A 141218-nucleotide genomic window follows, 5' to 3' on the forward strand; every position below is an offset into this window, starting at 1 on the left:
ATAGTCGATAATAATATTTTAGAATTAAAAATAATTCTCATTTTTATTATTATGATGATGTACATTCGAAAAAAAAATGTTTTTAAGGAATAATAAAGAATATTTATCTATGAGTCGCGTTCAAGTGATAGGACTGTAAAATATGTAGGAGATGAAAAATTATGAAGAAGTGAATTAAGTATATTTGAAAATAAAATTAAATTTAAAAAAAAACCATGAAATGAGTTTTTTATGAAAAATAAAAATTGGAAATTTAATTCTAATGGTCTGTGGTTCTTTTTTTTTTGACAAATTTTGAAAAAAATTACGACTCCTTGATTATTTTCAAGATTTTTTAATTGTAACAAAAATATTAATTAATTTTTGAAAATCTAAGAATTTGTAACATAAAATTTTAAAAATTTATGAAAATCTGAAATAATTCAAATAAATTGAAAAGTTTTTAAAGCAAGTCGTAAAAAATTAAAAATTAATTTAAATTATTGCAAAACTTTTGAAATTTTTTTTCGAAAATTTTAAATTAAAAATTTCAAAAGTTTTGTAATTATTTAAATTGAATTTTAATTTTTTTTCAGACTTTCAGATAAAAATTCAATATTTTTCAGAAAAAAAATACCCCAAATTATTTTTAAGGAATTTTGAAATTTTTAGAATTTTCAATATTATTTTTTTTTTATTTGAAAAATAAAATTCAGAATAATTTTGGAAAATTTTTAATTAATTTTCGTAAAACTGCGAATTTGAATAAAACATTTTTTATTAATTTTAGTATAATAATATCTCACTTTTTATTCAAAAAAAAACCAATAACTTGCTTACACATTACAATTTTTGTTTTCTTAAAATCTATCATATGTTGATGCAGTTATGAAAATATTTAAAATATATTTTCCTTTCTTCTTTTAATTTATATTTTTTTTTTTCAAATACTCATAGAAAGAGTAAAGTAAGTAGGTAAGTAACTTTTTATGAATAAATTCATAAAAGTCCAAAAGTTTTTAAGCACTTTACAAATTTTCCTGCATGCAAATCACTAAAATTTTATAAGCATAGACACCACTTAGAGATAAAAAATTAACATATGTGACGTATTTTTGGATTTTTAAAATTAATTTTTCAGGATTAAATTTAAATATTTTTCTTTTTTTTATCAAGAGATAAAATACTTTAACAGAAAATTTTGAAATTCTTCAAAAAACTTTTAAAAATTTTGCATTAACCAGCCATTTCACTGCTGTCGTCGTCACCATAACACCGACGTTTGTAGTCGCTCAAGTAGAGTTTGGAAAAGTTTGATTGGTCCACTCGGATGGATTGCATTGTTTTGCTAAAAAATTACATTTTTATTAGCTTTTGGCACTTTTTAATAATTTTAGAAATCTTACCTGGTCTTATCGAGCACAATGCAACCATTTTCTCGTGTAATGGTTAACGAATAAAGTTTTGCCAGGTCCTCAAGTTTTTCGATTTCTTGTACGTCGAAAAGGCGTAATCGGATTTGGTTGTCGTCTTGGAGGAATCTGCAATACAAAATTATTAAATTTAGAGTAAATTTAATTACTTCACGTTTAATAAGGAAAATAAAATAAATTAAATAAAATTATTAAAAAGTCAATTAAAAATTAATTAAAATAATTTTCTTTGTGTTATTTAAGAATTTTCAGAATTTCATAAAAATCAAGTTAAAATTTTGCAAAATAACTTTTTTTGTTTAATATTTTTATTGCATTTAAATTTTATTTATTAATAATTTTTTTGTTTATTTTTTTTTAGAAACTAGAATTTTTAATTAACAAAATTTTGAGTTTTAAATTTAAAAATTTTTAATTTTTTGCTCTCAACCTCTTAATGTATTTAAAAAAATTTAAAAACTGAAGATAATTTAATAAGTTTGTCTAAATTTACAAAAAATATTTCAAAACTCTAATTTTTTTCAAAAAATTAAAAAATCGAAAGACTTTTAAAAATATTTCAGGCAAAATTGACAAAAATTAAAGAATTTTTTATTGAAATTTTTTTTCTTGATTTTTTGCATTTTCGAATTCGTTTTGCAAGTGGCTCATTTTTTTTAAATTTTTATATTTAAAGTTATATGATTGAAAAATATAAAGATTTTTTTTTATTTTTCCACAAAAATTAATTTTTTAAAAATATTTTTTTTTTATTTTTTTTTTCTATTTTTTTTATAATTTTACCTTGCAAGTTGTTCATTAACAGACGTAATAATTGAAAATCCTGGCGTTCCTCCGATCCGCCGACATCCTGCCCGTATCTCCCGCACTTCCGTAAACGTATTCGGCGACGACAAAATATTATTTGAGGTATCTCCGGACATTTCGCTCTCGATCTGCGTCGTGTACTGATACGGCTCCGCGATATTTATCGGCATCGAGACACTTCGCAAGACACTTGAGGAACTCGGCGTAGAGACAGCAGTCGAGGAACTGCATGGCATCGGTTGAAACCCATTTCCGAAGGTTGCGGGCACATATCCCGGCAACTTGTTCAAAACGCACGTGTCGACATTGACATCTTCCGTCGACATCAGCGTATCGTCGTCCTGAATGAGATCGTCTTGCATCTGCGGAATTTGCGGCAATTTCGGACGCGTTTTGAGGGCTTTTTTGAAATCGTGCTTCGAGGCGAAATTTATCATCGCTTCGTTACCCGGCCAATCCGTTAACTCGTCGTCGCCTTCGTGATCACTTTCATTGGCGAAAACGGGCTCCGAATCGCTGCTGCTCAACGACGACGAGCTCATTAAATTTCCGCAATCCATAAAACTGTTTTCGTCGAATTGCAGTTGCATTTTCATCTGGCGTCGTCGACGGTGTTTCGCTTTGCGCGAAGTTTTGGTCGGAGTGACTTTCTTGACGGCTCCTTGTGACGCGGAAACACTTGTGAGCATGCCAGCTTCGACGCTGCTCGATTTTTGGGCGGGAGCTTTTGTACTGGCCGACGTGTCGTCATTCTCACTCGTCGAGGGATGCGTGATGAGGGGCGGGCGTGACACATTTTCCTGATTATTTGACGCGAAACCGAACTGGAAGGTCATTTTATGGCGCGTTTCGGCGGAAATTTTCTCAATTTTGGAGACGATGCTTTTGTTTAGCGGAAGAATTCGTTCGCAGGGCTTCGTGAGACCCCGATTGCGGTTTCGGTATTCCAGGTAAGAGGCTTTTGGCGTGAAAAGACTGCTTTGACGCGGAACACTGCTCGAATGTTGCTTGTGACTTTCGTATTCCATGTAACGTTCGCGGTAAGAACGCTTTCGTTTGCCGCAGAAAAATATGTTGGCACTGAAAAGAAATATTTTTTTAATAGAAAATTTGATTTTTTATGAAATTTAATTAAAAAACTCACCGAAAATTCTCTTGACAAGTATGTTTCAAAACACGTTTCTTAACGGCACTCATTGGAAGTAACGGGCTCATGTTGGAGTGAGCGGGAGTTGATGGCGTCGTGGTTTCGTACTCGATGGCCATTCGTTTGAATTTGCGTTTGCGACGAGTGTTTGGTCTGAAAATAAAAAAAAAATTGAAAATAAATAAAATTTCCGCCAAAAATGATTTTTTTGTAAATAACGGCTTTATTTTGAATGAAAAAATATTTTGTAGGTCTCCGGTCATATTTCACAAAATCATACTCCTCACTCGATCTCGACGTTAAATGTTAAATGTGTTAACCAGCATATCGTAATTTTTATAAAATTAATTTTCTTAACTAATTTTTTTTTAATTAATTAAAATAAGTTCAATTTTTCTAATTTAATTAATTATTTTTTTTTTAATTAAAATTTAATATTTTTGTGTTAAAAAAAATAAATAAAAAATAAATTATTATTTAAATAAAAAAAAAATAAAAAACGGAAGAATTTTGATTAGCCTATCCTACTGCTTTTAAATAAAAATAAATAGGCTTATTCCTTAAATTTGGTTTAAAAAACTAGAATAATAAATTAAATAAAAATCATTTCATAATAAAAAAGTAAATAAAATTATTTTAAAAAATTATATTTAACTATTTATCAAAAAAAGAGTACAAAAAAGTAAAAAAAAAATTTCTTTATAATTTTAATCAAATTAAAAAAAATAAACTTTTTAAAAAATATAAAAATTATTTTGGGTTTTTTTTTTTATATTTTTAAAATTTTATTAAAAAAAAATTAATTAAAAAAAAAAAATTAAAATTTTTTTGAATTATTATTTTGAATGAAATATTTTAAATAATAAAAAAAAATAATAATAATAATTTTTTTTATATTAATTAATTTTAATAATTTTTTTTTTAATTTAAATGTTATTAACTTTTTTTTTAATTAATTTGAATAAAAATATTTTTTTGTCTAAATAAAATTCATAAACCAGAAAAAAATAAACAAAAGAAGTAATAAATAAAATTAAAATTAACTGCCCATATGCGCTTCACCACATCACCCCTCGCATCGAGATCGAGTACATGCGCTCTCGACATCTCAACATTAAACAAAAAAAAAGTTTACATGGTGTCGCGATATTCTCGTCTAAATATTCTCTAAATATCGTCAAATTGTGTAAATCCAAGCATCATTCTTAGTTCAATCGACAATTTTGTACCTGTTTCAACTCCCAACACTACAAAAACGCGAAATTGACCGTGGAATTGCGTCAAATTCACGTGTTAAAGTTGGAGCTCATGTAAAAGCAACAAAAAAAAGAGAAAGAAAACAAACAATAGAACGCATTTAGTATTAATTTAGCAGTGTGCAACCAAGAACCTGAAGCGAGTTCAAGAACATTCGCAACAAACGAAAGTTTTTTTTTATTAAAATAACAAACAATTTTTGGCTTGAAGGTGAGTTTCTCTCGATTTTCTGAAAATGGAAGTGCGGAAGTGGAAGTGAGAAAGCAAACTCCCAGCATGAGAAATAATGAGCCCATTTAAACAAACAAAGGCAGCACATAAAAAAATATTTAAAAAAAAATAGAAAGGAAATTTTATTAAAAAAAAAAAATAATAATTTAATTTTTAAAATAATTAATTTTTAATTATTTTAATATATTTTTAATTTAATTTATTTTTTAAAAAAAAAATAAAATTAAAAAAATTAAATTAAATTTAATTTTAATTTAAATTAAATTTTTTAATTAAAAATGCAGCGAAAAATTTCCTTTTTAATACCAAAGTGTGGCTCAGAAGGTCGTTCGACGCAAACAAAACCCACACAAAATTCATAAATTTTTATCTACGTCGATCGGAGCGATTGCAAGAAGTAAAAAAATTGTTTATTTTTCTCGTCTTTCGTTACTACCCCAACTCAAGTTGCTGCGTTCGTCGTGAATGAATGAATGTAACCGATACGAAACCGGCTCTATTACGCGACGACGACGACTTGTAGACAATAAGAATGTGTTACTGACCTATTTTCTCTCCGTAGAAAACTCGAAGGGATCCACGCGCGATATATAGAATTACCTTGTCGCCCCAGAAAAATGTTAAATTATTCAATTGTATCATTAAATCCGAACGAGACCCACTCGTTGCTCGTAAATCAAGGTACAGCGATTTAATTTGAATAATTAATAAAATATTTGCTCGGTAATCTCTCGGCTTGACTTGATTGGCTTGTCTTTGGCATGTTATCGAGTTGTTGACTTACTTACTCAAATATCGATGTAATTTGTAGAAAAAAATAATGAAAAATATTCCGTAAAAGTTGTCAGTCATCGTGAAGTAATTTCAATTGTTTTTTTTTTTTTTTGCTATTGACAGTTATGTTTGTCTAACTGCGCGCGATTTCTATGCGTAAGCAGCTTTTTTTTTAGCTAGAAATTGTTATTTAGTCAAGTGATCGATGTTGAATTGTCGGTGTAGACTTGGTTGGAGTTGCTTGCTTTAAATAATATGGTGAACGGTATTTTTTGTTGTTTTGTGAATGTGTGCTCTATTGGATTTTTTCTTCTTTGGTTGTTTGCGATTTTGCGATTTTTATGAGAAATTGGAAATTTTTTAGTGATTTTGATAAAAAATTGTTCTAACGACAACAAATCAAGTAAAATAGAAATTTTTTAATTTTGAATTTATAAAAAAAAAATTTTCTCTGGAAATTTAAAAAAAAAATAATAATAATAGAAAGATTTCAATTTTTTTTTATAGGTCAAGATTTAATAAGAAAATTATAAAAATTTAAAAATTAAAAAAAAATTTCTGAATATTTTATTTTTTTTTCTATTTTAATTATTTTTTTTTAAATCTAGTTTATTTTAATTTTTTTTTTAATTTAATTAATTTTGATTTTTAATATATTTATTTTTGAAATTCTGATGACTTTTAAATAATTTTAATAATTTAAGATTTAATTTTTTTTAAAGATTTCAATAGCAAAATATTAAAAATTTAATCTTGTTAAAAATTATTTAAAAATTTCTCATTTATTGAACGAAATTTGATTAAAAATAAAAAAAAATATTTCTGGCTCTTTGGAAATTCTCAAAAAAAAGCAATAAAAAAAAGAAGACAATTTTTCAGCACCGACTTTTAAAGTGAAAATTTCCACTTAAAATTCCTTCTAAAGAACTTCTAATTGGAATTTTTTCTTATCAGAAACCACTTTCGTCTTCTATCTCGTCAACATTTCAACATTTTTTTTTTCAATTAGTTAATGAATATTCAGAACCTTTGCTCTTAAGCCGTCTCTTAACGATAAAAAACACATTTATATCAATGAACAAACAAACAAAACGTCAAAAAGGGACGCAATTAAAACCAAACCGCATGTTCAATATTCATATAAGGGAAAAAATGACATTTCTCCAACTAAACTAATGAATCTACTGCACGTTTTGTTCGAATATTGACCTTAATTATCCACACTGCCATGAAAAAAAAACATATTTGATGAATGAAAATTGAACGCTTGTCATTTCTCACACACGAAGAATCAAAAAGGAGACGCGCTTCATTATTACTAGACAAAAATTGATGATTCTGACGTAAATTATGATGAAAAATTACAGTTACGACGTTGACAAGACACATCTTTAATCAAAAAAATTCTTGTTCATTGATGTAAGAAAAAACTCGAAGAAACTGATAACTTTTTAACATAATTTGTATGAATGAGTTGATATGCAAATTTTTATGAGTCAAGTAGAGACTGATCAAGTTGAGAGGAGAAAAAAACAAAACAGACCTTGAAATTTATGTGATAACGTTTTGTTTCTGGTTATTTTTTGCTGTTTTTTTGTTTGTTCATTGATATGAATGTGTTTTTTGACGTTGAGAAATAATTAAGAGAAAATTTCTAAAGAATATTCATTAACAAATAAAATAAAACAAAGGCGAATCTAATGAAAAACGCTAAAAATCACAAATAAATCACGCTGTGTGTAATTAAACAGTACACGGAAAGAAGCGGTGCTGGTTCATTGTCTTCTGTTTTCGTTTTATTGAATTTTATAGAGAATTTGAAAGAGCTTTTTAGAAAAAATTTTAAAATTTTGAGTCTCAAGAATATTAAAAAATTTTTAAATAATTTTTAACAAAAATGTGCAAAAATGTTAAATTTTTAGTTAAAAAAAAATTTATAAAAAAATAAAAAAAAATCGAAAAATTTTTGAAGGAGTTTTATTGTCATCAGAAATTGAAAAATAAACTTATTAAAAATTAAAATTAATCAAATTAAAAAATTACTTAAAAAAACTAGAAATAAAAAAAAGTTAAAAAAGAAAATAAATAAAATATTTGGAAAAATTATTTTTTTTTAGTTTATAGATTTTTATAATTTTCTCATTAAATCGGTGTCTTTTAAATAAATTAAAATTTGATTTATTTATTTTTTTTTTTAATTAATGAAAAGAAATTTTTTTAAATTAATCTCTTAATATTTTTAAAATTTTTAATTAAAAAAAAATAATTTTTAAAAAATAAAAATTATAGAAAAATATTTTTGATTTTCTAGTTTAGAACCAAAAATCTCAAAAAAATACTTAAAATTGAATGAAATTCCATAAATTCCTCGTAAGTCAATAAATTTTATCACAAACTGACAGAAAAACCTTTTAAAAACAAAAATTTCATCAGACTGGCACTAAACTAGATAAATTGTTGTGACTCCGGCCTCTGCTAAGTCAATTAATTAATAAATCATGCGGGGAACTAAAAAAATCGCTCCAAATTCATTAAAATTGCTTTTTTCGTGTCAACTACTTAAATACTTAGACTAAAGACCTATTTTATCGACAGACAGATAATTGCGGGTTATTTTCTTTTCTTACATTTTTTTTTTTTGTTTATCGCGTCATTAGCGTCACTTGGTGCTATCAAGCCCCTGATAAAAGTCATTTCAAGGTCAAAAATTCAGATTTCTTCAAAAAATTTGATTGAAAGAACTCGTTTGTTAATTTTTCGTGTCTTCGCTTCTTCTTCCTTCATTTTTCTCTGAAATTGTGACTAATTCTTCGTGCATTGGCCTTCGTCTCGCATTTCGTGTGCGGTGCATTTTGAAAGAAGAAGAGAAAAAAAAACTGAAATTAGATACTTCTAACGTGTTATCTCTTCCGTTTATCGCAATTAAAATCGTGAAAGGACATTAAAACCTCAGCTTCGGTGACATCACACAAAACTTTTAAAACAAGTGACTCTTTGTTTTTTCGAAACCAACTTTAACGCAACCAAGCAATCAAAATTGAGGTTGAGTAATACCAGTGTTTACTAGCTGCTAAAATGTATGCAAATTCATTTAAAATTTTAATATTTATTATTAATAATAATATTTCGCGCGTGTGTTTGTGTCTCTTTGTACGTCAGCTGAGTAAATTTTTCGATACAAAGTAGAGAAACGCTACGACGACATTAAATCAGAGCGAATAAATAACTGAATGGTGCAACTGAATGAATTTTTTTTATTAAAGATGATTTTTCAAGGTGAATGTTGAGAAATTTCATTGATCCAATATTGAGGAACGTCATCGTTAAAAGCTAGCAATTAATTTTTTTTTTCATAAGAAATCAATAAATATATCACCGATTGCAGCCCACACGAAGAAAAAAAAATGTTTTTTATGGTCAAAGGTGCATAATTTTGCTTTGCCTCGCCTCAGGTGAACGCACGTCAAGATCATCGAAAGGCACTGCAGTAATTAAAAAGCGAATTATTTCAAGCAGAAACTAAATAACGATGATAAAGAGCGCACCAACACCGAGAAAGGAATGAACGATGCTCATAAAATTGCAATAAATTTCGCAAAAAGTGAACTTTTCGTATCGAGTTTCGCAAATATTTTCGTGCAGCGGCGCTCAGGTACCGAAACTCAGACACACACTCACGATTTTAATTGCGATAAACGGAAGAGATAACACGTTAGAAGTATCTAATTTCAGTTTTTTTTGTTCCTCTTCTTCTTTCAAAATGCACCGCACACGAAATGCGAGACGAAGGCCAATGCACGACGAATTAGTCACAATTTCAGAGAAAAATGAAGGAAGAAGAAGCGAAGACACGAAAAATTAACAAACGAGTTCTTTCAATCAAATTTTTTGAAGATATCTGAATTTTGACCTTGAAATGACTTTTATCACGGGCTTGATAGCACCAAGTGACGCTAATGACGCGATAAACGAAAAAAAAAGAAAATAGCCCGCAATTATCTGTCTGTCGATAAAATAGGTCTTTAGTCTAAGTATTTAAGTAGTTGACACGAAAAAAGCAATTTTAATGAATTTGGAGCGATTTTATTTAGTTCCCCGCATGATTTATTAATTAATTGACTTAGCAGAGGCCGGAGTCACAATAATTTATCTAGTTTAGTGCCAGTCTGATGAAATTTTTGTTTTTAAAAGGTTTTTCTGTCAGTTTGTGATAGAATTTATTGATTTATGGAATTTCGATCAGTTTTGAAGTAAAATTTTTTTAAAATTATTTAAAAAAAAAATGAGAAAAATTTTTTTTTTAAATTTTTTTAGAGTGAAATTGAATTTAATTTTTTTTATGAATTTTTTTTAACAATATAACACAAAAAAATTCCAATTCCAATTTTAATTTTATTTAAAAAAAACTGCTTAAATTTTATTAAATTTAAATATTTGATCATTAAATACTTGAAAATTTAAGCCAAGGAAATATTTTTTTAAATTATTAAATTAAAAAAAAATTTTTCTTGAAATTTTATTAAGATAATAAATTTAAAAAAAAAATAATTTTCAATATTTTTTTAAATTTTCAAAAAAAATATTTTTCTGAATATCTTTTAGTATCTTTAATTTTTTTTAAAATCTAATTCCAATAAATAAAATTGATAAAAATGCAATAAAACTCATTTCTACTTCAAATTTCGCACCACAACTCAACATTGTTACAAAATTTCCATAACAAAAAAATAAATTCTAACTCACGAATACGAATTTCTCTTTCCATTCATTTTTTTTTTTTGTAATTTACAGTTCCAATAAATACCACACACTTCTGTCTGAATAATTCCATTCAAAACACAAAACAAAAAAAAAATCCGTCAGTATTTACTCATAATAATTTTTTTCTCTATTCGTGTTTTTATTACAGAAACGTCTACAGCTGACTGCGAACAGCGGAGAACGAAGAGAGAGCATTTTTTGTGAGAGATCTCTTGCGGTTGGAACACAGTTCAGTTCAGTTCAGTTGTGAATCAATTATTGTCGTGATCGTACGTAAAACTCGACAACACCGGCATCCCGGCATCAAAAATTTTATTCGTAATTTTTATTCGTTTGATATTCTTCGATCTACAGAAAGAGAGAGAGAAAAAAAGTTAAAAAGGGGATTTATATGCAGTAAATTGTGGATTAATTCGAAAGAGAGCTCAAAAAATGATATCATCAACAACAAACGGCATCGAACGCCTCAAAATCAGCGAAAACGCAACAAATGGCACAGACACCGTCGACAAAAGCACCGTCAGCAACGGTAATTGCAGCAACCGAGACGGAAACTACTACATCCAACAGTTAACGAACACGCGGGAACGTCTCGTGCGCACAGCCGACGTGCTCGACAAAGAGCTCGAGACACTTTTGGCGCAAAGTGACACGCCCGAAGACGTTATTGGGCACTTGCGATCCGCCTCGGGCAAAGCTCGACTCCTTGCCTCGCAGAAAATCAAACAATTCGAGGATTTGTGTCACAAAAATTTGAATCCGCCGCCAGATGACGCCTTCCCCACGAAACTCGAGGACTTGGAGGGCTTCTGGGACATGGTGATGTTGCAAGTAGATGATTGCGATGCGACTTTTGCACGCATCGAAACGTACCGCAAGAACGGATGGCGCGTCCCCGAGGAGGAAAGTCACGTTGATTCTAGTCCGGCGAGACCCGCAGTTCGCGCAACGCCCAGCAACAAGCGACCAAGTGTACCGCGAATCGCCGCAAAAGACGTCGAACGGACCCCCACATCGATACTGGCGGCAAAGAAGCGCGAAGAGCAACGTCAGAAGATGGCAGAGATGAAACGACAGTACAAACTGCAACAGGAACAACTCAAGAACAAAGCAGCCGAAAATGGTACAAATAACGAATCAAGTGAAAATCTCATCATTAATCATTAAAAAAAGAAAAAAAAAACAAAAATTCAGTGATAAGATAAGAGAAAAAAAAATATTTAACAAAAAAATTTAAAAATATGTTAAAGTTGGACATTTTAAGAGAAAATTTAACTTTAAAAAAAATAGCTCATATTATTAGACAAGACAAGAGTGTGCTGTGTTCATATTTATAAATATTTACAAAAAAAAAATCTGTCAGTTTTACCACTAAAAAAAAATTCAAAATGTGCAAAAAAAAGTTTGACGCGGAAAACTCCAAAAATCGCCGTCATCGTACTACTAAAAATGTGTAAGAAAAATACTTAAAAAAAAATTACTCAAAAAAATTCAAGAAACACAAGAAAAAAGATGCAATCGTACTCTCGTATTTAAATTTAATTTAATCACTAAGTATTCTTTTATTTATTTGATACGAATTTGATTCAAAATTGATTTAATTTAATAATTCCCCTAAGTGTCATTCAATTCATTCAAAGAATAAAAAAAAAGTTAATTTCCATGAAAATTCAAATCAAAATAATTTTTTCATAAAAAATGGATCAAGTTTAATGTTTATTTATTTATCAACTTTTTTGTATTTTTTTTATTAAATTAACGAAATAGAATTTAATCAAGTTTCATGTAAAAGTAGTTAAAGGCCCATCATAGTGTGTAAGAAGAGTGTTTGATTTCAAAAAAAAAACAATAAATTTATAATAGTCTCTCGAATTTTAAGTTCAATAAGTGTATCCAACCCATTTTCCGAAAAAAAAGTAAGATTTAAAAAAAAATGTGTAAAAAATAATATTAAATAAAGAGATAAATTTCAATTTCAAACATTTAAAAGAAGAAAATTGTAAACAATATGTTTTTTTTTTGTAGACAACCAGACAAGACGCCGTTCCTTTTCCGTGTTTTTATTTTTTTTTTTAATTTTTCTTGAAGGAGGAAAGAAATGAAAATTATTTGAGAAACATAAAAATGATCGTAAAAATTAACGAGCTTATAATTATTTTTTAATTCTTGTTGGATGGAAACATGATGAAGAGGGAATTTTTCTTCTGGAGATGATTTTGTTAAAACAGACACATGATTTCTTGAATAATGGGGAATAGAGTAATAAAAAAGAAAAAAGTTAATAGGGAAATGTGTTGCAGTTGTTTTGGTTGTGAAGAATTTCCGTTTCGCAGCAAAAAAAAAAATTTTTTAATTTTTTTTTTTTCTAAATTTTAATTTTTGAAGGTTTGTTTGATTCCTTAAAAAAAATTATTTTTTAAAAAAATTTAATTATAAAAAATTTTTAAAAAATAAAAAACTTTTTATATTTTTTTTTAAAAAAAAAAAAAAAAACCTTAAAAAAATTTTTAAATAATTTTTTAAATAATGTTTCAAAAATTTAAAAAAAAAATTAAAATACCAAAATTTTTAATTAATTAATAAAATTAATTTTTTAAAAAATTAATTAAAAAAAATTTCAAAAATCTTTAATTCTAGAAATTTTTTTTTATTTTTTAATTTTATTTATTTCCTTTAATTAAGAAAAATATATTTAAAAAAAAAGCTTTTATTTTTTTTTTATTTATATTCATTTTTATTTTTTTTTTTTTTTCTTTTAATTTGAGAAATTAATTTTAAAATTTTTTTTTAATTTTTATTAAATTTAATTAAAATTTAAAAATTTTTTTAAAAAAATTTTTGAATTGTTTTTCAATTTTTTTAAAGCATTTTTCAAAATAAATAATTTTTTAAAATTAGCAAGTTAAAAAAATTAAATTTTATCAAAATTTATGATTAAAAATAATTTTTCAGCTGCGAAACGTTAAATTCTCCCCCAACTCAAAACGGAAGCAGATCAACATTTTCTTCTATTTTTCTCTAATCCACACAACTTTCGGTCCACAAACGCATAAATAACAGTGTCCGCCTCTGGAAAATCATTCAAATGTTGTTTGTTGATGGTTTCCAGAATGCAGTTGTTGCGCGGTGCAGACAAGTGAGAAAGATATTTTTGGATAAAATTTAAAAAAAAAAGAAAATCAAATGCGAGTTAAGTCGTCATGTCACGCCGCAGAAGCAGAGTGTGTCAGTGAACGATTTATGTCTTACAAGGAGTGTAATTTTCGTTGTAAATGCGACAAATCAAGCAGAACTGCCGCCGACTTACAACGAAAAAAAAAATTACAATACACGCGAGTTTCGTGCGATTGCGAGAAAAACCTTGAAGAACGTTTGTTTTGTTTGCTTTTTTTAAACCGAATATTATGGAAATTGTCTCCGTACTTGTGACTGACATCCACCGCGCGCGTCAAGTCGTGAGTTGTCTATTTTTAGTCAAAGACGATATTGATCTAAAAAAGATTTATTTTTACTAGACAAGACAGAAAATCCTCAAGAAAGTACCTTTTTAGACACAATGTTACAAAATTGCTTCGCTTTGTGTAAATGTCGCTTGGAAAAATGCTTTTAATTAAAAAATAAATTAAAAATTGTTCAAAAAATAAATTTAAAAAATTATTAAAAAAATTTCGATGTATTTTTAGAGAATTTTTTCAAAAAAAAAAAAAAAAAATATTTACAAAAAAAAATATTTATAAAAAGAAAGTTTTTTCCTATAAATAAATTTTTACTGTTGTTGACCTGCTGTCACAAACTTATCGTCTCACACATGATTTCGCACGAAAAGTGCAATCAATGTCGAGAGAGAGTGAAATAAAAAAATCTTTTGGCAAAGAAATTGTCTGCGTACCACTACAATCTCATATTCGTGACAAGATTTTGCAAAAAAAAAATAAAAACATTAGAAAAGAGTGTTTGTTGGTCATCATTATAAATAAAAAAAAAATCACTTGCTCTTTTATAGATTTAAAGAAGATGAAATATAGCAGACAAGCGTGAAAAATTTCTCGTATGAATTTGTTGCCTCAGGAGCACAAAAAAAAAATTAATACAAGAAACGAAACAAAAGTGAATGTCTTGGACACGATTTTTTTTTATTTTTCGATTGTAATCGATGATGAAAAGTGTGTTTCTGTGGCAAGGTCAAAAAAATTTGTTTGGCCGAAAAAGACGATAATTCTTAAGAGAGGTAGGAGTGAAGGATTTTAATGAGGTTATGGAAATAGAAATTTAATGACTCAGAAAAAATTTATTAAAATTGAAATTTATCGGAAATAATTGTTTTTGAAAATTTTTTAATTTTAATACAATTTTCGCTAGAAAAAATCCAAAAAAAATTTAAAGTTAAATTTAAAATTTTTAAAATATAATTTTTGAAGAAACAAACTTCTCGAATGCTTCTTTAACCGGACCCTGTAGCAAAAAATCTCAGTATAAAAATTAAAAATTTGAGGTATTTTGATTGATTTTGATTTAAATTTTTCATTTTTAATAAAATTTTTAAAATATTTTATTTTTAAACTTTTCGAAGTACTTAAATTGCTCAAAAAATTAAAAAATAAAAATTTAGGTTAGGGCATGAAAGACAACAGCGACCCCTATAGGATTTCATATTTCAGATAAAACCCTTATAATATAAAAAATTTAAATAATTTGAGAACGAAAAGGTCTAAAAGGCTAAAATATGACTAAATTTAAGCTTTTTAGCCCCTTTTGTTCTCAAGATATTTCAAATTCCTTGAAAATTTGCTCTACAGAGGGCGCTGTTGTATTTCCCAAATCCAACCTTAAATATTTATTTTTCATTTCTTAGCTATTTTAATTCGAAAAGTCGAGAAAATTTTACAAATTTAATACAAAATTTAAAAAAAAAATGAAAAATTTGAACAAAATCAACCAAAGTTCATCAAATTTTCGTAAATTTAAACTGAGATTTATTGCTACAGGGTCCCATTTGAAATACAAAATTCACAAAAAGCTCAAGAAATTTTCTTCCAAATCCATTAAAAAAAGTTCAACGACTCTCAAGGTCACTTAAAATACTTTAAAATTCACTTTCAACCAAAGTTCATTACAAAAATCGAACAAAAAATAAAAGAAAAGTTTTTTTTCACGCCTTCGCTCATCAACAAAACTCAATGAACGTCAATGTACGACGCTTAGATAAAATAACGTAATTACTCTCACTCACACTTGATTAAAGTCAAAAACAACAACATTTCTCACAAAATTACATTAAAATAGTAATTACACGTGGGGAAGGTACTGATAAGAGAAAAAACAAAAACAAACAAAAGAAGTGAAAATTTATTGTTTTTCCATGTTCGTGTGCGATTTTTTGTAAAATTCATAAGAATGCATGTTTATTGATAGATAAATTACATGTTAAGTAATAAGTAATAATTTTAAGCGAAAAATGTACTTTAGATGATAAAATATTCATTTTCAATGCAATCGCATCAATCAAACATTTGTTTGCGTTCTCACATGTAAATTTTTCATGAAGAAAGTTCATTTCTCCAGTTTTCAACATAAAATACGTAAAAAAAATAACATAATGGAAAAATAAATTAAACCGAAAGTAAAATGATGTAATTTTCTGCTATTTTGTTATTTTCTCCACTTGTTACGTTTATTTTGTCTATGAATATTTTTTTTCCAATTTTTTTTCGGGGGAGACCTGTCACGTAAGTATTTGTCGCCTCGTGCAGCACGACAACAGCGATTAACATGACTCATCGTCGATTCCATCGAAAATATTTGAACGAACAAAAAAAATCAATTTGTCCTCGAGTTTTGTGTTAAAACTCTAATAAAAAAGCATTTACTCTACTATTTAAATGAATGAACGCATTCCTACACACAAAAACGAGGAATTGTATGACGGCATGGCTGGCATGCGTAATACGGAGTAAATGACTCATAAATTTCACTACGGTACAGAGTTGAAGCGACGAAAAAAAATTCTGAATCACATTCCGTGTCATCATCACTCTGATGTAATTGTGCTGAGATAGACAACAAAAAAAAATGAAGAAAAAGGTGGGTCAATGCATTTTTTTTTTGTTGTGAAAGTTTGTAAGAAAAGATGACCAAAAATGGGCAAGTTTTGGTTTTTTAATGACATGACGCCCAATTTTTTGTAAATAATATTTATTTTTTTGTAAGTTAAAAAGTAACAATGACATTGGATTTATTTTACAAAAAAAAAAAATTACAATAAAATTGGGATTAAGGAGGATTTTTTGGAGTGACAGGTAAAATTATTACTACCGGGTTGTTAATAAATTTTATTTTTTTTTTCTTAAAAAAATATTGAAGGATTTTTTTTTTTAAGAATATTTTTTATTTTTTTTTTAAATAAATAAAAAATTAAAAAAATATTTAAAGAAAAAAAAATCAAAAAAGTTAATTGTTTCTACCCAGTCTCGATCTGGGGATCTTCTGTGTGTTAGACAGACGAGTTAACCACTCCTCCATAGAAACAGATATTTATGGTAGTGTCAAATTACGTACTTATGTTTTCCATACAAATACTGCTTACATTCTGCTTTCAAAACTGCTTTCTTAATATTTCTTTTTTTTTAATAATATTTTTTAATTTATTTAATTTTTTTTAATTATTAATCTTAATTATTTTAATATATTTTAGTAATTTTGTATTTTTTTTATATTTTTTAAATATTTTATTTTTATCGAAATATTTTGTTTATTTAAAAAAAAATATTAAAATAATTTTTTTCTTAGTCTTTTTTTTTTTTAATTAATTATTTTAATATGTTTTGTAATTTTTTTTTGTAATTTTTTAATCAAAAAAATTTTTTTTATTAAATTTATTCTTTTTTTAATTAGGTAAATATTCAAATTTGCAAAAATTAAATAATATTTTAATAAAAAAAAAAATATATTTAAATTTTTAAAGACATGTTCTTACTATGAAGGTTTTTTAAAAAATTGTTGATTCGAAATATTTTTGTTTATTTTTAAATATTTCGATATGTTTTTTTATAAAATAAAAAAAAATCATGAAAAACTGTGGAATTTGTCACACAAAAAAATCAATAATTTTTTATAATAAAATCATGATCGCCTCCTTCCTTCACGAAATCTTGACGAGCATTTTTTCCTCTTTAATTTTTAATCACGTGACTTTAAACTTGCCACAGAATAGTAATGAACAAACAGAAAAAAGGACTATTATTAACTCTTCGGTTAGCGTGCAATGATAAAAATTCGGAAATATTCATATGTAAGGACGACATTTGACGACAGAATTGTCTTTATTTTCTTATCGGACGTGTCGGAGCAAACATGTCGATTTACGACGAGGATTTGCGAATTTGGCGAGGACCTCCGGGCAAACAATTTTACAATGTCACGTCAAATTTGGGAGAATTATTGATGAATTCGCTGGAGAAGAATCCGGAAAAAATCATGCAAATTAACGCGGATAGCGGAAAAACTGTCACGGCGGAGGAAATTCGGATGAAAAGTATTCGAGTGGCAAATTCCTTGAGGCAGATGGGATTCAAGACGGGTGATATGATGATGATTTCAGCGAGAAATCATTCGGATGTGTGTCCAGCATTGTTTGGATGTTTTATTATTGGAGCGCCCGTTAATGCGGTGGATGTTAATTTTAGTAAAGGTAGGTCAAGAATTTAGTTGATTTGAAAAAAAAAAGTGAATTTCTGTTTGAAAAATTAAGAAAAATAATAAATAAGTTGAATTTTAAATTTAATTTTAATTTTGAAACGAAAAAAATTTTAAAAGAAAAAAAAAATAAAAAATCAAAATAATTTTTTAAAAATGTTTTCATCTGAAATCATTAACAAAATTTATGAAAAAAATTAATTATTTTTTTTTTTTGTTTTAAAATTTAAATTTTTTTTTAATTTATTTTCTTAAAAAAATATTATTTATTTTTTTTTAATATTTATAATTTGATGAAAAAAATTAAAATAATTTTTAAAGCAAAATTTAAAAATAATTAAATTTTTATGTTAAGATTTTTTTTTTTTTTTTTTTGAAAAATAAAAAAAAATTAAGTTAAATATTAAATTAAATAATTTTTTAAGGCAAATTAATTTTACAAAAAAAAAATTAAAATTAAAAAATTAAATTTTAAAAATTAAAATTAAAAAAATTAAAATAGTTTTTATTTTTTTATAATTTTTTTTTTCTTATAATTTTTGGAATTTTTCAATATTTTTTTCGAAAATTCTGTTTAATTATTTTTAATTAAAATTATTTTTTTTTATTTTAGACGACATGGCTCACATGATCCGCCTTTTGCATCCAAAACTAATATTTTGCGATTGTGATATTTTGGAAAAAATGATCGATGCCTTGGACATTGCCGACCACAAATCTCATTTTATCACTTTTAACGAGTATTCGGACAAAGCTTTGTTCATCGATCAACTCTACCGTGTTTACTGCGACGAAGACAAGCTTCAAATTTCCCAATATCGGCGACACATCAAAGCTCCCTGCGGTCATTATGTGCAGCTCCGGCACCACAGGCTTGCCCAAAGGAGTTTGCATTTCTCACAAACAAATGATTTCCCAACTTCAAGTTTACCCGAAACAAAGGGTTTCGGATGTGGTTTTATACTTTAGCTCCCTTTACTGGATTTCTGGCATGGCGACAACTATTTTGGGGACTTTAATTGGATTCCAGCGAGTCGTCACAACAGACCCGTACACGCCAAAGACCTTTTTTGATATAATTGAAAATTATTCGGTGACACATGTGTTTGGATCTCCGGTACTTATGATGATGGCATTGCGACATCCGGACATTTTTCTCACGGATTTTAGTAGTTTGAAGAAAGTTTATCTCGGCGGAGGACTTGTGACACCTCAATTGATCGAAAAATTCGAACGCATCGCGAAACTTCGCATCACAGCGGTTTACGGGATGACAGAAACGGCGGGAATGACGTCATATTGTCGCGATCCCGAAGATCCCCTTGGAACGGTGGGCGTCTTGGCAAGTGACATGTGCGGCAGAATCGTCGATAAGGAGGGAAATTTACTCGAACCCAACGAAACGGGCGAAGTTCATCTTTGGTGCAAGGAACAATTCATGGGTTACTTCAATAACGAAGCAGCCACGGAAGAAGCTTTACTCCCAGATGGCTGGTTACGCACCGGAGACCTCGGATTTTTCGACGATCGCGGATTTCTTCACTTAATTGGACGCGACAAAGACACCATCAAGTACATGGGTCACCAAATTTCGCCGAGCGAAATCGAAATGGTGATTCAGGAAATACCGGGCGTCGTGATGTGTTGCGTTGTCGGGATCCCCAATGACATTTATGGCGATTTGCCGGCTGCTGCAGTCATAAAAGTGCCCGAAAGTGAGTTGACGGAAGAGGAAATCAAGCAAATTGTCGCCGACAAAATGTCTGATTTTAAGCAATTGCGTGGCGGAGTGTATTTTGTTGAGACGTTGCCAAGAACGGTTAGTGGCAAGATGAAGGCAAATGTCGTGAGAGACATGTTAACGCATTTGTATAATCAGCGTGCGGAAGGAAAGGCAGAATAAAAAAGTTTTTTGTTATAGAGAGACGTAGATGCACGTAGAATATTGATTTTGCACGAGGCACGTAGAAAATATAAGACGGACATTTGACACTACCATTGATATCTGTTTCTATGGAGGAGTGGTTAACTCGTCTGTCTAACACACAGAAGATCCCCAGATCGAGACTGGGTAGAAACAATTAACTTTTTTGATTTTTTTTTTAATTTTCTTTTAAATTTTAATTTTTTGGTTTTCTAGATTAATTTAAACAAAAATTTTTAATTTATTTTTAATTATTTAATAAATTTTTAAATTATTTTAGCAATTTTAAATTTGAAAAAAATTAATAAAAAATAAAGTGAAAGAAATAATACTGTATGTTTTTATTTATAAAGCTTCTTAAATAAAAAAAAACAATTTTTAAAATTATTAGGTATTAATAAAAAAAAAATAATTAAATAAAAAAAAACTTAGCAAAATCATTTTAAAAAAATTATTATTTATTTTTTAAATTTAAATGTTTAAATTAATTATAAAATTAATTGAAATTTTAACCCTAAGTTTAAATAAGTTAATTAATTTTTATTTTATTTTCAAATCATTAATTTTTTTTAAATACTTTAATTTATTTATTTTAATTTAATTCACTGAGAATTTATTTTTTATAAGTATTTTTTTATTTTATTTAATTTAATTTTATTTTTTTTAATAATATTTTGTATTAGTTTAATTTTTTTCTTGTTTATAAGCTTTTTAAATAATTATTTTTTCAAATTAATTATAATTTTAAATTTTCAATGATTTTTTTTTAAATTAATAAAGACTTGTCTGAATTCAATAAAAAATTGACATTAAAAAAATATTCCTGTCAAAACAAAATTGAATTAATTTCACGATAAAAATCAATATTTAATGACAAAGTTGACCTTTTTAAGTTTTTCAAAGAAAAAAATGACTTCATCGCGAAAGAACAAATAAAAAATTAAGACATAAACTACAAAATGTTCATTCATTCGTGACCAATGTATGATTATTACGGACTTAGTTGCCTCTTGAATGCACAAATTATTTCTATTTCGAATAATTTCATTGTTTGCTTTTAAAATAATTTACTATTGAAAAAATTAAAAATTATTTAAAAATTTATTTTTAGATCACTTCAAAAATATTTTTTTTCCAGTATGCCCGCAAATATTCGCAAGACAATTAATCATATTTAGTTCATTAAATAGACGAACAATTTTTCTAGCGCGACTTGCATGATAAAATCTATTAAAACTCGTCTGTAACTTAAATTTTGCACAAAGTTACATTTTTTTCACCCACGTAACGGAGCATAACCCTCGTCGCTTAAGCACTTCAATTGTCTTCAATTATGGCATCGACATACTTTCTACGCAACAATTTCAAATTTATTTTATTCGCTACTTTTTCATGATGGGGGAAATGCGTGGAGACCTTGAATTATCTGCGGAATTTATTGCCGCCGAATGACATGCACGAAAAAAATGGCGAACTCACGTGAGTACCGACACTTATTTTTGATGCGTCAAAGTTAATTAAGAGAAGACAAGTCGCTCGTGTATTATTAAATAATCAACAAAAGCAGAAAAAAACGCAAAGATAAGAGTCTTTTTTGTGGTTGTCATGAAGAGCAATAATTTTGACGTTAATTTGGGTGAGTGCGGTGAACTAATTTTTGAATGTGGCAAAGTAAAGAAGTGGTTTAGGTCGAGAATTTGGAAATTTTAAACAAAAATTAAAGTAAAAAAATAGAAGTTTTATAAAAAAAAATATTTTTTTAGCAAAATTTAGACCAAAGTTCATTAATTTCTAAAGAAATTAAATTATTTTGTTAAAAAATTCAAATTTCATTAACACACAACTTGAGAAAATTTATCTTGAAGCAAAAAATCAATCTTTTGAATAAAAATAAGAGTCAATTCTGTATTTTGAATATTAAAAACTTCATAAAATTTAAAGTTTTTTTTAAGATTTTGACAAATTTAAATTTTAAATAATTTTTTATGAGTTTCAATTTAAAAAAATATTTTGGACATTAAGTCGAAACGATATTTTGAGAAAATATTGCCAAAAATCAATTATTTTATAACAAAAATTTAAATAAAAATTATTTTGAGCAGAAATGGAAAAATTTTAAATTTTAAGTCAATTTGACAAATTTTTAATTTTTTTAAAATTATTTTATGTCCAAAAAATCAGGCAAAAAATTGATAGATTTCAATTAAAACATGAATCCTAAAAAATTTTCATTTTTAAAAATTTCTGTAAAATTAAATATTAATATTTCAATAATATTTTATTTTTTTAAACAATTTTCCCGCAGCGACTTTATTCTATTTTTTTATTAATTTTTATGCTTCAACTAAATTTTTATTTTTTTTTTCTTTAAAAATTTTCACAATTTTTTTTAGTAATTTTTAGAAAATTTTTCAATTAAATTTTTTCACAAAACTCAAAAAATATTTTTAAAAAAATCGTTGAGACACAACCGGAGACCACAAAATTCTTTAAAATTAAAAAAAAATCAAAGAAAACTTTTAAAAAACTTACCTTGCTGGACTGAAATTCTCATTTAACGAATCTGACTCGAAATTCCCCGACATCGGCGTATTTCTCAATTTTGCTGCAAACGTAAATGCTTGACGATCATCTGAATCACTTTGAATCGAATTACTTCCTCCGCACATGGCACCTTGCATATTATTGTTATCAGCAGCTACATTGTTGTTATTATGGGGAATATGGTCCGCTTGACTGCTGGAACTGTCTTCCGTGGGCAAAGGAGCACAAGCTAAAAAATTGAATTTTTTTTTTAAATTGCAAGAAAAAAAAATAAATAAAAACTCACGTAAATTCCCTGTGGACCGAGTTCGACGTCGCATTCCCCATCGACGACCACATTTGGAGGTTTCTTCCAAAGCGAGCGTCAAATCATGTGAAAATTGTTCCATCGCTCCTCACTTAACTCTTCTGAACTATTTTGGATTCTGCAAAAAAAAAAACAAAGACAAAAAATTAACGAAATTTAATGGAGCGATAATAAAAAATTTGCATCTAAAAAAAATATTTTTATAACAAAGCGAGTTTATTTTGCAAGTTCAAGGCCATGCACGCGACTTGGCAGCAATATTAGATAATAGCGAGAGCGTCATCGATTGATAACAAAAACCGGGATGCAAATTTTCGCAAATTTTGAAGCATTTTTCAGACGAGACGCCGTAATCTCCTTGAACGAAGAACTTAATGAAGCAATTAACATTCAGCAAAGTCGCGTAAACAGCATCAGTGATGCAGTTGATAAAACAAAAGTGAAAGGACCACGAATCTAAACAACACTCGAATTGGGTCAATGTCTTCGCAGCACTTCCAATTTCACGAATTTTCGATAATTTATCACAAAACGTACTTTTTTACCCGGATTTTGGTGTGAAATTTCTTAAAAATATCCCCAAAATATTATTTTCTTTGTGAATTGCACTTGAATTAATTTGCTACGCATTTATTTTTTGGTTGCCGAATTTTCGGGTAAATTATCCCAAAACTCGTATCGTGTTAATTGACGACGTTCTGTGTGATGTTCTGCAGCATTTGTCATTAATTAAGTCGGAGTACCTTCAAAATTTATCGCTAATTAGCGGCTTAAATTCAATTACAATTTGGACAGTTTTTTTTTTTTGTTTTGGAGTACCTGGGTTTAATGTTTACTATTGACTATGACAATGAGTGCCAGATGACTGAGGAATTCACCATGAAATCCACATGAAAATGCAATATTAAGGAAATTGTACTCGCTAATTCATGCCATTAGTTCAAAACGACTCCATAAGAGGGTGCTGTTTCGGAATTGGACTGAATACGAGACGTTAAAATTGAAAATTTAAGCCTTTTTATCAGAAAATTGAAAAAAAATTAAAATGTTAAATTTCACACTTTTTCACACATTTCTCATTATTTTTCATGAAAAATACCCTCAAAAATAGATAATAAGTCAGATGATTAAAGTTCTTTTTTAATGATTTTTCATTTGAATTTTAAATTTTAAAAGCAAAGAGGAAAATGCCATCTAAGTTTGTCACATTTTGTGCGAAATACAAAAAAAAATCCAAACAGGACAAAAATTCTCCGAAATTCCTATAAAAAAAACTTCTAATTCAATTCTTTTCTTTTGCACGAGATTTCACGAGATCCTGTTCATAATAATTTATGACGAGAAAAATACTTTTTAAACTTCGATCAAGGACAACTTCCTTTAAACGGACAATATTTTCGTTGTTACTTTTTAAACTTGAATTTCTCGCAAACCACTAAACCATCTTCGAACATTTCTAAATTTTTTTTTTAAATCAAATATTTTTTTATTACTCCCATAACATCGTGTGTGGAGCACAATTTTTCATTTAAGGTACATCGTTCGTTCTAAAATAAACATTCATTTACTTAATACAATGAACATAACATTTTCTTCAAAAATAAGTTACATACTATTATTTAATACATCACATACTATTTACTTAATTCAAAAACTTAAAAGGAGATAATTCATGGAAGATATCGTTCTCTTCGAGGATAATTCGTTTTAATTCATTCTTAAAAATATCTAGAGAACCAGTGTTTTTAGTACGTCATCAAGTGCGTTGAATTCGACAGACGCTTTTGTGATTGGCGCCATGCCTCCGTTTTCCGCGAATAGACGTGAATTGACGTGCAGATCATTCGAGTTTCGCGTTACTCTTCCATGAAAGTTGTACGCAGTTTCGAAGTGATGATGGTGCTTCGTTTAATTTCATGTAAAAACTTGAAGATTTATTTTTAGCCAATATCCTGCATGTTTTGATAGTTTTAAGAAGTAAATTGGTAAAATTTCTTTCCTTTTGCCTCAATATTTTGTACAATTGGACAACAAATGCTTTGCAGTTTCTACGAGTCTCATTCGTGTTAGATGGTAACGAAACTTTTCATGTCCCGTGAGAAATTCATCTTATTTGCTCCTTCGTCATAGTTAATAACTCGTTTGTACGTTTCTGGCTCCTAGCTCTTGGCTCAAATAAGTCATTTTGATTGTCTTAGGTCTTTTCGTAGAATATTGCCGGCTGCTATGGTTTTTGAACTGCCTGTTTTTTGACGAGAAAAAATATTTTTAATTGAATTCTATTTAAAAATTAAAAGTTTTTACCTTTTTCAGTCCTTTTCGACATCGTTGCCTATTTGTAATTCGCTTTTTCCCACTAAAAATTACCAAAAATCGGAGCAACAATTGATGTCAACAAATAATTTCATCGAGCAGGTCACCGTATCATCATTTTCATTCGTCTCACAGACCAAAGGTGACCTGCTGATTCTGACTTTGCACTATCCCGTGTCGAATTTGAGAAATCTGGTCTGCCTATCAATCAAAACATTTCGTCAAATTCGTCAATATTTCAGTAAATTCGTCGTAAATTAAGGTACAATTGCGAACAAGTCTGCGCAAAACGACTCTCGAACCCATCAAGTTCCTGGCGATCAAGTGAGTGCAACGGATAAGCGGGCATTATCATCGCAAAATGCGACTTTTGTGATAAACACACAGCGAGAAAATCAATTTTAGTTGCGTCATATGTTATTAGACCTTGAATAATTTCACTTGGATCTTAGTCAATTCAGTATTTTGCAGTGTTTGTTTGTGGTTTGCAGTCGTTCGTTTGTTGTGGCAAATACACAATGCAATTTTGGATACGCTGAAATTCTTATTGGAATTGCCATTTTTTTTCATTATTGCTCAAGAAAATAATTTATTTTCTCGCTTTGTGTTTTTTACAAAAAAAAAAAATATAACAAAAAAAATTAAACTAGAAAAGAAAAAAGAACAATCAACTTCCGTGCCCGGAATAATTTTGGAAAAAAAGGTTCCGTGCGAGAAAAGAGCAAATTTTTCGAGTGATCGCCCATTTCTCATCATTTTTCTTTGTTCTTTCACAGACGTTTATTTTCTGTTGTTATTAACTTTGCAATCGAATACTTATGATGAGAAGTGTCAGGAGTAGTTTAACCATCGGGAGACTTGCAGTTCAACCCAAAACGACCAATATTCGAGCTGGTAAGTCTTTTGCCCCGCGATCTAATGGAAAAATTTCGTCAAAATTATTTATTTTTGTTTTTGTTGTGTGTGCATCTCGTTCTACGTAGGTAAATATTATGAAAAAAAATATATACAAGTGCGATGCCAGAATGATTTATTTTTAGCGATTAAGATCTGCGTCGTGATTTTTTTTTTGTGAAATTTTGGTCAACAAAAGCACTTTGACCCCGCCGTGAATCCAGTTCTTATCGCCAAACTTGATTATCATGCAGTTCTTGTGCATTCCCTTTTTGTACATGTCAATACGAAATGTAGGAAAGTGACAAAAAAAAGTAACGTAATATACGTGAAATGAAGTGTAACAAGCCCGAGAGACGCATTGCTGACCTGAATTCGAAAAAAAATGTTTTTTTTTTAATTTTATGTCATAACATTGTTGCGGCAAACAATAGCGCTAGAAAAGGAACACTTGCTACACAAACATGAATAAATTAAAGTGTTTTCATGGTTTGATTGGTCTTTAAGTAATGGCTTGCCCGCGGGTCATTGAAGTGTGTGAGTGTGTTTGGACAAATGAAATTGCGAGTAATTCAGTTTTAGACAAAAAAAATGCATTAGGCTGAAAAAATTAATGAAAAAGTTTTGGGTTTTGTAGATTTTTTGAAATTTGTTCATTTTTTAAAAGTTAATTTTAAGAACTGAAATTTTACTTCAAGAGCTAAAAATTCATTTCAAGAGCTAAAAATTCATTTTAAGAGCTAAAAATTTATTTCAAGAGCTAAAAATTTATTTCAAAAGCTAAAAATTTATTTCAAGAGCTAAAAATTTATTTCAAGAGCTAAAAATTCATTTCAAGAGCTAAAAATTTATTTCAAGAGCTAAAAATTTATTTCAAGAGCTAAAAATTTTATTTCAAAAGCTGAAAATTCATTTCAAGAGCTAAAAATTAATTTCAAGAGCTAAAAATTCATTTCAAGAGCTAAAAATTCATTTTAAGAGCTAAAAATTTATTTCAAGAGCTAAAAATTCATTTCGAGAGCTAAAAATTCATTTCAAGAGCTAAAAATTCATTTCAAAAGCTAAAAATTCATTTCAAAAGCTAAAAATTCATTTTAAGAGCTAAAAATTCATTTTAAGAGCTAAAAATTCATTTCAAGAGCTAAAAATTTTAAAAGCTAAAAATTAATTTCGAGAGCTGAAAAATCATTTCAAGAGCTAAAAATTTATTTCAAGTGCTAAAAATTAATTTCAAGAGCTGAAAATTCATTTTAAAAGCTAAAAATTAATTTCAAGAGCTGAAAATTCATTTTAAAAGCTAAAAATTCATTTTAATTTTTTCATTTCAAAAGCTAAAAATTCATTTCAAGAGCTAAAAATTCATTTTAAAAGCTAAAAATTTATTTCGAGAGCTGAAAAATCATTTCAAGAGCTAAAAATTTATTTTAAGAGCTGAAAATTCATTTCAAGAGCTAAAAATTCATTTCAAGAGCTAAAAATTTATTTCAAGAGCTAAAAATTTATTTCAAGAGCTAAAAATTCATTTCAAGAGCTAAAAATTATTTTCAAAAGCTGAAAATTCATTTCAAGAGCTGAAAATTCATTTCAAGAGCTGAAAGTTAATTTGAAGAGCTAAAAAATTCATTTCAAGAGCTAAAAATTCATTTCAAGAACTAAAAATTTATTTCAAGAGCTAAGAATTTATTTTAAAATTTAAAAGGTTCATTTTTTTCAAAAATTTAAAAGTTTTTTTTAGGAATTGAAAACAATTTAAAAAAAATTCCAAAAATAAAAAAAAAAAATTTTACAGCTTAAAACTCATTTCTGAAACTAAAAAGTTCATTTCAAATTTTTAATTTATTTATTTTTTTTCCACAATATAAAAAAAAGAAATTCCAAAAAACATTTTCAAGCATTGTAACCGCCTTACTACGTGTCTGTCGACTACTATTATTAGGTAAATTTACAGAAATTGAGACATTTGATCGTCGTAATTTATTTTTTGGCAGACACCGTCGCAAATTAGGACAACGACTTTTTCTCGTATCACAGATCTTGATCGAAATTTACAACGAGTCGTGTAATGTATTGCAAAACAATTGACAAAAAGAGAGCTGCGACGCAAAAAAAAACAACAAAAGAAATTTTGTAAGCCAGACTTCCTTGACCATAGCCTCCAAAAGCACGAGATTGAAATTGCACACGATCGTGTTAATGCAATTATTTAATGAAAAGATTGCTTTATCTCTCCATACACGTGCATCGTGTATAGCGCGAAACTCCCAAAGTGCATCGAGTGCAATCGAGTATGTCGTGCAGGTATCTCGTTCGCATTGATCTTGAAAAAATTTCGCATTGCTATTCGTACTTGAGATGTAATTCGCACGACGACGATTTTGTAATAATGGAAATCGCTTTGCATTGTTTGTTAATGTTGATTTTTTTTTTATTTTTTCGCAGGACTTGTGTATATTTTGGCTACACAACCTTGCAATTCAGCCGTTGGCAATGGCAGTCATCGTCACTTCCACTTGTCTCATGTCTGTGATAAATCCTCTAAAGATACAACTACAGGGAACGAAGGCGGCAGCGGCAGCAAATCCGGTGGCGATGGCGGAAAAAAGGGCAAAAATACGTTATCGTGCCCAAAATGCGGCGATCCATGCACGAATGTCGAAACGTTCGTGAGTTCAACGCGTTTTGTCAAGTGCGAAAAGTGTCATCACTTCTTCGTGGTGCTCAGCGAAGTCGATTCGAAGAAGACAGTGAAGGAAGATGCGCGACAGGGACAACGAAAACCCCCGCCGCCCCCCAAAAAAATCATGGAATACCTCGATCGACACGTTGTCGGCCAGGATCTCGCCAAGAAAGTTCTCTCGGTTGCCGTGTACAATCATTACAAACGTATTTATCACAATCTCCCAGCGACACCCACTGCCCCAAATGCCGCGAATGGCGGACAACCGATGGAATCTGTCGTGGGGCGCAACGATTTGCTGCACATTTCGGGCATCGGGCACACGATGATGAGCAGTACGCCGACAGAAGTGCCAAGACCGCCGCCAACGCCGCCACAAAATGCGCATCCGGGAAGCGAATTGCTCGATAAGAAGACGCACGATCTGAAGTTGGAGAAGAGTAACATCTTGATGCTCGGGCCAACGGGAAGCGGCAAGACGTTACTCGCACAAACGATTGCCAAGTGCTTGGATGTTCCTTTTGCGATATGTGATTGTACGACGCTCACGCAAGCGGGATATGTCGGCGAAGACATCGAGAGTGTGATAGCAAAATTGTTGCAGGATGCCAATTACAGGTAAAAAATTTATTTTTTTTAACAAAAAATTTTAAAAATTTTTTAAAAGTTGAATTTTTTTTGTATTAAAAAAAATTTTATTTGATATTTTCTTACAAAAACTTATATTTTTTTTTATTTTTTTTTCCATATCGATTTTTTAATAAATTTTTTAAAATATTTTTTTCCTCAAAATTAAATTATTTATTTCAAAATATTTAAAGTTTTTGATTTAATTTTTTTCTAAATTTTTATTTAACTTGATAAAAAATTTTTCCAAAATGGTTAAGGAAAATTCTAAATAAATATTTTTTTTTCTTATGATAAAAATTAAAAATTGATTTAAATAAATATATTTTTTTTCTTATGATAAAAATTAAAAATTGACATAATTTTCTATTTATTTTTTTTTCTAAAAAAATAAATTTAATAAAATTTTGATTTATAAAAAATTAATAATAAAAAATAATTAAAAATTTATCGATACAATTTTTTTAAATTTATCTTAACAAAAATAAATTTTATTTATTTTTTTTTAAATTTAATTTCAGTGTGGAACGCGCACAAACAGGTATTGTTTTCCTCGATGAAGTCGACAAAATCGGTGCCGTACCTGGAATTCATCAACTTCGAGATGTTGGCGGCGAAGGAGTACAACAAGGCATGTTAAAAATGCTTGAAGGTACGAATTTCCTTAAAAATTTTATCAATTTCAAACAAAACTTCATAAAAAAATATTTTTAGGAACGATCGTGAATGTCCCCGAAAAGAACAGTCCTCGAAAATTGCGCGGAGAAACAGTACAAGTTGACACAACGAACATCCTCTTTGTGGCGTCAGGAGCTTACACAGGTCTTGATCGACTTGTTGCACGACGTCTCAATGAAAAAGTAAGTTTTTCATTTTTAAATAATTTTTTTTGATGAAAAACATGGATTTTTTTTGTAGTATCTCGGTTTTGGCATGCCCGCCAATTCGTCAGAAGGTCGGAGAGCGGCTCAAGCTTCCGCAGCGCCAATGGATGACGATCAAGCGGAACGAGATGCTAACTTGAGAAAAGTGCAGGCGCGCGATTTGGTTGAATTTGGAATGATTCCTGTAAGTTTTAATTTTTTTTTCATGATTTTTTCTTAAATATTGAATTTAATTTTTTTTATTGACTTGAAATTGAAATATATAGCAGATTAATCTAAAAAAAAATTAAATTTAAAAAAAAATTAAAATTACTAAAATTAATAAAAATTAATTAATTAAAATTAATATTTAAAAAAAATTAATTAATTTTAATTCATTTTTTCAATTAATTTAATTATTTAATAATTTATTTTAAAAACATATTTAAAATAATTAATTATAAAATTTATTTTTAATTAATTTAATAATTATTTTTTTTAATATATGAATTAGGTTCATTCGAATTAAATTTTTTTATGATTTTTTATGTTTTAAAATTTTTTAAATATTTTTTTAAAATAAATTTTTATTTTCTTTTACAGGAATTTGTTGGTCGATTCCCCGTTTTGGTACCTTTCCACAGCTTGGATGTCGAAATGCTTGTCCGGATATTGACTGAGCCGAAAAATGCATTGGTACCTCAATACCGTGCCCTTCTCGGCATGGATCAAGTCGACTTGACATTCGACCAAGAAGCATTGAAAGCGATCGCAACCCTTGCGCAGGAACGACAAACGGGTGCACGTGGCTTGCGAGCGATTATGGTAAGAAAAATTTCCAATTTTTCACGAATTTCTTTTAAATTTCCATTTTTTTTTTTAAGGAATCCCTACTGCTCGATGTGATGTTCGAAGTGCCTGGCTCCGACGTGAAAACCGTGCATATTACCGAGGACTCGGTCGGCGGTAAGAGTCCTCCGATTTACATGAAACGTGAAGCCTCGTCAGACAAATCTCCGTCATCAGATCCAGACTCGACGTCACCGAATTCGACGTCGACTTCGGAGGAAGAGGAGACAAAAGTTCGTGTCAAACAATGAATCATGGTTTAAAATGATTATCTCTCATTTTTTTTACAACTATTATTATTTTGATGCGATTTTTAGTTGTAACATTGCATTGCATTACATTTAAAACGAGAAACATTAGTTTGTAGATATTTTTTTTTACAATCAATCAGCTTCCAAATCATTCTTCCATTCATAAAAAAATAGAAATTAGACAAAATTAACCCATAAAAACAGGAATAACAGACAAAAATTAATTAATCTTTTATAATATATCTTTATCCAAAGTACATTGTCTTATGAAGGACCTCATTTGTGTCAAAAACGGGCTCGATTTTCGACGTAAGGAAGACTTACGAGGTCCCCCAATGAAAAACTATTGGTTAGTGTCTCGCGTGTGAATCTTGTTACTAAATTAAAAAGCTTCATTTCGGAATTTTTAGCACAAAAGCACCACTCAATCGGCTGAAAAAATGAGAATTACCTTAAATTGCTTTCACTGTGCTACAAATTTCTCTCTCAAAAACACTTTTTTGTTGCATTTTTCGTTACATTCATTAATTTTTCTTTTTTTTCTTCTAATTTTTTGAACTGCCTTTCACACCTTTCTTATTGTGTCAATTTTGTATTTCACAGCATTCACAAAAAATGGAGTTACGAATCGTCCAATAAAATAAAAAAAAATTCCAAAATCCAAACTAGACAAAAAAAAAACAAAATTAAGAGTGGTGCAATAAAAAAAAAATAAATAAGAAAGTGACGGCAGATGTAAATAATTGCAATTTCGTGGAAAAAAAACAACTTTTACAAAATTCTTAGAGACTTGATAACTTATTTTTATTTTTTAACTAGAGAGTGTACGTGTACCTTGTTATGAATTGACTTGTATTTGATAAAAGCTTATCAAATAATTTATGAAATAATAAAATTCTACAGATGACAGCAGAAAACAAACATCAGTTTATTGCGTATTTTTTATAAAAATAATTGAAAACGGCCGGCAAAAAGTATCTTTTTTTGTAAATACTAATTTGGATCTTAAGATTAAGTAGATAGTGATAGGAAACAAAAAAAAAGTGTATCTTTAAAATATATAAAGGGTTGAATAAAAATTATCAATAATGTTCAATTTTGTTGCTTTTTACTTAAACTACGTCATTTTTATTTTTAAACTGGTCAAACATGTAAGTTTTTTTTTCATGAACTTAAGGATTTTAAGTCAAGTAAGTTAGTGTTAAGTCCTTTAATATTTTCTGCTGAAATTATTAATTTAATTTTTTTGAGATTTTTTCTTTGTGTTATTCAAGAAGAGTCCTAAGTCAAAAACAAAAATAATAAAAAAAAATATTTTTATTTAATTTATTTAAAAATTAAATTATTTTTTTAAAGTTCAAAAATATGTCAAAAATTAATTCGCGTCAGACAATTTTGAAAAAAAAAAATTTAACGTTTTTTAAAATATTTTTAAATTTTTCTTAATATCAAATAAAAAGTTAAATCAGTTTAAAATTTTTGAAATTTTTTTTAAAAATTAAATTAAAAATTAAATTTATTAATTAAAAAATTAAAATATTTTTAATTAGGTATTTTAATTAGTTAAAAATTAATTTTTTTTTACAAAATATTTTTTTCTACAAAATATTTTTTTTTAAATAAAAAAAATGTATAAACACAAAAAATCAGGCCTAAAAACTTTTGACATTTGCTAAAAAAAATCTTTAAAAATATGATTAAAAAATGAAAAAAAAAATATATTTTGTGATCTTAGGTTAAAATCTTAAGTCAATGAGTAAAAAATTTGAACTGATTTTCATAAAGTTTTTGGGAATTTTTTTTTTTTTTTTGAATAAAATCATTAAGATTTGCTTAATGATTTAATTAATTAAATTTTGAGTTTTTTGGCTTCACAAACAATTTAAAAAAATGATTTTTTTAACTAAATTTTTCTAAAACGCAAAATTTGGTAATGTAATTTTTGAACAAAATAATAAGAATTTTCTTAAAATAATTTTTAAAATAAAATTAAATTTTTTAAAATAAAATCAATTTTTTAAAAATAAAATTAAATTTTTTAAAATTCAAAATAAAATGGAAAAAAAGGAAAGTTTTTAATATAAAATATTTTATGACTTAACAAAAACTAAGTTGACTTAAAATCCTTACGTTCATAAAAAAATATTAAAATTTAACTTCACTCTCAAAGTCATTCGTCATTTTTTTTTTTTGATTTCACTCGGATTTACAACTGTCAAAATAAATAATGCATTCTTTCGCTGAAGGACGTTCATCTGGCTCTTGATTCGTGCAAATAAAGAATAATCCGAGGATATTATTGTATTCCGGTCCAAAGAGATAATCCGGAAGCGGAGGTCTTGTACCCAAAAGTGGCGTGATACTTTTTTCCAACTCGCTTTCACCCTCATCGTCGCTGTCTTTCACCGAAATAACTGAATCGTCAACTGGCTCCGGTTCATCCATCAATCCACCAATATGAGGCGCCGTCAATGCCAACATCTCGTAAATTACCAACCCGTAAGAGAACATTTCGGATTTTGTGCCGACTATTTCCATGTCTTCGGAAAAAACTTCGGGCGCTGACCAGAGATCTGTTCCGACGTAACGTGCATCGGGATAATTTTTAATATCGATGAAGCCATCCTTGTCGAGCGGTTGACTTACGCCAAAATCACAAAGTTTACAGACATCAAAGTCACCTTTCACCAAGACGTTATAGGATTTCAGGTCGCCATGCATGTAAGAGACGGTAAAATGCAAATAATGCAATGCATGGGCGACATCAACGCAAACTCGAGTAATTTTTTCCGCTTCCAAGGGACCTAAATCTCCCTCAAATCGTGTTTCGAGCAAGTCTCCCAGCGATTTGTGGCCGTCTTCCATCGCGAGAATTGTGTTTCCGCACTTGTCGTTCAAGATATTACGAAATCCGACGATATTTGGATGCTCTAATTTCCTTAAAATGCTTGCTTCATCAATTAATCGCTTGTTATAGAGCTTCGCATACGTCTTATCGCACTTTTTATTCAAACGTTTGATCGCCCAGGGACTTCGTACGGCGCCCATTTTGGATCTTTCGACTCGCAAGACTTCAACGCCCGTTCCGTAGCCGAGTTTTTTGAGTTGGGGCGTCGCCGGAATCTTCAAAGGTGTCGTAAATGACCCAACTTTGGGTCTTAGATGCTTCGGGATTGCACGGGGAGGTGTTTTGCAGACGTCCATTGCTGTAAAAGAGGTGAAATAAAATAATTTCTTACAAAAAATTTTGATTTTTTCAAATTTTTAATAATTTTTAGACAAAAAAAAATCATTTTTTTACCTAATTTTGGATTAAAAACACACAAAAAATCACAAATTAAAAAAATAATCAAGCAGAATAACGTCAAAAGTCGATGGCGGTTAACGACAGTATTACCGGACAACAAAAAACCCGCTCTGATTGACATTAAAGGGAACACTGTAGCAACTTGAAGTTGTGAAACAAAAACAATCCTGTAAATTTATTGAATTTTCTCTGATTTTAAGATCGGATTTTCGTTATTTATTAATTTAAAGCCTAAAATTCAGTGTCATTCATTAAATAATCAACTAATTTCATGAAGTCTTAACTTGTGTGGATCAAAAAAATCAAAAATTTCGTCAAAAAAAATTTCCCTCTATTGTTGAAACGTAAAACATGGGCAACAACGACAGTAAACAACCGGAAAAACCTGTTGAAAAGAGCCCTTTACGAGTTCCAGCGACAAATCAACCGAAGTTTTTGGAGTTTTTTGAAGCAAAACAACAAGCCATTCGTAGGAATTTTAAATTTTCCATAAAAAAAAATATTTTTTTTAACAATTTTTTTGTAGAATACATTCGTCAAAGGATATCCAACAAAGGAATGAAAGATTTTTTTGCTTTGGAAATCTTGGAAAATGTGATACCAGATGCCAAATACACTCTTGACCCGTTGGAAAGGAATCCAAAATACGTTTTTTCGTGGAAAAGTTGTGTTGTTACCGCGCAAAGTATTCATTCAAAGGACGAGGACATCAATTGTGGACTATTTGCCAAGAGAAAAGTCGCTTCAGCTGCAATGATGCACATGTTCAATATAGCATTGCCGGTCTATGAGCCTCCAACTAGTGATGATTTGTACAAAAAGTACGAAAAATACTTTCAATACGAGATTTTTTCCCAAAAATGGAAGGTTACATTCTCCGTAAGTCCTGAAATTACAATTTTTTGTCTTAAAATAGCCCAAAATAACAATTTTTTGTATTTTTTAGTTGGAAAATAAGACAATGAGTGCTTTTGGTTCATCAAAAAAGGAAGCTCATGACGCCATTTGGACAGAAGACTTGAAAAATTTCCTTTATGAGAGAGATTCAAGACCAATTAAAGACACCTGTCGAAAAACGTTCATCAGTTTGGCCATTTCTGAGACCAGTTCCCTGGAGAAACGCATTGAATTTGTCTTAAAAAACTTGACAACAGAAGAAAATCATTTGAAACTCACGGATGGTGTCTTATCTGTTATCGAAAGAAACAAAATGCAAAAATTGCTTGACAGCATGAGGACTTTTAATGTACTTCTTGCCAAAACAGATGTCGAAGAATATGTTGCCTGTCTGAATTTGGATGGCAGAGACATGTTCAGAGTCAAAAATTCGTTGTTAGATGCTAAAATGAGTCTGATTTTGGCAGCAATGGAAATTTCCTTGCGTGAAATGACTGATAATGTAGTCTCTAAAATAGCGGATAACGTCGTTTTATCTTTCATGCGGATGCAATATGCGGATAAAAGTGACAAGAAAAGTGTCGAAGTGCTCAAAAAGGAAGCATTTGAACATGCAAAAAGGCTTTTGGAAGAAAATGACCTCAAGAATAACGATGCCATGACAATTTTGCATAAAACACTGAACTACGTTTGTTTTAGTGAAACAATTTTTGATTCTTCCGTTAGAGCTACAATTCTGTGGAGAGGTTGGAAATTCGAGGGAATTGGTAATTATTATTTTATTTTGTTTTTAATTATTTTTTTGATTTTTAGACTTTAATTTTTTTTAATTGGGCTAAAAATATCAAAATTTCAGAATAATTTAAATATAAATTTAAAAAAAAATATTTTTTTTATTTTTTTCAAAATTTTTTAGAAATTAAAAAAAAATTAGATAAAGTAAGGACATACTTTGAGTTAATAAAATACTAAAATTGTTTAAAAAATATATTTTATTCATATTTTTAAAAAATTCTTGAAAATTTATGTTAAAAAAAATTACTTTAAAAAATTTTTTAAGAATTTTTATAACTTAAAATCCGAATTTTATTTTAAAAATTGAATAATTTTACTAAGCAAGGTATTTAATTAAATTATATTTAAAATTTTTTTTTTAATATTTAAAAAAAATAATTTAATTTTTTTTAAAAACTGATCTTTTTGTATTAGAAATCGAAATAAATTTAAAGGGGCATAAATTTCACAAAAATTTTAATTAAAAAATTATTTTTCAGGTGTTGATGAACTTTCTGCAGCGACAAAAGCAGCAATAATAGCTCTTGAAAAGTTGTTTGGTCTGTCACTAAAATTCTACGAGTTAGATAAAGAAGCAAAACGTAAAGAACTTGAAAGTAAAATTAAACACACCACAAAAGGAGTTGCGCCAACTGTTAATTACATATCAAGAATCGATGTAAAAAAACATTGAATTACTAAAAAATTTTAATTTTATTGATTTTTTACAATTTTTTGCTTTTTAGATTGATGGAGAAACGTTATCAACTATTTCCCGTAACCTCAATGACGGAAAAAAAGAATTGCTGGAAAAGGCTCTCAAACATATTTTCAGGAAAAACGTACAAAATACGATTGAAGAAAACAGAAAAAGTCTCGTTCGTGCCTTAGTGAAGAAAGAAGATCCTCTAATCGATCGCATTCGTTTCGTCTTTGAATGTATGAGAACTAAAAATGATCCTTCAACGCCATTTTACGCAACTGATGACGTATTAGATGAATCGGAAAAGACGCAACTTTTGTTTTTCGAAAAAGCAATCAACACCCATAAAAGACATGATCATCTTTTTGAGGCAAGCATTAACCTAAATGACGAATTTATAAGGTCAAAACCCTCAATGAAGGAATTTCATGCTAAAAATGAAGTCATATTAGCTGCTTATGAGGTTTTCGACAAAATTTTAGCTAAAAATGCATTAAAAAAAGACAATTCAACTGTTTGTGCGGAAAAAAATTCAAAATCTGAAACGAAATCTGACCAATTGGAATTGTACAAGGATCGATTTCTGAAAGAATATTCCGAAAATGACCCTCGTCTTCAATATCCATCAATTATTTGGTTCAAAATAACGCTCAGCCAAATTCCAATTGATACAATTGTCGATGAAAAACGTAATTTTGTATCAACAATCAAGTATTACGGAAAAATTTTCACCGAAAGTAGCTCCGATCGAGACAAATCACGTCAAAAAGTTGCTTGTCGTGCCATGAAAGAACTTTTTAACGTAAATTACAGGATTTGGGATGAGATTTTAGGGGACTCAAGTAAAATTATTCATTGTACCTCGAATCAAATAACTTCCAATGGAACTGATAAAACCAAAGAAAAACAAGTTGAAATGAATTTGTGTAAAAATCGGGCTCAAAGTAAGAATTTTATAATTTTTTTTTTGTTTTTGTTTTTTAAAATAAAAAAAAAATATTTTAGACCATCTTAAAAGCATCAAATATAAAATAGAAAATGTTCAACCAACTGAAGTTTGGAGCATGGCAACAGCCCCAAAATATTTAATTCAAACAACCAACACTTCCAAAGGATTCATTTCCGAAATTCAATTTTTTGACGAAAAATTTTCAGTTAAAAATGAAAACAAGAAGGAGAGCCGTCAAAAAGTTGCAGCCTTGGCATGTAAAGAGATTTTAGGAATTCATCTTCCACATTGGAATAAAGTCACCAAAAAACAAGAAGACTTGAAAAATGTTGAAAAATTACGACTTGAAGCTACTAAAATTTATTACAACAGAGCTAAAGGTAATTCTTTGTTTTAAAAAATTTCGAAAAAATTTTAAATTTTTTTTAATTAATTTTTAATTTTAATTTTAATTTTAATTTTAATTTTAATTTTAATTTTAATTTTAATTTTAATTTTAATTTTAATTTTAATTTTAATTTTAATTTAATTTTAATTTTAATTTTAATTTTAATTTTAATTTTAAAATTTTAAATTTTTTTTAATTTTAATTTTTAATTTTAATTTTTTTAATTTTAATTTTAATTAATTAATTTTAATTTTAATTTTAATTTTAATTTTAATTTTAATTTTAATTTTAATTTTAATTTTAATTTTAATTTTAATTTTAATTTTAATTTTAATTTTAATTTTAATTTTAATTTTAATTTTAATTTTAATTTTAATTTTAATTTTAATTTTAATTTTAATTTTAATTTTAATTTTAATTTTAATTTTAATTTTAATTTTAATTTTAATTTTAATTTTAATTTTAATTTTAATTTTAATTTTAATTTTAATTTTAATTTTAATTTTAATTTTAATTTTAATTTTAATTTTAATTTTAATTTTAATTTTAATTTTAATTTTAATTTTAATTTTAATTTTAATTTTAATTTTAATTTTAATTTTAATTTTAATTTTAATTTTAATTTAATTTTAATTTTAATTTTAATTTTAATTTTAATTTTAATTTTAATTAATTTCAATATTTTTTTTTGTTTTAGAAATGCTGAATTCGACCACTAAAAATCTCGCAGCTGACAAATTTTGGCAAAAATTAGTTGGAGACAAGCATCCAATTGAAGTTGAACAAACTCCTCAAGGTGCATTTTTGGCAACCATCGAATTTTACGGTAAAAAGATAAAGGAAGAAAATATGGACGAAGCAAAATCTCGTACAAAAGTGTCAGAAACAGCTTTGGACAAATTATTGGGAATCATTTTGCCACAACAAAATTATGAAAAGAAAAAAGTTGTCGAAGAAAAAACATCTGAGGAGGAAATTGCTGCCATAAAAGTGTATGAAGAACGTCTAAAAAAATCTTTGCTTTATAAAAACTTGAAACCTTCGCAATTGTGGAATAATTCAACAATGGGACATTATCCCTTTGAAACAATCGAAAGTGGAAAAGGATTCAAATCGACGATTGTTTTCTTTGGCAAGACTTTTTCCGCTGAACACTCAAATCAACATGAATCGAGACACGAAGTTGCCAAAATTGCAATTAAAAATATTTTTGGAATCAGTCCATCAGAATATTTGACTAAACAAGAGAACTCCGAACAACGAATTGCAGCTATAAAAAAATTAGAACCACGTTTGAAGGAATTTTTATCGCCAAATATGTACAACCAAAAATATTGGACTCCATTGAATTTGTGGCATGGCTTAACCCAACCAAGTTTCCCAATTTTGACAAAACCCGTCAACGGAGGCTTTTCTTCGAGATTACATTTTCATGACAAAACATTCACTGCCGAGCACAGCGATGAAAAGGAATCAAGACATGAAGTTGCTAAAATGGCTTTAATCAATTTGTTTGGAGTTTGTCTTCCAACGAATAATTCCGATAAAGACAAAAATCAGAAAATTGAGAAAATTCAAATTTCTGATGAAAAAAATCAAATTTCTGCTGAAAATAAGTCTGAACAACGAATTTCTGCCGTTAAAAAATTAGAACCTCGCTTAAAAGATTTTCTTTCTCCGAATTATGACCAAAAATCTTGGAATCCGGGAAAATTATGGCATGCCTTAACTCAACCAGATTATCAAATTATCACTAAAAAATCGAATGCGGGATACACTTCTACGATAATTTTTCATGACAAGACATTTTCAGTGGAAAATCAGGATGAAAGTTACTCGAGACAAGGAGTTGCCTTGACTGCCTTGAGAGAACTCTTCGGAATTTCTGTGTCAAAATGGAGTTATTTTGAGCCAAAAGTCGTGCAATCGTCTTCCAGCAGTAGATCGAGCAGTGTTTCTTCCGTAGCTCGGAGTGAAAGAAGAAATAGTGACGCTACGGAAAAGGCTGAAAAATTGAGATACCTTTCAAAACGGGCAACAGGTGAGAAAAAAAAATTAAATTTTTATTAAAAAATAATTTTTGTTTTATTAAAAATTTTAATTTATTTAATAAAATTTTAATTTTTTAAATTAATTAAATTAAAATTTTTAATAAAAAAAAAATAAATTAAATTAATTTTTTTAATAAAAAAAAATTAAATTAAATTAAATTAATTTTTTTGCGCATTTTTTAAAATAAATTTTGAAAAAAAAAATTAAATTAATTAAATTTATGATAAAAAAATTAATTAATTAAAATTTTTTGAAAAACAATTTTTTATTTTAATTCAATTTTAATTTAAGAAATATTTTAATTAAATTTTCGTTTTAGATATCTTATCAAATCGTAACAAAAACATCCAAGTAAATCCAGTTGACTTATGGAACTCGATCACAGAGTCAAAATACCCAATTAAAACTGAAAAATCCGGAGATCGCATCGTTTCTCAAATCCTTTTCTATGACCGAACCTACTCCGATGTCGATGCAAACGAGAAAAAATCCAAAAATAAAGTCGCTGTACGAGCTTTAAGTGCCCTTTTTGGAATTTATTTCCAATATTGGGCGGAATATTCGTCGTCGAAAAAAACTCAAGTCGTTACATCAGCTTTGCCATCAGCAATTCCAACAAAAAATGAACTTAAAGAACCTTCTACTGACAAAAACGATGAAAAATCTGAAGAAAAAGCACCTGAAGAGGAAGTCCCACAAATAATTCCTTCAAATAAAAACAAAATATCTCCCGAAAAGAAGATGGAAATACTCGATGAACTGAAATCCATTGCCCGAGAGATCATTGATAACAACGAGGAAGTATCTGATCCCACGCAATTGTGGAATGAAACAGTCAAAAGTCATCTGGAATACAAAATTATGACGGAATTTCATTCAAAGAAGAAGAAATATGTGTCAACGATTGAATTTCACGACCAAATTTTCGTTAACGAAGACTGGGACGAGATGAAAGCAGAGACAGGAGTGGCTTGTAAAGCTCTTGATGAGTTGCTTGAACTTGATTTCAATGAAGAAGATGAAAATACAAAATCCAGAATTGAAGAAAATGAAGAAAAATTGGAAGAAACTGAGGTTCAAGAGACTTTTGAAGCATCTTCTGAATTTAAAATAAAAGAATTAACCGAAAAATTAGAAGAAATTCAGGTTCAAGAAACATTTAAAGCATCTTCAGAGGCTAAAATTGAAAAAATAAGCGAAAAATTGGAAGAAACCAAAATTGAAGAAACTTTTGAAGCACCTTCCGAAGCATCAGAGTCCAAAAACTTCGAAGATATTATTTTCTATGAGCCTTTAATCAAGCGAATTCAAGCAGTATTGACTAATTTATCCCCTCACTACATACGAAGTTCATATTTAATGTAAGATTTTTCCATTATTTAATATTTTTTCTAATTTTAATTCATTTTTAGATTCAAACACTCCTCATCGCCTGTTCTAACAAACGATGAATGGCAACTTTTAAAAGAAATCGACTCAAAAATCTTCCCCGTCACCATTGATCCGTCCCTTTCAGATGTCGTAACTGGCTTCCAGATGTCCGTAATCGTTAACGAGCACAATGTTTTCGGCGAAGGCTCCACAGAAAAAGAAGCAAGAGATGCTACGATCGTCGCTGCATTCGAACACATCGAAAAAATTGGGCTAATTATTGGAACAGATGACATTGAAATCGAGAAAAATTCAGTTCAAGAAGATGAAACTGGAAAAAAATCTTGCTTACAAAAGTTAAAAGGTGATTTTTTTAGTTTTAAAATAATTTTTTGTTAATTTTTAATTTTTTTTAGATTACCACAAACAACTTCTTGAGCAAAAATTGTCATTAGATGACGTTCCTTGCGCGGAAATTTTCCAAAAAATTGGAATTAAATTCAAATTTGAATATGAAACTGATGACCCGGATTTAGATCATGTTAAGGAAATTACTTCCAGATTTGCTGTGAAAAAGTTAATGGACAAGGCATACGCTTTGGACTATTAAACGTACAAAAATTTAACTCGTGATATTTACCAAATAATTTTTTTTTTGTATGAGAATAAATTACAAATTACCAAATTTTATGTTTTTTATAAAAATGTTTTTTTATTCAAAATCTAAGATTTTCCGTTTTGAATGAAACTCAAAAAAGGTCCAAAAATAAAAAAAAAATATCCAACTAAAGAAGAAGGAAGTTAATTTTAACTTATTTTTTTTACAAGTCATTTTTTGACCAGTTTAAGCCTAAAATTGAATAAATATTCATTCTAAAGATGATTTCTGTTCATATTGGGTCGATATTTGACGAAACAAAAAAATCAGAGTTTGGAGGTAAAAACTCTGATTTTTTTGCAAGTCAATTTTTGATCACTTTTAAGCCTAAAATTGAATAAATATTTTGACGAAACAAAAAAATCAGAGTTTGGAGGTTCAAACTCTGATTTTTTTACAAAGTTTTAAGCCTAAAATTGAATAAATATTCATTCTTAAGTTCATTTCTGTGCATATTGGGTCGATATTTGACGTAACAAAAAAATCAAGCGTTTTTGAAGCTCTAAAATTGAAGTCAAACGAAGTAAATTTTTAACAAGTCACTTTTTTGACCAGTTTTCTGTTCAAGCCTAAAAATGAATAAATATTCATTCTAAAGTTCATTTCTGTTCATATTGGGTCGATATTTGACGTAACAAAAAAATCAGAGTTTGGAGGTTCAAACTCTGATTTTTTTTGCAAGTCATTTTTTGATCACTTTTAGCCTAAAATTGAATAAATATTCATTCTAAAGTTCATTTCTGTTCATATTGGGTCGATATTTGACGAAACAAAAAAATCAGCGTTTGGAAGTACAAACGCTGATAAATTTAACAAGTCACTTTTTGACCAGTTTTAAGCCTAAAATTGAATAAATATTCATTCTAAAGAGGATTTCTGTTCAATTGGGTCGATATTTGACGAAACAAAAAAATCAGAGTTTGGAGTTCAAACGCTGAACTCAGACCAGTTTTGAAAATTCAAAAGACGCTGATAAATTTTGAACAAGTCACACCAGTTTTAAGCCTAAAATTGAATAAATATTCATTCTAAAGCTCATTTCTGTTCATATTGGGTCGATATTTGATAAAACAAAAAAATCAGCATTTGAAGAAGTTTTTAAAGTCACGCTGATAAATTTAACAAGTCATTTTTTGACCAGTTTTAAGCCTAAAATTGAATAAATATTCATTCTAAAGATGATTTCTGTTCATATTGGGTCGATATTTGACGAAACAAAAAAATCAGCGTTTTGAAGTTCAAACGCTGATAAATTTAACAAGTCACTTTTTGACCAGTTTTAAGCCTAAAATTGAATAAATGTTCATTCTAAAGATGATTTCTGATCATATTGGGTCGATATTTGACGTAACAAAAAAATCAGCGTTTTGAAGTTCAAAAAATTTTGACCAGTTTAAGCCTAAAATTGAATAAATATTCATTCTAAAGATGATTTCTGTTCATATTGGGTCGATATTTGACGTAACAAAAAAATCAGCGTTTGGAAGTAAAAACGCTGATAAATTTAACAAGTCACTTTTTGACCAGTTTTAAGCCTAAAATTGAATAAATATTCATTCTAAAGTTCATTTCTGTTCATATTGGGTCGATATTTGACGTAACAAAAAAATCAGCGTTTTGAAGTAAAAACGCTGATAAATTTAACAAGTCACTTTTTGACCTGTTTTAAGCCTAAAATTGAATAAATATTCATTCTAAAGATGATTTCTTTTTCAAATTGGACTTTTTGAAACAAAAAAATCAGCGTTTTTCCGCTGATAAATTTAACAAGTCACTTTTTGACCAATTTTAAGCCTAAAACGTAATAAATATTCATTCTAAAGTTGATTTCTGTTATTTGACGTAAACAAAAAAAATCACTTTTTGACCAGCCTAAAATTGAATAAATATTCATTCTAAAGATTTTTTTTATTGGGTCATATTTGACGTTTTTTTGACCATAAATTTAACAAGCCACTTTTTGACCAATTTTAAGCCTAAAATTGAACAAATATTCATTCTAAAGTTGATTTCTGTTCATATTGGGTCGATATTTGACGTAACAAAAAAATCAGCGTTTGGAAGTAAAAACGCTGATAAATTTAACAAGTCACTTTTTGACCAGTTTAAGCCTAAAATTGAATAAATATTCATTCTAAAGTTCATTTCTGTTCATATTGGGTCGATATTTGACGAAACAAAAAAATCAGCGTTTGGAGGTTTCATATATTTTACACAAAAATCCGCTTTTGTCGACTTTACAGGTGACTTTTAAAAACAAATTCGCGCTTCAATTGTAAATAAAAACAAATCTTCCTTTATTCGCAGCTGAAAAATGGAAGTTTCTGCCAAAAATCCTCTAAACGAAGATCAAATTAAAGCCAACCGTGACGAAACAATCAGTAAGTCGAGCTAAATTATCGAAATTAAACAATAAATTTATTATTTTCTTCAGATTTTATCAGAAATTTCTTGCAAAATGACTTTTTGAAGAATTTAAATGCACAGAAAATTGTCACGGAAATATTCCCGGATGCCGAATTCATCCACAAATTATCACCAACAACGTACCAAACAACTTTACAATGCGAGGGTTTTATGTTCAAAGCCGAAAGTAACAAAGGAATCGAAAAATATCCCGATAATCAGGCAAGCGCGATGGCCTTGAAAGCCCTTTGTGATATTTCGTTGCCGGTTTATGAGGAATTGTCGTACGCCAAGGTTTGTCAAAAACTTGTGGATTTATTGGAATTTTATGAGTTAAGAGATCAGTGGAAAGCTGCGATTTGTGTAAGTTTTTTTTTTCGTTAAAAAAATAATAAAATTAATTTTTTTTGTTGTTAAAATAGATAAATAACGAGACAATCACAGCTATCAATGCATCAAAAAGCGCCGCAAAAAATGAAGTGATCAAATTGAGTGTCAGACCATTTTACAGAATGCACGGAGAAACAGCTCGTGTGGCGACCTACAAAGCATTAATTAGTTTTGTTCTGACAAAAAATCATCCCTTTGAACAACGCGTCGAATTTATTTGCCGACAACTTTTGCCGGAACTCAAGAAAAACCACGACGACCCATTGGAGTTCTTAAAACCAGCGGAAGAAATTTTCTCCGAAGACGAAATAAACTTTCTCGCGTTCCTTTATCGCAAAATTGCGGTAGAGACAAAGAAAAAAGGAATAAAAATCGCTTCTTTGACCGTCAACGATGAAATAATTTCAGTTGAAGGTAAATTCGACTTCAAAATTAAACTGGAATTGTTGAAGAAGGCAGCAACGACGGTCCCATTGATGAAAGTTGCAGTCGAAAAAGAGACTTTGGGAAATCATTTTAAGAAATTGTCACCAAAATCGTGCTTGAAAAAGGCCAGAAGTAAGTTTCGGACAGATTTTTTGCTTGATTCATGATTAAATTTTTGTTTTTTTTTAGATCTCATCAAAAATGATGCGTTCAATAAACATATGACACCATCAAAATTTTGGTCGATGATCCATTTTTGCTCTTCGTTATGCAACTGCATCACTTTTCCCTCGGGAGACAAAGCTGTAATCACTTTTGATGGCGTGACATTTGAAGGAAACGGCAGAACTAGAGATGAATCAAAGGAAATAGCTTTGTACAAAATGTTTTATAATTATTTCCATATCACGCTGACACTTTGGGATCGATATTGGGTAACGAATTTGGAGTTTTGTGATCCTGTCGATAACTTTGATGAAGTTCAGAGACAAATTCAAGGTAAAAATTAAAAAAATATTAAATTTCATAGAATTTTTGAATGTTTTCGGTTTTTAGCAGCAGGAAAAATTATTATTTTATAAACATTTTTCTAAAATTTTCCATAAAATTTTGAAAATCCAGAATAATGGATATTTTTCTTAACAAATTTGATATTTTTTTATTTTTTAAATTAATTTTTAATTTTTTTAAATTAATTTTTTATTTTTTAAAGTTAATTTTTTTTATTTTTAAATTAATTTTTATTTTTTTAAATTAATTTTTGATTTTTTTAAAATAATTTTTTATTTTTAAATTAATTTTTTATTTTTTTAAATTAATTTTTTATTTTTAAATTAAATTAAATTAAATTTAAATTAATTTTAAATTACTTAAATTTTTTATTTTTTTTAAATTAATTTTTTATTTTTTTAAATTAATTTTTTATTTTTAAAAAAATTTTTTATTTTTTAAATTAATTTTTAATTTTTTTTGAATTAAGTGATTTTAATTTTTTTTAATTTATTTTTTTTTATTTTATTTTTTTTATTAATTTTTTTGACATTTAAACACTATTTTAATTTAAATTACAGTGATTTTCGTATTTTAAATCAAAATTGTAAAAAAAGAAAAAAAATGATAATAAAGCAAGTGAAGTTAACTTTTTCTATTATTTTAATATTAAATAGCTATTTTTATGGTTTTTCAATCAAAAAGTACAAAAAATTTTAAAGAATTTTTTTTATATTTAAAATTTGTTAAAGATTTTTTTTTAAATCCTATATTTAAAATATAGAAAAATGGAAAGTCAAAAATAAAATTTATTAAAAAAAATTAATAAAAAATAAATATTTTTCAGAAAAATTCAAGACAAATCTCAAACCTCATGCTGATAAAATGTGGAATAAATTCGGTCCAAAATATCCAATCGAGGAAGTAACAACTGAAAACCATTTAACGGAAACCCGAATTCGTTGTCACGATCAAATATTTATCGCAACCAGAGGCAGACGTCACCGAACAAGACGTGCTGTGGCCGAGTTGGCCTTACTTCACATGTTCAATCTGCAGCATCCCCATTGGAATGTATGGAATTTCACAAAAACCCGAGTTTTTCAGAGATGCGATCAAAGTGACTACCCATCTAGTGCATTTTTCGACAGTCCGTCAACACCTAACATGAGTTCAGCTTCTTTAAATACCGAAAACTCATGTGAAGAGGACTCTGAAAAAGTAACTGTTGAATATTTGTGCCTTGAATCGGAGACCGTTGAAGTTGTTGAACCAAAAATTAATTTAATGAAGGACGATTTTTCGATTTCTGCGATCAAAAAAAGAGGATTTGGTAATTTTTTGACATTTTTAGCTTAAAAAAATAAATTTTAAATATTTTTTTTATATTTTAAGATATTCTGAAGACCCAAGAAGGTCAGAAATTATCGCCTCAAAATTTTTGGTATCAACTAGTGGGCGTTTTATGGCCAATTAAAACAGTTGCTTTAACTTCCAACAACTTTTTGTCCTCGATCGTGTTGAGAAATGGCCGAACTTTTCGTGAAATTGGTACAAATCGTGATGATTCGCGAAATAAAGTTGCTGCTGTGGTTTTATTTGATGTTTATGACATAACGAGTGACGAATGGAATGAATTTTTGGTTGAACGAACAACTTTAAAGGACATCATCAAGAGCAAAGTTGATAAAGAGAAGACATTCGAGACCGAGCTGGAAGCGTTAAAGGCAAATGCGAAAGGTTTTGACTTTTTTTATTCAAAATTTTCTTCAAAATTATTTAAAAAAAAATTTTTTTGTAGAATTTCTCAACAAAAATGATACAGAAACGTTGACACCGCATGAATTTTGGGAAGCAACACATCGAGGAACTGCACGAATGACTGTCAATACGTGCGATGTGAAAGGAAATCAAATGTACGAAGCAATAATCGAATGGCTTGACTCCAAATTTTACAGAATTTCAAAGACTAAAGAGGAAGCAATGAATTCTGTGGCGTTTTCAGCTCTTATTGATCTCTTGTCGATCAGTTTTAATAAATGGAAAAAATATTCAATAGAGAACGAAGACAATTCTGAACAAAAATCGCTTCCAAAAGACGATTCAAAACCATTATTTACCAAACTTAAAGGTAAATTTTAAAATTTTAACGCAAAAAAATACAAATTTTTATTTTTTTAATTTTAGAATATCAATCAACTTTACATAAAAGTGGTAAAAGCCTCGATGAAGTACCTTGTTCGGACATTTTCAACCAAATCGGGATCAATTTTCAATTAGATTTTCCAAAAAATGATCCTCAAAATGACGAATTGGACAAAATTAAGGAAATAACTTCGAGATTCTTCATTAAAAAGCTCTTGGACAAAATTTACAACCTCGATGACTAATAAAAACCGTAAATTTTTCAAATAATTCTGCTTTCTGTTTCATTTTCACGCCTTTGTGTCGTACGTTCCCACAGATTTCATGCTCATTTTTTGACAGCCGTACGGAGAACTTTAAAAAGCAGAAGTGTGACTTGAAAATTATTCCCTGAAAATACAAAAATGTTCGGAAGACAAGCCCCAATTCTGGTTTTAAGTGAGTGAAAATCGAAATTTAATGGAAGATTTTCCTATTTTCATTAAAAACTTTTCGTTTCAGGCCAAAATACCAAGCGAGAATCCGGTCGAAAGGTTCAGCTGGAAAACATCAATGCCGGAAAGGTATGACTAACCAAAAAAAAGTCTCATGTTTTAATTTTTTCCTTCGAATTTTCGAGATTTTCTTTGATTTTTCGCGAAAACTAATGAAAAAATTCATTTTTAGACAATTGCTGACTTGATTCGCACATGTTTGGGTCCCCAAGCGATGTTAAAAATGTTGATGGATCCCATGGGTGGCATCGTGATGACCAATGACGGTAATGCAATCTTGCGAGAAATCACCGTGCAACATCCAGCTGCCAAAAGTATGATTGAAATCGCTCGCACGCAAGACGAGGAAGTCGGCGATGGCACCACCTCCGTCATTGTCTTGGCAGGCGAGATGCTTGCTGTAGCGGAGCCTTTTTTGCATCAACAGCTGCATCCGACTCTCATTATTCGTGCATACCGTGAAGCCTTGGAAGACATTATCAAAGCGATGGAAACGTGCAGCATCGCCTTGGACCGCAACAACAAGAAACAGCTGCAAGAGGTCGTGAAATCGTGCGTCGGCACAAAATTCATTGGGCGCTGGTCCGATTTGGCGGTGCAAATTGCCCTGGATGCCGTCGAGACGGTAATGTTGACGGAAAATGGGCGCACGGAAATCGATTTGAAGAAATATGCGAAAGTCGAGAAGATTCCCGGTGGCTCGATCGACGATTCGTGCGTTTTGAAGGGTGTCATGATCAACAAAGATGTCACGCATCCCAAAATGCGACGTATGATCAAAAATCCGCGAATTGTGTTGTTGGATTGCTCGTTGGAGTACAAAAAAGGCGAAAGTCAAACGAATGTCGAAATTGTGGGCGAACAAGATTTCACGAAGCTCCTGCAGTTGGAAGAGGAATACGTTGCTCGAGTTTGCGCCGACATCATTGCCGTCAAACCGGACTTGGTGTTCACCGAAAAGGGCGTTTCTGACTTGGCGCAACATTATTTAGTCAAAGCGGGCATCACAGCAATTCGTCGTTTACGTAAAACGGACAATCTCCGTGTTGCTCGTGCCTGTGGCGCTACAATTGTCAATCGCACGGAAGAACTTACCGAGAAAGATGTCGGCACGGGATGCGGTTTGTTCGAAATTAAGAAGATGGGTGACGAATATTTCACTTTTATCACGGAATGCAAGGACCCGAAGGCATGCACGATCCTTTTGCGTGGCGCCTCGAAAGACGTTCTCAACGAAACGGAGCGAAATTTGCAAGATGCACTTCATGTAGCTCGCAATCTCGTACTTGAGCCGCGTCTTGTGCCCGGCGGTGGCGCCATCGAGATGGCATTGTCACAAATTTTGAACAAGAAACAAATTCAGGGTCCGTACAAGGCAGTTGCGCAAGCTCTGGAAATTATTCCCCGTACTTTGGCGCAAAATTGCGGCGCAAATACAATTCGTACTTTGACGGCATTGCGTGCCAAACATGCATCGCATGGCGATACGGGACCATGCACGTGGGGCATTGACGGCGAATCCGGCGAAATTGTCGACATGAAGGTCAAGGGCATCTGGGAGCCGCTCTCCGTGAAGTTGCAAGTCTACAAGACAGCTGTTGAAACGGCAATTTTGCTGCTTCGTATTGATGACATTGTCTCGGGATCGAAGAAACGAGGAGACGGGGATGTGCCAGCTCCTTCCCAAATGGCTGCAGGCGCCGAATAAATTAGATCCATACTTTTTTTTCTCACGTCATGTATTATTAACATTATTTGTACGATCAATTAATTTGCACTCACATTAAAAAATTTGTTTTGTTCATCATTAACCTTTTAAAAGCTTCGCAAAGTCACGCATTGTACGTCACTTAATATTTTTTTTTTAAATCATGAAAAATAAAAAAAATATCACATTGCTACGAATATTTTTTTTTTAAATCGAAATATCAAAATTTTTTGAAAAAAATTATTTCCTTCGAAATTTGTTCAAGAAAAATTTACTCGGAGGCTGTATCTAAACTTTCGCATAAAATTTTTCCAAGATGGTTCAACTGAAAAAATTCGAAAAAATTAAAATCAACTTTTTTCAATGTTAAATCTTGCTCCAAATGGATAAAAATTTGTCAGAGGGCTCTAATTTATCATTTTTAATCATTTTACAACTCAAAACTGCCAAAAAATTGAAACTGAAAAAAAATTTTCCTTTGACATAGTTTTGTTTTGAAAACTAAATCAAGAGCAAAAACTGTGTCAAAAACTATGTCAAAAACTGTGTCAAAGCCATTTTTGTCAAATCTTGCTCCAAATGGATAAAAATTTGTCAGAGGGCTCTAATTTATCATTTTTAATCATTTTACAACTCAAAACTGCCAAAAAACTGAAACTGAAAAAAAAAATTTTTTCTTTGCCATAGTTTTGTTTTGAAAACTAAATCAAGAGCAAAAACTGTGTCAAAAACTGTGTCAAAGCCATTTTTGTCAAATCTTGCTCTAAATGGATAAAAATTTGTCATGGGGCTCTAATTTATCATTTTTAATCATTTTACTTTGACATAGTTTTGTTTTGAAAACTAAATCAAGAGCAAAACTGTGTCAAAAACTATGTCAAAAACTGTGTCAAAGCCATTTTTGTCAAATCTTGCTCCAAATGGATAAAAATTTGTCAGAGGGCTCTAATTTATCATTTTTAATCATTTTATAACTCAAAACTGCCAAAAAATTGAAACTGAAAAAAAAATTTTTTCTTTGACATAGTTTTGTTTTAAAAACTAAATCAAAAACTATGTCAAAAACTGTGTCAAAGCCATTTTTGTCAAATCTTGCTCCAAATGGATGTTTGAGGGCTCTAATTTATCATTTTTACGCATTTTATAACTCAAAACTGCCAAAAAATTGAAACTGAAAAAAAAATTTCCTTTGACATAGTTTTGTTTTGAAAACTAAATCAAGAGCAAAAACTGTGTCAAAAACTATGTCAAAAACTGTGTCAAAGCCATTTTTGTCAAATCTTGCTCTAAATGGATAAAAATTTGTCAGAGAGGCTCTAATTTATCATTTTTAATCATTTTATAACTCAAAACTGCCAAAAAATTAAAACTGAAAAAAAAATTTTCTTTGACATAGTTTTGTTTTGAAAACTAAATCAAGAGCAAAAACTGTGTCAAAAACTATGTCAAAAACTGTGTCAAAGCCATTTTTGTCAAATCTTGCTCCAAATGGATAAAAATTTGTCAGAGGGCTCTAATTTATCATTTTTAATCATTTTATAACTCAAAACTGCCAAAAAATTGAAACTGAAAAAAAAATTTTTCCTTTGACATAGTTTTGTTTTGAAAACTAAATCAAGAGCAAAAACTGTGTCAAAAACTATGTCAAAAACTGTGTCAAAGCCATTTTTGTCAAATCTTGCTCCAAATGGATAAAAATTTGTCAGAGGGCTCTAATTTATCATTTTTAATCATTTTATAACTCAAAACTGCCAAAAAATTGAAACTGAAAAAAAAATTTTCCTTTGACATAGTTTTGTTTTGAAAACTAAATCAAGAGCAAAAACTGTGTCAAAAACTATGTCAAAAACTGTGTCAAAGCCATTTTTGTCAAATCTTGCTCCAAATGGATAAAAATTTGTCAGAGGGCTCTAATTTATCATTTTTAATCATTTTACAACTCAAAACTGCCAAAAAATTGAAACTGAAAAAAAAAATTTCCTTTGACATAGTTTTGTTTTGAAAACTAAATCAAGAGCAAAAACTGTGTCAAAAACTGTGTCAAAAACTGTGTCAAAGCCATTTTTGTCAAATCTTGCTCTAAATGGATAAAAATTTGTCAGAGGGCTCTAATTTATCATTTTTAATCATTTTATAACTCAAAACTGCCAAAAAATTGAAACTGAAAAAAAAAATTTCTTTGACATAGTTTTGTTTTGAAAACTAAATCAAGAGCAAAAACTGTGTCAAAAACTATGTCAAAAACTGTGTCAAAGCCATTTTTGTCAAATCTTGCTCCAAATGGATAAAAATTTGTCAGAGGGCTCTAATTTATCATTTTTAATCATTTTACAACTCAAAACTGCCAAAAAATTGAAACTGAAAAAAAAAATTTCTTTGACATAGTTTTGTTTTGAAAACTAAATCAAGAGCAAAAACTGTGTCAAAAACTGTGTCAAAGCCATTTTTGTCAAATCTTGCTCCAAATGGATTAAAATTTGTCAGAGGGCTCTAATTTATCATTTTTAATCATTTTACAACTCAAAACTGCCAAAAAATTGAAACTGAAAAAAAAAATTTTCTTTGACATAGTTTTGTTTTGAAAACTAAATCAAGAGCAAAAACTGTGTCAAAAACTATGTCAAAAACTGTGTCAAAGCCATTTTTGTCAAATCTTGCTCCAAATGGATAAAAATTTGTCAGAGGGCTCTAATTTATCATTTTTAATCATTTTATAACTCAAAACTGCCAAAAAATTGAAACTGAAAAAAAAATTTTCTTTGACATAGTTTTGTTTTGAAAACTAAATCAAGAGCAAAAACTGTGTCAAAAACTATGTCAAAAACTGTGTCAAAGCCATTTTTGTCAAATCTTGCTCCAAATGGATAAAAATTTGTCAGAGGGCTCTAATTTATCATTTTTAATCATTTTATAACTCAAAACTGCCAAAAAATTGAAACTGAAAAAAAATTTTTCTTTGACATAGTTTTGTTTTGAAAACTAAATCAAGAGCAAAAACTGTGTCAAAAACTATGTCAAAAACTGTGTCAAAGCCATTTTTGTCAAATCTTGCTCCAAATGGATAAAAATTTGTCAGAGGGCTCTAATTTATCATTTTTAATCATTTTATAACTCAAAACTGCCAAAAAATTGAAACTGAAAAAAAAATTTTTTCTTTGACATAGTTTTGTTTTGAAAACTAAATCAAGAGCAAAAACTGTGTCAAAAACTATGTCAAAAACTGTGTCAAAGCCATTTTTGTCAAATCTTGCTCCAAATGGATTAAAATTTGTCAGAGGGCTCTAATTTATCATTTTTAATCATTTTATAACTCAAAACTGCCAAAAAATTGAAACTGAAAAAAAAAATTTTCCTTTGACATAGTTTTGTTTTGAAAACTAAATCAAGAGCAAAAACTGTGTCAAAAACTATGTCAAAAACTGTGTCAAAGCCATTTTTGTCAAATCTTGCTCCAAATGGATTAAAATTTGTCAGAGGGCTCTAATTTATCATTTTTAATCATTTTATAACTCAAAACTGCCAAAAAATTGAAACTGAAAAAAAAATTTTTCTTTGACATAGTTTTGTTTTGAAAACTAAATCAAGAGCAAAAACTGTGTCAAAAACTATGTCAAAAACTGTGTCAAAGCCATTTTTGTCAAATCTTGCTCCAAATGGATTAAAATTTGTCAGAGGGCTCTAATTTATCATTTTTAATCATTTTATAACTCAAAACTGCCAAAAAATTGAAACTGAAAAAAAAATTTTTCTTTGACATAGTTTTGTTTTGAAAACTAAATCAAGAGCAAAAACTGTGTCAAAAACTGTGTCAAAGCCATTTTTGTCAAATCTTGCTCCAAATGGATTAAAATTTGTCAGAGGGCTCTAATTTATCATTTTTAATCATTTTATAACTCAAAACTGCCAAAAAATTGAAACTGAAAAAAAAATTTTTCTTTGACATAGTTTTGTTTTGAAAACTAAATCAAGAGCAAAAACTGTGTCAAAAACTATGTCAAAAACTGTGTCAAAGCCATTTTTGTCAAATCTTGCTCCAAATGGATTAAAATTTGTCAGAGGGCTCTAATTTATCATTTTTAATCATTTTATGAACTCAAAACTGCCAAAAAATTGAAACTGAAAAAAAAACATAGTTTTGTTTTGAAAACTAAATCAAGAGCAAAAACTGTGTCAAAAACTTTGACAAAAACTAGTTTTGTTTTGAAAACTAAATCAAGAGCAAAAACTGTGTCAAAAACTGTGTCAAAAACTGTGTCAAAGCAATTTTTGTCAAATCTTGCTCCAAATGGATTAAAATTTGTCAGAGGGCTCTAATTTATCATTTTTAATCATTTTATAACTCAAAACTGCCAAAAAATTGAAACTGAAAAAAAAATTTTCCTTTGACATAGTTTTGTTTTGAAAACTAAATCAAGAGCAAAAACTGTGTCAAAAACTATGTCAAAAACTGTGTCAAAGCAATTTTTGTCAAATCTTGCTCCAAATGGATTAAAATTTGTCAGAGGGCTCTAATTTATCATTTTTAATCATTTTACAACTCAAAACTGCCAAAAAATTGAAACTGAAAAAAAAATTTTCCTTTGACATAGTTTTGTTTTGAAAACTAAATCAAGAGCAAAAACTGTGTCAAAAACTATGTCAAAAACTGTGTCAAAGCCATTTTTGTCAAATCTTGCTCCAAATGGATTAAAATTTGTCAGAGGGCTCTAATTTATCATTTTTAATCATTTTATAACTCAAAACTGACAAAAAAAGATGTTTTTCTTTATTTTTTATTTGAAATTTTCAGTTCTCTTTCTGCTTAAGCTTGAAATTGATCAAAAATTATAGAAAATTTATTAAAAAATCATTTGAAGAGAATTTTTTATTAAATAAAAGACTTTTAATTTTTTTTTTTACAATTTTATTGTTTACAAATTTTCATAAAAATTTTAAGGTACACGCATAAATGTATTTTATTTATTTGATCGCTTACAAACTAATATTTTGATAGTTTTCCATTTTTCCTCTAACAATGTTCAACTTCTTTCTCGCGTTTTTATTGGTATCAAAAGAAAATTATAGTAATTTCAAATTCAAAGGTAGAGCAACTTAAATAAAGACGAAAGTTAATTAATTTATGAATTTTTTTTTAAATGTTTTTTCTTCTAATTTTGAAAAAAAGTTCAAATTTCGTCGTTAAGGAGTCCAGAACGGATCTCTGGTGCAGACACTTAATCTTTACTTAATATTTGTAGATAATATTCAAATTATATCTAAAATTTTCACACTAATAGTTCATTCTTTCTTGTTTTTTTGTTTGTTAACATTTTTGCATGTTTTTTTTTGAATCTTTCAAAATTCCACTTCCACGTAATTGTTATAGCAAAACTTTTTTCCTAAAAAATAATTAAAAAAAGAAATATAGAAAAAAAGTTCATCATCAAAAATAAAAATTCCACAGAGAATTTTCTGCTGACGAATTTGAATTTCGTGATGAACTGCGAACTAAATGCAAAAAGTCTCTCAAGGGCTTCCTGAATTTAATTCGATATCCGCAAACCACTTAGGTATCTAAATCTGATATTACAAAAAAAAAATTAATTTTAATTTTAAAGAACTTTTGTGCGATTAACTCCTAACTTATGAATAATTAATTATTTAATTTAAAAAAAAAATTGAAAATATATTAGAGCTGTAAAATTATAGAGTTGGTTGACTGTGTGCAAAAATTCAAAAAAAAAAGTAGAAATCTTACAAACTAAAAAAAATCTTCTAAATATATGATTCCAATATATGATAGATGTAAAAAAAAATTGAAGTAAAATATAATTACTTATAGAAATTTAGAGAACGAGGTTGAAGTGTCGTCTTTTTCAGACACATGTGTGCCTGTTGCGTTAAATAAAGTTGATCCTTTGTCTTACCGCAGGCGTATTTCTCCCATTTTGGGTCGAGAATTTGGATCTTGGGCTTGGGACTGTGCGGCGCATGCAATCCGGCTGCGTCAAGCAACAAATCGGAATCACTGAGTACATCCTTGATGAAGCTGGGCGGCGAAAAAATCACACCCGAATCGGAAACGAGCGATTTGCTCGGCGTTTCTGCCAAATATCCGCTCATATCTGCCGTATCCCATGACGCCGGTTGTTGATTCTCCTTCGCATCCTTTTCCGTAGTCGTCGACAATTCTTGTTCCTTCACCATTATCTCGGAAATATCTTCGGCAATGCGTCCCGGGCTCGGCGGCACATACGATTCGGCACGTCGTTTATCCAACTCTGCCAAGGCAATTTTGAAGGGAGTCGGCGTCTTCGGTGCATTACTCTTATTCTTTGTACGTACGGGCGTGCTGTCAGCTTGTTCCGTCGGAATGGGCGTGTTCAAGGTCGCACTCAACTTCGGTTGACGCATCGGCGTGCTCGACATGTGAACATTCTCGTCAAATTGATTCGCGGGCGAATTCAGGAATTGGCTCGGCGAGAACGGAAGTGGCTTGATGGGAGTCACCTTAGTGGGCGACGCTGCCAAATCCTGACGATTTTGATGGGCCTTCGGTGCATCTTCGTAGGGGGCACGCATCATGTAATCCGGCTCGTAGATGTAATCGTGATCGTCGCGACGACGTTTGCGCAAAATATTTGGCGTGGTCACCTGTTTTGGGGGCCGTTTTTGTTCGGGCGACGCCAAATATTGATTTGGTATGTTGGCGGGCGGGAAATTCTGGCCCAACATGAAGTCATTTGCGATGGTAGTCGATTGTACGGGTTTTATCAAGAAGTCACCGCGTGTCGTGGAAATTGCAATTTCATTGGAATCGTTGGAATTTTCCATCGCAGCCCAATCCGTGAATTGGCGCTCTTGACGAACCGCAACGGAAGTCGTGGAGGGCGTTACAGAGGATGAATTTGCCGCCGCAGATGAATTTGCACTCTTGTTACCTTTGGAAATCTTGCGGGACAGATCTTTGTTCTCGTATTTGCGACGCATCGTCGAGTTCCAGTGATTCTTGATTGCATTATCGGTACGGCCAGGTAATAATTTGGCGATTTTCGCCCATTGATTGCCCCACGAACGGTGCGCCTGATAGATTACATCATCCTCTTCCGCGGTCCATGCGGTCTTTTTGATGTTTGGATTTAAGTGGTTATGCCATCGTTCGCGGCACTGTTTCCCAATGCGACCTTTCAAGTGTCTCGCGATCAAAGTCCATTTTTTGGGCCCGTATTTGCCAACCAATTCAACCACCATATCGTCTTCTTCTTTGGTCCAGGGACCCTTTACCAAGTTCGGATTGACAACTTTGGTCCATCTTTGTTGACATTGTACTTCGGTGCGGTCTTTCATGAGTTTTGCGATTGTTTCCCAGTTTTCGCCGTGCGCTTCGACCAAAAACTTGAGCGACGTATCTTCCTCTTTTGTCCATTTTCCTTTGCCATCTTTGCTGCGATTCGACAAACTTGGGTGACTTTCGTCGGATTCATTGTCGTCCGAGTAGTCAGATGCGGGATTTGGCTCGAGTTTTATGCTGGATGATGCCATCTGAGTTTTCGATACTTTTTTCCGCTCCCACTCCTGTAACTTGTACTTATTTCGGCAGATTTGGGCTCCGTTCACACTTTACAACAAGTTTTTTGCGGTTTCTCGCACTTTTTTCACAGTTTTTGACGAAAATTAATTTCTCCTATTTTCAGTCGTTTTAATATTTCAAATTGAGTTTTTTGTGAGACGAATGAAATTGATAAGTAACGATGGATTTTTACCAAAATCCAGTCACTTTCCTCAAAAGCCCAACGTGAAATTGAAAAAAGTTCAAATTACGCGTGGGATTTTATCATTTTCATTCGTCTCACGACAAAATTCAAGCATTTCATTGTCCAGGAATTCAAGAAACGTGATTAAAAATCCAGAAAAATGGCTTTGCGTGCCCAATTTGAGAATCAGGACGACATCGGGGTCTTTGCATCCCTCTCGAATTCGTATTGTTTAGTAGCAATCGGTGGATCTGCCGCCTTTTACAGGTAAATATCACCCGCACGTGTTGATGTTTTCATCCTGTAATTTCATAATTTCTCGTTTTTCAGTGTTTTCGAGGCAGAATTAGCTGAAACGATTCCCGTCATTCACGCCAGCATTGCCGGATGTCGCATTATCGGTCGCTTATCAGTGGGAAACAAGAACGGATTGATCGTGCCAAGTTCGACGACAGACGTTGAATTGCAGCACTTGCGAAATAGCTTGCCGGATAGCGTTAAAATTCAACGAGTCGAGGAACGATTGTCAGCTTTGGGGAATGTAATTGCGTGCAATGACTATGTGGCGCTCGTGCATCCCGATTTGGACAAGGAAACAGAGGAAATTGTGTCAGATGTGTTGGGCGTCGAGGTTTTCAGACACACATTAGCGAACAATCCGTTGGTAGGAGCGTACTCGGTGCTTAGTAATCAAGGCGGTTTGGTACATCCCAAGACAACGACACAAGAAATGGACGAAATTTCGTCATTATTGCAGATTCCATTAGTGGTAAGTTGCGATTTTTGATTGAAAATATTCAGAAAAAATTCATAATGTTGTGAAATTCATGCAAATTTCAGGCAGGAACAGTCAATCGCGGAAGTGAAGTGTTGGGAGCAGGTGTCGTGGTAAATGATTGGTGTGCCTTTGCTGGAATGAGCACGACTTCAACAGAATTGTCGGTGCTTGAAAGTGTATTTAAATTGAATGAAGCGCAACCCACAGCAATTACCACTGGTTTACGAGCTTCTCTTATCGAAGCGTAAGTTTTTTTTTAATTATTTTATGTGAAAATTTTAATTAATTTTTTTTTTATTTTTTAGGATGTCTTAAATTAACAAAGGATATTTTCTATTTTTACTTTAAATTTATCTGCTATCGGAAAAAACGCATGAATAAATAATAATTATTCGTGAAAATATTTTTTTTTTATTTTTCTGTCCTAAGTTATTTAAGGATTCGTGGAACATTTCTCTTGAAAAGGGTAAAAAAAAATTTTATTATTTTTTAAATTTATTTTTGAAAAAATTTAATCATTTTTAAGGCCAACAAAGTAAAATTTGTTTCATGAAAAATATTTCGGTTTAAAATTTTCACTTAAAAAATTTATGAATGTCGATATTGACATATTATAAATTTTTCAAGTGAAAACTTTGAACCTTTATTTCGAAAATTTTGAAATTTTAAATGACCAAAAATTTAAAAATTTTCAAAAAAATTTTTTTTTTAAATATCCTTAGACAGCACTCAATTGAATGCATTGAAGACAATCGTGGAAGATTTTTTAATCAAATTTTTAATTTTTAAATGGACTTTAGAAGGGAATAAAAGGCTTCATCGTGTACAAAAAGTCAAAAAACAGTCGATGAGATCATTTCTGAAAGTTAAAAATTATTTTAAAAAAATAACTTGTGAAACAGATTTCGCCTCATCGTTAAAAAAATTGAAAAAAACGATGAAAATATTTCTGAAAAAAGTCGAAAATAAAAAAAACTATATAAGGCAAGTACAATTTTAAAAAATGTTTCACATTATTTTGAACGCAATTTTTGAAACAAAAAAAAATTTTTTAAATTGTCTAACCCTTTGAAAAATTGCAGAATATAACAAACTTTATAGATTTCAACCAATTTTTGATGATTTTTTGTCATTTTTCGTATGTTTTGAAGGTAAAAATGTTTCAAAACCATTATCATTATTCCATTATTCCCTCCTTGGATTTTCGGAAAAAGTTAGGTAGGTGGACATGTGAAACATTTTTTGGAATTGTACTTGCCTAAAAAAGTTTAAATTTTCATCAAAATTACCGTTTTAAATTTTTTTTATTTTTTTTTCAAGAATTTTTTTTAACTTTTTTAAAAAATACTTTCAATTTTCTAAAACTTTTGTGTTAAAAATTGTAATTTAATAAGAATTTTCTTCCCTAAAAATATTAAAAAAAAAAAAAAAATTTTTTTCCAAATTTTTGTCAGTCATTCTTTGAAATTTATTCGTTTGAATTAAATTTTTTATAAAACATCAAAAAAAAAAAATCTTATGACCAAAAATGGCTTAAATTTTGATAACAAAAAACCTTTGAAAAAAAACCTTTTAGGACCAAAAAATCGAAAAAAAATTGAAATAAAAAAATTAAGAGAAAAAAATTTAATTAAACAGACTACGAACAAAAAAAAATTAAAAAAAATTAAAGGCAGTGTAAGAATCTTTTTATTAATTTTAAATCGTTTATATAAAAAATCAAAATTGCTGTAGATAAATGCTATTACATGGCTTTTTTTCAAAAAACTATTTCGACTAATACTAAATGCTTCACTGTAAAGACTTATGATAACAAAAAATATTATTGAATTACAAAAACACATTTATATTTGAGCTTTTCCATTCGAAACACCCATAAAACTATTTTTTTTTTATGAGAAAAGGCACTTGGACTTGTTGGCACGAACTTAACATTAAATATAAACTTACGGACTAATTTTTCTATTTTTTGACAAATTTTTTTATTAATTAATTTTAAATCTTATAAGTTAAACGTTACTTTCGAAATATTTTCTGGGATAAAGTTTTTTTTTTTTAAGAAAGTCATCTTTTTGTTAATCTTCAATTTCTATTTGGTATAAAGTAGGTGTGGATTTCTGTTTAATTTTTTTTTTGTTCTGTATTTGTACTTATCATCTAATAGTAATCTTCTTAATTTTTTAATATATTGTAATTTTTTGTTAGAGCGGAACTCGATTTTTTTATGATGTACACTGCCTGTAGTAAGATGCTCGTTCCGTGATTGTGTTGAGATGGTAGGCAACATCGACATTCAAGCGATTAAGTGTGCCCTCGAGGTCATTCAATTCTTTTTCGTTTGTTTTGTACAAGTCGTTCATGCCTAAAAATTTAATAAAAAATTAAAAATTTACGAAAATTTTTTAAAAATTTAAATTTTTACTTTGTAGCTCCTTTAATTTGTTGGCGGTATCGACGGTGATTTTGGATGCTCGAGACAAAAGTAGCTGGGCACGTTCGCGAGCACCTTCGGATTTTCTTGCACGTTCCGTTAACGAAGCATTTGCCGACAAGTATTCGTTTTTCAACTAAAAAAAATTTTTTTTATATAAATTTTTGATTTTTTTTATGAATTTTGAGGAAAATTCTTACTTGAGTGACTAATTCATGAGCATTTCCTGCCAAATCTTTGACATTGTCAGCACGACTCTTGATGTCCTTGGCATCCAAATCGTTCTTTAACGAATTTTTGACGAGATTTTGTAGGCGTTCGTTCAATTTTTGTACTTGATCGTCCGTGGAACTTGCTCGGGTTTGAGCGTCTCCTGTTTCGTTGTCGATCTAAAATTAAATTTCATTAAAAAATCGATTTTTTAAATTAAAAATTAAGATTTTTACTTGTTCCAAATCAATCTTTGCCAAGTCAATGTCTTCATTCGCTTGTTTAATTGCAACACGGGCCTTTGTTTGAGCTTCTTCGGCATCATTTAGGTCTTTGACGACTTCTTCAGCGCGTTTCAAGGCAGCTTCAGCACGTTTCCTGAAGAAAAATTCAATGAAAATTTCGAAAATCAGTTAAAAATTGTTACATACTTTGTAAATTCCGCATCTGCTTTCAATTCTTCAACGCGTTCCATGTCATTGCGTGTCGCTGCGATGATGGAATCAACATTTTCCAAGTGAGCAACCGTCTCGTCGATCTTCTTCGCCAAATATTTGATCTCATCGGGGTCCAAAGTGAGCTCTTGGTTGATGGTTTGGTCAGCTAAATGCTTAATTTCATCCGGAGATGCCGTGTTGTTGTCAATTAAGTCCGTTAAAGTCGTTATCAAGTCTCGTGCTTCGCTAATCAGCTTCTCGGTTTCGTTGTAATAACCTTCCGTTGCCTTAAAAGCGTTGTTTGCCTTACGATAACCATCGACAGCGCTTGATTTTGCTTGCGAAATCGAACGAATGAGATCATCAGCTGCTTCTTCCTTCAATTTTACGATCTTTTCCGTGTCTTTTGCGAACTTGTAGGCTTGTTCGGCCTTCGTTAAGGCACCCTTTTCGCATGAAATACCTCCGCAATGATTGCAACCAGCTCCGCCGCAGACACTGTCGCATGGATCGCCACGTTTATCGCACATTTTCTCATTCAAATCGGGGATTTTCTCACTTAGACCTTCGAGTTCGGCTTGATATTGCGTGATAAGTTCGTCATTGTTGCGATTGAAAGTGTCATAATCGACGGAATTGCGGTTGATTAGTTGTTCAATGCGTTTGCAGTGCTTTTCAGCTTTGTTATTAAGCTCGCGGATGTCACGATTGGTATCTTCGAGCAAGTTCACGCGATGTAAGGCATCACGCGTGAGATTTAGAGCACCCTCGACATTAGCTTCTTGTAATTTTGTCGCATTTTCTTTCAATTCATGGGCAAAAGATTTGATTTCTTCGCTCTTTGCTTGCATGCGATCCAATTCAGCACTGCTTAAACCAATAGCATAGGAAATTTTCTTGATGTCATCTTCAACGCCTTCCAATCCGCCACGAGAATCGTTCAAGTGTAGCATAACGACGCTGATTTCATGTTGAATTTCGGCAATGGTTTGATCGTCAATTGTGGTATTTTCCAAAAGTTCTTGAACTTGTTGGATTTTCAAGGCCATACTTTCGAATTCTTTCGTGTAAGCGCCTGTTGCTCCCAAAGTCTTAATTTGCTTGGCTTCATCCAATACGGTGTCAGTTTGAGCTGAAAATTAATAAAAAAAAAAGCAATTTTTATTAATTTTTTGACATTTTTAGATTATTTTGAAATTTGCTGAATAAATTTTTCATTTTTTTTAATTTGCTGAATTAACAAATTTCAATTTTTGCTGAATTCACAATTTTGATTAAATTCCAAAATTATAAATTTATTGAAAAAAAAATTGCTGTACTTATAAAGTTAACCAGATTTAAAAAATTTGCTGAATAATAAATTTACAAATCTGCTGAATAAACAAATTTGTAAATTTGCTGAATTAATTAATATCTTGCTGAATTCAAAATTTATATCTTTGTTAAAATCCCAAATTTATTTATTTATTGAATAAAAAAACTTTCAAAATTAGCTGAATAATTAATTATCAACTTTGCTGAATAAATAAATTTGTAAATTTGCTGAATTGTAAAATTTTTTAATCTGCTGAATTGAAAATTTTTCACTAAAAATCATTTTAAAGACTTTTTTAAGTAATTTTTTACACCTACCTCTCAATTTCATGAGAATCAAGTCCCAATTATCGAAGCATTCTCCGCAAGGACGACAATGAGGAGCATCTCCAATATATCCGCGAGCACATTGGTTACATTTGTATCCTCCGATGCCTTGATGACACACACATTGTCCCGTTGTGCGATCACATTGGGATGTTGCCGATCCATAAACGTCACAATCGCAAGCTAAACAAGAAATTTTATTAACATTTTTTATGAAAAACTTGAAATTTTTGATACTTACGAGAACATTTCTCATTCGGATCTCCCCAGAAGTTCGTTTCGCATTCGTTACATTGACGCCCGCCAAATCCTTGTTTGCACTCACATTGTCCAGTGTACTAAAAAAAAAAGATTTTTCTTAAAAAACTTATAAAAAAAATGAATTTTTAATGAAAATTACTTCATTGCATTGATCTTCCATTGAACCGATTGGATCACAAGCGCAAGGTTCGCATCCCTCTCCGCTAGCAATCTTCCAATGATTTGCCGCGCATTTATCGCAACTCTTTCCTTCGACATTTTTCAAACATGGGCACTGACCAGTAAAGCGATCGCAATGCTGAATCGTTGAATTTGTTCCGAGAACGTTGCAGTCACATCCTGAAAAAGGCAAAATTTTACAAAAAAATTCTATCCAAAAAAAAATTTTTTTTTTCTTACTTCTACAATCTTGTCTTGTAGCGTCTCCATAATATCCATCTTTGCAGTACTCGCAGCTGTCTCCTCCCGTGTTGAACAAACATTGCAAGCATTTTCCAGTTCGAGCATCACAATTTCCAAGTCGATTATAGTCAACATTTCCGTTACAATCGCATTCCTTGCAAATGCCGCCCGGTTTATCGGGATTTCCGTAATAATTGTCGGCACACATGTCACAACGAGCTCCCGCAAATCCAGGTTCACAATGGCAAATGACGTCTTGAGTGCTTGGGACGAGAGCGCAACTGCTGGCATACGAATGACCCGAAGCAATTGTGTCGGGACAACGACAAGGACGACATCCGATGTCACTTCCGAGGTATGGATCGCCGTAATAACCATCAATACATCTAAAAAAAATTATTTTGGATTAAAATTTTGAAAAAAAAAAAAAATCAACTAATTAAAATATTAAATGTAATTTAGAAAAAAAAAAAAAATAAATTAATAAAAAAAATAATTTTAAAAAAATCTAAATATTAAAAAAAAATTAAAATATTTAGCAAAAATAATCAGAATTAAATTAATTAATTAAAATTTATTAAATTAAATTTTTAATTTTAAATTAAAAATAAAATGTTAAATTAAATTTTTTTTAAATTTTAATATTTTAATTTAAAAATATTTTTTAAAAAATAAAATATTTAAAAAAAATAAAAATAAATAAATTAGAAAATTTTAAATTTTAAAATAATTTTTAATTTAATTAAAAATTTAAAAAATTAATTTAAATTAAAATTAAAAAATTTTTAAATTAAATTTAATATAAAATTTTAAAATACAATAAAAAAAAACCAAATTTTAAAAAAAATTTTTTTTAATTAAAATAAAAATAAATAATTTTAAATTGAAAAAATATTGTTGAAAAAATATCTCACCTATCGCAATTGTATCCCGTTGTATAATCTTGACATGAAAGACATTCTCCAGTTTTAGAATCGCACGTTCCCGAATGTCCGTTACATTGACAAGGCTCGCAATTAGGGAAATTCCAGTATCCAGGTTGACATTGGTTACCTTAAAAAATTAAAATTTATCAAATTTCTGCCTAATTTCATGTTTAATTCAACTCACATTCACGCCCATAGGTATTCGGATGACAATCACATTGACCAGTTACCAAATCGCATTCTGCTGTTTTTGATCCAATGCTGTTACAATCGCATGCTAAAAGTGAAAAAATTAAATTTTATTATTTTTTATCGATTTTAAGAGATTTATGGACTTACGTTTGCATCCTTCAGGACTGAATCCGTACGTTGAAGGTGCACAACGATCACATTGACGTCCCACAATGTTTGGTTTGCAAGTACATTCGCCTCCGTGTTCGCTACATTTCTTACTGACAGATCCAGTTGGGTTACAATTACATTCTAAAATTGAATTTTTGAGTCAAAATTAAATTTTTTGATGAATTTTTAAGTTTTTTTCTTACCTGTAGCTCCGTTATTGACGATAACTTCAATATCATGAATCAAATTCTGACAATGACGATCGACTTTTTTGTCGTAATTAACTTCATAGTACGTCGCATTGCAGTTGTATCGCTTAATTTCATCGATAATGTGTTCAGTTTCGGGTCGTTGACTGAACAACGTCGTAACTTCAATGCGCGGAATCAACGCAATCGAATCAATTAAGATTTGCGCCGATGGATTTGACTCGGGACGCCGTTGACTGCGGAAAGTAATGACAAATTTGTATTTTTTATCTTTTTCCAAGCAGACATCGTAGAGAACAACAGCACTGCGATCGTAGTCTGAGAGAGATGTCGGTACTTCGGTCTCTTCATCGGGATTTTTGTTGCGACAGGGATCCGAAGACGAAGGATCGTAAATGTCGGGACGAATAATTGTCACGAGAACATCTTCCCATCCGCCCTTTTGTTGCGGCACGTAACGAATAACGACGTCATATTGGCTTGTTTTGGGCACATCATCAACGGTGAAAGTAAGTTCGCTGCCTTCGTTGACACGAATATAGCCGGGTCCGGTCCATTCTGTTACGCGATCGTATGAGCGATCACCAACGACGATAGAGCAGTTGTGCTAAAAATTTAAAAAAATATTTAAAAATTTATTTTGGGAGAGATTTTGAAAGAAACTTACTCCTGGATATTGTTCGTTGGTGCAAATCTACAAGAAAAAAATGAAAAAAATTGGTCAAAATTAAATTTTTTAATGAAAAACATAAAAATTAAAATTTCAATAAAAAAATATAAAAAAATCAAATTTTTATAAAAAAAAATTAAATAGATTTTTTATGAGAAAAAATTCAATTTTCATAAAAAAAATTAAAAATTAAATTTTCGTGAAAAACTATTAAAAAAATTTATTTTAGGCCGCTCCAAATGAAAATCAAAAATTAAAGTCATGAAAAAAATATCAAAAATTAAATTAAAAATTATTTTTAATGAAAATTTAAAAAATTACATTTAAATGATGAAAAAAATATTTAAAATTGAATTTTTATGAAAAAAAATAAAATTTTCAAAAAAAAAAAAATAAATTTTTGAATTATGAAAAAAATAAAAATAAAAAAAATATTTTTTTTAAAAAATAAAATTTCATGAAAAAAATATTTAAAAAATTTTATAAAAAATTAAACTTTCATGAAAAAAAACTTAAAATTTTCACTTAAAAAAATATTTCATACCGTAAACTGATCTTCCGCTTCAACGACAGTATGCAACGTCGGAATGAAATAATGCTGCTTTGGTGTGCTACAATTTCTTCCTGTCATGTGTGGACGACACTTGCATTGACCCGTGATGACATCGCAATCGTTATCAAGTGAACCACCGATGGCGCAATCGCATGGCGTGCATCCGTCTTCGCTCGATGACAATCCGTACGTTTCGGGAGTACATTGGTTGCAATCGCGTCCCGTAACGTAACGCTTGCAAGTACATTCGCCCGTATAAACGTTGCAACCCGAATTATTGATCGTTCCCAAAATGTTGCAAGTACATTCTTGACATCCTTCGGGATTTTCGGCGGTAAAGTTCCAATATCCCTCTTTGCAGTGATCGCATTGACGTCCCTTGACATTGGCTTTGCAGTGACAAGCTCCGGCAACGATGCCATTTTCGAGATCTTCAACGGAATCGCAGATGCCGTCGTTCAATGAGCCACGTTCGTCACAGTTGCAAGCTAAAAAATGAGAATTTTTTATTTTTTTTCATGGAAAATTATTGAAAATAAAAAGAGACTTACGTTTGCAAACATAAGGACTGCGAATATCTTCGAGAGGATCACGGTAGAAGAAGGGAAGACATTGTTCGCAATGTTGTCCTTGTGTGTTGTGTTCACAACCATCGCAAACACCGCCACTAACACGTCCAGAGTTTTCGTAAACTTGTTGGTCAAAGTGACATTTTGAGGCGTGATCGTTACAATTACATCCTGAAAACGAAAAATAATTTTTTGAATGTGAAATTTAAAAAAAAATAAATTCTAAACAATTTTTTTTTAAATTTTTTGTCAAAATAAAATAATTTTTTTGAGTAGTTGGTTAATTATTAAAAATTAAATTTGAAATATTTTTATTATTGATTTTTTATAAATATTTTTATTTATTTCTTTTTTGTAATTTTAATTTCGCTTTTATTAATTTTAATTTAATTCAAAAAATTATTTAAAATAAATTTTAATTTAAAAAATAAAAAAAAAAATTAATTATAAACTTTTGATTAAAATATTATTGAATAAAATTAAATTAAATTAGATAAAAATTAAATAAAAAAAAAAATTACAAAAAGTCTAAAAAAAAATTAATTTTAATTTTAATTTAATTTAATTTTTAATTAAATTTTAATTTTTTAAATTATTTTATTTTAATTTTTTTAAACTAAATTTTGATGAAAAAAAAAATTAAAAGTTTAAAATTAATTTAAAAAACTTACTTTTACAGGCATTTGTTTGTTTTCCCAACGCTGGATTCCACGGCAAATCATTGTAAAAGTCCTCGCATTGTTCGCAGTTCAAACCTTTCGTATTATGCGTACATTCACACTTGCCATGTACCATATCGTAGCGATTTTCAACGCCATCCAGAGGCAAGCAACGCGAAGCATGTCCATAACACGAGCAAGATCCACGAACAATCATATTCGTAATACCGTAATAATATTTCTCCTGAATCTCGTCACGATCATCCAACAAAGTGTCGCCCAACGAATGCAATTTTGTGAAATTAATACGCAAATTTGTCATTTTCAAGACATTTTGCACGTGATCCGCATACGGGTTGGCAATGTTCATGTTTGGCGGCAAAACACGGAAAATCACTTCACCGTTCTTCGATGGCTCGACACTCGAATAACGCGAATCGCAAATAACGTCAGTGATGTTTCGCGAGACTGTTGGCACTCCGGGGAAGGATTCCGCGCAATTATATGCGAAATAACGGTAGACATGCCATGTCCTGCCAAAATCATAAGAACGCTCGACTAACATAGCAGCAGGTCGGAAAGTTGCAAAAATGAGGATTAAATGCGTGAAATGGAATTCAGCTTCTAAATCCAGTTGCAAGGAGACTTTTTCGACGCCATTTTCGGATTGCCACCAAGAGTGTTCGAGAGTTCTAAAAAAAATAATTTTTATTTAAATTTCTCAAAAAATATTTTTATTAATTTTTTTATTTTAATTTTTTTTACCTTATTTTTTTTAAATTTTTATTTAATTTTTTTTATATTTTTTTAACGGTTTTTTATTCAATTTTCTTTTAAAAAAATATTTTTTAGTTATTTTTAAATTTTAATTATTTTTTTTTTAATTTTTTAATTTATTTTTTTTTTTATTTTTTTTAAGCAATAATCGAAGAAAACTTACCCCGGTTGATTTTTATAGATAATTTGACCAACTCTGTGATTCTTCAGCGGATCATGTTCCGTCTCCTTTCGCGTGTCACAAAGGAAACATTTCTTCTCCTCCAAATGGGAAACGATGCAGAACCGTTCAGGCTTCTTCACGCCACACGTTGACGAGGCATACAATCGATTTTCACGACCAATGAGGAGATTGCCAGTTGCGGGGTAACATGAACTATGCTCACATGGATGCGGTCGTACTATTTGGTAAGAAAGAAAAAAAATGTTAATTTTGAAAAGTACAAAAAATTTTGTGGTTAAATTTGTTACGATTAATGACTGTGATTAATATTTCTATGGAATGAATATGAGTTAGTTAGTCAGCAATTAGTGAAACAATTGTTAAAGTGAATGAATTGAAATGAATTTGTTCTGTGAAAAGAAGTGAAATGAGTAATCTTGATATTTTTTATCTTGCTGTGTGGAAGACTCAAAACATTTTAATAAACATACAAAAAAAAATCATGTGCGTTAATTGAATAAATTGAAGTGTTTTACGCAGAACAATCAATGAGCATACAAAAACATGAATTCATCATTCATATCTTTATTCTTTAAAAATGGGGCGAAACAATAATCAAAAATATTTTCCGATTATTGCCTTTTTTAAAATAAAATTTACTGAAGAGATGTTCCAAATCAAATTATTGAATATAAAAAAAATTATAAAATTTTGAAATTTTTGGAATATTTTTAAATATCTTTTAAACTTTTTTAAAATTTTTTAAAAAATAAAAATATTGATGCCTCTTAAGCTTTAAAAATTGATGTTTAAAATTTTTTAAATTCGTAAGAGTTTTTAAAAAATTAAAATGATCGATATTAATTTTTAATATTTTTAAAGCCAATGAAATCGAAGATAATTTTAGTTTTTGTATCAACCTAAACTTCAATTACTTTCTGACAATTTTTTTATTTTTTTGAATGAACATTTGAATAAAATTTTTTGTAAAGCTAAATATTTCAATTGAAATTGAGTCAGATTGCAAGTTTTGTTTATTTTATCAAAAAAGTGATGCTCTTTTGTATAAAAAATGATGTGCTTGGGTTCTATGAGGCTCAAAAATTATTCTTGCTCTCTGAATTTTGACGTCTTTTAATTTAATTTTTTGATTGGTTTATTTTTTGCAGATGATGTTAACCAATCATTTTTTTTAAATTTTTTGTCATTTAGTGCGACAAAAAATTGGATTTCACATACATTTTCAAGTTCTCTAAAAATTCTCTTGTGTCAGTGGATGGAGATACTACTCGTTTCATTTTGTTGCATTCACTTAATCCTTTGTAAAAAAAGGAGCTCTGCGCTCATCTCGTCACATCATTGCATTTCATCGAAAAAAATGGCATGAGATTTTTTGATGGTTTTGTATTATTTAGGCCTAAACTAGTCCTAAAAACCTAAATTCAAAATTTTGAAAATCTTTGGTTCGTTTTAGAATTTTAAATTTAGGTTTTTTTGGACTAGTTTAGGCCTAACTAATACAAAACCATCAAAAAATCTCATGCCATTATTTTTTTTCGATGAAATGCTGATATCGGGTGATGTGTCGTCAGATAGTTTGGCAATTTGAAATCGCTTCTTCTTCAAAGATCGTAAGGTTGTGATTCGCCCACGATTGTTAATTTTTCTGTCAAGTATTCCGGGAGTAGATCATTCTTGGCTTTGTCGATAAGTTTCAGAGCGTTAAAGTAAACTCTTTGCTTCACGTCAAGTTTTAATCTTCAATTTTTGATTTCTTGAAATTTTTTCTTGTTTTCAACCTCTTATTTTTCGGTTGTTTTTGTTGATCCAAAAGTTTGTCCAATTGTAAATTTTAATATCACAGGAACAATTTTTCTCTATTTTAATAAAAGTTTATCCTTCAAACAATTTTCGTTCTACGTGCCTTTCCAAGTTACGAAAACCAGGTCAACTTCTGACATCTTGACTCAAAAAAGAGGAAGTAAATCACATGTGTCTCGACTAAACGTGGTTCAGCTCTATGTATACTATTTTTTACAACTCCACAAAAAACTGTCATCTTCATTCTAAAAAAATTTACATTCATTCATGAAATTCGAAAAAAAAATCAAGAAATTATGTGATAACTCTTATCATCAAAGTAACCGGAATAAATGTACAAAGTGTGTATATAAGGGAGACATACAGTCGATTATGTAAATAAAAATAACAAATAAACAAAAAAAAAGACATTCGTGTGTGATTTGAAGCCAGGTCTTATTTCTGGCGATTTGTGCTCACTAAAAGGGTAATGAACCTTTTTCAAAGCAAGTTTTGTGGGACACAATGTTCTATGGTACACAAGTGTGTTGGAAAGGGGGCTAATTCGGGAGACAATCAAAATATTTAAGAGGCAACCTCGTTTGATATGATTCACATGATACAACGGAATTCGTGTGCTTCTCGTGTATTGCAAGGGATGCCGATGATTGTCGTGCAAGTGATAAATGATCGGAGGCATTTCACCATAATCTTCGTCGTCATCAAAGTCATCCATGTGTGGCATCTGATCGCCACGCAATTCGGGCGACGGTGTCGTTGTCAAGTTATAACGGGTGAGATAATGAGGCGATAATGTTGGAATTGTTGTACGTCCAAAGGGGCGATATCTTCGCGAATTTTGCGAAAATGTGCTCGGATGGAAAAGTGCTAATGATTTTGAAATGAAGGTGATTTTTTTTTGTTTTGTTTGATTAAAATTTTATGATACGCGATTAGATTAACATGCCAATATTTAGTTTAATGCGAAATTCTCACGTATTTTTGATTTTAGCAAATTAATTTCAAAACGATTTTAGAAGTTTTTAAATTTCTAAAATAAATTTTGAAAATAATTCGCTAAAATTGATTTCGTTCATTGAATAATTTTAAAATATCATTTTTAATTAAAATTTTTTATTTATATTTTTTATATAAGGCGAAAAAATTTAATATATCCATTTTTTGTCTCCCCTCCCTCGATTTTTGTCGAAAAAATTCAGGGGGAAAAATAAAAATTAAATATAAAATACAAATATTTTTGACAGTTTTTTTAATGTTTATATTGAAAAATCATGAAAAATTACTGTTTATCATAAAATCATACAAAAAACTAAAGAAATTTGCTTAATTAACACATTTTCTATTGAAATGTTGAAAAAAAAATTTTTGAAAGTCACGTGACCAAAAATTTTTTTTTTTAAAGTTTTTACTTTAATTTTTTTAAATGTTCAAATAAAAAAATTATAAATTAATTAAATAAATATTAAAAAACGTTTAACGTATAAAAACGTTAAAAAATTAAATTAAAAATTAATTTTTTGATAATTTTTTTTTTAATTTTTTCAATTTTTTTCAAATTAAAAAAAAATAAAATAAAATAAAAAAAATTTTAAAATTTATTTAAAAAAAAAAATAAATTAAATTAATTAATTTACATTAAGTTAATTTTTAAAATTTTTATCAATTATTTATTTTTGTATTTATAATTTAATTTTAATTTAATTAAAATAATTATTTCGATTTATTTAAAAATTAATTTAATATAAGAAATTATTTAAAGTATTTAAAAAAAATATTTTATTTTATTTTTTTATTTCATAAAAATATTTAATTAATTAAATAATAATAAATAAATAAATATTTAATTAAATTAAATTAAATGTAAAAATAAATAATTAATTATTTTTAGCTAATTTAATTTAATTTTAATTAAAAATGTTCAAATTATGAGATTTTATGCGAAATCCTGTAGTGTAAAAATTATTCAATGAAATTTCCCGAAAAAAATTAAATTAAACTTAAAATACTTACTTCTGTGAGCTATCCTTCGATTACTTGTCGAACGGGGATCTTGTGCATTTGAAACTACAAAGTAGACGGAAATTATTGCAAAAGTTCTCATTTTTTTTTATGCAAATGCATGTTTACCTTGTGCTAATATAATAAAAGAAACTAAAGCTACTAAGATAGGTTTGAATATTGAATTCCATCGTATTGCCATCTGTCCAAAAAAGTTTTGTTCGTGATAAGACGTTAATATAACGTCCTTTCTGCAATTATAAAATATTTGTATGAAATTTAATAGCTTCCAGCAAAAATTGCAAAAAAAAAAAATTGTTTCAAATTCGTTCAACATAAAATTCGAAGCGAGTTATTTTAGGTCGTAAATGCTGATGTCAGCTACTTTGGTGCAGTCGTCAAATGCACACATGAGTTTTCAACACATTTCATACATTAGTTTATTATGTCTGTGACTTCTCCGTTCATTTTTTGTTATAATTTTTTCTATGACTACAGAACGTTGTTCGTTCGACGACGCTGTCCGGTTAGAAAGAACGCGAAAGACACACAAAATTACTTTGGAAATTTAAATGTTTTCTTTGAATTTTTTAATGATCTCAAAGTTGATTGTCTCTTCAAAAGTGGATCGCACTGCTAATTAATTCGGAGAAGTCGGATTAACACAAAAGCTTAAACAAATAAATTCGAGTGTTTTAATGTTTATGAAAAAATTGCATTTTTATAAACATTTTTTTTCTTACTAAGAATCAAACGTTGCGAATTCTTTCATGGCGTTGAAATACTTGAACTTACCACAATTGTTTTTTATTTGAAAAATGTTTTAAGTAATCCAATTAAGTTTATCCGCATATGTTGAATATGCTAGTAATCCAAATTTTTATTTTTTTCTATTTTTCAATTTTTAATTTTTTTAAAGATTTTTTCTCATCGTGTTTTTCTGAAATTATTCACAAAATATTTTTTTATTAATTTTTTTTATTGATTTTTTTCACTATTTATTAATTAATAATAATTTTCTTGCACAATTTTTTATGTTGAAATATTTTTAGTAGATCACAAAAACAACACAACTTCAACAATAAAACATCTTTGACCAAATACAAATTTTTTCTCGTTGCATCTATGCTCTTCGTAAATGATGTTAGACATTAGATGTTGATAAAAATAGAAGAACATAACAAACTAAAGGAAAAATAACAAGAAAGCTGTGTGTATTTATGTTTCGTACCAATGCATTTGTGTACAGAGACAAAAAAAAAAAGAAATAAAAAAGTGAATGAATAAAACAGTCAGTGTATTGCACTTTAAAGACAATATACACAAGATTTTTATGTCTATGCACACAAACATACAACTTCGAGTTGTGTTCCGTACACTAACGTTATATTGTTGCTTATGCTTCACTAAAAAGAATCACCATGTGTGTATTTATAAGAATTGACTATATAGACAAGATTTGAAATTTAAAAAAAAAAATATTTTCTTCAATATGGCAATTAAATCACACAATTTTTTCGGAAATTTCACACAAATGTCGCGCGGGACACCGTAAAGTTGCACGATGCAGCACAAAAAGTGCACTTGCAAGGAATTTATTGGTAAAAATTCAGAGAAATCTGCCAAGTAATTACTTTTTAATACCGAGGCAACGCAGATCGACGTATGCACGACTGATCAGTCGCAACTACTCTGCTCAACTAAAAGTACGAACCAAGTGAGAGAGAAGAAGTTTGTTGAATGAAATGAACAAAATCGGTACCAACACATGGAAAAGAAGGAGTTTGTATTATTCTTTTATTTTTTTTTTAAGAAATGTATTTTTTTTTATATTTTCACATGGCTGTATTGGTGTAGCCTTATCAAGAATTCGTGAATTCAATGAATGAAGATGGTTATCTTTAGAAATATAACCGATACTGTTTTTGGGAACAATTAAAGTTTTTTGCACGAATTTTGTCTTATAAGAGGATATAGGTCAACCGGTAAAAAAGTTTTTATTCTAAATAAGGAAAAATTTAATTTTTTAAATCAAACAAAAAATATTGGAACATGTTTAGTTCATGAGTCAAAAATATTTCCAAATCTTGTTGTTATGACGATACTTTTTGTGTGCTGTTAAAAATTAAAGACTCATTATCACTTTTTTAAAAGACAAAAAAATTTGGACCACACATTTTTTTGTTTGTGTGAAAAAAAAAATCATTAAGACTTGAGCGCTTTTTATATTTGCACGTAATATTTTGTTACTAATTTTTTATCTTTTTAATTTTAATTTCAGGTTTCTTTGAAGATTATGAGGTACATGATATTGATATCGAAGCAAAATTTAATAAGTTTCGATTTTTCCAAAGGATCCACAAAAGCTTTTCCAGATTGAAGATCAAGAGGAAATTTGTAATAGAAGACATCTTGATGAAATTCCGCTGTGAACATAGGTCCAAGATAGAATCTTAGAGTATATGAAGTTTCATCATTAGTTGAAAGAATATTTCATAGATTTAGGGGGAAAAATGTACTCTTTTGGAAATCACGACAATAAAACATATTATTTTAAAAACTTTCTCAAGGTTGAACACTGTTTGAGACAGTTAATGAATGGGTTAACAGTTGACCATTTTCCATTTAATTCCGCAGTGAACATACTGATTCAAAAAATAGAGTCTTAGAGTATATGCAGTTTCATCTTTAATTGAAAGAATAGTTCATTATGCTGTTATGCTGTTATGTCAAATTGCAAAACTAACGAAAAGTATTGTGCTCACTTGGGTTTGGCTTTATAACGTGACTCTGTTACACATTTGGTACGATTTTCTTGTCATAAATTTTGGAAGAAGTTTTGTCTTCCAAGCATGTTTTATTTGAAGATTAATATTGTATCAACTTTAGATTGGTGAAATAAGCCCTTTTAACTTCTATTAAGAGGTTCCGCAGAAATAACTAAAATAATTTTTAAAAAAAGTTCATATTCATTAATTTATTATTTTTCCATTATAGAATTTTCATACATTTCATAAATTGCCATTTTAAGAAAATAATAAAATTATTTATTTATTTTATTTATAAAATTGAGCTCATAAAGCCTAAAAACTTAAATTCTTGAAAAATATCTATATCTTTTGAATCAGTATCTTCAATGACAGACACTTGATCAGGTTAACGCACTTTTTCTCGCGTAAACCAAATAACGTGTTAAAAATTTGACTTTTATTATCTCTGTAATGAGAGGTTAAACACACAAAATTGTAATTTATTGTTAATCTTTAATAAAAATTACGAAGATTATGTAAAAGCAAAGGGCTCAGCAGTATTGAGATTATTTATACATATTTTTAGAAAAAAAAAATCTGTATCACAAGCATAAAACTGCTATATTTGTACGAATTTACCCACATCTCAGTGGAAAGGAAGTTGAACATTGATAACGCGCAAAGTATTTGAGATGTTGTATTATATAGAATTGTATAAAAATTATCAAGAATACTGATTTTTAGAGTGACATTTTAGCTGGATTGAGGTCTAATAATTACTTTTCGTTTAAAATATTTTTTTTTTAATTCAAGGATTTATAATTTTAAGAATCCACGAATTTTGATACGATGAATTAATTAAAATCCTTCTTCCATTAAATCCTTGTTAGAAGAAGTTTGTCAGCTTTCTTGTCTTTTTATATCCTTTTAGTTATTGATCTTCATCCTTTTTATAAAAAAATATTTTTGACTTTAATTACTTTAAAATTAGAATTATTTCCGTTTGTTCCGTGCCACGTTATGCTACCGCGAAAATACGGACTACACGAGATAAGTATTTTTCGATCTTAACTCCACGACGGTCCTCACAAGACTAATTTAAAATGAGAAATTCATTTCTGATCGTCGTTTTATGTGATCCCAAATTTTTCTCTCGTTTCGACGTCAATGGTTTTTTGTTTTGATAAGAGAGTGACTAACTTTTTAAAACTTTATAATATTTTTTCAAATAAAAAATTATTTTTTTAAGAATTTTAAAAAATATATATTTTTAAAAAAATTATTTAATTAGAAAAAAAATTGATATAATTTATTTAAAAATTTATAATCTTTAAATAAAACTATAAAATTAAAAAAAATTATTAAAAAATTAAATAAAATTAAATTAAATAAATAATATTATAAAAAAATTTAATTAAAATAAAAGCAAATAATTTTTTAAATTTTAATTTAATAAAAAAAAATTAATTAAAAAAATTAAAATTATTTTTTTAAATTTTAATTAAATTTTTAATTTAATAAAAAAATAAATTAATTAAAAAAATGAAAATTAATTTTATTGAATTTCTTAAAACTTTCATTTTTTTTTTAAATTTAATTTTGTATTAATTTAAGTTAAATTTAAATTTTTATTAAACATATTTTTTTTTATTTTTATAAATAAAAAATAAATAAAATTTTAAAAAATTGATTAAAAAAATAAATAAATTAATAAATAAAAAAAAATTAGTTAATAAAAAATTGATTGATTTTTAAAATTAAATTTAAAAAAATAATAAAAATATTTCTTCGTATTGCACTCGCCTACCAACATCACGAAACAATTACAAACACAGTGAAACCATTGAGGAATCTTGTAACGTTATTACAATGATCAGCTGTGTCTTGTGCATGCATCATATGTTGGTATGTGTTCGTGTGTTTACAAACAAATCGACTACAACAAGGCGACTCGAAACAAGAAATGATTCACCTTTCACGAAAATCAGCTCCAAAAGATGAATGAAAGTTACAAGATAAAGTCTGCCTGCAACCCAATAAATGCTCAAAACCTAGATTACACTTTTGCAGCTATCTCTGCTCTTTGTCCGATAAGATTTCACAACAATGGAGCATGCAGACTACACATGTTGAGCTACATGTTATATGTGTGTCTCTTTGTTTTGTTTAATATTTTCTCGTTGCGATGCGTGTTTCTACAGCTATGTAGCGACACAGTTGTGTGTATACAAATCGATATTTTTGCTGTAGAATTCCTTTTAGTCGAGCAAAGTCTTCTCTTCGATTCGGACGTGTTTATTTTTTATTTTGTACTTTAAAAATATACCATACATAGACTGTTCATAAAAATAAATAATAAGGAAAACGAAGAGAAGTGTTTATAATTTTTTTTTTAATTCATTTTGTAACAAAGAAAAGTAGATTAAGAATCTGTCGAAGCTCTATGTCGTGCCGCACTCTTTAACTACTAAATCACTTCTCAAAACTGTGCATGATAAATTAGTTTTTAATAGAAGAATATCTGAAAGAGGAACAAAAAAAATTTTTTTTGAAGAGAATATTTGAACGAAAAGTGAGAAAGGTGAAATATTTTAAAGCAAATCGAAAAAAAAAATGTAAGAATAATTTTTTTGTGTCTTTCTTCAAAGCAAGTCTCGTTGGTGAACAAGAAAAAAAAACGAGTGACGCAAATATTTTTTTGTGCTCAGTGACTTGGTAGACACCACAAGATCGTTAAATACTTATTATTTACAGAAAACTAGAAACAGAACACGAAAGAAGAAAAAAATTCAAGAAAAAAAAATGAACGTTCAAGTACAAGTGTACTCAAGTCGAATTATGTCACTGGGATAACAAATCATAATAATCTTATAGGTCATTGAATTTTTTTTCCTTCGTGTTATGAAATTTCCTTCCGTATTAGATTAACCCTTAAAAGGAAAAAAAAACGTTTTGTGGGAAAATTTCGCAAAAAAAAAAATATTTTTCCATAATATTGATTCCCTGCTTTCCTTCTAGCAGTACCAAAGTGATATTATAGATTTAATAATATGTATGTTGAAATACACAACGAAAGAAAAACGAGGAAAAAAATTGTTGTACTACCAAACATTCGAGTGCAAGTGTACTCGCTTCGGTCGGTGACGCAATAATTTGTGCTGCGCCGAACGACTTTTCATTCATGCCTTCCCGCCCCGAGTTCCGAAATAAATATTTACTACGTGAACGGCAAAAAAAACGCATAGTGTAAATTTAGTAAATAGTAAATATTATGGAAATAATTTGTACTTTAGACTGCAAAATGTGACAACAGCTGACATGACACCTCAATCAATAATGAATTTATTTGTTTTTTTTTTGTGTAGAATCTTATCAGTTTTTACAAATAGTTCAATGTTTTTATTAAATGGGCGAGATTATGATAGGAAGTCACACTACGACGCAGTAATTTGTTGCATTTCTCATGTTCAGATCGCCATGTTTAATGATACGCTTATTATAAAAAAAATCAGACAGCAACTGATGACTAATCAATCTCGTTTTAATCAAAATCATTGGATAACGCGGAAAAAAATGTCAGCAAAAAAACTGTGAGGTTGTTGTTGATAACTGAAAATTGCAAGCCATGAAATTAAATTATTTTTTTTTTCTATTTGTTATTTGGAAATATTTGTGGAAAATTTATGTTTCGAAATTTTTTTTAATATTTATATTTTTATTTTTTTTTAATTTTATGAAATAATCAAGACAAAAAAAAAAAATAAATAATTTTTTTTTATGAGAGCTCAAAGTCCAGATTTTTATATTCTTTAAAAATAAACGTGACATGAGAACAAAAGATTAATAAAAAAAAATTTTAATGTGAATAATAAAAAAATCTTTTTAAAAAAATAAACTTTAATTTTGATCCAAATATTATAAAAAAATAATAAATTAAATTAAATTAAAAATTAATTAAAATTAATGAAAATTATTTTTTTTTATAACAAATTAAAAAAATATTTTTAAAAATTCAAAACTTAAATAATTAATTTTTTTAGTTAATAAAAAGTATAAAAAAATATGTAATTTTAAATATATAATTTAAAAAAATTAAATTAATTAATTTTATTACTCAATTTTTTAAAAGAAATATTCTTATATTTTAACATAAAAATTTAAAAAAAAATTAATTATTTAAGTTTTGAATTTCTAAAATTATTTTTATATATTTGTTAAAAAAACTAATTTTCATTAATTTTAATTAATTTTTAATTTAATTTATTTATTTTTATTTTTTAATTAGTTAACTAAATTAATTAAATTTCAAAATAAAATTTTTCAATAGGATACGGTATGCAATGAACTTTCCTTTTCATATTTAAAAATTTTCTTAATTTTTTACGAATTTTTCCATTAATTATCCTTTTTATGTGCTCCAAAACCTTTTCTTACTATCCTGAAACAATACAAAATGCTTTGATAATATTCGTAAAGTAGAATTCGTCTGATTGCATTTCAAAATTTGTATAAATTTTGAGTTTTTATAATATTTTATTAAAATGGTTGTTTTTAAAAAAAAATAATTTTTAAAATATTTTTATGCAAACAATAATTTATATAATTTCTGAAATTATTTAAGCCAAATTCTAAAGTATGAAAAAAATAGACCTATCGTATTTTTTTTCACACTGCGAAACACTAAATTCTCACAATGAAATAGCAGCCAACCGCATCATGTTTCCAACAGTTTACGGAAGGTGAAATTGACAAAAAAAGCTTAGACAAAAAAAAAACACTAAATTGCTCATTCAGTAAATATGTAGACAAATTAGAGCAGTAACCATTTAGTGGACAGCAATTTTAATGAGGATACAGTGGGAACTTGATTAACGAAACCGTGCGTTTAATAAAAAAAAATTAATTGAAAAAAATATTTTTTTCTATTGAAAAAAAAAATCACTCAAAAATAATTACAATGCTTGTGTCATGAACTGAGAATTTTCTAATCATGTCAACAATAATAAATGGCAAAAGTACAACCACTTGTTTGATGACAATTGAGTTGACCTGCCTCAATTAATTATTATAATTATAAAGTTCGTCTATTTGGTTCATTTTCGTGAAACTATCGACCGTGGAGACATTGAAGTGTGATTGAAATTTGTCGGTAGGTGTATTGCATGCTTAGCTAAATTTCATGTACAAGATGTGTGCATTATGTAAGATTCGATTCGGAGAAAGGGGTAATAATAAAAATAATAATAATAATAGTGAAACGACGAGTATTGGCAGGAAGTGTAACGAGATAAAACATGCACAAAAACGTTTTGCCATGAACTGTAATTACAAGAGGTCTCTACAATTGATTTAAAAATTATGATATGCAAAAGAAGTCATTATTGGTTATTATTTTATATTCTAGCCAAGAATAGCAAGTACTATAAATATCGTGAAAATTGTCTAGTTGAGGAGTTAATAGGGTGTCTTTATATTTTTTTTTATCTGATTTTGAGATTATCTTGATTTTATTAATTTTTATTATTAATTTAATTAAATATAAATTTTTATTTTTAACATAAGAAATTCGTCAAAATTAATAAATAAAATAATTTAATTTGTTAAAAAAATATATTTTTTGCTAACAAATAAATATATTTTTTTTAATTTATTTTTTAGACTTGAACAATTAAACACTTATTTTTTTATTAATATTTTCAAATTTAATTACATGAAAATTATTTAAATTATATAAAACTTATTAAATTAAATTAATAATTTTAACTAAATTAAATTTTAGAATATTTCAAAATTAAAAATTTTATTTTCAAACTATCCGTATTTCATTAAAAATTTAATTTTTTTGTGGAAAATATTTTTTTTTATTTGTCATTTATTGAATTTATTTTTAAATTTTAAAATAAACATAATTGATTGATTCGACAACTTTATTTTTTTCTTACAAATATAAATTTAATTAAATATTAATTTTTATTTTTAACATGAAAAATTCATAAAAATTGATAAATTATTAAATTTCAATATGTTACAGCTAAAAAAATGTTTTACATAAATTTTCTAAAGTAATTTAAGATTTATTTTTTTTTTATTAATTTTTTAAAATTTAATTAGGTACTTAAAAATTATTTAAATTGCATAAAATTTAATAAAATAAATAAATTATTTTAATAAAATTAAAATTAAAGTAATAAAAAAATAAATTTATTGTATCCATTTTTGTCACCCCCCTCCGTCGAAAAAAAATAAAAATTAAATTAAAAATGAAAATATTTTTGAAATTTTCTGGCATTTTTTGATTAAAAAATTTTGAAAATTTATTGTTTACGATAAAATTATACAAAAATCACAAGAAATTTGCGTTAATAAGACGTTTCCTATTCATATTTAGACGAAAATTTTTTTTAAGTCACGTGACCAAAATATTTTTTTTCAAAAGCTTTTATTTTTGGAGAAATTGCTTGATTTTTCTCTACTTTTGAGTTCAAATTTGGAAATAATATAAAGTAAAACTTAATAAATAAATGTTAAGAATCAACGTTTTACGTCTAAAAACGTTAAAAATTGAAAACAAAAAATTAAAATTTTTTTTTGTCAAACTATCCGTATTTCATTTAAAATTTGATTGTTTTCTGAAAAATATTTTTTTACTTGCCATTTACTATTTTTTTTTTTTTTGTAATTTTAAAATACCTGAATTGATTGTTTGACAGCGTTATTTTTTTTTCTTACAAATATAAATTTGATAAAAATGTTAATTTTTGTCATTAATCAATTGTTTTTTTTTCTTTGTTTGAATAAATAGTTGATTTAGAGCTTAACATATTTATTAAGAAAAAATTTCACCTTTGAAGCATTCACAAAATATTTCAAGTCAAAGTTTAAAAAAAGGAAAAAAAAAATATTTGAAGCTTATTTTGTAAATTTTTCAAGCAAAGAAAAAAATATAAAAAAAACATTTTATTTTATGAAAAAAATTTCAGACCTCTCTAATATACAAATAAAAGCTAAGGGTAAATTTGTATCGGAATTCCGAAATTTTTCCAACAAACACCCACTCTAACCTTGCATAAATTCCACGCAGGAAGCAAACGAACATGATAATGACGTTATTCCAAAAGCTAAAAATGACTCAACTTCGCATTATTTTTCCGTTAATATTTCGAGCAATTCAACATAATTAATGGAATAAATTATTAACAATGAAATAATTACACGTGTTTTGACACGAAAAAACAGACAAACTAACGGTTTTGCAAAAAAATATATTCGCCACAAAATAATAATTCAGTATGAATATCATGAAAAATCGATAGAGTTCAATGAAATTCTATAATTTGACTTGCAAAGAAAAACATTTTATCCGTCAATCAATTCCATAAAGAGATACTTTACATATATTTAAATGAATCAATATTTTTGCGTTGTTTTCTAGATGTTTTTCTATAAATTTATTTCGCTGAAAGTTTTTAGCGACAAAAGCTTTCGTGACTCGTCCAACAATTACATAACAATTTTTTTTCGCGGATAATTAATTTTTTTTGTCCGAAAATCAAGTCACAAGCGTCACTAATTTTTTTTTAAATCACAAAAAAAAAGTTTAAAAGTTATTTCATTCGTGTAAAGCTCTTTACACAATTTTTTGATAAGATTATAATGTTTTATTGATTTTGCTCTATTTTATTTTTTTCTGTAGGAAATAGTCAAGGAATTGTGTTAGCGATACATTGTTTACCCAGTTACTAGCTGGATGTTGTTAATTAAAGTCAATTTGAGAGCTGTGTTATAAAAAAATCCCATTTTCACGATCACAAAGGGGAAAAATGGGAGGAATAGGTGCAAAATGTACAAAATACAAAAGATGGTGGCGAACGCAGATAGCTGATGGATTTTACAGGTAATAATGTGTTTTTTTTTTACAAGGTCGTTTAATAGTTTGGTCCAATTTTAGAATTTAAAGAAAAAAAATAATTAAAAAAATACTTAGATTTTATAAAAAAAAAAAAATTAAAAAGAATCAATTTTTGATAAAATATTTTTGTTTAATTTTTTTTTATAAAAAAAATAATTATTTAAAAAAATTATTTTAAAATTAATATTTTTTTTTAATAAATAATTTTTTTGAATTAATAAATTAATTAAAAAAATAATTATTTATTATTTTTTAGTTTAAATAAAAAACTTTTAAGTTTTTAATTTAAAAAGTTTAATTTAGCTAAATTTAAAATTTAATTTTGATTTAACTCAACTAAAAAAATAATTATTAAAAAAATTATTTTAAAATTATTATTTGTTTAAAATAAATACCTAAATTAAATAAATTAATAAATAAATTAAATAAAAAAAAAATAATTTAAAAAAATCTATTAATTATTTATTATTTTTTTTAATTTAATCAAAAATTAAATAATTAATAAGAAAAATTATATTTTTTTAATTTAAATTTTAATTAATTTATAATTCATGAAATAATTATTTAAAAAATTAAATTAAAAAAATAATAATTAATAATTATAAAATTAAAAATTATTTAAATTATTTAAAAATAAATTAATCATTTCACCAAAATTTATTGGCAAATTTTTTTTTGCATAAATTTTCATTTTTAAAAAAATTGTTCAAAACTATTAAGCTTCAAATTCAAATCGGCTTCATTACAAAAAATTTAATCTCCAAGTATTTTCGGGTTATCTAATCCTTAATTGACCGATTTGGACTTAAAATAATACGTACTCGTGATAAGAGTGATTCTCATGCCCCTGAATGTCGTTCCTAATCGGACAAATGATAAGAAACAATCAAATTTTTGCCTACTACTTTGCTGCTATATTGGCGTCACGTCTCGACCTCGAATATTAATTATTTATGATTTTTTTCCGCAGATTGGGCTATTTCGTCGCTGTGCATCCATGGAAAACGATAATTTGCTCATTACTTGTGACAGCGGTGTGTGGCATCGGTTTATTGCGATTTCACAACGAGAAAGACCTGCTACTGCTGTACGTACCAAAAAGTCATTCCTTTTTCACGGACACCCAATGGCTCATTAACAAGTACGGGGTGTTTGAGCGCGAAGAGAACGTTTTAGTGGAAGCGCCTGACGTCTTAACGCCCGAAGTGCTGCGGAATTTACTGGAAATTCATCAAGAACTGATGGATATCGAAGCGAGAGACTCGCAGGGACATCCCGTGCGTTTTCGCGATTTGTGTTACAAAGTGCCCGTTATTACGAGTTTACATTTAGAATTTGACGACGACGACGAGTGTCAGAGCGTGAACAATAATCAGAAGAATTTTTGTCAGATGTTAACGAAAATCCCATCGGATTGTCTGCAGGAGTCTCTGCTCGAGATTTTTACCTTTACGGATATTCCGTCGACCAAGGAGGAGATCCTTGAAGTACTGAATGACGTAAAAGTCAGTCCTTATTCGGGGATGCAGAAAAATTTCGCCGAATATCTCGGCGGAGTGCAGCGAAATGCCTCAGGAATGATAATTTCCGCTACTTCCATCTTGAGTTCCTACAAAATATTCGGAAATTATTCCGAAATGAACCCCGATAAGGTATTTGCGGACAGCGGACTCGGAAGTTGGGCCTCCGAACAGATGATGTCATGGGAAAAGGAGTTCCTGCAAACCATGGAATACGTACAAGGGAACATGTCGACGGAAAATTTTAAAATTTTTTATCAGGCATATCGGAGTTATGGCGATTTAACGACCGCCGTGACGTTTCAAGAGTTCGATAAATATATTGCGGGCATCTTTTTGATGTTCGTGTACCTGCAATTTGTGATATCCAAGTACAGTTGGGTCGAATTTCGATTTTGGCTTGCCACAATGGGATTACTGGGTGTTGCCATGTCATACGTAGCTGGATGCGGCATTTGTTCTCTCTTGGGCATTCCGTATGGACCGATCCAATCGGCGCTTCCTTTCCTTTTGATGGGTTTGGGAGTCGATGATATGTTTGTCATTATGGCATGTTGGCGAAAGCAGGAACAAACTCTCGTGGAAAAGCCCTTGGAGGAGCGGATGGGACACATGCTCATGACAGCAGGCGCTAGCATCACAATTACATCAATTACGGACATCATGGCGTTCATCGTAGGAGGATTAGCGGTACGTGGCTGATTATGATGAGGGAAAATTTGTCGATAATGATGCGAATTTTTTTTTTCTTTGTAGGCGATGCCAATTTTACAATCATTTTGCTTATATAGTGCAATTTCGATATTCATCATGTACATGTTTGTGATCACATTTTTTGTTGCTGTCTTTACTCTCGACGAGAAACGTGTCATGGAAAACCGAAATGGATTCATACCGTGCATCAAGCATGGCGATAAGTCGAGTCAGTTGTGCATGGACAAGAATTTGATGCAACAATTTTTAACAGTTATCTATTCGAAATTTATTCTAACAAAAATAGGAAAAGTAAGTAGTTGATTTTTAAACACTTCACAAAAAAATAAATAAAATAAAATAAATAAAAAATCTCAAAAAATCGGAATAAATTACCAATAAATTTAATTAAATTAAATTATTTTTGGAAAAACTTAAAAAAATTAATAAATAATTTTTTTGATAATTTATGAAATTTACAAAAATTAAAAAAATTTATTTGATTAAATTTTAATTTAATTTTTTTTTTAATAAAAAAAAATATTTTTAACAATTAAAAAAATAAAATAAAAAAATTATTAAAAAAAATTAATTAAAATTAATTAAAGAATAATAAAAAAAAATTTATTAATAAATTAGAAATATTTAAAAAAATATTTATTTTCTTTTAATTTATTTTTTTGAATAATTTTTAAAATTTTTAACTAATTTCGGAATTTATTAATTAATAAAAAATATTTAAATAATAAATACATAATTTAATTATTTTTTAAATTATTATTTTAATTAATATTTAATTATTCATAATTTTATTATAAATCTCATTTAATTTTCAGGCAATAATTATCATCGCAACAATAGCGTTTACTGCCTTTAACTTTATGGGATTACTTCAGCTAAAATTTCGCTTTGATCCCACCCATCACGTGCCCGAAAACACACATCTGTCCGAATACATGCAGGAAGTGCAAAAAAATTACCCAAGTTTGGGCTCAGATGCAGCAATAATCATAGGAAAAATTAATTATACTCAGGAAATGCCAAAAGTAATTAAACTCGCGGAACGCATCAACCACACAAACTTCATTCATCAAATTGACTCGTGGCCATTAGACTTTAAGCGATTTGTGGATATTCATTACCCGAAATTAGGTGAGAATATTTTTAAGCAAAAAAAAAAAAAAAAAATTATTTAAAAAATTTTTTAAATAAAAAAAATAAATTTAAAAAAAAAAAAATTTTAAAAAATTATTTTTTAAATTAAAAATTTTTTTTTTTAAATTAAAATTTTTTTAAAATTAAAAAATTAAAAAATTAAAAATTTTTTTTTTAAATTAAAAATTACTTTTTTTAAATTAATTGTTTTAACTGAAAAAAATTGTTTTCTTCGCAGATATTGAAAATTTGACCGACGAGGAATGGCGAACATTTTTGTATCAATTTCTCATGTGTCACATGGGCGGCAAACACAATCGATATTTCAAGTTTGAGTATGACTCGGCATGCGGCGATCCCATGGCGGATGTCATTGTCTCGCAAATCGCCTTTCGTTTCAACAATTTCAAGAATCCCGAGGAATTTTTGCCGGCAAAGCGACAACTGACCGATTTGCTGGATGAGATTGACTTTCAGAGCGGCGACGGTTACAGCACAATATGGGGCAAGCGACTCTTGATGTGGGTGCCCGACGAAGTTGTAAAGGCAGAAATTACGAGAAATATTGTGTTGGCACTTGTTGGCGTGATGGCATGCACCGCTGTCATTATCGCGAATTTCAGTGTCTGTTTCTGGATTTTTGTCGTCGTACTTTTGACATTGGTATGTTACAATTTTATTTTTTTGTTAATTAATCAAAATTAAGGCTAATTAAATGTCTATGTTCAATTAGATAAATGTTGCGGGCACGATGCATCATACTGGACTGATACTTGACATGGTGACATATATCGCGCTTCAGTTGTCCATCGGATTATGTGTCGATTATGCAGGTTAGAAGCAATTTTTTTCGTTTTTTAATTAAAAATTACAATTTTACGTCATTTTAGCTCATATTGGTCATACATTCCTCACACTGGATCAAGGAACGCGCAACGAACGTGCTCTTAATACAGTTTTAAGCATCGGTACTGCTGTCATTTACGGCGGCGTTTCAACATTTGTGGCTCTTTCCATGCTATCTTTCGCCAAAACTTACTCGTATCGCGCCTTTTTCCAAGTTAACGGGCTCATTATCTTCTTCGGGCTCTTCCATGGTGTCGTTTTACTCCCCGTTATTCTCAGTATTTGTGCTCCGAATGACAAACAAAAGGATGCAACTGACGAAGAGACAACCAGCATGAACAACATTGCTCACACGAAGGATCATATCACGATTTTCCGCAATGGATCGGTGCGAGCAGCGAACGGAAAAGTGAAAAATGGATTCAGTAACGGAAGTACCCCGATGGAAGAAACGACGAAACTGAACCAAGATCTTTGATCGCGAATGTTTTCTTGTCTCTTGACCACTTTTTTGCGCAGCAGGTGCATTACTTCCTGGCCTAGATAAATATAATTTAAGAAGAAAAAAAAAGACAAAAGACATTAATTGATTAGAACAATTTTTGCTGGTGATATTAGTAAAATTAACGTTTTTTGTAGGGCGATATTTAGTGATAATGCTAAGTAATTGATAAGTAGGACAGGCTCCTATGTACTCTAGTTGTTAATTAATTAAATTTACGAAAGTTATCAGTATGACCACACAGTTTTATAGAATTACAAGAGTGAGTTTTTTCTGGATTTATTTGAATAAAATTACAAGCAACGAACATATTTTCCCTTTGAAAATTTAAAAAAATAGTATTTTAAAAAATTAATATTTAAAAATTCAGCATTTCAAGACCAAAAAACATAATCTTAGGCAAACAAGAATTTAAATAACAGGAATTTGAAAGAATTAGAATAAAGTGCTTTTATAGGAAAATTTTCTTTTTTTGAATTAAAAAAAAAAAAATAAAAAAATGAAGACTTCAATAATTTTTTTTTCTTTATAATATATCACGTTGAAATTTTTGAGCTATTTTTAGACCTTTCATTTTATCAGAAGATTTATTATAAAAATAAGAATTAATCTTTATTATAAAAAAAATCAACTTTAATATATATTTTAAATTATAAAAAAAAATTATTTAACAACATTTTTTTTATTTTTTTAATGCAATTTTTTAAAAAATTATTTTTTTATTATTTCAATGTTTTTTTCTTTACTTATTTGATACTAGTTATTGTTATACTTCTAATATTTTTTTAAAGTAATTAATTTAAAAAAATAATTTTTAATTATTTAATTTTTAATAAAATTTTGAAAAAATAATTTTTAACTAATTACTTTTTTAATAAAATTTAAAAAATGCGATAAATATAATTTTTAAATAAAAAAAAAAAAAATTGTAAAAAAATAATTCCCTAAAATTTCTGATATCTAATTATATAAAATCTGGTTCGAGCAATTTTAAAATAATTTTTTCATTAATTGGTTTATTTTGATTTTTTTTTATTTTCAAAAACTTTAAATGTTTAAAAAATTAGTAAAAAAAAAAATTTTTATCATTTTTTGCAGTATTTTCCTTAAACTCAACAGAATTTTTTTTAGATATATTTTGAATAAAAGAAAAATTATTTAAAATATTTTTCAAAAAACTTATTTTTTTTTAAATTGATAAATAATAAAAAATTAAATACTAATCTTCAAAATTATATTTTTATTCTAAAAATATTTTTTTTTAATTTTTTCATTATAAAATTTTAAAAAAATATTTTTGAATGAAATTAATTTTTTAAATATTTCTAAAAATAAAAATTCTTTAAATTAGGTTAAATTCTTAAATTGCCTTAAATTTTTTTCATATAAAAAAATAACTTTAGTTGACACCCCATCCAAACAAATACTCATACACACAAAACATACGTGAATCAGAAACATATGTTCAATTGAGAGCTTCTCTCTCTCGCAAATCAAACTCATTCGTGCATGCATGTCTGAATGAAAACAAAACCGGTAAAATTCTCTCGAACACTCGATTCATTCCTCTTTCGCTACCGTGCGCTGCCATAGGAACGCAAAAGACAAACAAATTCTCACCATGCAGTCTTTTCATTCAAACTTTAATCGTTTATACCGAAAACAATTGTTCTCCGAGCTCAGTCTACTTGAAAGTCGCTCGCGATCAACTACACAAGGTTCCGTGTGACGCACAATCGATTTAACATTGTATAGTGAAAGAATTCATAATTTTAGTTCTTTTTTGTGCAAAATAGACAAATTTTTGCCGTAGACAGAAAAATTCGCGCATTACTCTTGTTTTAGTTGGCAAAACCAGTAGCGACAAGTACGTTTCTTAACTGTGAATTGCTCAACTTCTTCAAAAAAAGTAAAAAAAAAAATTTGAAGAATAAATTTTAGTCATTTAGTAACAATCAAGAAAGAAACATGCACCAACAATCCCGCTGTCTCATCATTAAATTTTATTGAAAAAAATTAAATATACGTTTATCGATAAAAAATTCTGATTAAAAGGTCATGAAAGAATAATCGTTGAATCTGATAAAATAAAAAGTGATTGAAACAAAGAATTATAAAAAAAAGTTGTAAAAAAATAAAAATTATGAGTGAAGATGTGAAAACAAAGAATAATTTGTCAGATCGACTGCCGGGACAAAATTTGTCCTATTATGTCTCCAGAGGAATTGGCAAACAGTTTTACAGGTAAAAAAAATGAAAAAAGTGTCCTCAGCAATGAAAGTGTGACATTGACGATATTTCTATCGCGAAACCAATTATTATTCAGAAGGTCAAATGGTTGAATTTCGAGTCGTTTTGTTGATACCGGCGCGATATTTCGGTGCATGCAAAGTAACTTTACAGATGGCATCAAGTAGGAGGGATATTCAGTTCATGGTCGATTAATCTGCATTTTTTGCATCATTTTGGAACCGGTTTTGTCAAAAGATGCAAAATTTTGTTAACAATGATTAATTTTAGTAAAAAATTGGGGATTAAAGTTTTTGAAATCATTTTTGGATGGATGAAAATTATCAAAAATATTTTTTAAATATTTGTTTTTATCAATTATTTGGCTTTATTTTTTAAAAATTTCTTTAAAAATTAATTTTTCTTAAAAAAATGACAGGTGTTAAAATTATTGGCATATGACAGCTGTCAAAATACTCATTAAAATTTAAATTTCTAATAAATTTCTAGTTGTTTATGACTAATTTTTATTAAAGCTGCTTGTAAATACTTGAAATTGTTAAAAAATTAGGAATTTTCAAGGAATTGCTGACAGTTGTCATCTGTCAAGTCTTCTAAAAATTTTGACACTTGTCAAAAAAAATTTTTTTTTTTATTTTTTTAACAATTAATTAGATTTTTATTTAGGAAAAATAGCTTAACCTTAAAGTTTAAATTTCAAAAAAAAGTTTGACTCATGTCAAAATCATTGATGAACTTCACATTTGACAGCTGTCAAAATTTTAATTAAAATCCTATTTTTTAAGATATTTCAAGTTATTTTTGAATAATTTTTAATATTTTTACTTACAAACCCTAAAAATTGTTTAAAATTTGAAGGTTTTAAGAAATTACTGACAGCTGTCAAATCTTCAAAAATTTTACAATTGTCAAAATTACTATTAAAATCGTAATTTTTAAGATAATTTAGAAATTTTTAGACAATTTTAAACGAAAGAAGCCCTGAGATTGCCAAATAAACATGAAGTTTAACAAAAATTTGACATCTGTCAAAATAATTTATTAAATAAATGACAATTGTCATATTTGTTGACAGAATTTAAATTTTTAATACTTTTCAAAAAATTTTTGACATTTTAGGATTTTTTTTATTGCTGAACAAAATTCTAAAAAATTTTAACTTATTGCTTCTTCAAAAGTACCTTTTAAAAAAATGACTTTGAAAATCTTAGATTTTCTTTAAAACATTTTTGACTTTTTTTTCGTAAACTTACCCGATGAACCGTAAAATTTTTTAATATAAAACCTGTTATTGATAAACAAAATTCTAAAACATTTCAACTTATTGCTTCTTCCGTAACTCATTCTCATTACCTTTTAAACTAATGACTTTAATGTTTTTCGGATGGCATGACCTTAGATTGGTTTCATTATTACACTTTTTTTTTCGTTCTAATCGCTTCCCATTTTTACTACAAATTCACGTTAAAATACGTCATCGTTCACCTCGAACAATATCTTTGCCTCGTCATTCGCAAAAACAGTGAATAAAAAACTGACCACGTCCAATTTTTACTCATTTTGCGATACAAAACAGAAGGAATTCCGCAAATTCATTCGCAGAGTATTGCCTTAAAAACGCTGTAAAGTGACCAATAATGCTTAATTATAGACTTGTTATGTCGTCTGTTCAGTCAACAAAATATGTTGCAATAATTATTCAGCTCGTTCGGTGACACAGAGGCGATTTAGCGATAACGTATCGCGCAGTACCAGCGTGTTTTACTTCATCGAAATTTAATCAGTGAACGTCATGTTGAGTTTAAGTTTATCAATTGCAACGCGAGATAAATTTATGTATGTTTTTTTTTCAGAATTGGAAAATGTGTTTCATCACATCCATGGCAGACGATTATTGGAGCTTGGACTGTGGTAGCTCTTTGCTCGCTTGGGTTTTTGCGATTTTATAATGAGCGTGACCCTTTGAAGTTGTGGGTGCCAAAAGGTGAGAAGTTATCTAAGAATGCTAATTTTTTTATTTTTAATTATAGTTTCGTGTTAGGCCGATACAATTTTCTAAAATGTTTTCTGTTTCAAAGTTTTTCAAAGTTAATTTAAAAAAAAAAATAAAAAATTTTTATTCCACAATTTTAATTTTACATTAATCCAAAAAATAAAAAAAATAATTAAAAAATTAATTAATTTAAATTAAAATTAAATAATAATTTTTTGCCCTTCGATAAATAAAATATTCAAAATTAAAAAGTAATATTTTACATAAAATTTAATATTTAATTTTTTTTTCATTTAATTTTAATTTTTTTATACCTAATAAAAAATATTAAAAAAAAATAATTTGGAAAAATTTATAGAATAAAACATTTTTGATTTAAATAATTTATAAAATAAAATATAAAATATAAAAAATTTATAAAATAATAATTTATAAAAAATTTTTGCTTAAATATTATTATATAAGAATTTAATTTTTTTTAGTATTTATTTATTTAAATTAAATTTATTATTTTAAATATTTAAAATAAAAAAATATTATTTTATTTTTTTTTTAAATTTTATCAAACAAATAAAAAATAAAAAAAAATAAATAAAAAATAATAATAAAAAATCGGAAACATTTTCAATAATTGCATCAACCTTAAACTCCATTCGCTTTTTTTGTTCATTTATAATCATAGTCATCATTATTGCTGATCAAGACCAATAAAAAATTAATGATATTCAATATTCTCGTAGAATCGCAATTTCTCAAAGACACAGAATGGATTATGAATCGCTTCGAAGAAGGTACGCGCGTACAAGCGGTTCTCATAACAGCTGATGACGTTCTCAAGCCGGAAGTGTTGCAAAGAGCGCTAAAAGTTCACCGACAAATTACGAGTTTTTCCATAACTGAGAGCAATGGAACGCGATTTCGGTTTAGTGACTTGTGTTTCAAGTAAATTTTTTGAATTTTCATTTTTTTCTTAAATTAAAAAATTATTTTTTTTAGAATTCCAATAATTGCTGAATACACAACTTCGGAAAGGAAACCAAAAAAGCCAAGAAATGTCAAAAACGATTCAGCCGAAAATTTTTTCAGTTCAAAAGAGGAAATTACAACTGAAAATCCGAAACCTAAAAAGAAAAAACCTTCAAAGCCCTTCGAAGCGAGTGTTGATTTACCTTCGGATTTCTACTGTTCCCTCGTCGAATCCCTGCCATCGGGATGTTTACTCGAAAATTTGCTCGAATTATGGAATTTTGAGGACGAGAGACTTCCTCAAAGCAAAAATGAGATTCTTGGTGCGTTAAATGAGACCGTCATAAGTCCCTATTCGGGGCATCAAATGGACTACGAGCATCTTTTGGGCGGCGTGACACGCGATGAGAGCGGAAAAATTGTTGCTGCCAAAGCTTTGTTGGCTCGTTACAACTTGTATGTGAATTTTTCGCAAGCTGACTCGAGTAAAGTGGGAAATATGGCGGGAACGGAGGACTGGGCGAGCGAAAGTACGATGGCGTGGGAGAAAAAGTTCCTCAATTTGATCTCAAAAATGAAGAAAACGCTCGAAAACAACAGTACGGACAACTTTAAATTGTATTATGCCGCTGGAAGAAGGTAAATTTGTGAAATTTTGATGAAATTTAATTAATTTGTCTTTTAAATTTTCAGTTACGGTGATATTAGTAACGAAACCATGTTCGAAGACATCGATAAATTAGTCTTTGGCATCATTCTTATGTTCATTTACATGCAATTAGTGCTCTCCAGATTCAGTTGGACCGAGATTCGGGTAAAACTTTTTCTCTAAAAATTAAATTTTTCTCAATTTCTTGCTTTTTAGATCCAATTAAGCTCTTTTGGTCTCATGGCAGTCGGAATGGGCTTCATTGCTGGTTGCGGAATCTGCTCCTTGCTCGGTGTTTCATATGGACCCGTTCACACATCTCTCCCATTCCTCCTTATGGGTCTCGGAGTTGACGATATCTTCGTCATGATGGCTTGTTGGCGCAAAATTCAAGTCACAAATGCCGATAAATCGAAGGAGGAACGCTTTGGCTTGATGCTTCAACACGCAGGTGCTTCAATTACCGTCACATCAATCACCGATATTGTTGCATTCTTAGTCGGTGGCCTTACTGTGAGTCGAGAAAAGTGTTAATTGAGCTATAAAAACTAGACAACAATAATTTTTTTTCTTCTTTTTGCAGATTTTGCCTTCTTTGCAATCGTTCTGTATTTATGCCGCTGTGTGTATTCTCATGACGTATTGCTTCGTCGTGACCTTTTTTGTTGCCATCTTTGCGCTGGATGAAAGACGAATCGAACAAAGGCGAAATGCTTTTGTGCCTTGTGTCATTCATACAGAGGAGCAAAGTAAGATTTGGTACCAGAAAAATTTGATGCACACATTTTTGGAGTACGTTTATTCGAATTTCATCTTGACCAAAGTCGGAAAGGTAAATAATTGATAATTGCAAGCAATTTTTTTCTGTTAAGTCATTATTTTTTTTTCGTTTCATTCAAATAAATTTTTTTTTTAATTCTTTATGAGATAATTAAGTCTTTTTGTATTTTCATACAAAACTTTTTTTATGTAAAAAAAAATATTTAAATTTGAAAAATATTTAAAAAAAAAAATATTAATGTTTTTTGAAAAAATATATTCTCAGTATAAATTATTTAATAAAATTTAATTGAAATAATATTTTTTTATTTATTGACTAAATAAAATTTAAAAAATTTCTAAAGTAATTAAAATAAATAATTAAAATTTATTAAATTTTTAAAATTAATTTTAATTGTAATTTTTTTAGTCCTTCATGGTCCTTTTATTTTTTTAATTATTTAAATCCTTCAAAAATTTTTTTTTTATTTTTTTTTAAATTTCACAGTGAGAAAAATTAGAAAAAAATTAAAAAATTCTGAACTTTAATTTTTTTATTAAATTATTAAATAAAATTATTTTTTCTCAAACTTGGGAATGAAGCAAAAAATTCGAAAAATTAAGGAGAATGTTATTTAAAAATAAATAAAATAAAAAAAAATCTAAAAAAAATAAAAATTTGAAAAAAAAATAATTTAACAAGATTTTTTTTTTAAATTAAATACGCTTACTATTTATTTTTCTAACTAATTTTTTGTTTATTTTTTTTCAGATTTTAATAATCATGTCGGTTATTTGCACCACTGGACTTAACATCGAAAGTCTCTTACACTTGAGACAAAAATTTGATCCATCATGGTAATTCTTTAGACTTCTTCAAACAATAAAAATGTCATTAATCCCTTTTTTTCTTATTTTATTTTTTTTTTTGTCAAACAGGTTTATCCCGCCAAACACATATTTAGGTCAATATACGAACGAAACTCGTGTTTATTACCCGGAAATGGGTTCAGAAGTCTCAATTTTGGTTGGAAAAATTAATTATACCGAAGATATGTCGAAATTGTTGGAGCTCTCGAGGAACGTCGCAAACCAAACTGACATCTTGCATCATATTCGAGCGTGGCCCAATGACTTTCAGGACTTTGTGATGATCCATCATCAAAAAAGTAAGATTTTTTAAAATTAAACTGAAAAAATCTTATTTTTTTTTGTTATTTTTTTAGATATTAATAATTTGACAGATGTTGAGTTGCGTACTTATCTCTCGCAATTTCTGTATAGTCAATCCGGAGGAAGATATCAGCCCAATTTTCGGTTCGAACATCCCTTGAAATGTGGCGAACCGACGCCAAATGTGACAGTTTCTCAAATTACGTTCAAATTTAAGAAATTTTACGAGCGCGAGGATTATTTGCCGGCTCAACACAAGATGGAAGATTTAGTAAAAGAGGCGAATCTCAGTAGCGGCGAAGGATTTTCCACGGTTTGGGGCAAAGTTTTCGGAAATTGGATCACCGATGAGATTATCGATCAGGAAATTTATCGAAATATCGGTTTGGCGCTTTTGGGAGTCATGGGATGCACCATGATCGTGATTGTGAATGTCCAAGTGTGCTTCTGGATATTCGTTACGGTGCTTCTGACATTAATTAATGTCGGCGGTTGCATGCAACGAGTAGGCCAAACGCTAGATATCGTCTCGTGCATCGCTCTGCAACTCTCTGTGGGACTTTGCGTCGATTATGCGGCACACATTGGTCACACTTTTCTCACGATCAACGAAGGAAATCGCACCGAACGTGCCCTCAAGACGACTTTACATATCGGAGCTGCCGTTTTTTACGGAGGCGGCAGCACAATTTTAGCTCTCTCAGTATTAGCGAATTCGCAAGCGTACACGTATCGGTCATTTTTCAGGATTTTCTTCTTGGTTATTGCGTTCGGGTTGTTCCATGGCGTCGTTTTGCTGCCCGTGATTTTGAGTGTGGTTGGTCCGAGACCTTATAAAAAGTGTGAGAAGCCAGCGTTGAAGGAAACGGAAATGGAGGCGATTTCTTTCATCGATCGACCGGAAGACATGAAAGATAAAGTGACAAACGGATATATTCCAGTTAATAAAATAAGTTTAGGTGAAACTTAGAAAAAAAAGACACCGTCCAAAATTTAGTGCAAATTATGAATCTGATTAAAAAAATGCTTTTTATTAAAAAAAATACAAAAAAGGGAAATAAAGTGATATTATTAGAATTATTAATACGTTAAAAAATTAAATCTAAAAAATATTTTTTATTTAAAAACAATTTTAAAGAATTTTCAGAAAAAGAGAAATTTTAAAAGTAAGGCAAATATAAACATTTTTTTTAATTTTATAAATCTTTAAGAAAAAAAAATAAAGTTTAATTTTTCTTTTGAATAATTTTTACGAATTTAAGGTTTATTTTTTTCAATAAAATTTTAAAAAATTAGAAGGATAAATATATTTTTATTTTAAATTTGGACATTTTTTTTTATTAAAAGTGTGACAATTTTAAAAAATTTTTATTTTAAAAAATATTTCTCGATTACTTAAAATAAATTTTTTTGATCAAAAACATTAAAATTTGGTTGAAAAATAATTTTCTTTTTATCATTTTTTGCCAAAATTTTACTAAAAAGTCTAAATATTTCCAATAAAATTTTTTCATTTGAAAATTTCAACAAAAAATCGAAAAATTTTTTTATGAACTTTTCAATAAAAAAATTAAAAAAATATATAAAAAAAAATTTCTGAGTTCTAAAATGATGTGAAATCAAATATTTGTTTAAAGATTAATTTAATTTCATTTAAAAAAAAAATAAAAAAAAAATAAAAAAAAATAAAATAAATAAAAATAAAAAATAAATAACAAAAGTAAAAAAATAAAAAATAACAAAATTTGAAAATTTGCGCCATTTTAAGAAAATATTTCCATTAATTTTTCATGCTTTTTCAATTTTTTCGCCAAAACTTTGTTTTAATTAATTTTTTCTCTAAAAAAGTATCTTTAAGAAATTTTTGAAGCAAAATTTGAGTCTTTGCATTACAAATTTTTCAAAATTTAAAGATCTGCTGTAAAAATAACGGTACGAGACGAATAAAAATGATAAATTACAGCTTTTTGGTTCCTTATCACGCCTATATCTTCCTGTGTCGCTTTTTACCGGAAGCTTGAATTAACAAAACCAATTTTCGTAATTATCAATTTCATTCGTCTCAAAAGAAACAAAACTTTTGTTATTGTTCTCGTCATCGGATCATAAAACTTGGTCGTAAAACATCAAATTTTGAATAAATTAACCCAAAAAAAGCCTGTGAAATAGTAGTCAATTAAGCAAAGCCAACATCCAATAATGCAAATTAGCACAAAGTTACACAACTAACGAGAGAACGAAAGACTGCTGTGAAGATGAGCTCAATTTACGATGAGGTGTCAGAATCAGATGAGGGACCCGCTTTCACAGCTGCGAGACCAATAAACGACGGTGCCTCCGACTCCGAAAGTGACAACTCGCCTCTCATCCATTCACACGAAGAGGAAAAAGGTGAGAAATTTTGCCCTTCAAACCAGAAAAAAACTAGTTTCTTTGTTCTGACTCATCACGATTTTTTCTTTTGTTATCAGAAATCGATGGGAAATTTCCGAAAGCTCGACAAATCTTGGGTCTCATGGGCTTTCTGGGATTCGCAAATGTCTATGCGATGCGCGTGAATTTGAGTGTTGCAATTGTGGCGATGGTTAATAACACAAATTCCGACATCCCGGATTTCGATAACAACACAGACGTTTGCCCATTGCCTCCGTTTTCGAATTCAACGATACCAGATGTGAGTTTTTTCACGTAAAAAAATGCGGGCGTTCATTAATTTTTTTATTTTTTGTAGAAAAATGGCGAATTCAATTGGGATGAAGCAACGCAAGGAATAATTTTGGGATCTTTTTTCTATGGTTACGTACTGACACAAGTCCCCGGAGGACGATTTTCCGAAAGATTCGGCGGAAAGTTGGTTTATGGCTATGGAGTACTTATTACGGCACTTTTTACCTTTTTGACTCCGATTGCGGCGCAAATTAATATTCCGTGTTTAGTGATAGTTCGGGTGCTCGAGGGCATGGGAGAAGGCGTGACGTTTCCCTCGATGCATGCGATGCTCAGTCGATGGATTCCGCCGATGGAGAGATCGAGATTTGGGGCGTATGTTTATGCGGGGGCGAATTTCGGGACGATTATTTCGCTTCCGTTGTCGGGATGGCTGTGTTCCCTTGATTTTATGGGAGGATGGCCTTTAGCTTTTTATATTTTTGGCGGATTGGGAATTGTTTGGTGAGTTTTTTTTATTTTTAAAATTTTTTCTTCAATAGTTTTTTTTATTTTATTTTTTTTATATTTTTGATTATTTTTTTAAAAAATATATTTTTTTATTCCTTAATTTTTTTTTAGATTTTTAAAATTTTTCATTTTATTTTTTTTTCAAATAATTTTTTAAAAATTTCAAAATTTTTTCCGATAAATTATACGTTAAATTTTATATTTTTTTATTTTTGAAAAATTTTTCAAATTTTCGAAATTATTAAAATAAAATAATTTAAAAAAGTTATTTTAAAAATTAAATAATTTAAAGAAATTTCAAGAGGTCAAAAATAAAATAAATATAAAAAAATCTTGAAATTTTAGAATAAAATATTTTTAATGCGAAATTGAAGTTTAAAAAATTCTTTTCAAAACCAAGAAAAAAAATATTTTTTATCAAAAATTTAAAAAAAATGATTAAAAATTTATCAAAAACGAGATAAAATAACGAAATTTTTCTTTTCTAGGTGGATATTTTGGATGGTTCTAGTGTATGACGAGCCGAAAAAACATCCTCGTATATCGCCAGAGGAACGAAGATATATCGAAGTTGCCTGTAAAACAAAAGATCAAGATCGTGACAACGATGATTACGTACCGTGGAAAGGAATTTTCACTTCTGTACCTGTTTGGGCATTGTAAGTCATTGTCCCGTTATCAAATTAAAACAAATATTGACCCAAATTTAATTTTTTTTTTCAGACTAATTACACAATGCGGACAGTCATGGGCATTCTACACCGTTTTGACCGAAATTCCAACGTACATGGCAAACATATTGCATTTCCCGATTCAGCAAAATGCAGTTTTGTCGGCGTTACCTTACCTCACATCGTGGATTTTCGCAATTTTAAGCTCCAATTTTGCCGATTGGTTACTCAGACGGCAACACGTGAGTCAATTAACGTCGTACAAAATTTGGAATGCCGTTGCTTCAATAGTGCCTGCCGTTGGATTGTTATTGTAAGTTTCTTATTTCTTCTATTTTTTAGTTTTTCTTAAAAAAAAAATTTTTTTTTTCAGTGTTGGATATGTCGGATGTGACAAAGTACTTGTAATGTTCATGTTAGCTGGATTAGGAGCAGCTTATGGTAAATTTTTAATTTTTTTTAAATTAAATTTTTAATAAAAAAAAATTTTTTTTCAGGCGGAGTGTATAGCGGAAATCAAATGAATCACATGGCGCTGAGTCCGAGACACGCTGGAACGTTGTACGGAATTACGAATGCTGCTGCGAATACTTGTGGTTTCTTAGGTAAACTTTAAATTTTAATTTTTTCCATGAATTTTCATAAAAAAATATTTTTAGCTCCCTACGTCATTGGAGGCTTGATTCGAGGTCGCGAAAATCTCACACAATGGCGCGAAGTGTTCTACTTGGCTGCTGTTCTTGATATTTCCGGCAGTCTTATCTATCTCCTCTTTGCGAGTGCGGAACAACAACCTTGGAGTACGGTGCGAGGCAGTCGACTCAGTCGTAACTGATTATTAGTGAAAACCAAAATGAGAACTTCCTACATCTGAATTGTCTTCGTCTTAAATTTTTTGACATTTGTCGAAAAAAAAAAATCAAAGCGCAAAAAAATCTCTTATATTTACTATCATTCCTGTCATCAACCAACACACAACCAGTTTCATGTAATAGTAATAATAATAACTTTAAATAGAAACGTTTAAACATATGTGATAACTGTAACTGCGAATGTATTTTAATCTGAATGTTTTTCGTAAGATAATGTCCAAGTTGATAAGCGAACATAACAAAACTATAAAAAAAGTACCATTTGATGACAAAAACAACCCAGACATATTATATACAAAGAAACTTTATTTTAATATACAATTACAAAAAAAAAAAATAATCAAATAAAGTTGATACACGTTAATGAAAATGATGTTAAATTTAAAAAATAATTTAATGACATTAAATTTACGAATTATATTGATGATGAATACAAAACATATACCTATTATGGAAAATAAAACAAAATATATATTTACATAAAAAAAAGTTTTTTAAATTATAAAAAAAATAATTTTTTACAGAAATTTAGGTAAAAACTTATTTTCTATTTCTTTTTATTTTTTCAAATTTTAATAAAATTTAATAATTTCTTATAATTAATTTTATTTTATTTTTGATAAATTAAAAAAGAAATTTGAAATTTATTTTTAAATTTAAATAAAATAATTATTTTTTTGCTAATTTTTTAAAAATTAATAAATTTATTAATAATTATTTATTTTAATAAAATTAGATTGCAAATTTATTAATTTTTGGTAAATTTGTAATGAAATTCGAAAACAACTTTCAAATTTAAATTCAATTTTTCATTAACAAAAAAAAAAAAAAAAATAAATAAATAAATAAATAAATAAATAAATAAATAAAAAAAAATAAATAATTTAAAATTAATTTAGGGAAATAATAAATTTATTTATTAATTTAAAAAAACAAAATTTTAAAAATACCTAATCAATTTATTATTTTATTTATTAATTAATTTAAATAAAAAATTAAATTTAATTAATAAATCAAATAATTTATTTGTTTTAAAAAATTCTTAATTTATATAATTTTTTTTATACTTACCTTGCTTCAATTCTTTATTATTTAATTAGAAAAAAAAACATTTTTTTTTTGTCCAAACATTTTTAATATATGTTTCAGTTATTTTATTTTTTTTTTACTTTTTTTGAGATACAAATTACAGTACATATATTTTTCTTTTTTTAAATATTTTTTTTATTATAATGTTTATTACTATTTGACTTGGAGTTAAAACTATTTCTCGTCTTATGGATTTTTGTTTCATATATATTTTTTTTATTTTAAATATTTAATACTTTTTTTGAACATATTTTATCCTGAGATGAGTTTAGATTGCATTATTGGCCAAATAATTCTTCATATATATGGTAACATATTCAATTCAGGTTCATTTCTTTTTTTTTTGTTTAAACTATTTTTTTTCTTTATAATATTATATATTATATCTTTTTACTATTAAACGTTACGTACATAATAATTATTATTGGTTTTTGTGTAAGTAAGTGGATAAATTGGGTTTAAGGTAACTTTGTACTTTGAGGTATTTTCTTTGTTTCTTTAATGCATTTGAAAAAAAGTGAATAACACAGGATTAGAACATGTTTATTGATTTTTAGATTTAAATTGAAAAGAAAAAGTTTTACGTTACAAATATAGTAAATCCAATTATTAGTTATATTTTTTTGGTATAATTTATTGTTTTTTTTAAGGTTTAGACAGACGTCTGGTTGATTGGAATTATAATATTAATATTTCATATATAGCGGGGTTTTTATACTTTGGTTGCGAATTTGAACTTGTATTCGTTTTGAGGTAATCTGTTTGTTTTTATTTCATAGATGTATTAAAATACTCTCATGGAAAATTATTTTTTTTGTCATTCATAACTTGTTTAAATATTATGTTGTTAAATGAGACAAAATAATTCACAATTTGATTTTCCTACAATTCTAAACTTAACATATTTTTAATTTATTTACATAAACATAACAAGTTTTTTGATTTTTTCTCATTATTTAACTTGAATTTTGCTTAACGATTATTTTTATTTATTTACAAAAAATTAAAAAATATTTTTTATCAATTAAAAATAATAAAATAAATCAAATTTTTTTTTTTAATTTTTTTTAAAGTGTAGTTTATTGTCTCACTTTTTTTTTAAATATTTTTAATTTAAATTAAAAAAAATTATTTTGGTTAATAAAAATTTTCCATGAGAATATTTAAAAAACATCTAAAAAATTGTATTTTAAAAATTACTTTTGTATTAAAATATTTTGGATTTGTTTTGTTTTATGTTTTATTATTATAATAAGTTTCAATATATTTAAATATTTTATCATCAAATAGTCAAAGTCAATACATCTATGTTTTTTTTTAAGTTTCACTAATACTAATTTTGATTTTGTGCCTCCGATATAGTTTTTTTTAATCAATTGATTATAATTAATTTTTCTTTAATAAATATCATAATTTAATGATAATTAATTAATAATAATAATAAAGACAAGAATATATCGATAGTTAATAAGTTTTCCTGTTTATCAAACATTTTTAAGCATTTTTCACACAATTGCAGTGAATCGATAAACAAGTTTAATTTTTTTGGTAATAAAAATTCAGACAATACAATTTTTCCATTTTTTTGTAAATAATTTTGAAAAATAGCGAAATCACACGTAATATTTCTTTTAATTTATTTATTCCTACACAAGTCTTAAACAAATTAAATTTTTAAAGTCTAAATTAATTTATAATTTTTAATTTCGGGTTTAAGCTGTCCGATAGGATTTTTATTTTCTATAAATCTAAAATGTATATTAATATATATTTTTTTAATTTCTTGTATTTTAATATTTTCTTAATAATTAATTTTGATTTTTTGCTCATTGTCTTATAATATTTAAGTTTTTTTTAGCTAATTTTTTCCCTTTTCTTTTTCGATGGAGATTAAATTATTTATTCGAAAAATTAATAATAAAAAAAATATTTAATGTTATATTATGTTAACAGGTGTGGCGAACGTTTAGTTATGAACAAAAGTTAAAATTTTTCTTATAGTTTTCTTTTCGCGTGTCATTACTCAATTGAATTTTACTCGCACAATTATACAATAATAATAATATTTTTTATCAAAACTTTAACAAACAGAAAAAAACTACCCTTTTTCATAATTTTTTTTGTTTTTGAAAGTGAAAAATATTTTTTTGGGTGTGATTTTAATGCCTTAATTATTATTTCATTCACCTAAATATTATTACTCTGTGGCATTAGCATTAATGCGGAAAAAGGGTTTATCACTGTCCACCTAGTTTTTCATTTTTTTTCGTATTTATCAAAAAAACTAAATAAATATATTTGAATGTATGTTGTACACAGAAAAAAATGAAATAAATTATATTTGAAACAAACACATTTGGCATTGAAGATAATGATAATTATAATTTGTTCTGTTTTGTAGTTTTAGTCACGAATTTGTTTTTAGGAATTATTAAAAAAAAATATTTAAAAATTTAATTATTTTTTATTAAATTAAAATTTCCAATTTTTTAAATATTATTATTTTTTTAATTTTTAAAAACGTTTTAATTTAAAAATCAATTAATTGAATAAATAAATAAATTTTATTAAATTTAAAAATAATTATTTTTTTTAAATAAAATTATTTTATTAATTTTGATAATTATTTTTTTAAAATAAAATTATTTCTTTTAATTAAATTAATTTAAATATTATTTTATTAAATTAAATTTATTTGAAATTTAATTTTTAAAATAAAATATTTTTTTTTAAAGTATCAAAAAATATCCTACTGTGATTTTTTTCATCCATCAAAAAATGATGACGACTCAGATACCACAAGCTCATTATCATCATCAAACCACAAGTAACATTATTTTTTTCTATTTCATACAAAAACAGTATAAAAAAATATAAAAGAATATTTGTAACCATTTTCATTTTTTTTTTCATTTTTTTGATAAACTATCCAGATAAGATTATAATTTTGTTATTTTTCGTAGTTGTTGTTGTTTATTTTATTTTTTTTCTGTATATTCCCACTCACAAAAATTGTCATTTGAAAATTAGAGACATTATCAAAAAAAAAAGCTAAATTCATGACAAGACAAGTAAAAAATGTGTGTTTGTATTTATGATGAATATCATATTTTTAGTCAACAACTCCCCATGCAATTCCACATAAACACACACACATAGCTTGAATATCTAAAAAAAAACAGAATAATCATATCTATTTGTCTCTGTATTTATTACATTGCTTTTTTTTCAATTCCTCTAATAATAAAAAAAAATATTTTCATATTCAAAGTTTTCTATTTTTTTTTTTGTAAATAATTTTTCATATATGTTTGCCTTATCTATCAAAATTATTGTTATTACTTGTGTTTCATGACGCCTCTCATGTGATGTAAATATTTTTGTGGTTTTTTTCATGAAATTATAATAATAACTTTTTTTATACTTGTTTGTCATTTTAACTTTTGAAACTTTTTATTGCTTTATTTTCGTGAAACAAACAAAAATTTAATGTCATGAAAAAATATACGAAATCAATAAATGGGACGTGTGGTCAATGTGGGTGTTTGTAAATAGAGATAGTTTTGTTTTTAACGTTTTTTCGTGTAAGTTTTTGTGTGTAGCTGTTTGATTTGGCATGATAATTGGTTTTCAATTGGGCTCCGTGGGTACTCATTAAATCCATAAATTATTCACAATGTTTATTTGAATAAAAGTCATTAGTTGAAAAAAAAAATTTTTTTAAGGTAAGGGAAATTTTTTTGTTACATTTTTTTAAATAAAATTTTTATTAAAAAAAATGAGGAATTTTTAATTTTTTTTACGTTAACGAAAAATTCCTTTGAAATAAAATCCCTACTTGAAAGATTCTTATCTTCTTGAATTCCTGCTTTGATATCTTTTGCTGTCCATTTTATTACAACACACATGCTTGCATAAAATATTACCACACATTTTTCTTATTTAAAAGCGAAACCGCCTTGAACTTACACAAACAACACACACGCACTCAAAAACCACCCCATCTATTTTTATTATATTATTACATTTTCTTTTTTTTCAGCGTGTGAGGAACTGGTCAACTCACTGGACATGTACGGGAACATGTACAACAATAATGCGCACATCGAAAGAAAATTCATACAAAATTTTTATTTCAAATTTCTTACAAATACGCACCACCTTGCCATGCCATACATGTACCCATCGTATATATAGTACATGAACATATACGTTTTTTTTTTCTATAAAATTCACCTACTATTTAGCAAAACAAGAAAAAAATGTATACGATACGTACAAATGATGGTCATATCTCAAACATTCAACAAAAACTTATAATAATAATAATAAAAATGTAGAAAGAAAAAATAAAGAAAAACATGCCTTCATACGGGTATGCTCTGTACGTGTACATACGTATACGTGTGTATGACAAATGTACACATATGAACAGAAAACATGGTCATCTTCACCTTCTTTCTTTCTTTTTTTTCACTTTTGCCCCACGATATTTTCTACATGTGTTACTTTATGCCTTTAATATGTTCACTCCGAATGTAGAAGAATTTAATTTTAACACACATCCGGCGTACATATTATAGACATACATGGTCTTCGTCTTCGCTGGACACCACACCACATTCACGCATGATGAGGAACCTCACACCAACAGGAATTTTTTTCACATCCTTCTTCTTTGCTCTGTACGTCCCGTGGCCCATGACTTGAAAAATTGAAGAAAATTTATACATACCTCGTACACGTGTACGTGTGTAGTATATGTACGTATGTGGCTTACAAAGCCAACATAGCTCATTGTTGTTGTTGTTGTGTTATAATAATAAGAAAGTTTGAACGTGAAAATAAAAATATAAAGTTGTATCCTGATGTTCAATACTAATAATAATAACAATCATACATTATGTACGTATGTGTGTAGCGTTCTGTACGACAGACTCAATCGTACAATGAGAAAAATGTGTGTTATTGAAAATCAATATTATCAAACCCTCAAAAATATGCGAGAAAATGAAATAGAAAAAAAATTTTCTTATATTTCCAAAAAAAAATATACAATCATATATACATACACGTACACAGCCATACATACATATCGACAAGTAATAATCATAATAATATCGCATCTATAATATTTTTCATACATATATTTGCCGAAAAGTTTTCTTATTTTATTTTCTTCAAGACTGGTATGTGTTTAGACAAAAAAAAAATACAAGTACGAGAGAAAAATCATCTTCATTCCATTCCATTCATCCATTGATATGATATAAAAATCCATATAAATTTCATACATGCGATGATGAGATGATGTCTTCGTATGTGACAATATTCTTATGGACACTTCACTATTTTGTCATATAATAATTTTAGGACTCCTCTCCTCTTATTACGATTTCTGCATGTTTATTTTCTGCTTTGGTCATACTTTTATTATTATTTAATATATTTGAGCATGTATTATATATGCGGCGAATGTGTCTCTGTGGAGTGAAATCTGTTCTAAATTGGTAAAAGAAAAAAAAATTGTACTTTATGAAGGTAAAAAGAGTAAAGAAATCTGATCAGTAGACGAAACTTTTTCGAATTTTTGGAAACTTTATTATCGAATGTATTTTGTTTGATTAAGACAGATGTTTAATCTAAAGTAAATTTTTGAACAAAATTCGTTCAATAAAGGGGTAAAATTAAATTTTATCGAAAATGAACCCCACGTTATAAAATGATTGTAAAGTAATATTTGGGTTAAAATTCGTAAATTTCAATAGCAAAAATTTTATATTAAAATACCAATACTTCGACCCTCGGCAAATCAAATAAATTTAATATATAATTCTCGTGGAAAATGATTCTTCAAAAAAAAAAAAAAAATTAGACAGATATCGAAAGGGTTCACCCTTTTTTTGTTGTCGATTGATCAACGAATACGAATTTCACACCCATTATAAAATTTTTACAGATTTTTGGAAACGCAGACAAATGTGTCACAAGGGATTGAATGCAGCACAGTGTTTAAAGTGAGTATTTCATTTTATTTTTAATCTAAAATTTATAATAATAACAAAGTTGAAAAGAAAATAAGAAGGGTGCATGATGCACATTGCAACGATGACGAAGCATGAGTCTGTTGCACTTTATTGCGTGTGTATGGACCCTCATATGACAACTTTTGATTAATCCTTTTACACAGTGTGCCATTATTTGAAATAATACTCTAAAATTATTTTAGACACACCGCACACATCATTACGCACCGGATTTTTTATTATTACGATTTTATTTTTAGGTGACTGAAGTGTTCATCGGAACTTGAAATGGTAGGTTTTGATTTCGATACAAAAATGTAGTAATTTTTCTTTTATTTTTTAGGTAATTTAAAATTTAATATGATATGGATTTATAGTTTCATGGTAAGTGTTTTTTAGAACATTTGATGTCAAAAAGTTATTGAAATTGAAATCATAGAAATACAAAGAACTCTATGATGAGCGTTAAAAAGGATAAGACACATTAACATTAGCTGATGGATGGGTTCTTCTATGTAATGTGAAATAAACAAATTTGTACCTTATTCAGATACGCAAATGTGAAAAGCTACAGACCCCTGATATCTTGGATGTTTGAAGCAAAGAATTTACTATGATTTTTATCACATTACCTATAATTTACTAAGAAGCGGAAATTTACATGATTATATGAAAAGACTCCGGTCATTGTAGTGTCATAAAGAGATAGATGCAAAATTAATGATAGTGAGGCAGAGAACAAATACAAAAAGTGATAAATCCACGAAAGGATCCCATCAAATCGTTATGTGTTACTTCTAGTGAAAAAATTGTTGGGCAAATGGAATGAACTTGACGGACTCAATATCGACCTGAAATATGTGAATTTCAAGAAAGTTGCGTGTGAATTTGTAGAAGACAGACTTTGAACTCACGCTTAGATCTAATAGGATCGAATAGGCGAACCTATATAATAAGTAACTAAAAAAAATTCTCAAAGACCCGATGCAAAAGCTTAAAGCAAAAATAAATTAAAAAAAAAGCAAAGAATTTTCTTATCAGAATATCAATTTTAAACCGTTTAATCCATTTTAGAATAAAAGTCGGTAAAACGCTTTGTGCACTGACAACACACGCTAATTCACTTCCCTTTTATTTTATTTTTACAAAAAACGGTAAAAAATGGTCACATTTTAACATCGTGAAATTGGGTGAAAATCTTCTATTTTTGAAATCTGCTATAAAACCCATTGTTATCGAGTTGAAATAAAGGATTAAATGATTACCCTCTGTTTACGTGCGTGTATCGCACAAGACATAATTTTACAACATGTGCCATGATTGAATTTTATGACCGTATACACATTTTTTTTTTGTGCAAAAAGTGTCAATTTTCTTCCCTATTTTTATGTTTTTTTTGCTGCTGCTGTATCTCCGCGTTTAAAAAAAAGTGAAATAAAAAATGTTTTTATTTTTTACTTGCGTTTCTAAAACATTGTTGACATAAATCATAAACGCTTGTCTAAAATTCTGGTAGAAAGCAGCAGTTATTTTATGAGATTATGAAATTGAAAATAATATAATCATAGTATTGTCTCTACTCTACTCGTGCCAGATTAAAAATTGTCCTATGATCAATGGATTTATTTTTTACTTTTTTTTTTACAATTTTTTGTAAAAAAAAGAGGAAAAATAAAGCCGTGTAATGACATTAATATAGGCATTTATGTGAACTCAAACAAAAAAAGGGAGTTTTTTTTCGCAATTTTTAATAGAAAATTTATGGTTTAAAAAAATTTATGTCATTAAGTTAGACTTGCTTAGAAAAGGGTTCTCGGCAGATGTGGCACAAGCATGACACGCTCTTCTGACCTTTTAACCTTAATGGCTTGTGTTGCTGTTGAACTCTTCCAGATCTTTTGAACTTCTGACTCTCGAGTTACCTCGTTAAATTAACTTTCCTTAATAACAAAAAAAAAAATATTTTAATAAAAATTTACAAAAAATTTACACTTTAAGTTCTTGAAAAATGATCACCTGGATAGACACATCTGTCCTAAATCAAAATATTTCTAATTCCACTTTTATTTAGTAAAATTTTAACATTTTTTTGAAATGTAAAATGTAATAAAAAAAATTATAATAATTACTGCAGCTGTCTATCACATATTTCGTTAAAAAATTCATAATTTTGTAAAAAAAAAAAATCTATATGTGTATCCATGCTGGTTAGTTCACCCATATGTCAGCAAAAAATAAACAGGGTACACACGTGTGGTGAGTAAATAAAAAAAAAGTCCTAAAAATGAAAATATTATAATGTATGTATAAAAAACTGGACATTATATTTGAGTGCATGCAAATATTTGTCATGCTTTTTTTTAGTTCGTTAAAAAAAATCATTATTAGACTCATTGTTACTTTTTATTATGTATTACTCTATACGGGTAAATAGAAAAAAAAGTAAAATAGTGGTCCAGTAACTTTTAATATTAATGCTAATAAATTGAAAAAAAATAAGGGAATCGATCAAATTCAAGTCAATCACGGCGGGCTTGTCAAAAAGTTATATTTATACTTCATTTTTCGGACACACTTCACAGGACACAATCATTAATAATTATCACAACGTATCAATTTCCGAAAAAAAAAATTTATCTTCCAATCAAATAATTTTCACTAAACACCTTCGACAAGTCGCCTCGTCAGCAGCACAGCAGCGTTAACTAAATTATATTCTGTGTTTAATTAACGGAGGCGATATTAATAATAAAATACACGTGTGCTATTCAGAAAAATTTGCACCGTAATTTCAACACCTAAAATTAACTTTTTTTTTTGCCGTTGGTCGAAATTATTGGTCGCAAACTTTGAACACGTCCGAAACATTGCTGTTCAATGAATTAATAAATCGAATTTATTTTGATAATAATTAGGAAAAAAAAACGTAGAAAACATATTTAAGGTAAATAATTGTTAATGACCAACCAAACGGATATATCATAATTATTTACTTTTAATCATCAAACGTTATTTTTGTCACAACAATTGTTAAAAAAAAATTATAGAGTACAAATTATATTTTTTTTTATGGAGAAATTCATTAAGGACGTGTGTGTGTAGGCCCCGTTATTAAAGCAAATATCGCGGATAAATATGAACGTTTTTGACTAATGTCTCGTATGCAAACGTGTAGAGTTGACACGAAAACGAGGACATTTTATTGTGTGTTATAATTATCAAAATGATTAGATTAAACATTAATTTAATTGGATGTGTGTCTGTATGATGATGATGATGTGTTGAAATAATATCATGAAATATTTGTAACTTACACGTACAGAAAAGTAAATTTTTTCTGTATGTTTTTGTTAATTTTTTTTATTTTCAACCCAGAAAAGAAAAACAAGAAAAGTTGTTTTCAGGGAAAAAATTGGGGACTGACATATTAACAGCAATTAGATTGATTATCTCGCTGTATGTTATATTTTTTTTTAATAATATACTGCACGGGCGACATTTTACAACACATAAAAATAAATTCATTTATTGATTGAAAAACCAATTTCTGATTACTCGCGTCGAACGCTGACCAAATAAATATTTTTGACCATATTTTACACACGACACTTTACTCTACTCCTCCTATTACTTGTCACTGTCGATGGTCAATTTAGAGTGCCATACCGCCCGCTTGGTGAATTGAAGCAATAGCGCGCACGAAAGACAAACACAAACAGAACTATTTTCAAAATAAAACTCTGCTATCTATTTTATCAATTTTTTTTTTGTTCTGTACAACGCACAAAACTGCTTCTCATTCTCTCGTCGCACACTTTTGAACATTAAAACTAAACATTGAGCAGCGAACAACAACAAAAATAAATATCTAATAAGTTAAAGTAAAAAATACCCACCCATTTTTATTTGGGCCCGAAAAAAAATGAATTATCCACATTTTTCCAGTGATGACTATCGGTAGTGTGTTTGGGTATTTTTTTTTATTTTTACCGAAACGGCCATATCAAAAAGTCATAAAAGTGGAAAATAAATTTTACCGATTATTTTTTTTTCTTTGTATGATATGGAGGTTTTGTTGTTTTGTTATTATTTGTACTGCTTTAAAAGTCTGTGCTTTTTTTTTGGGCATTCACCTGAGTGAATTTTTCATGATAGAGTGGATGTTTAAAAATTTAACATAAAATATAAATATTATTATTTTTTATTTTTTTCAAAAATTTCAATTTTGGATTAAAGTTGGATTCATGATTTTTTTAAAACATTTTCGTAGCTTATCGTAAAATTATATTTTTTTTATAATTTTATTTAATTAAAATTTAATTTAATTATTTCTTTCTTAAATATTTAAATTTAATAATAAATTTTAAATTCAACAAAAATTAAAAAAATATTTTTAATTAAAAAATTATTTAAAAAGTTTTTTTTAATTGAAATAATTTTTAATTTTTAAAATAATATTATTTAATTTAAATATTTTTTTTTAATTTTAAATTTTGATTAGAAAAAAATAATTTAAAATGAATTATTTTATTTATTATAATTTTTCTGAAAAAACTTAATTTTTTTTAAATTGTTATTAATTGATTCAAATTTTTGATAAATTAAATTAAATTTTTTAAATTAAAATTGAAGAAAAATAATTATTTAAAAAAAACTTTAAAATGTAGGTTAATTTTTTTTACAACCATTAAAATTATTTTAATAAAAAAAACATTTTAAATAATTTTTTAATTAAAAATATATTTTTTTTTAAATTTTAGTTGAATTTAAAATTTATTATTAAATTTAAATATTAAAGAAAGAAATAATTATTTTTTTTTTTCAAAAAATCTTATAAATTCAAAACAAAAGTTCAATGAGTGAACAAAAATTCACAGAAAAATGTAAAATTTCAATAAAAAATTATCATTAATCATAATCCCTACTTAAGAATTTTATGAGATCAAAATAAAAAATTTTCCAGAAGAAGGTCATTGACTCATCAAGTCTTCATATTTTATCTTCAGATTCAATAATCTCCAATAAAAATGATGAAAATCAATATGTAGTATAAAAATTAATCTCAAGATACTTGTTTTGTTAATTAAAATTTCCATTTTTATGCTTCGATTATTGCGAGTCATTGATATCTTTCTGCCGTTAAGTCCTTTTAATACGCTCTCCATGCAAACATGTATCTTTACAAATAAATTTATCTCATTTTTTTTGTGTAAGTATTGAATTTTTCGCCATACTTTATTATATTATATGATATTTTTATTATTATATTTGAGATGGTTGTCATGGCATTTATGTCCCTCGAAAGACGAAAAAAAAATTGTACTTATCTCGTGCAACGTCTCCTTCCATTTTTGAGAGTGTGAGAGGAAAAAAATTATAATTTATTGAACACTCTTCTTCCTTCTACTAATAAATATCGAAATGCCTAATTAACTTTCTTTCGTTTCCTTTTTTCATGGAATTTTTTTTTTCGTTTGCACTTTATTTTTCATCTCGTCGTCGTCGTCCTCCCCCCGTCTCTCGGCCCGTATATTGTTATTGGGCATTTTAACACAAGAGCGACGCGCAATCATATGGATGTACATTAAGTTTTTTTTTTGTGTATGATGACGCAAAGTACCTATTTTATATTTGGTCCAGAGAATATTATATTTTATTTTCATTATAAACGCGCGCATATAACATACGAAGACGAGAAAACAGCGTCTTTGTTAAATTAATTTTCTCTTTCCATGCCTCCCGTATCACACCATCATCAATAACAACGACTACGGTCATTTTTAAAGGAGATTTGCTTGCCCTTTTCCCGTTCGCTCCGCGTGTGACACACACACATTCATTAAATATTGAGACATAACCATAACACTAATATAAATAATCGTCATCATAATCTAAAAGGAAATATTTATTATAATAAAAGGCAACAAAACATAACATTCTGAACTCTTTAGGAGTTTAGAACACACAAAAAAACGCAATATGAAAGAAAATTTTATTAAAAGGACGCATTTATGAGTGTTTGTTTATTTATTTTACGACAAACATTAATTTTTTCTAATATTTTTTTTCAATTAAATATATTTTTTTTTAATAAAAAAAATAAATTTAATTAATAATTTTTATTGTTAAATATTAAAATGTTTAATTGAATATTTTTTTTTAATAAAATTTTTTTTAATTAAATATTTTTTTTTATAAAAAAATTTTTCAATTAATTTTTTTTTTAATAAAAAATTTTTAATTAATTTTTTTTTATAAAAAAATTTTTCAATTAATTTTTTTTATAAACAAAATTTTAAATAAATATTTTTTTAATAAAAAAAAAATTTTTAATTATTTTTTTTAATAAAAAAAAATTAATTAATTATTTTATTTTCAATAAAAAATTTGTTTATTTTTAATAAAAAAATATTTTTATTAAATTAAATTTATTTAAATTTTTTTATTTAATTTAAAAAATTAATTAAATTTTAAAACGTTAAATTACGACGAAAAAAAATATTAAGTTTTCTTATATTTTTTTTAATTACCTAAATATTTCTGTTTTGTAAAAACCTTTTTAAATTATCGATTTCTAATTTAAAAACATAAATTACAGAAAAAAATAAAATACCGAAAAAAAACGTTGATAATCAAATTAAAAACATTGCGTGTAATTTATAAATTATAATTTTCATTTTTTTTTTATATTTTTCCATAATCCACCTTCCGCACGCCTTGTTTAAACAACAACCACCGTAGTTTTTCGTTCATTTTTATATAACTTTATTTTTATTGTATTTTGTAAATTTTGAGTCATGGCACTTATTCGTAAGAATTTTGTATTAATACATTTTCACAGAAACGTACGAACAAAAAAAAAATATAATGGAATAGAAAGTTCATGCTGTGTAAACTGTTTTTACTTTTGTTATGCCAGGGCCTTCAAATAGATTTTTTTTTGTACAATTTGAAAAAAAAATTGTTATTACTGAATGAAAAGGTTATCGTGCTTTTTTCATCAAACAAACAACAACACACGCTTTACCTTTAGTCGTCGTACTTTTTTTTTTACTTTCACTTTCGAGGAAATGGCAGGCGTTGTGGCATTATTATGAAAATTTTAAAGTGTTCGTGCTGAAATCCCCTTCTGAAAAAAAATTATTTGAATAAAAAAGGAAACTGTTTCCTTATCGCGCGTTCTATTGTTTTAAAAACGTTTTTTTCCAGAATACGCTTGTTTGTATTTTTTTGTGATATATGATTATAAAGTAAATTTTATTCAGGTTTTTATGATGTTGTTGAGTTGAGTAATGATCGCCATTAAAGAAAAAAAAAATTGAAGTTTTTAAATTAGTTAAATATTTAAATAAAGGGAAAAGGAAATAAATAAAAAAAATTAAATTAAATTAAAAAAAATTTTTTCATGTTTTATTTTTTTAATATTTAATTTAATTTTTATTAAAAATAATAAATAAAATTAAAAAATTTTTTTAAATTTTTAAATATTTTTTATTTTTTTTTTAAATTAATTTTTAATATTTTTTTTAAATAAAAAATTTTTAATCGTTTACATTAATTTTTTAATAATTTTTTTTTATTTTTATATTTAATTAATTTTTTAAAATAATAATTTTACAAATAAAATTAAAATATAATTAAAAATATAAAATTAAATTATATATACAAAATTTTAAAATTATACAAAATAATACAAATTAAACTTAATTAAAAAATTAAATTAAACTAAAATTAAAATAAATCCCCATCGAAAAATTTCTACTTCCACTAAAATGTTGCTATTCCTTTTGTCTCATTCTTTCTCATTTTTTTAAATTTTAAATATTTTTATATAATATTAATAATATGTATAATAATAGTTTTTTTTAAATGTTTATATTATAATATATATGAAAAACACAGAATCTGCAGAGTTTCGCATGCAAATTTTAAAAAATGCATACGAAGGTCTCCTTTGATGCAGATCATTTTTGATTTTATGCTCATTTTGAAGGTACTTCTGTAATTTGTTTAATAACTTTTACTTTGTTTTAAGTTTTTTTTCTAATTACTTGTTTCTTCTACATTTATAAATTGTTTATTTTTTTAAGTTTATGTCGCTTTTTTTGACATAAAAATACTTTTTTTTTGGGCATTACACTGATACTTTTCTAAAATACTGTTTGAATTACGTTTTTTTTCTGCTAATTTATTTTATTTTATTATTAATACAAAAAAAGAAAGAAAAGTTGTTAATGTCACGTCAAGTACTCTTAGTCACTTGGTCAGTTTTTGGTCAATTTTACTCAATTGCAGAAATTCAATTTAACTTGGAATTTATGCAGATTAGCGTTGATGATAAAAATTAATTTGATACGGACCGAAATTAGTGTTATGATATACTTTTACTTGACCATCTGATATTTTTTTTTAATATTCATGTAACAGTATCAAATTCTAAATTTGCCAATTTTTAGGAAATTTCATCCCCTGCTGTTGTCCTCCCCTGATTTTTATCGATGATTAAAAATGCATGAAAATTAATAATATTGCAAAAATTTGCATTCGGATTTTTTTTTTGTGTATAAATCCTCACAAAATTTATAGAAAAAAATTTTTGTTTTTATTATAAATAAATATTAAGTGCATACGGCGAACTCAAAAATGCAATAAAGAGGGAGATAATCACAGACGGCGCGTTAAACAGGATCAAAAGAATCACAATGGTCAGTGCATGTCCTTTTTAGCAAGTTTACGAAAAAAAAATAAAAATGTAACGTCTGCGTATGACAAACAAAGACGACGAGTGATTTTAATTTCACATATACGTGCCCACATGTGCGCATTGCTTAGGGGAAACTTTATGATTATTATAATCATGATTCTATTTTATTTTTATTTTTTTTTTTGCTTCTTTAGACACACGTACCTACGTTAAAACGCAGGGTTTCTTTCCAAAAATTTGAAAAAAAAATATGTCTATAGAAAACATAGAAAAAAAAAAGTAGAAATCATTATTCTAATTTAAAAACATTGTATTCAGTCAAATAAATTTATGCATGTTCATCCCTCATTTATTATTATAATGTAGTAGTTTTGAAATTAAATATACAAAAGACTCGCTATAATAGTGTTTTGAAATTGTTTTCCTTTAAAAACGAAAAACGTAAAAAACATGCTAAAATTCGTTACTTTTTGCATTATTACAAAAAAAAAATAACATAATGACCGACGATTTCAATATGATTTCATGAATAAAAGCTTTTACATTTTTTTTTGTATGTATAAAAAATTGTATACAATGACCGATTTCAATTTTTTATTATAATACAAAAAAAAAATGTTTACGGTGAAAGGACATCTGTGTGGCGCTGCTTGACCGCATGTTACTCAAAAAAAAATAAATCGCAAATCGCACGCTTTGGAATTAGAATAAAAAATTAATATTTTATAAGTAAAAATGAGGCTAATACACAAAAAAAAAATATTTTTGATGGAAATTTGGGTGCGTTTCGAACACAAATGAAAACTTTTCAATCCAAAAGCGATTTATTACAATATTAATCATAATAAATAAATAAATTTAGTTGTTTGCTATTTTTAAAACGCAACATTTGTATATTAAAATAATAATAATTTCCGAAAAAAAAAGTGAAATGAGCACGCATTTCGTATTTTTAATGGATTAGAAAACAAAAAAAAAATTATAATATATATTCATAAAATGACCATTACGGAATTAATAATATTTATCGTTCAATCGGAAAAATGGGCTTTTTGCTACCGTCACAAGTTGGCAGCTAACAAAACAAACGAATTTTTGGAATTAAAATTAAAACGCACCCTCGTGTGATTTGCTTATAAATAAAATTTTTTTTCTGTTAAAAATTTCTATTTCACTAAATAAATAAAATTGTCCGTAAAAATAAAATTTTTTAAGGTCAAATGTCAACTTTCATATTTCATTCTCTTGTTCGTATTTATTGCATTTTATTCAATGTACGTGTATGTCGTATGTAAAATGACCCATACTTTATTGTTAATTTTTTGCATCTGAAATCGACTGAATTTACACAATAAACTTGATGATTTTGACTTTTTACAAAAAAATATCGTTAAAAATATTTAATGCATTTTTGTGCATATTTATATAAAAATATAATAATTATAAATTCAGCAGCTGCTTTTGTCAAGGGAGATATTATTGACAAAAATTTTGTGAAAAAAATCACGTTCTTTGTATTTAAAAAGGATGCTGGTTAGAAAAAATTTTTTTTTATCATTGACTCGTGCTTCTTATGAAAAATTATGAAAAAAACCCACATTTATCTGATTTTTTTTTATTTTAGATAAAATGGTGAGAAAAATGTCATAAAACCATTATTGATCATTAATTGTCTCGAGTTTTCGTAACAATATGACAATAATAAGTGCCACACTTCTTTCACAATTACAGTTGATTTGAATATTTTTATTGAGACATTTTTTATAAACCGTGACTTGATTTAGAATTCGTTTTTTTTTATGTATGAATGATAAATAAGACAGAGCCACGTGATAAATTATCTAGCGATAAAAATAGATTAATTGTAATTTTTCTTACTGCTTAAAAAAAATTTTTTTTTTGCAAGTTATCGAATGGAAAATTTCCAATATCTTTTAAAAAAATTTTTATTGAGAAAAAATAACAAAAGAATTTCTTGAGTAAAGAAAGAAAAAAAAAATTCAGCTCGAGGGTTTCCGTAAAAAAAATTTTTTTTTATCATGACGCAATATTGATAAAATTGACAATGACATTTTTTGTCTCGTTTAAAGTGCTTGAGGCATTTTTTTTTGCTTATACAACTTTTCATTCACGTTTGTATTAATAATAAATAAATTGCATAAAGTTTTCTGCTGACGATTTTTCTTCTTGTTTTTTTTTATCATCACCCGTTATTTCAAGGATAAAGTATGAAAAGAAAACTCGTCAAAAAATTTTTTAAAAAGTTTTTTTTTTGTGGAAAAAAATTAATAATAATTTATTAAAAATTATTAAAAACTTTATGAATTTTTAAAAAGAATTAATTTTAAAAAAATCATCAGCAATTGCTAAGAAAAAGGCACACAGCGTAAAAAATGAATTTTTAACAAAACTGTCTCTTTTGAAGTTTATTTAGCAATTACCGGTGATGATTTTTTTGTGTGTGTCAGTTGAAATTATTTTTTTATTTTGTTGAAATTTTTCGCCCTTTGGTAAGTTTTTTTTTTGGTAACTTCAGTTTAATTTTTTTTTTTTTGTAAATAAACAATTTATAATTTTAAAATAATATTGTTCAAATCTTATCACTATCATTTTCTAAGAATTCCTTTTTTTAATTTAAATTTCTTTTTTTTTTTTTTAATTTTTTGGTTTGGTTCAAATTTCTTTTTGTTTTTAATTTTTTGATGATTTTTTGTCGCGCGAACTCCCTTAATTTTTATTTTTTTTCTTTAATACTATATTTGACTAGGTTTGATTTTTGACTAGTTTTTCTTTTTTGGTAGTACGTTCAATCAATTTTTTTTTTGTAAATAGTACGTTTTAGTGGCTTTTCTCTCGTGAATTTGGTGATTTCTTTTTTTTTTGTTGCACTTAATTCTAATATTTTTCATTAATTTTACGATTAATTTGATATTTTATCCCTATTACATTATTTTTTCAAACATCTAACATGTATCTACGTATATATGGCATTATTTTAATTTTTTTCTGAGGTAACGTCTTGCAAAATAGCAGCAAAATAGTGACTCAATTGTCACGAGGTATGTTGGTATTGGTAACTCTTGTAATTTTTTTTTGTCAAGATGGCAGTTTTGTCGCCAGTTTCTTGAAAAATTGTACTTTTTTTAAACCCTGAGATTGTTTCTGTGATTTTTTTTAAATTTTGTACAGATTTATTAACATCTAAGCTAAATTTATTTTTTTTTAAGTAGAAAACTTGTCTTTTTTTATTTTTTAGAAAATGGATTAAAGTGCAATTGAGCAATTTTCATACAACGTGCTAAATTTCAAAAATGCATTTTCTGAAAAAGACAAGTTTTTTTTTTAAATTTATGTCTATCGCTAATGACTTTATTTATTATTTATAAGCCTATTCATAATTTTTTTTATAGGTATAGGAACTTTGTTGAATCATCACCATTTAATGTCGTGAATTTCCCTGATTTTACCTAATCAAGACTACTTTTTTTTCGATAATCTGCCCATTTTGTTGGTTTTTTTGTTTGGTAATTACTTGCTTTTGGGCATAATTTACGTATCTCATGCCATATTTTATCACCTGCTTTAAATTTCCCTCCGAAAAGCCCGAACTCGCATGAAATTTGAAGCAGATCCTTATCTTATCTCTTGTAAAATATTGATTTTTTTCTGTACACAAAGCGACTTTTTCATACAATTATGACGTTTTTTGTGTGTCGCATAAAACATTAACACGTTTTAGGAATATTTATGACGAAAAAAAAAATACATAAAATTGATATGCACGAAAAAATCTAAAATCCCTGTCTACAAGTATTGTACATCAAATTGGCATTTAAATCGTGTTGCTGCGTCGTGAGTTGCCCCTAGGCAGGTGTTAATGTAAATGAGACATTCACGGGCGATACGATGCGTTCCTTAACGGGCAAAAACACGACAACCGGCACGAATTTCTTGTTTGCGTTCGAGCCGTTATTCAGTTTTTGATCGTTCGTTTCCTCGACGAGGAAGGATTGCATCACAAACGGACCTGCCTCTTGCGGCAATGCATAAACGGCGGGACGTTGCGTCAAATTTGCCATTTCATTGAGAATACTGAGAGGTTCTACGTTCATTTGGGGAGGCTTACCTACAAGAGCTACGGGATTGATGCCAATGTTGGGTTCTTGCGGCGTGGGAATGGGTGTCGATGCTGGTGTCGAATTCGGAGTTTCGTTCGATGAAGCAGCTGAGGTTGGTTGAGATGCGCGAATTTGTTGTTGGTCCTTGGCAAGTGAAACAGCGGATTCCGATTGAAGTTGCTGCGGTTGTTGTTGTTGTTGTTGCTGCTGCTGCTGCGGAGGTATGTTAAGAGTTTGATGGGAACGTTCATGGATGAAGAGGAATGGCAAGATCGGTGTGGAAAATGAACATTGTGAACATTGGTAACCACGAACGGATTGCGAAGAGGATGCCATATTTTCAGCGTTGGAAAAAAGTCCCGATAATGCAGATTTTGACAGCAAATTTTGATCGGGCGATGGCAATCCAAAAGCTCCATTGGGGATTTTCAAACCGGGACTCGGAGGTTTGCTCAAAGCCATCTTCGTTTCCAACTCCTTTAACTTGTCGGTGCCTGCTTTGCCGTGATCCGACATCAAATGTGCCTTCAACCACTTTGAGCTGCGGAAACGACGACTGCAAAGTGGGCAAACTTCGGTAAAATGACTAAAATACCGATTACTCATCTCTCCAACTTCACCCGGCTTCAAATTCGCATCTTGCGGAAAGATGTTTTCCGTGTCCAAGCTATTTTCGCCGTTCATTCGTTGCGCAGCTGGCGGCAAGGGGGATCCTTCGTCGACAATTCCGTGTGTATTGTGTTTGTGAACTCGCAAGAAATATTTGCTGCACAATTCTTTGTTGCAAATGTTACAAACAACGCCGCCAATTTGTGCTCCGTTCTCGATTTCGATGCCATGCATGCGTTGCATGTGCGTTTTCATGAAATATTTATTGCACAACTCCTTATTACAAATCTCGCAATAGCTGCTTGTTGGGGTCATGGTATAGGGAGGTCGTCGATCATTCGGACCCGGAGTCGAAGGTAAATTCATGGGCATCATTGGACGATCTGGCGTTACGAAACCATCACGAACAGGACTCAAATCGGAAGTTTGCATGCCATGAACTTCAATAACATGCTGTTTTAGCATAAAAACGTTCGAAAACTCTTTATCGCATAATTTACAAATTTCAAACTCTTGTCCCATGGGAATTGGAGAGGATTCTTGCCCTGGAGATTTGATTCCGTTGTTGTTATCGCCCAAGCCACTGTGTTCCGACAACATGTGCGCATGCAATAAATACCGATTTTCCATTTCTTTGCCGCAAATTGTGCACTGGGCCGCACGATGGGCGTTCAAATCGTTCAATTGCATGATCATCGATTGTAATTTCTGCAAATCGACACTTATGGCATCAGCATCTTGCGAATTATTTATCGGAGTACGAGGTTGAGACATCTTTTCTTCGTCTGTGGTGACATTTGCGGAAGATTCCTGTTTCATTTCTTTCGGTGAATCGGAATTGTTGTCGGAAGAGTCGTCATTTTGGGGTGCACGTAATAATGGCATGCCCGGATCCAGACCGCCAACCATCAAATTTAACGGAGATGTTTGGATGTGATGCCATGGAGCACGGTCCGCTGCTCGCATTTGTGAATTTTGGTCATCTTTTATGTCGTCAGGCAATGGTAGGATACCGTGACGCTTCAATTTATGCGTTCGCAAGAAATATTTGTTGCAATATTCTTTGCCGCAAAGCTCACAGAACGCCTCGGGATTGATGACACCCAATCGTTTGAGTTTATCGAAGGCGAAATTAGCTTCGCGCGCTTGCTGAATCGACATCGGAGACAATTTTCGAGGTTGGGGCGTGAAGGAGACATCTTCTTGCTCCACGGAATAATCCTCGCGGAAGCCTTCAGGTAATTTCAGGAAAGAATTTACTGAAGAATTGGCTTCTTCTTGTTTCTCGCCGTCATTATTTGGTTTTGGAACGTTACCATTGTCGCCATTTACAGGTGCCTCATGCACTTTAGAGCGATGTTTCCTCATGGAAAAGACATTACTGAACTTTTTGAAGCAAACGTCGCAGTAAACGGTATTTTCGATCGACAAAATGCTCTGTGGCGTCAATGAAGCATTGGTGGGCGACGTGCTGCCTTGCGAATTCATTTCGTTATTTGCTTGATTTTGCATCGCTTGTTCCTGTTGTTGACGTTGCTGATGTTGTTGCTGCTGCTGCTGCTGCATTTGCAAAAGTTGTGACATTTGTTGAATTTGTCCGATTTGATTGAGAGAAGCCATGTCAGCGTTCGACACGGGCGGCTCATAAATCCCATGTTTGTTCGCTTTGTGAGTTTTTAAGAAATATTTGTTGCAAAATTCCTTGTTGCACAAATCACAATAAGCCTCGGGGTTGAAAATTCTCGGTGGAATGTTGGCGGGACGAGTTCCATCGCTCGAAGTAAATGGCGGAACGGGAGGAAGTTGTCCCAACATCGGAAGTTGCGGAAAATATCCGGAAGCTTGTAACGCAGCTGCGGTTTCTGGAGTGAAGGGAAACGGTAATCCTGCGAGTTGTAACCATTCTTCAGGTTTGCTTGGGAATTTACGTTTAATTTCGCCATCCCATTCGGGCGTAATTTCTTCTTTTTTGATTTCAGGGGATTTTGGTTCTTCATTTAGTTCATTGTCGTTTTTTGGACTCTTTTTCGCCGCAAATTCGTGTTTTTTCAGCAATTCAATGGCTTTTAAAGCTTCCAAGGTTATTGGAAGTTCATTTTGCTCTTCGCGCTTTTCGTTCAATTGACTCAATGGCACGCAGGAAATCTCCCCACGCTCTTTGGGCTCAAGTTTTGACACTTCCGCAACGAGATCAATCGTCATTTGAGGTTTTTCTGTCATTTCCTCATCGTCGCCATTTTTCAAATTTTCTTCAGAGTCACCAACGGACGCTTCTTCCGTCGTCACATCTCCATTCGTGGTCTCTGTCGTACCTTCAACAACATTTGTACTTCCATTACTTGCGGAAATTCTGATTGGAGTGCTTTGTTTGCGACGTTTTTTCGATAAATCAGGTGTCGCATCGAGTAAATTTGTCGATCCAGGTGTTACGGGACCAGGTGTTGATGTTGCCGATAACGTACGTTTCTTTGATTGTGAACTACTGTTGGTTTGCGAGGAGTTTGAGGCGTCACTTAGAACGGTTTCTTCGCCACTGAGATCGGGCGGCGGTGTAGCATATACTGATGCAGCCATCATAAACTGAAAAAGAAAAGAAGAAAAAAAAAATTAATTTAAAAAATTGGAATTTTTTTTCAGAGGCACACATATTCAATCATGAGGAACATACTTTCAATTTTCATCGTAAATATTGAACAATTTTTCCCATTCACTTTCGTTTCGAATATTTTTTTCAATTTTAAATAAAAAAAAATATGAAATAACCTTCACACGACTCTGAGACAGAAAGGAAGGAAGTAAACAAGTATTTTATGTATGTAAAAATTTTTCATCCTCTTAAACAATTTTTTTTGCATGGCACCATATTGAATATAAATTTATTGAAGCCTGCCTTCCAATATTTTCCAATTTTTTTTTTTTTTGAAGGCGAAACATCTTATTTACCTTTTTTTAGACGACGTTCTTCAATTTGAGTTTTTTTTTTGTTCGGAAACAGTCGAGCGAAATGAACGAAGCAAAAAAAAAATGAATAGATGTAACAGCTTCCCTCGCAAGAAAAAAGGATGTCATTACGATTGTATTGGCAATTGACTAAGAAGCCCCGTAGCTCCTTTAAAGTATAGGAGATGCATATGAGAAGAAATTGGTTTCCAAAATTTTGTCACAATTTTCATATTATTGGTACAATTCATCAGAATTTGAAGATGAAATTTATTTATTTTTTCTCACTCAAACACATTTTTTTTCAATTTCAATTTATTAGTGAAAAAACAAGTATTTTTTTCCCAAAAATATAAAAAAAAACTCATATGACGGAATACTTATTGGAATGAGTTATCTTATAAGTTTTGCTTGTTTGATGTATGTCTCCAATTTTTTTTTGAAGAAATATTTCTAAATTGCCAATTGCGTTTTACTTTTCAATTTTCACATATTTTTTTGAAGAGGTGCGAGTGATGAGATCATCAACGGGGGGTTTCATCAACATATTTTTTTTTTGAACATATATCAGGCAATCATTTCATATTCGATTTGTTGTTATATTTGATTATTGCCATTTTTGGATATTTTATTTTTTTGTGTGTGGGATGAAAAAAATTTAATATGGAAAAATATTTGGATGTAATTGAATGATTTTTTTTTGACAATTTTGTTTATTAAAAAAAAATCGAAGTAATCAAGGTATATTTGTATTTTTTAATGAAAAATTATTAATTAAAATTTTAATTTTGAAAAAATGTTAAATTATTTTTTTCATTTGTTATAAATTAATTTTTTAATAAATATTTAATTAATTTAATTTTAATTTAAACAAAAATATTTGTTCTTTATACCTTAAAATTTTTTTTATTATTTATTCATAAATTAATTTTTTTAGTATAATTTAATTAATTATATTTTTTATAATTTAATTTTAAATATTAATAAAAATTAATTTAATTTTTTTTTTATTTTTAAAAAATTATTTTTATATTATTTGATAATAATTCATCAAAAATTAATTTAATTTAATTTATAAAAATTTTAATTAATTTTATTTATTTATTATTTTATATTTAATTAAAAAATTTAATTTAATTTTAATTTAAAAAAAAATATATTTATTTATTTTTGACTATTTATTAAAATTTAATTTTTCATAATTTTAATTAAATGAATTTTAACTTAATTAATTATTTTTTATCATTTATATTTTTTTTTTAAATAAAATTACTCACTTTAATTTTTATTTATATTATTAATTTTTTTATCAACTACCACAAAAAATCATTCCAATTTTTTATTTATTTATTTTTTTAGTCCTTAAGGATTACTTTGGATTCCAAATCATTTAGCACTTATTTGTATTTTTTTTGTCCAAGCAAATTTTCGATAATGTTTGCGATAATATCACATCAAGTGCGAAACTATTACTGTCTCTTTGCGATAATATTGTAAAAAATAAATCAGACACGTGCCTTTCGTTTACTTATCGTTTATTTCTTTTCACTTCACTTTTCAATAGTATTTCTCATTGTCTTCCTTGCAAATAATTCCGTAAATGGATAAAAAATCACGAAAAAAATTCCCTCAAATTGGGAATTAAAATCTTCCTTTATTTAATTTTTTTTCTTTTTTTTATGAAAAAAATAAGTAACTGATAATTTGTCGGTAATATCAATTCAATTATTTATTCTTCAGACATAATTTTTTAGGGTTTCTTTTTTTTTGCACATAAAAAATAATAAACTCTGTCTTATAAGTTTTTTTTTGCGTCTTCAAATAATACGAAAAAAAAACTCGATTTAATAAAGAAACGGAACTGTAATAATAATCCGCACACGTCTCATGTCTGTTCAACACTAATCAACATCACAAATGTTTTTGTTGTTGATAAAAATTCAGGGACAGGGACATTTTCAATCAATAATCTTTTTACGTGTCTATAGAAACGCGCCGTATGCCTACAGGAATTATACTTAAAAAAAAAAGTTTCAGTTTTTGGGCAAAAATTCGTATTTATAAAATTCTCTCCTCTAAAACTTCTGATTGATTTTTATTTATTATTTATACAGAAATACGTACGTGCCATACTTGCTACAATGTATTCTTTTTACCCCTGCATTGAATGCGTTTCGGTACGTATCTACATGACAACTATCAAAAAAGTGAATTTTTACCCCAAAATTACTTTATTTTTATTTTCATTCATTCTACGGAGCTTTTTACACAATTTCTGTATGGAACTCTTTGTACTCTTAATGCATTTAGGACTCGTATAAACTATACACACATAGAATATTTAAAAAAAAAATTTTTCTGTATTTTATTCAAACATAGAATATAGTTTGGAAATCTTTAATAGGACTAAACTGGAGGAGAAAAAGCAAAAAAAAAAAAAAACTAAATCATCGTCCAAAAACGCACGCCACGCCCATTTTTGATGATGATTTGAAATTTGGTCATTAATTATTTTGATCGAAAGGAAATTAGTGGAGTTTTTCTTCTTTTGTTGTTTTCTTATTGAGTTTTTTGCTTGCTTGTGGCTTGCTAAATTATTTATGTGGTCATCTATTCGACATACATGTCTTGCTGTGAAAATTTTGCTTATGTGAATTTTTTGTTATTAAAGCAGAAAATTTTAGGCAAAAAATTATAATTAAAAATGTTTTTTGTTCGGAATTTTTATGAAAGACTAAAAATCGTTTGTTAAGCATTTTCTCGTGTGTGGATCAATACTTAATAATGAGAAGAAACAAAAAAAAATATGTACTACTGTTGACGACACATAGTGGGTTGTGTTTACAGAAATGTAGAGTAAAGTAGAGAAATGAAAAAAAAAATGTAAGAAAAACACACACAAAAGGATGCTGTTGCTGTTGTGTTTTGTTTTAACGTCGCTGTGTATTTTTATTTATTTTTGTGTATGAGTGTGCCTGTAAATTTTTTTCAGGCTTCTTTCATTTATTTGCTGTTGAAATATTTTGTATCACATATTTTAAAATGATAAAATTTTCATAGGATTCTTCCATTGTAAGTTATAAAATTTTTTTTAGAAAAAAATAGCAGATATAATTAATTAAAATTTTCCATAAATTATTTTAAAAAAATATTTAATTAAAATTTTTCACCAAATTCAAATTTTTGAAAAAAAAATTAATTTTAAAGAAATTTCAGTTTTTGTTATGAAAAAATTTTAAAGTTGAATTTTACAAAAAATAAAAAGAAAATACAAGACTTATTATTATATGAAAAATTTAGAATTAATTTTTTTTCATAGGTAAATAAATAATTTTTAATTAAATTATATTGAATTATTTTTACGAATTATTTATTTTTAATTATTATTTATTTAATTTATTATTCAAGAATTTTTTTATATTTTATTTAAAAAATATATTTTTTAAAAGTTATTTAATTATTCAAATAAGGAAAATATATTCTGTTATTAATTAGGTTGAAAATAATTCTAATTATTTTTTTGTTTAACATTTTTATTTAAGAAAAATGTTTTAATTAATTAAATTTTATGTTGAACAAATATCTAATGAAAAATAAAAAAAATAATTAATTAAAAATATTATGAACAAAAAAATTCTATACATACTTATACTTAAAAATTTAATATTTTTTATTTTGCTATAAAATTTAAAAAATAATAATAATAAAATAAATAATTCCTTAATTAATTGATTCAAAATTAAATAAAATTAAAAAATAATAATCATTTAAAAAAATAAAAAAAAATAATGAACAATTTTAGTGAAAATGATTTTAAAAGAAATCATTTTTAAAACAAAAAACGATAAAAATTAAAATAAAATTTTAATATAAAATATTTAAAATTCTAATATATTTTTTTTTAAATTTATAAGCTTAAATTGATTTTTGTTAAAAACAATTATCTTAAAAAAAATATGAAAAATTGATTCAAGACACCCTAAACTTGAAATATTCAAGTGTATCTCTTTCACATGTATGATTATATTATGACCTTAACGATATCTTGTGCAAGAAAGACATGGCAACATTTATTTAGGAGAAACCTCGTCGTACATATCCGTGTACAATATATCAAAACATCCCTTTCTGGTCACCTATCTCGAGGGATGTGTTTTTTTTTTTGCTTGCCACTGTCCGTATTTTTATTATCACTTTCTTCCATACGCAATAAACACACGGACACACACGAATGTTTTCTTTATTTTACTTTTTTTTTCTTAAAAAAAAAACTCTAATAATATGGGTTGAGATAATTTGGATGCTAAGATGACTGAAAAGGTGAAAAAATAAGCCATCGGCATTGTTTTGCAGAAATGACGGTAGATACCTCTCTGTGTGAAGGTTGTTGCTTGAATAGGATGAGATTACTTAATTAAACCAAATATACAAGATTAAACATACATACACAACGTACGCCGGGCAAAAAAAGAGCGATAGAGAAAAAAATGAGAGAGACAGTGAAAAATAACAAGCACTACTTTTCTGCTTTTCTGTGTAACAAAATAACACCTGAAGATAGATTTTTTTTTTGCTTACAACATTATCATGTTTTCGACGACGCACAGCAAATTACTGGGTCATTTCATCTCATGTTTGTTATTGAGTTTTTTTTTCTGCCTAAATTATTATCGACTGACCCTCAGAAAAAAATGAAACTTTTGTCATTAAATTAGATGTGGAAGAAAATATTTAATTTAATAAAAAATACATTTAAATGTCACAAAAAAGTGTTTTGAAGAGAGAAAAAAATAAAAATTAAGGACATAGGGGTACAATTATCATGATATTGTATTATTAAAAGTAGGCAACAAACGTCGTTAAATAAAAAAAAAATAATTTTATTACATTTTTTTATTATTTAATATTCAAGAAATTTATTATTATTCATATTGCTGGACCTCCAGTAGGAAAAAAAGTAATGAGTTGTGCAGATTATTTTAGTTTTTACATGGAATTGCAAATTTTTATTGGTTAGATGATTTGTTACTATTTTAGTAAAAATATTTTAATAAATGCCACGTGGTGAATATTCAAACGTGATTATTTTAAATGGCATTTTTTGTTGTACAAATATTAGCTAATAATTTTTTTATTGCTATTTTAAGGATATTTGTCACGTTTTATTATTTTTTTTAACAAAAATTAATTAATTTTTATTTTTTATTAATTTTAAAAATTATTTTTTCTTCAAAAAAAAAATATTTTATTTTTATTTAATTTTTTATTAATTTTATTTTATAAATTTTTTAAATTTAATTTTATTTATTTATTATTTAAAAAAAAATATTTATTTTATTTAATTTAATTTTAAATAATTTTTTTTTGTAAGATTTATGACGAATTTTTCCATAATTCAAATATTTAATAAATATTAATTTTTTATTAGGCTCAAAAAAAAACGCATACCGTAATTTGTAACAATCTAAATATACAACCGACATCGTACATGGAAAAATTCGCGTTCCTTGTACATTTTGCAGTTTATTCTTATAAATATTTTTTTTAAACCCACAAAAAATATACGTAACAGTGACAAGGGCACAGGCCAAATTCTTTCTCTCTTTTTTTTCTGTCACGCAATTTATTATATTATGTGTACACAGGAACAACAAAAGCAAGCGCCGGCGTCGCCTATACAATATTTATGTATATTAAAAAGTAAAATTCAATTTATTTAAATTTTGGTATTTTATATTCTTGTGCGTTTTTAGCAAAATGACGAAATCAAGGAAAAAAAAGTGTAATGGAATCAAGGAAAATTTTTTTCTTTAATCTACGAAAAAAAGAAGAAAAATGCAAAACAAGTCAAAAAAAATGGAAAAATATGTAATAGCAACAACAAAAGCTCAAATAAACTATAAATATTAGCATAAATTTTGTATGTATATTTTACTGTTATGATATTTATAAGTAGTTTTTTTTTCGTCTTCCGTTTAATAAAATAAACAATGCTTGCTTTTCAGTGCAAAACGAATTTTTTTTTCATCGTTAACTTATTATTTATTTATGTTTTTTGTAAATAAAAATAATAAAAATACACAGAATTTTTTTTTTTTACTTTTTTTTTCATACACTTTCCAATTGCGTACGTGCGGGAATGAGAACATTTGTTTTCGGCAATAATAAAGTAAAATAAAAATAGAAATAAATTCAAATTGAAAAAAATTATTTGTACAGTTTATGCATTGATCGATTTCGTCCTTTCTTCATTTTCAGGAAAATTTATTACGATATGATGATGATGATGAATTATAATTACGGAGACATTTCTTTTTTTATTTATTAATATATTATGAAAAATTATTTGTGCATTAATCATTCGAAATTATTATTATTATTTTTCGTTATTTTCATTTTTTATTATAAAATATGCAATTTATTGAAAAATTATTTTAAAGGTAATAATTAAAACAAATATGAATAAATTTATTTTATATTAAATATTATTATTCGTAAATTATAAAAATTTTATTAAAATTCATAAAAAATTAATTATCATATAATTAAATTTTTATTAAAAAATTTTTATTGCAAAAAAAAGTATATAATTTATTTTCGTACAAAAAAATTATTGGTTTATGAATTTAAATTAATTAAAATTTAAAGTCTTATAAAATTAAATTATTAAAGATGATATTATTAAAGTTTTTTTTATTAAAGTAAAAATATTTGATTTATTTTTTTTATGCAAAAAGTTATTAATAATAATATTATAAAAATTTATATTAATTAATTAATTTTTTTTTTTGAATAAAATAAAATTAATTGAAAATATTATTTAAGCTTCAAATGAATTTTAATAATTTTTATTGAAAAAAAATAAATAATAAAAAATATTTAATTTTTTTTTTTTTTGATGCAAATATTTATGGATTTCTGTGGTATGTGTGTTAAATAAAGTAAAAATGTCTCTAAATTGTACAAAAAAAACAATACATGAGAGAGACGTGTGTGGGAAGTATCCGAAAATATATTCCGAAATTTATTTATATTTTATAAAATTTTAATAATATTTAAAGTCTTATAAAAAAATAATTTAATTTATATTATAATTAAAGCTACAATTTAATTTTAATAATTTTTCATTAAAAAAAATACTAAAAAATTTTAAATTTTTTTTTCATACAAATTTTTTTTTTTAATTTATTTTATTATACTGAAAATATATAACATATGTAAAAATTGTATATAAAAAAATAATTTGCAATTCTGTCATTTAATTAATTTTATTTTATCTCCATTTTCCATCATCATCTCTGGCAACCGAAAAAAGAAAAAAAATATAAAATGACGTTTCATTAAGTTTTATATTTATTATTTTTATTCTTGTCTTGATGTTCAATGTCCGGCAAATACGCACAATACATCTCAAACACACAAAAATTTATTATTAGTTTTCATCATCATCATCATGGATTCTTTTAATCGACAAACAAACAACAAAAAAAATATACATTGTAACTTTATCGCATTCATTTCTTCTATTTTATTTTATTTTATCGACATCACAAAGTCAGTACATCACACATTAGCACACACACACAACAAGGGGATGGATGTAAAAAATAAAATTAACAAAGTTTATACTCGATGCCACAAAATGTATTGTCACACAAACGAGAAGCAGAGAGAGACATCATATAAGAGTTTTTATTATTGTAATCGTTTTGGTTTAGGCGAAATCATGATTTTCAGCCACTTGTGTGGATTTCTGTGGTATGTGCGTTAAATAAAGTAAAAATGTCTCTAAATTGTACAAAAAAACAATACATGAGAGAGACGTGTGTGGGACACAAAAATAATCAAATGAGTAGTTAAAAAAATACGAAGGCGCCAAGTAGATTGTAAAAATATAAAATGTCAATTTATGTGCGACGAAAAGTGCGAAGAAGGGGTTTTCGCTTTAACGAATGATTTTTGTCATCATGCATAAAAATTCACTTGAAGTTTTTTTTTTATGAAAAATAAAAAAAAAGAAAAATATTTTTCCACAAATTCCATAAAATTTTTACCAAAATATTAAAAAAAAAACTTTTTTTTTCTTTTTAACATAAATTTAAATATATTCGCATATGTGAATTGGGAAATTTTTTCTTCGATGGAAATAAATTAATTTTTTTTCTCTCTCATTCTCTCTCTTTTCAACACACATTGGTTTTATTTCATTTTATTTTATTTTTTTTTTACATTTTTTAACAAGAGCACAAGCACGACGATACTCAATGGGACGCATTTTACATTTTTTAGGCTCCAGATACATATTTGGCAAAGTCGTTTTTTTTCGTTGCTGTACGAAAAAAATTTATAAATATGAAAAAAATTTGAATTGAATGCCGACATACATGTACAGAGAAATTTTTTTAGAGGAAAAAAGGATCTTGAATTTTTATTGCTTTATTATAAATTTTTTTCTGTGTTTCGGTACGTGTACTCTCTTGTGTCAGAGCAACAACAACAAAACAAGGCTCTACCCATAACGGAGCAATTCAAAAAAATTATATTTTTTTCTCGGAAAAATTTTCAATAATAGAAAATTTGCAGAATTTCTGATGAATAAGAGAAAAAAAATAAATTAAATTGAATAGAAGTCGAATCAAATATATAATTTAATTTTTTTTTATAAATTTTATTGAATTTGGCTCGTGGGAAATTTCCGGAGAGATAATTTATTTATTTTAAATTATTATTTAAAGTTGTCATAAAATAATTGAATGAAAAAAAATTTAATATTTTTTTCCTTTTCATAGATTCACGTACAGAAAAGCCACCCAACCCCCTTCCAATATGCGACATGCGTGCTTTTGACATGAACATTGTTGTTGTCGGTCGGCGAAAAAAAAAGAAAATATCTACTTCCTCGAAATTCTGAATTTTTTTCTTCTCCAAACTATACGATTTTTTGTCTGTTTTGTATATATTTTTTTTTTCGGCAACATTATCAATACATAAAAAAAATCGTACACAAGTGTTAAGGAAAATATTACGAAATAACAAAACAAAATAAATATCTTTGTCTATAAAAAGCAAAAAAAAAAATTTTTTTTTGCTCGTTGCCTTTTAGACAACATCTTGGATCATGGTACATGACATAAAGATAACGAGCAATTCATAGAGAAATAATTTTTTTTTTGATACATGAAGAAACACAAGTTCAGCTCATTCCTCAAGATCAAAAAAAAAAAGAACTGCGAAAAAAAATCTCAAGTTTTTGCGTAAAAATTTTTATTTATCTTTTCTCCCCCGAAAGTCTCACCCCCTTTTTATGGCTTCTTCTTTGTTTCTACACGCCAAGTACATTTTAATAAACATCGTGCTGGACATCACGAGCCACGAACACATTTGTCTGTTTCTTGTTGCTATAAATTTGTATGATGTAGGTTCGCGCCGCTTCGTACAAAGAAACAGAAAAAAATTGAAAGAAAAAGTGAAGAATTTTACCGGCCTCCTTCTGTACGTGCATACATACTCGTACAGAGCTACGTTATACGGAAAATGTGGTGTCCGAGCCACCTTATTTATCTCTGTGAACTCGTACAAAGCGTCGTCGTCTTTCGTTGATGGAGGAAACCAAGAGAGAAAATATATGAGTTTTTATATTTTTCAAGGAAAGCAACTTTTTATTTATAAGGATATCACGACATACGTACCGTATAGCGTACAGTTCCGTACGTGTATGGGTCCACATATGAGATCGATCTGCTTATGTGTTTGGTACATGCAATAAAAACTTTGTAAGAGTCAACGAGGGGGTGAGAATCGTACGGTCGAAAGAAAAATAAAATAAAAATGGAAAATGAAAAGAAAATCAAGAAAGTCCAGTTTCTGTAGCGTATATCTGTACGTACGTACGGAACTCTGTACGTGTATTATACGTATAAAACCCCTACATATGTATGTCCAGTTTAATTTGTTATATTTTTACTTTCACTTTTGTGCTGAAGGTACATAACGCGCGACGTGTATATAAATGTTAAAATAGAAATTTTTTCTCTATTCATCCTTAAGACATTTTACAAATGAAGCGAGCGGCTTAGCACAAATTCTATAGCCGTAATGAACAAAATAAGCAACACAACGGAATTCAAAAGCAAAAAAAAAAGATCAGTATTGTTATCATTTTTGTGCGTGGTTGAGTTCATATAGATTTTTTTTTTGCTATTTTTTGGGGTTGATAAGGTGTGTTGTTGAAATTAGATTTTTTTTTTCCAGTCACCCCTGATACCAAAAGTATAAGTTTAATGATTGTAATTTTAAGAGAGAGAAAAAATCTTTTGTGTAAGATGAGTGACACAAAAAAATGTTATTTATGACCTAAATGGGTGTCTTTATTATCATTTCAAAATGACCGAATCCGATGATAAATCTGAATGAATTACGGAGTGGATGACTTTAAAGTTTAAGTTGTCATCAAAGAGATTTGACATTTATCCTGTTTTAAATAAAAAAGGTCAAGTTGGGGCAAATGTATGAATGTAAATTTGTTATTCGTTGGTATAAATATTTATATTGATGTTGGAAAAATATTCGAATTTACAATTAAAATTTAATTTCGAAAATTTTTTCGATATCGAATATATGATAATTTTTTCGAAATCATGAAATTCGATTATTATTTTTTCGTATTTTGAAAATTTTATTATTTTTTTTCGAAACATTTTTCTTATGAATTCAGTTAGAAACTTTTTGAAATAAGGAAAGTTACTCAAAACCATGAAAATTTTTTATATAAGGCAAAAAATTACTAATTTTCAAAGTGTTCGAATTTTCGAAAATGATTCAATTTCGTCTTATGTTGAAATAAATTTTCACATTAATACTGAAAAATAATTGGAAACTAGGATAAAAATTAAATTTTCAAAAAATTTAAAAATTTTTCGTAATTCGAAAAATTTATTATTTTGTTGAATTTCGAAAAAAAAATATAATTTTCAAGGGTTTTATTGTGATTTTTTTTTAATTTTTAATTTAATGTTTTTCGAAAAAAAAATCAAATTTTCGAAAATTTTTCTAATTTTCTAAAAGTAACTTTAAATTAATTTTTTTTTAAATTAAAACTCAAATCAATTAAAATTTTTGAAATTTTTGTAATTTATTTTCGAACATTTATTCGAAATTAATTAATTTATTCGAAAATTATTCGATTTTTTTCAAAAGGATGTATCAGGAACTTCATGAATTAAAAAGAAAATGCTTGAAAAATATTTTTAATTTTTCAAAAAATAATTAAAAAAAAAAAATAATAAAAAGTAAAAAAAAATCATACAGGATTATCACCTCGGAAAAGAAAAAACCTTTCATTTCTCTAAATACATATATTTATTTCCTCTTTTTCTTTGAAAAAAAAGGAAGTAAAAATGTCTGTGTCACCAATCACTTCAGATCTCCGGTATTGAATTGATGTAATTTATTGAGCAAACCCGCTGTCTTTCATTTAAAAGTTGTTTAACAAACACTTCAGCACATAACAACCGCTGTGCTTGAGAAGGACCACGAAGGACACAACAAAAAGGAAAATAGAAAATTGATTCGCTTTAAGATTTTCAATTCCTTCGCCGTACACTATAGAGGTGAATAGGTTGAAAAAAAAATCTAAAAATATATTTAAGGTCTCGTGTGTGGTTCAATTACACTTGTAACGTTTAAAATACACAACGACGTTAATGGTCAACACACACTTCAACAGACACATCGATTTTTTACGGATTTTTTTTTTAACAAGGAGATATTGACACACATTGATCGGGATTGACATTGAAATCTTTCACTTTTCACTCTAAAATGTGTGCAACGGAACGTGTGTGTGTGTACGAAAAAGTTCACGAGATGATGATAATAGTAGTAATAATAATGATTGTCTAGACGAGAAACGTCTCCGTTTGAGTTTTTTTTTGGTCAAGTGTGTGTTTGATTGATTTTTTGTTTTGTTGTTTTTCCCTCGTTTTTCACTTTAAAATTATCGAGTGAAGCGATGATTGAGACATTAAAACGTTTTATGGCGTTGAGATTTTTACACCTTCGACACACAATTAGGCGTGAGGAAAGAATTTGGAGTATTTTCTTGTTAGAAGGAGGAAAATACGCGTGATTTCATTTAATTCACGTTTATTCAGCACAAACAAATTGATTAAGATATGCAAATGAAATCATGCAATCATTACTGTTATTGTTATTTTTCTCGTGTTTTTTCTACGTTTTACGATATTTGTGTACAATTTTTTTTTGTAGCTAAGAGAGGGAATAGGAGAAAAATCTTGAAATGTGTCGCGACAAAAAAAAGTTTTCCGTTTATGAATATTTTGTAGAAAATTATTTTTTTAAGATTGTTCATTTTTTTAATATGAATTTTTATGAAATATTTTAATGTTGTATGTTTTATATTATTTTTAGACTATTTAATATTTATAGTTGATTTTATTTTTTTTTTCAGTAATATTAAAATTTATTCGAAGAATTCCCTTAATTTCCATTTTTGTAGATTTTTTAAAATTTGGTATTGTAAAAAATAAAACAAAAAAAAAAATAAATAGAAAAACAGATGAATTTTTATTTAATTTAGAGAAATTTATGAATTTGATGTTTTTTAGTTATTAAGAGGATATTTTCATCAAATACATTTTTTTTTTATAATTTAAAATAAATATGAAATTATTTAAAAACAAATAATTAATTTTTTAACATTTTTTTTAAACTTGAAGAGAAAATAACTTTTTTTAGCTTTTTGTTTTTTTTATTAAAACAAATTTATAAAAAAAATATACAACAAATTTAATTAATTTAAAAAATTTTTTTCATAATAATTATTATTTTTTTTTATCATAGCCTTTTGTTTTTTATCTACAAAAAAAAAAATAAATAAATAAAAATTTCAATTTTATTTAATTTGAAATATTTAACTTTTCTAATTTGTCTTAAAAAATTTAATAAATTAATTTAATTTAAATTTATTTATTAATTTAATTTAATTAATTTTTCTGATATAAAAAAAATAAATTTAATAAAAATAGTCAAAAATTTTTTATCATTTTTTTAAATTAATTATTAAAAAATATTTGAGATGTAGTTATCAGAAATAGCAAATTTTTAAAAATCAAAATTTTTTAAATAAAAATAATTAATTTTTATAAATAATTAATTACAAGTTTAATCAAAATAAAATAATTTTTAATATTTTTTTTTTTAATTTTCATTTAATAAAAAATTTTTTTGATTGAAAAAAATTTTTGAGATATGATTGAAATAAAAACATTCCCAAAGGAACAATCCAAAAATAAATTTTCATCCTTGATACATCTTCTTCTAATTTATTTACATTATTAAATAATACACTTTTGCACATACTCACAAGTCCGGAGCTTCATATAAGCGGAATAATAATCTATAAATATAAAATACGTAACTAAATAATAAGAAGAAATGCGAAGAATACAGCAACAATAATTTATATTGATGTTCCAAAATAAATAAAATATAATCGAATTCGAATGGAAATTCAATGGAACTTTGCGGAGAGTCGACGAGCTTTCGTATAATTTGTCTATATGGCGCATTGTTCGCCGCACACAGACAAATTATTATGAGAATGAGTACTTTTATTCAATATATATACAATTTTTTGATGAAGAAGAATTATAATAATACACATCAGCTTTGTACTTTGTCCAGTCAGTCAGTCAGTTAGCGGAGAGATGGACTCTTTTGCCATATGGTTGAAAATAATTTTTTTCTTTCTTACATCTCCGAATACACGACGTACGTGTGTGTGTACATAATGACGTTAATATTTTTACAACTTATAAGAAATAACGAGTATGAGGATGAAGAAATTGACTCGCACATGTGTGTGTGACTCCTTTTTCCTTCTCTCGTTCACTATCAAAACATGACACGAGAGATTTTTGTGGGACGCTGTGTATTTAGTTATTATTATTATTTGTAGCCAATTTTATGTAGAAATGATGATATAAAGCAAAAAAATGTTACTGGTCGTTTCGTTTCCGTGTTTCTATGCGAGATGATGCGCGCCGTAGAAAAATGATAAAATTTACTAATTTATGAATGTGTGCGAAGACATATCACACAGAGTTAAGATGATTTTTATATGTTTCTGGGTTTTTTTTTCGAGTGATACGCTTTGAGAAATTATTATAATCGACTTGTGGGGACGCGCTATAATGAAAGTTTGTGGCTCATTTTATGGCATCAACAACGGTTCACACACGGAATTTATGAAAAATATATATTTTAGTGCGGGAGAAGAAGGGGATGGAAAATTTGAGCAGGGCTAAAAATATTTTTAATTAATTAATTTTCGTAATTTTTTTTTTGAAAAATATTTTCTTATACTTGGAGAAAATTTTTTCATTTTAAAAATTAATTTTAATATAATTGAAAATATTAAATTAATAAAAATAGTTTAATTAATTATTTTAATTTATTTTTAAATATTTTTATATATTTTAAATATTTAAAAAAAGTCAATAATTAAAAAATTATTTTAAAGTAAAAATAAATCTTTTTTTAGAATTTTTTTTACCTATTATTTTAATTTTTATATTTTTTTAGTAAAATGAATTTTATTTTTTTTTTAAGTTTGACCAACAATTTTTTTTTTTTGAAAAATTTTTAAATTTAATATAATATATTTTATTTTTATTTTTAATTCTTAATATTTTATTTTTTTTATATTTTTACACAAAATTATTAAAATAATTTCCAATTTTTCAATTAAATTAAGCAGACAAAAAAAATCTTTTTTTGTATTAAAAATTTATTTCAAACAAAAATTATTTTTTTTGAAAAAAATAATATAAAACTTATAGATATAATTTTTGTATTAAAATTAATTAATTAAAAAAATATATATTTAAAATAATTTTTGAAAAAGTTATTTTTACAATAAAAATTATTAAATTTAATATAATTTATTATTTTTTTATAAATAAATTTTAATAATTTTAATTTATTTAATATTATTCTTAATTTTTTTTTATATTTTTAGATAAATTATTTAAAATAATTTACAATTGAATTAAAAAGACAAACAATTTTTTTTGTATTAAAAAATTATATTTTGAAAAAAAACTAAATAGTTTAATTTTTTGTATTAAAATTAATTAATTAAAATTAAATTGTATTAAATAATTTTTTTATTTTAAATGAAAAAAATTAACTAATTATTATTTTTGTATTATAAAAATAAAAACAAATTAATTTAAAAAATTATTCAAAAATATTTAACATGATTTTTAAAGAAAAGTAAAATTAAAACGAAAAATTTTATTAAACCCTGTTCTCAAAGCATCTCATATTATTGATTGAAATCGTAAAAGTGAATTTTCCCCCAAACTCTCAATTAAAATCAAAAGTTTCGATAAAACTGGAAAAAAGACTTCCCTTTTCAAGAAGTGATTATCATCCACAAAACTACGTCAATATTTAGAAAAGCGTCACCCTTAAATTTTTGTGTTTTTGTATTTTTTTTTTCTAAACAAGAAACCACATACGCGCGCATTGTAAAGTGTGAATGACCTTTAATTTATTTGATTGCTTTCCATGATACACACACACACACAATATACCGCATTAAACGCATAAATTTAACGGACATGCCAAGGACCTTGTGTCGTTTTAAATTTTTAATGTACCTACGGAGATAAAATCAAGCTCGTAATTTTTGTTTCGTTGTTATTTTCGGTCTGAGCCATAAATTTATGCATTTTACCTACTAGGTACATATGTCACCAAAAATCCTCATATTAGTCCGCGGAAGTGTTAAAAATTTATCGAAAAAAATTCTTGTCACGAAACTGCGCGTGTCTACTTTAAAAAAAAAATTAACAAAAAATTATTATTATTATTTTTTCGTTGAAATAGCTGAAAAAATATAACGTAAAATATGAAAAAAAAACCTTTAAATTTTTTTTTCGTATATTACGGACCATCAACGAAAAAAAAAAATTAATGACATGACCACCCCATTTGAAAACAAATTTTTTAACATTTTTTTTTTGTTGTTGTTGGCTGTTTACTTTGTACACAAAATATTGTTTCATCAAGGAGGAACACATCAGTGCGGCGCGGGGTTTTTTACCAACCCATGAATACATTAATGGCATGAAATATTTTTTTTTTCAAGGGGGAGGTTTATTTTTAAATTTATAATTACATTTTAATGACCATTTTATCAGTGTGGAATAAGGCCTTGAAACGCGAAAAATGTTTTTTTTTTTATAAAAAATGAAAAATATTAAAAGAAAGGACCAAATTACGGGTTTTTTTTGCTACGAAGGCTTCAATAGCTTTTGTAAAGTTTTTAATTAAACAACAAAAAAAAAAATTCGTGCATAAAAAGTTGATGAATTTTTTTTCTCCATAAAATTTTTAAATATTTTTTAATGAGGGGACGCGTCGTCAGTGAAACTCTGAATAATTAACCACAAATGTTCAATCACTTTGAGGACACATTTTGGTTCCGTACATGTTATGAGGTAGAGTTACAGGTGTCACGATCGCGTGCATGACATTGTCGACGCAAGCTTATGACCATATGTTGTGGCTGCCTGCTCACCTTTTTATCACACGACACATTCGTCCATAATTTAGTGTTATTTACGATAATGATTGAATTTAAATCGATTACAATGAGCGAATTGCCCGTTTTTTCGTATGAAAAAGACTTTCCGCGCCATTTCATGGCTCCAATGTTTTAATTTAGTAGCAAAAAATAACATAAAATATG

The 141218-nt window shown here is 27.8% G+C and overlaps 14 protein-coding genes and 2 non-coding genes across 25 annotated transcripts; 10 read left to right on the top strand and 6 right to left on the bottom strand.

Annotated features, from left to right (window-relative positions):
* Positions 1-915: 915 nt before the first annotated feature.
* On the bottom strand, positions 916-23711 carry LOC134838279 (uncharacterized). Its single transcript, XM_063853775.1, has 7 exons — positions 23600-23711; positions 22836-22974; positions 22538-22778; positions 3364-3519; positions 2196-3299; positions 1386-1520; positions 916-1327 (listed from the first exon to the last, which is right to left on the bottom strand). The coding sequence occupies exons 2-7, from the start codon at positions 22936-22938 to the stop codon at positions 1216-1218; spliced, it is 1851 nt and encodes a 616-aa protein (XP_063709845.1). The 5' UTR covers positions 22939-22974; positions 23600-23711; the 3' UTR covers positions 916-1215.
* Positions 4502-12597, top strand: LOC134838280 (disks large-associated protein 4). The gene is made up of 2 exons (XM_063853776.1): positions 4502-4833; positions 10538-12597. Exon 2 carries the CDS (start codon positions 10822-10824, stop codon positions 11554-11556), a length of 735 nt encoding a protein of 244 aa, XP_063709846.1. The 5' UTR covers positions 4502-4833; positions 10538-10821; the 3' UTR covers positions 11557-12597.
* Trnav-aac (transfer RNA valine (anticodon AAC)) lies at positions 16842-16914 on the bottom strand. The gene has a single exon. It is a non-coding gene; the product is annotated as a tRNA-Val (tRNA).
* Trnav-aac (transfer RNA valine (anticodon AAC)) lies at positions 20089-20161 on the top strand. The gene has a single exon. It is a non-coding gene; the product is annotated as a tRNA-Val (tRNA).
* Positions 23712-25351: 1640 nt separating the features above from the next.
* On the top strand, positions 25352-32075 carry LOC134828199 (ATP-dependent Clp protease ATP-binding subunit clpX-like, mitochondrial). Of its 4 annotated transcripts, XR_010161853.1 has the most exons (10): positions 25352-25493; positions 25946-26063; positions 28503-29358; positions 29889-30019; positions 30082-30227; positions 30286-30435; positions 30834-31055; positions 31115-31312; positions 31586-31679; positions 31934-32068. XR_010161853.1 is itself a non-coding variant. In XM_063841211.1 (9 exons), the coding sequence occupies exons 2-9, from the start codon at positions 25988-25990 to the stop codon at positions 31967-31969; spliced, it is 1815 nt and encodes a 604-aa protein (XP_063697281.1). In that variant the 5' UTR covers positions 25352-25493; positions 25946-25987; the 3' UTR covers positions 31970-32075. The 4 variants fall into 4 exon arrangements, 3 of the variants coding, with proteins under 3 accessions (XP_063697281.1, XP_063697283.1, XP_063697282.1); XM_063841211.1 differs by lacking the exon at positions 31586-31679 and having other exon boundaries at positions 31934-32075; XM_063841213.1 differs by lacking the exon at positions 31934-32068 and having other exon boundaries at positions 31586-31927.
* An 80-nt stretch (positions 32076-32155) lies between these two features.
* Positions 32156-34716, bottom strand: LOC134828200 (lymphokine-activated killer T-cell-originated protein kinase). 6 transcript variants are annotated; one of them, XR_010161857.1, is made up of 3 exons: positions 34632-34716; positions 33461-34536; positions 32156-32469 (listed from the first exon to the last, which is right to left on the bottom strand). XR_010161857.1 is itself a non-coding variant. In XM_063841215.1 (2 exons), the coding sequence occupies exon 2, from the start codon at positions 34532-34534 to the stop codon at positions 33527-33529; it is 1008 nt and encodes a 335-aa protein (XP_063697285.1). In that variant the 5' UTR covers positions 34535-34536; positions 34632-34716; the 3' UTR covers positions 33454-33526. The 6 variants fall into 6 exon arrangements, 1 of the variants encoding a protein (XP_063697285.1); XR_010161854.1 differs by having other exon boundaries at positions 32156-32501; XR_010161858.1 differs by having other exon boundaries at positions 32156-32550.
* A 103-nt stretch (positions 34717-34819) lies between these two features.
* On the top strand, positions 34820-42470 carry LOC134837637 (uncharacterized). The gene is made up of 10 exons (XM_063853019.1): positions 34820-35106; positions 35164-35516; positions 35584-36301; positions 36809-36987; positions 37055-37955; positions 38017-38340; positions 39046-40389; positions 40720-41761; positions 41813-42135; positions 42188-42470. Exons 1-10 carry the CDS (start codon positions 34989-34991, stop codon positions 42379-42381), a joined length of 5496 nt encoding a protein of 1831 aa, XP_063709089.1. The 5' UTR covers positions 34820-34988; the 3' UTR covers positions 42382-42470.
* Positions 42471-44721: 2251 nt separating this feature from the next.
* Positions 44722-48530, top strand: LOC134837638 (uncharacterized). The gene is made up of 8 exons (XM_063853021.1): positions 44722-44810; positions 44864-45198; positions 45258-45783; positions 45841-46149; positions 46988-47473; positions 47536-47880; positions 47942-48271; positions 48328-48530. The coding sequence occupies exons 1-8, from the start codon at positions 44744-44746 to the stop codon at positions 48528-48530; spliced, it is 2601 nt and encodes an 866-aa protein (XP_063709091.1). The 5' UTR covers positions 44722-44743.
* A 96-nt stretch (positions 48531-48626) lies between these two features.
* LOC134828133 (T-complex protein 1 subunit gamma) lies at positions 48627-50684 on the top strand. Its single transcript, XM_063841112.1, has 3 exons — positions 48627-48723; positions 48787-48848; positions 48952-50684. The coding sequence occupies exons 1-3, from the start codon at positions 48690-48692 to the stop codon at positions 50485-50487; spliced, it is 1632 nt and encodes a 543-aa protein (XP_063697182.1). The 5' UTR covers positions 48627-48689; the 3' UTR covers positions 50488-50684.
* Positions 50685-55399: 4715 nt separating this feature from the next.
* Positions 55400-58160, bottom strand: LOC134838208 (myb protein). The gene is made up of 2 exons (XM_063853683.1): positions 56303-58160; positions 55400-55865 (listed from the first exon to the last, which is right to left on the bottom strand). Exons 1-2 carry the CDS (start codon positions 58006-58008, stop codon positions 55847-55849), a joined length of 1725 nt encoding a protein of 574 aa, XP_063709753.1. The 5' UTR covers positions 58009-58160; the 3' UTR covers positions 55400-55846.
* A 140-nt stretch (positions 58161-58300) lies between these two features.
* On the top strand, positions 58301-59399 carry LOC134832566 (eukaryotic translation initiation factor 6). The gene is made up of 4 exons (XM_063846633.1): positions 58301-58487; positions 58551-58989; positions 59061-59242; positions 59304-59399. The coding sequence occupies exons 1-4, from the start codon at positions 58381-58383 to the stop codon at positions 59311-59313; spliced, it is 738 nt and encodes a 245-aa protein (XP_063702703.1). The 5' UTR covers positions 58301-58380; the 3' UTR covers positions 59314-59399.
* Positions 59400-60758: 1359 nt separating this feature from the next.
* On the bottom strand, positions 60759-76887 carry LOC134833359 (laminin subunit beta-1). Of its 2 annotated transcripts, none has more exons than XM_063847666.1 (22): positions 76798-76887; positions 73863-74007; positions 73197-73318; positions 73080-73133; positions 69249-69486; positions 68321-69000; positions 67632-67820; positions 67072-67568; positions 66525-66551; positions 65852-66464; positions 65646-65789; positions 65491-65583; positions 65295-65433; positions 64378-64766; positions 64118-64317; positions 63959-64055; positions 63709-63900; positions 62071-63208; positions 61876-62017; positions 61630-61818; positions 61421-61565; positions 60759-61360 (listed from the first exon to the last, which is right to left on the bottom strand). In XM_063847666.1, the coding sequence occupies exons 3-22, from the start codon at positions 73267-73269 to the stop codon at positions 61221-61223; spliced, it is 5379 nt and encodes a 1792-aa protein (XP_063703736.1). In that variant the 5' UTR covers positions 73270-73318; positions 73863-74007; positions 76798-76887; the 3' UTR covers positions 60759-61220. The 2 variants fall into 2 exon arrangements, with proteins under 2 accessions (XP_063703736.1, XP_063703743.1); XM_063847673.1 differs by lacking the exon at positions 76798-76887 and adding an exon at positions 74702-74733.
* A 6635-nt stretch (positions 76888-83522) lies between these two features.
* LOC134836689 (protein patched homolog 3-like) lies at positions 83523-88837 on the top strand. The gene is made up of 7 exons (XM_063851868.1): positions 83523-83711; positions 84697-85936; positions 86003-86251; positions 86776-87091; positions 87333-87757; positions 87828-87927; positions 87985-88837. The coding sequence occupies exons 1-7, from the start codon at positions 83638-83640 to the stop codon at positions 88416-88418; spliced, it is 2838 nt and encodes a 945-aa protein (XP_063707938.1). The 5' UTR covers positions 83523-83637; the 3' UTR covers positions 88419-88837.
* A 1303-nt stretch (positions 88838-90140) lies between these two features.
* LOC134836827 (patched domain-containing protein 3-like) lies at positions 90141-97316 on the top strand. Its single transcript, XM_063852063.1, has 10 exons — positions 90141-90686; positions 92546-92676; positions 93426-93627; positions 93682-94290; positions 94345-94465; positions 94517-94813; positions 94884-95132; positions 95832-95917; positions 95999-96228; positions 96286-97316. The coding sequence occupies exons 1-10, from the start codon at positions 90586-90588 to the stop codon at positions 97200-97202; spliced, it is 2943 nt and encodes a 980-aa protein (XP_063708133.1). The 5' UTR covers positions 90141-90585; the 3' UTR covers positions 97203-97316.
* Positions 97317-98303: 987 nt separating this feature from the next.
* Positions 98304-101392, top strand: LOC134828547 (putative inorganic phosphate cotransporter). The gene is made up of 8 exons (XM_063841527.1): positions 98304-98623; positions 98704-98906; positions 98964-99403; positions 99898-100068; positions 100133-100393; positions 100454-100521; positions 100578-100685; positions 100740-101392. Exons 1-8 carry the CDS (start codon positions 98488-98490, stop codon positions 100913-100915), a joined length of 1563 nt encoding a protein of 520 aa, XP_063697597.1. The 5' UTR covers positions 98304-98487; the 3' UTR covers positions 100916-101392.
* A 19242-nt stretch (positions 101393-120634) lies between these two features.
* LOC134837639 (uncharacterized) lies at positions 120635-124072 on the bottom strand. Its single transcript, XM_063853022.1, has one exon. It carries the CDS (start codon positions 124070-124072, stop codon positions 120635-120637), a length of 3438 nt encoding a protein of 1145 aa, XP_063709092.1.
* Positions 124073-141218: the final 17146 nt, after the last annotated feature.

The sequence above is a fragment of the Culicoides brevitarsis genome, chromosome 1, assembly GCF_036172545.1.
Source record: "Culicoides brevitarsis isolate CSIRO-B50_1 chromosome 1, AGI_CSIRO_Cbre_v1, whole genome shotgun sequence".
Taxonomy (NCBI): domain Eukaryota; kingdom Metazoa; phylum Arthropoda; class Insecta; order Diptera; family Ceratopogonidae; genus Culicoides; species Culicoides brevitarsis.

What these genes read in the sequence shown, in the direction of transcription:
- LOC134838280 (XM_063853776.1), top strand. Translation starts at nt 10,822, where the DNA reads ATGATATCATCAACAACAAACGGCATCGAACGCCTCAAAATCAGCGAA.
- LOC134838279 (XM_063853775.1), bottom strand. Translation starts at nt 22,938, where the DNA reads ATGGAACAATTTTCACATGATTTGACGCTCGCTTTGGAAGAAACCTCC. An exon ending in ACTTGTCAAGAGAATTTTCG is followed by an intron (nt 3,300 to 3,363) that starts GTGAGTTTTTTA and finishes ATTTCTTTTCAG; the next exon opens with TGCCAACATATTTTTCTGCG. An exon ending in ATTGTGCTCGATAAGACCAG is followed by an intron (nt 1,328 to 1,385) that starts GTAAGATTTCTA and finishes GTAATTTTTTAG; the next exon opens with CAAAACAATGCAATCCATCC.
- LOC134828199 (XM_063841211.1), top strand. Translation starts at nt 25,988, where the DNA reads ATGATGAGAAGTGTCAGGAGTAGTTTAACCATCGGGAGACTTGCAGTT. An exon ending in CATGTTAAAAATGCTTGAAG is followed by an intron (nt 30,020 to 30,081) that starts GTACGAATTTCC and finishes AAATATTTTTAG; the next exon opens with GAACGATCGTGAATGTCCCC. An exon ending in GTGGCTTGCGAGCGATTATG is followed by an intron (nt 31,056 to 31,114) that starts GTAAGAAAAATT and finishes TTTTTTTTTAAG; the next exon opens with GAATCCCTACTGCTCGATGT.
- LOC134828200 (XM_063841215.1), bottom strand. Translation starts at nt 34,534, where the DNA reads ATGGACGTCTGCAAAACACCTCCCCGTGCAATCCCGAAGCATCTAAGA.
- LOC134837637 (XM_063853019.1), top strand. Translation starts at nt 34,989, where the DNA reads ATGGGCAACAACGACAGTAAACAACCGGAAAAACCTGTTGAAAAGAGC. An exon ending in AGCAAAACAACAAGCCATTC is followed by an intron (nt 35,107 to 35,163) that starts GTAGGAATTTTA and finishes ATTTTTTTGTAG; the next exon opens with AATACATTCGTCAAAGGATA. An exon ending in TTGGAAATTCGAGGGAATTG is followed by an intron (nt 36,302 to 36,808) that starts GTAATTATTATT and finishes ATTATTTTTCAG; the next exon opens with GTGTTGATGAACTTTCTGCA.
- LOC134837638 (XM_063853021.1), top strand. Translation starts at nt 44,744, where the DNA reads ATGGAAGTTTCTGCCAAAAATCCTCTAAACGAAGATCAAATTAAAGCC. An exon ending in GTGCTTGAAAAAGGCCAGAA is followed by an intron (nt 45,784 to 45,840) that starts GTAAGTTTCGGA and finishes GTTTTTTTTTAG; the next exon opens with ATCTCATCAAAAATGATGCG. An exon ending in GTTAAAGGCAAATGCGAAAG is followed by an intron (nt 47,881 to 47,941) that starts GTTTTGACTTTT and finishes ATTTTTTTGTAG; the next exon opens with AATTTCTCAACAAAAATGAT.
- LOC134828133 (XM_063841112.1), top strand. Translation starts at nt 48,690, where the DNA reads ATGTTCGGAAGACAAGCCCCAATTCTGGTTTTAA. An exon ending in AGCCCCAATTCTGGTTTTAA is followed by an intron (nt 48,724 to 48,786) that starts GTGAGTGAAAAT and finishes TTTTCGTTTCAG; the next exon opens with GCCAAAATACCAAGCGAGAA. An exon ending in AAAACATCAATGCCGGAAAG is followed by an intron (nt 48,849 to 48,951) that starts GTATGACTAACC and finishes ATTCATTTTTAG; the next exon opens with ACAATTGCTGACTTGATTCG.
- LOC134838208 (XM_063853683.1), bottom strand. Translation starts at nt 58,008, where the DNA reads ATGGCATCATCCAGCATAAAACTCGAGCCAAATCCCGCATCTGACTAC.
- LOC134832566 (XM_063846633.1), top strand. Translation starts at nt 58,381, where the DNA reads ATGGCTTTGCGTGCCCAATTTGAGAATCAGGACGACATCGGGGTCTTT. An exon ending in GGATCTGCCGCCTTTTACAG is followed by an intron (nt 58,488 to 58,550) that starts GTAAATATCACC and finishes CTCGTTTTTCAG; the next exon opens with TGTTTTCGAGGCAGAATTAG. An exon ending in TATTGCAGATTCCATTAGTG is followed by an intron (nt 58,990 to 59,060) that starts GTAAGTTGCGAT and finishes TGCAAATTTCAG; the next exon opens with GCAGGAACAGTCAATCGCGG.
- LOC134833359 (XM_063847666.1), bottom strand. Translation starts at nt 73,269, where the DNA reads ATGGCAATACGATGGAATTCAATATTCAAACCTATCTTAGTAGCTTTA. An exon ending in ACGGGATACAATTGCGATAG is followed by an intron (nt 64,767 to 65,294) that starts GTGAGATATTTT and finishes AATTTTTTTTAG; the next exon opens with ATGTATTGATGGTTATTACG. An exon ending in TGGAAGATCAATGCAATGAA is followed by an intron (nt 64,056 to 64,117) that starts GTAATTTTCATT and finishes TTTTTTTTTTAG; the next exon opens with TACACTGGACAATGTGAGTG.
- LOC134836689 (XM_063851868.1), top strand. Translation starts at nt 83,638, where the DNA reads ATGGGAGGAATAGGTGCAAAATGTACAAAATACAAAAGATGGTGGCGA. An exon ending in TCATCGTAGGAGGATTAGCG is followed by an intron (nt 85,937 to 86,002) that starts GTACGTGGCTGA and finishes TTTTCTTTGTAG; the next exon opens with GCGATGCCAATTTTACAATC. An exon ending in TCGTCGTACTTTTGACATTG is followed by an intron (nt 87,758 to 87,827) that starts GTATGTTACAAT and finishes ATGTTCAATTAG; the next exon opens with ATAAATGTTGCGGGCACGAT.
- LOC134836827 (XM_063852063.1), top strand. Translation starts at nt 90,586, where the DNA reads ATGAGTGAAGATGTGAAAACAAAGAATAATTTGTCAGATCGACTGCCG. An exon ending in GAAGTTGTGGGTGCCAAAAG is followed by an intron (nt 92,677 to 93,425) that starts GTGAGAAGTTAT and finishes ATATTCTCGTAG; the next exon opens with AATCGCAATTTCTCAAAGAC. An exon ending in TTTAGTGACTTGTGTTTCAA is followed by an intron (nt 93,628 to 93,681) that starts GTAAATTTTTTG and finishes TATTTTTTTTAG; the next exon opens with AATTCCAATAATTGCTGAAT.
- LOC134828547 (XM_063841527.1), top strand. Translation starts at nt 98,488, where the DNA reads ATGAGCTCAATTTACGATGAGGTGTCAGAATCAGATGAGGGACCCGCT. An exon ending in TTCACACGAAGAGGAAAAAG is followed by an intron (nt 98,624 to 98,703) that starts GTGAGAAATTTT and finishes TTTTGTTATCAG; the next exon opens with AAATCGATGGGAAATTTCCG. An exon ending in TCTGTACCTGTTTGGGCATT is followed by an intron (nt 100,069 to 100,132) that starts GTAAGTCATTGT and finishes TTTTTTTTTCAG; the next exon opens with ACTAATTACACAATGCGGAC.
- LOC134837639 (XM_063853022.1), bottom strand. Translation starts at nt 124,072, where the DNA reads ATGGCTGCATCAGTATATGCTACACCGCCGCCCGATCTCAGTGGCGAA.